Here is a 139,837-nt window from a genome sequence, read left to right on the forward strand (position 1 = left end):
GAATTCACCAGCTTTAAGTTGATACTCGCTTTCAAAATAACTTGTATTCTCAGGACATCAGTAGACAGGTACGGTGGCCAGGTTTTGAGAAGATGGAGCACAGACAAGTCTCGTCTTTTATTTTGATTGTATATTTTTGGTGTCTTATTACCATGAAAGAACACACATGTATTAAAACTTTACTTATAATGCAATGGATGACGTTGTTGCTTGTTTACTATTTTACACTGTTGTGATACTGTACATGACGTCTTCCACCCCGGAACGTTTCCGCCATTCTTGGTTTTTGGGTGTGACAGATTGGTATCAGAGCATTGTTTATAGTGAATATAGTATATCAACCCATAAAAGACATACTAACTATAAATACATTGGGATTAAAACACTCTGCCTAATAGTTATACTTATAAATAATAAAATACTTAAGTAAGTATATGTGTCTGCATTCATACTAAAACCAGTGTCACAATGACAAGAACAAAAGTATTACGATTGTTGAATATCACAAGTAAGCCTGGGGATGTATGGTCAGTCTTGGGAATGGCATAGCCTGATCAACTATGCTGGTCCAAGGAGTGATTAGCATATGCCCAAGAATGGTTGTGATGTGGCAACAAGTCTAAAAACTTACCAACACAACCATAAAGAAATACCATAGGGGTATTTGGTCTTACTGTAATTATTTTAGTTAGTTCATCTAATTAGCTAGTTCTTATATCCCTTTTCTCACGTAGATTAAAATGGCTAGATTTCACTATGGCGATCCGTACTTCCCAAACCAAGGCAATGCTGGATGGCTAGAGGAAGAACCAAAAGATGATCACCCAATCCCTTTGGATGATCACTAGGCTGAGGGTTTTTCCAATAGTTCCGACTCAGAGCCTGAAGTTAACAATCTACCCCTAGCTACTCAAAACCCAAACCTGAACTCCAGTCCCACATTTCAAGGACCCACACCTCTGTGGGCCACATACTTGAATACATGGAGTCAGGAACAGGGTCAACCTATCCCCTACAATGGAGACAGAAGTTTCTACAACCTCACTGAAGGAGGTTCTGCTGACAGGGTCCTACCCATCATGGTTCGTAGGATTTCTCGGAATACAATACTGGGTTAATCAACTATCAATCGAGTCTTGCAGATTGATGCCAACTCTGGCGTGAACACAATCCGCATTCGCCAACTAGAGTCTGCTCACAAAAGGACTCTGGTCTGCAATGTAGCTCTGCAGAGGGAACTTGCTGAAACTCAAGCTGAAGTTAGGGAACTTCAAGCTCAGCAAGCAAGATCTGACAGGCGTATGAGGGACATGGAACATCTACTATCAGAACCAAGGACTCATGCTAGCAGTTCTCGTCGCCGATAGAATCTCGCCGACTCATCTTTTGAATATAACCTAGTTTATCTAAAAACTTTGGTCTAATTTCCTATGTTTGTAAATCGTAGACTTGTTAGATCTTGATCTAGTCATAGTTCTGTCAAAATTTTCCTATCTTGGTTGATGTAAGGCCTAATTATAGGCCATTTTCCTGATGTTAGATCTGTAATCCCAGTATAATTGACAGATATCTAATCATATGGAATTATTATCCAAATGTTGTCATCTTCATTTAGTCATACTATTCATTTTGTTGTTGGACTATGGGGAGTTAGTCCATGAGACATATTCATTATTCATTTATTCTTATCCATGTCGTCATCTTTTAAACATATAGTTAAAGATGCTGCCACGCAGGAATCCCAGGCGTAACCCTAACAACGAAACACCGATACCACCACCTCAGCCACCTTTTCCTTTCGATGCCACTATGTTCCAGGCAGCCTTCACAGCAGCAGTAGCAGCTGTTGTGTCAGCCATCAATACTCCTGTCCCTAGTGGATCGGGAACAGGTTCACTTCCCTCAAACCACGGAGAAAGCCATTGACACCCTCGGGAATGCACCTACAAGGACTTCACGAATGCCAAAACCCGCAACTTCAATGGAACTGGGGGTGTTATGGTGTTGAGACAATAGATTGAAAAGATGGAATCCGTCTTTGAAATCTGCGCTTGCCAGGAAGGCAACAAGGTCAAGTTTGCAGCTTGTACCTTTTCTGACAGAGCACTAACATGGTGGAACGGCCATGTTAAATATATGACTCTGGTGGTGGCATATTCCATCAGCTGGGAACACTTGAAGGACATGTTGATGAGAGAGTATTGTCCTTGAGGAGAAATACAAAAACTCGATCAAGAACTATGGAGCTTGCAAATGGTTGGATCAGACATAGGAACCTACATGAATAGGTTCTGTGATCTGGCAATCCTATGCCCTGATATGGTTGCTCTCGAAAGAAAGAAGATAGAGAGATATATCTGGGGACTATCTCCCCAGATCCAGTCAAGTGTGTTAGCTTCCAAGCCTGTCACCTTTGATAGTGCCAAAGAGCTGGCACAATCTCTCATAGATCACAAGAAACCTCAGATACCAACAATCCCTACACCCGTACCACAAAATTCCAACCCCGACAACCACAAGAAGGGGTGGAACAAGTGGAAAAGAGGGGCTTAGCAAGAATCCTCAAAGAGACAACAACTCGTGGCAATCAATGTCGCCATGATAACTCCCGTTGTCCCTACGAACCCCTTACCAGCAAAAACTTATGCTGGAACTCTCCCAAAGTGCACCAAGTGTAGCTTCCACCACCACAGACCTTGCAAGGAGATGCAGTGCTTTAACTGCAACAAGAAGGGGCACACAGTCCATTTCTGCAGGACGGCAACAGCTCCGGCCGCCCATGTTCCTAACGCCGGTATGAGCCAAGCTTTCTATGGTTGTGGTGAAGTGATCCACTACAAGAGGAACTGACCTAAAGCGGGGATGGCTGGAGGAGTAGGAAGAGTTATGGCCCTGGGCCATGAGGAAGCGATAGCTGATCCTACGATAGTTACTGGTACATTTCTCCTCGATAACTCATGTGCTTGCATACTTTTCGATAGTGGAGCAGAGAAAAGTTTCGTAATTCACAAATTTGCACACCTACTTAAACAAAAACCATGCGCATTAGATAACACATTCACGGTGGAAATGGATAATGGGAAAACAGAGAGTACTAACTGCATATACGTAGGTTGTACCTTAACTTTAGATGGCCATACTTTCAAGATAGACCTCATGCCGGTCCCAATTAAATGTTTCGATGTCATCATCGGCATGTATTGGTTGAGTCTTCTTCGCGCCGACATCATGTGCTTTGGAAAAGCAGTTCGTCTTAACCTTCCTAACAACGAAACATTAGTTATCTACAACGACAAACCTAGTACGACTCTTCGTATCATTTCGTGCATTCAAGCCCAGAAGTGCTTGCGAAAGGAATATCATGCATTCCTCGCACACGTAGTCGATACGAGTCAAGAGTTGAAAGACATTCAGAAAATCGCCGAAGTACACGACTTTCCCAACATTTTCCCAGAAGAACTTCCCAGATTACCACAACAACGCCAAGTCGAGTTCAAAATCGACTTAGTGCCAGGAGCTACTCCCGTAGCCCAATCTCCATATCGTCTGGCACCGGCCGAGATGCAGGAACTTTCCAGCCAACTTAACGAACTTCTCAAGAAGGGATTCATTAGGCCAAGCTTCTCATCATGGGGAACACTGGTCTTGTTCGTCAAGAAGAAAGATGGATCGTTTCGCATGTGCATCGACTATAGAGAACTCAACAAGCTTACCATTAAAAATCGTTATTCTTTGCCCCGCATTGACGATTTATTTGATCACCTTCAAGGAGCCAACTACTTCTCGAAGATAGATCTACGATCCGGATATCACCAGCTACGAGTGTTAGAGGAGGATGTTTCCAAGACAGCCTTCCGAACTCGTTATGGACACTACAAGTTTGTAGTGATGCCGTTCGGATTAACTAACGCGCCCGCAGTATTCACGAATCTGATGAATAGGGTGTCTCGTCCTTACTTGGATAAGTTCGTCATCGTCTTCATTGATGACATACTCATCTACTCTTGAAGTAAGGAGGAACATAGTCAACATCTCCGTAGAGTCTTAGAAACATTGCGATCGGAGAAGCTCAATGCGAAGTTCTCCAAGTGAGAATTTTGGATCCGACTAGTCGAATTTTAGGGCCATGTTGTTAGCGAAGAAGGAATACATGTGGACCCTTCTAAAATCAAGGCCATTGAGAACTGGTCAGCACCGAAGACAGCTACAGAAATTCGTCAATTTCTAGGTCTCGCTGGCTACTATCGCAGGTTCATTCAGAACTTCTCCAGCATAGCGAAACTTGTTACCACCCTGACCCAGAAAGGCGTGGCCTTTGACTGGGAGGAAAAACAAGAAAGAGCGTTCCAAACGCTCAAACGAGCCTTGTGCACCGCACCAATACTATCCCTTCCCGATCGAATAGAAGACTTCGTAGTCTATTGCGATGCATCAAATCAAGGATTCGGATGTGTTCTGATGCAGCGAGGTAAAGTCATCGCCTATGCCTCGAGACGGCTGAACACGGATGAGGTTAACTACACCACCCACGATCTTGAGCTAGGAGCAGTTGTGTTCTCACTGAAGATCTAGAGACACTACCTGTATGGTACAAAAGCACGGTCTTTACAGACCACAAGAGTCTACAACACATTTTCGACCAGAAGGAGCTCAACATGAGACAACGACGGTCGGTCGAGCTACTCAGTGATTATGAGTGTGATATTCGTTATCATCCGGGTAAAGTCAATGTAGTAGCCGACGCCTTAAGTCGGAAAGAATATACGGTTCGTAGAGTGACTATCCATTCAAACTTGTCCACGCAAATTAAGGAGGCTCAGCTTGACGCTTTGAAACCTGAAAACGTGGCTGGTGAATCCCTTAGAGGGATGGATAAGAACTTGGAAGTCAAGGGTGGCAGAGCCTTATACCTCATGGATCGGATCTGGACACCGAAACACGGTGGCTTCAATGACTTGGTCATGATGGAAGCTCACAACACACGTTATTCCATCCACCCGGGTTCAGATAAGATGTATCTGGATCTTAAAAAGTTATACTGGTGGCCTAACATGAAAGTAGATATTGCTACCTTCGTGAGTAAATGCCTTACTTGCGCAATGGTCAAGGTCGAATACCATAAACCCTCCGGTCTTCTACAGCAACCAGAGATACTAGAATGGAAATGGGAGCGGATCACTATGGACTTCATAACCAAGTTGCCCAAGACGACGGGTGGACTTGATTCCATATGGGTCATCGTTGATAGACTGACCAAGTATGCACACTTCTTACCAATCAAAGAAACAGACAAGCTGGAGAAACTTACAAGAACTTACATTAGGGAGATTGTAAGACTACACGGTGTTTCCTTATCTATTATCTCGGACAGAGATAGTAGATTCACTTCGAGGTTCTGGCAGTCATTACAAAGTTCCCTAGGAACTAGGCTGGACATGAGTACAGCCTACCATCCACAGACCGACGAGCAAAGTGAGAGAACTATCCAAACCTTAGAAGATATGTTGCGTGCCTGTGTGATTGACTTTGGGAAAGCTTGGGATACCCATTTACCCCTCGTCGAATTTTCCTACAACAACAGTTATCACACAAGCATAAACGCAGCTCCATTCGATGCCCTCTATGGCTGAAAGTGCAGATCCCCTCTGTGCTGTGCTGAGGTGGGTGATACCCAGTTAGCTAAGGGACGACTTCCCAAAAGCACTCTCACGGGTACGGAGATCATTCGGGAAACGACAGAGAAGATCGTTCAAATTCGTGAACGATTGAAACCCTCTAAAGACTGACAGAAAAGCTACGCTGACAAGCGAAGGAAACCATTGGAATTCTAGGTGGGCGACCGATTTCTACTGAAGGTCTCACCCTGGAAGGGCTTGATACACTTTGGAAATCGTGGGAAGCTCAATCCAAGATACATTGGGCCTTTTGAGATTCTCGCGAGAATCGGCCCTGTAGCTTACAAACTCAATCTACCGTGTGAATTTAGTAACGTACATCCTACCTTCCACGTGTCGAACTTGAAAAAGTGTCTATCCGACGAGACTCTTGTTATTCCACTTTACGAGATCGAGATCAATGAGAGCCTCAACTTCGTGGACGAACTAGTAGAGATCATGGACTGAGAAGTCAAGAAAACGAAACAAAGTCGTATCCCAATAGTGAAGGTTCGCTGGAACGCAAAACACGGACCTGAATTCACTTGGGCACGAGAGGATCAGATGAAACGGAAATATCCTCATCTTTTTCGTTAGTTTCCTGTAAATACTTTATTTGCTTTGTCTTTAATTTCGGGATGAAATTCCCTTTAACAGGGGGATGATGTGACAACCCGAAATTTTCATTCGGTCAAACCCTAAAAGTCAACCACTTCGTATCATAAATTAATATCATTATTTCTTATTTTAAGAAATATAAAGTTCATTTGATTATTTTAATATTATTTTTAAACGAACGGGTGAAAGAAAGTATCGTCTCGGGTTTTAAATTTTTAAAAACCACAAACACCTCGCGTCTTAGAAACTCTCGGCCAAACTATTTCATTTGAGTCGAAAAATCATGCCAAAATCCAAAAACTCATGCTTATCCATGAGTTTACTCCTTAAGTCTAGTCAATATGAGTTTACTTCCCATTTATCCAAAAGAGTAAACTCCCAAAAGAGTAAACTCAAGAAAACCTCTCAAGTAGCAAACTAGAAACAATTCAAGATCTTCAAACTTGTAATTGTTCTATCCATTCCAAGTTATTAAACACTTAATATAGTGTTTGTGCATCTATTCATCCATTCACTTTTGTGTTTTCGATTAGATTTCCAAAAACACCAAGAACACCAAGAACACACACTAAGTGTTCTTGGACTTTTAGCTAAATCCAAGCTTCCTTATATTAAGTACTTCCATCCTTGAGTCTTCTTAAGCTTGTAGTACATATTAACATCAAAGAAAAGTCCCAAGAACACCAAGATCAAGGTGTTCACGGTTTTGGAAGGCTCCCAAAACCGTAAACACCATTTATGGTGGAAATTGGTGCCTTAAGGTGCCTAGATGCTTCACCGTGCCTTATGGACTTGTCTAGCTTCATCCTTAATGAGTTTATCACTCAAAAAAGCACAAAATACTTCCGTTTTTATGTGTTTACGGTTTGGGGATCTCCCAAAACCGTAAACACCCCTAAAAGTGCATAAAAGTCCCATAAAAGTTCAATGGTTATTCCTTATGTCTAAATCTAACCTAGACTATTGCCATGATTGAGCTAAGGACTTGAACCCCCCCCCCCCCAATACCAAACTTATGATTTTAAGGTAGTAAACTCATGATTTTAAGGTAGTAAACTGATGAGTTTAAGGTAGTAAACCCAAAGAGAAATGACCATGAGGCTGTAAACTCCTCAAAGGAGTGTAATGATGCCCTAATCTCTTCCAAAGGCCAAACCATCAAGTAGAAATGCTTCAAAGGACTTGCAAAACCTCAAACCAACTTATGGTAAAAAAAGAGGAGTTTACGATCGTAAACTCTTGAGTTTACGACCGTAAACTCAGTAAGTCAAAGTCATGAAAACCGTAAACTCCAAGGGAGTTTACCCTTAAGCCCCAAGCACAATGGCAAGGTCCTTTAGCACTTAGATGCAATCCTTATGGCTTGTAGCACTTATATAACGTCTTTTACAAGCCTTAGGATGTCTTAACTTTGTCAATTAGTGGTTTAAAGTCTAATTGGATACATATATATGTGATTATATGTTAACTAGGATCGTTGAGTGTGAACAAGTATTCACTTGTCACCTAGCTATCCTACATCATTCAGTTCATCCAAACCACCATCTACAGGTGAGTTCATACCCCTTAATCAATGTTTTAAATGATTTTAAATGCTTTAATGGGGGGGGGGATACAAGTAGGAAACAACATGTTATTAAATCATTCATATGTATTTTATAACCGTGTTTTCATTCAGCAGATCTCACATACTACAAAATGTGATGCATGAAATGGTTTTCTATCTTAAAACTATTTTGTTATCAAATGTATTAACTTTTGAAGTGTTTATTTAAATGACATCAATTCATTGTTACCTAATGTTCAAAACTCTTAGAGGTTTTACAAAACCATTTTACCTACTTTAACAATCAATTACCTTCCAGTTAACTATCATATGGATAGTTAGAAGATACAAAACATTATTCCTATTACAAGGAATCACACAAGAGTCAGTTCATTCAGGAGTCTATACCAGTACATTACAAGATACACGAGTACACTTACATATTCTTACATGATACACGAACACATTTACCTATGCTTACATGATACATGAACACATTTACCTAGGCTTACATGATACATGAGTACATTTACATAGATACATTGACATGAATACGCTTACATGAATACCATACATGAGGAAGATTTATTCGTACCTTCTGTGTAAATTTTCCTGCCTATCCCAGTTCAACGGGATGTCTAGACGGGACTAACCATTCCGGCGCCCAGCTGCTAGCACCAGTGGGTGATGAACATCTATGTATATCTAAGGTTACTAGTTATATTAGGAGTCAATTACGGGCCTAACCAGTCCTCGAGCCTACTGTTTGCTACAGAGGTTGATGAACATTTATGGATGTCTATGGTTAATACTTATATTAGGAAAACGTTTACGAGACTAACCTTTCCTCCGCCCTGCTGCTGCTACAGAGGACAATTGGACAATCTTCGTATGTTCATTAGGTTATACATTTCGCTTTACGCGATGGCGTGTTAGCCCTAGTACCTCGAGATAACACTTACATTAGTACTTTCTTCCTATTTACTTTATTTTGTGATATATTCACATAAATGAAGAGTTAGACTAAGTACTCTTAGTATTAGTCAATGGAAAGGAAAAACTATCATTTTAGTTACAAAACATTTGGGTCTTGGCAGAAGACTACATCTCATACCAATAGGAAATAAGGGATTTTGTAGGGTTTTTCATATATCAAAATCTTCATTTAAAGATTTACATGACATTCATAACAGCATTTCAAAACAAGGCAATGACACTTAAATACTTATGAATTCACCAACTTTAAGCTGATACGCGCTTTCAAAATAACTTGTATTCTCAGGTCATCAGTAGACAGGTACGGTAGCCAGGTTTTGAGAAGACGGAGCACAGACAAGTCTCGTCTTTTATTTTGATTGGATATTTTTGGTGTCTTATTACCATGAAAGAACACACATGTATTAAAAATTTACTTATAATGCAATGATGTTGTTGCTTGTTTACTATTTTACACTGTTGTGATACTGTACATGACATCTTCCACCCCGGAACGTTTCCACCGTTCTTGATTTTGGGGTGTGACACTCTACTCAACCTATGACTCAGGAGGAGATAGACCGAAGACCATTTATGGTATATGGTAAATCAGCTATTGAAGAGGCCACAAAACATAGTGCTAGAGAGTTAGTTACTATCATTTCCACTTCCTGTTCAGATTCGTCTTTAAGTCTGGAAAAGCAAGAGGCTGGAAATAAAGTGTCTGAAATAATTTTGTGTCAAAATTTGGTGTTCCTATTTTGAACAATGTTGAATCCGTGTCTGATATGAAAACTGAGATTTTAGTTTGTGATGATTTGGTGTCAAATGTAAATGTTTCTGATAAATGTGGTGTTGGTTTTGTGAAATCTACTAAATCTGAATCTAACACTAACACATCCACATCTTCTACATCTGTCACACAATCGGACTCATGTACTTGGATGTGTAGGAAAATTAGAAAAGTTAATAAGATCACAGAACATGATAAAGGTAGTACCATGTTTAATGAGAATAAGCAAATATGTTTCAACTATGGTACTATCGGCCACATTGGTTGAAATTATCTCAATAGGGCATTTGTGCATTTTTCAACACCGAGGGAAGAAAACGAGTCCCAAGGAAGGTATTTAGCGAGAAAGTCCTCGAGATCTCATCTTTGTGATGATGATCGGAAAGTTCATGATAATCAGAAAAGGGCTAATCTTAAACCGAACAAACAGGTGCATCTCGTCAAAGGGAATTTGTGCATTTTTCTCTAAAGCAGCCATATGTACTTTGTCGAAATCGACTGCGGCTGAGCCAAAGTCCATCTCGTCAAAGGGTGCATCTGGATCTTCAACTAATTACAGCCGAAAATCTAAACACTCAAAGAAAAGGAAAAATGTTTCTAAATCACATGTGAATACCTTAAAACCTAAATACTAATGAGTGCCCAAGTCTACAACTTCTTTAATCATCTTCATCCTCTGAAAGTGTTTCTGATATCAATATAAATTTGAAAAATCAAAAGGATAAATCAGTCAAATATGAGAGACACTCAAAAAAATGGTGAAATGCATCGAATAACCCTTGTCACAAATATGAGAGACACTCAACAAACTATGCTTTAAATCAGGGACGTAGTTAACATTCTCGAAGCTCAGCACTCCATTGGAAACTATTCCTTTTTAGTGGTTTTTCTGCCATCTCCTCCCACAAAGGAAACGTATCCCCCATTAAAATTCTGAATGTTGTGTAGTTGGGACATGTCTCCTATCATGTGCCATGGTCTCGCGACATTCCTCCACAAAGGAACAACTATTGTCGACATACCATGGTTTGGCGACATTCCTCCGCAGCTGTTCCTGCACAATGAGCAGGATTATTGAGATTTGGGAACCCATTTCATTACAGCCTTGGATGTACCCTTGACTTTGACTGATTTATCCTTTTGATTTTTCAAATTTATATTGATATCAAAAACACTTTCAGAGGATGAAGATGATATGAATAACAATCTTTTGGAACAAGTCACTTGCCTCTTCTCAAAAGTTTTTGAGCAAAATGCTATGATGTGACATCGAAGACTCGGACATGCTAACATAAAGAACCTGAATCGACTTGCAAAGAATGACATGGTGCGTGAACTTTCTATCAGATATTTCATCACGTTCAAAAGGTGTGGGTCATGTGCCCAAGGAAAGCATCACAGAAAACCACACCTACCTCAACAGGTCAATACAATCAACTAGGTACTCCAATTTTTACATACAAACTTATTTGGTCTGGTCAATGTCGTCAGCATCAACATAAATTCATATTGTCTGGTTGTGATCGATGACTTCTCATGGTTTATGTGGGTTTTCTTCTTGTCCAAAAAAGTTGGGGTTGCTGACTTGATTAAGAAGTTTATTGTGATGATAGAGAACCATACCAACCACCAGGCAAATGCGCTCAGAATTGACAACGAGACGAAATTCAAGAATGCCGTTCTCGATCACTTTTGTGCAGAAAAGGGGATAGTGCTTCAATACAGTGTCGTTCGCACACCGCAACAAAATGGTGTTGCTGAGTGGCAGAACCGAACTCTACACTTTCGTATCTTTGGCTATCCTTGTGCACTCCTTCATCTAGAATCCAATCCCAAATTCAACGCCAAAGCCGATGATTGTTACTTTGTAGGATATGCTACTTGCATGTCGTATAGACAATAAGAAGACAAAGCAAATCGTAGAATCCTTCGACGTACGTTGGTTGGAGGAGAACGAGATGAATGCCAGAATCGGTCCAGATTGGTTGTTTGACTACACATCTTTATTCAAATCATTCAAAGTTTCTTCAAATGATTTGTATGGTTCTAGCTTCAGTTCAAAGGTTATGATTGAAGATAAAGACGAAGAAGTTGTTTACAGTCCTCCGGTGGTGTCCTCTACGATTCCTTCAGTAGATGCATCTGTTCCAAGCAATTCGTTAGAGTCTCCGTGTCAACAAAACAATCCAGATGTTGATGCCACTCCTCTTACTCCTGATGAAAGAGAGTTCATGTCCAGAGATGCTTCCGCTATTACTCAAACATTTATGGAACTACTCTTTCCTGAAACGATTGCAAATGAGTTCGTGTCAAGCCCCTCTCTCGATTCCAGACCGTTTGAGGTGGACCATTCAGCAGATGATGGAGTTCTCAATACTCACAATCTTCCTGTAACCCTTAATGACATCATCCATGACCTTCCATGTAGAATTCAACGTGATCACCCGATCGAAAACGTCATTACTCAGGTAGGCGATGGTGTTCGAACGCAGAGTCAGAGTAGAGATGTAAGTACATGTCTCTATTCCTGCTTCATCTCTCAAAAAGAGCCAAAGCATGTTGAAATGGATTTGAATGAGCCTAGTTGGGTGGATGCTATGCATAAGGAGTTGAATTAGTTTGAAAAGTTGGGGGTTTGGAAGTTGGTTGAATTACCTAAGGGCAAGAAGTCACTCGACACACGCTGGGTTTATCAAAATAAGCAAGATGATTCCGGTGTCATTGTGCGGAATAAGGCACAATTGATTGTACGTGGATTTCGCCAAATTGAGGGTATTGACTACACTGAAGTTTATGCTACGGTGGCTCGCTTAGAGGATATTTGCATTTTCCTCGTGTAGGCTTCTTACATGAACTTCACGGTTTACCAAATGGATGTCAAGATTGCCTTCCTGTACGACGCTGTAAAGGAAGAAATCTATGTTGATCAACTTCCTGTGTTTGTCTATTCGAAGTTTCCGAATCACATCTACAAGTTGGACAAGGCTTTATATGGGTTACATCAAGCTCCAAGGGCATGGTATGCAAATCTTACGAAGCATTTGCTCAAGAATGGCTATTCACGGGGAACAATCGATCAAACCTTGTTCAACAAGCATGTTGGTGCCGATCAGATTCTAGTTCAGATCTACATCGATGAAATCATTTTCGGGTCCACGAGTCCACAGCTGTGCAAGGATTTCGAAAGCGTTATGAAGAAGAGGTTTGAGATGAGTTCTCGAGGAGAGATGACCATGTTTTTGGGGATTTAATTCAAACAATACTCAACCGAAATCCTGATACATCAAGCTAAGTATGTTGAAGATATGCTAGAGAAGTTCAGGTTTTGAGACACAAAACCTGCACTGACACCGATGGTCAAGAGACCTCTGTTGATCCAGATATTGAAGGTGTATCCGTAAATCAGACGGACTACAGATCAATGATCGGATCATTAATGTATCTAACCACAAGTAGGCCATACATTATGCTCGCGGTTTGTTAATGTGAACGATATCAGGCTAATGCTAAACTTTCACATCTTATTGCTGTCAAAAGAATTTTTCTATACCTAAAAGGCAACCTAAAACTAGGTCTTTGGTATCCGAAAAATTTTGAATTTGATTTATATGCTTTTGCTGACAGTAGTTACGGAGGCTGTGAGCTTGACAGGAAATCAATGTCTGGAGGATGCCAATTTCTAAAGGATGCCATTTTTTTAGTGTCATGGAAATGCAAGAAACAGAATACAGTCTCTACCTCAACAGTAGAGGTAGAATACATAGCTCCTTCTGCTTGTTGTTCTCAAGTTATCTGGATACAACATCAGCTCATGGATTATGGTTTGAATTTTCTAGGAACCCCTATTTTTTATGATAATCAGCCTACAATTGAAATTGCCAAAAATCCAGTCCAACACTTGAAAACCAAGCACATCGATATCAAAGTGCATTTATCAGAGATTGTTATGAGCGTTCACTTATTCGGTTGGAAGAAGTTCCCACTTCTAATAATGTGGCAGATATGCTCACAAAACTGTTTAACAAAGCTGAATTCGATGTGCTTGTGGGATTTTTAAAAATGATACGCTTTGAGGACTAACTTTTATTTTTAGGTTAGTTTAAATTTGTGCATTTAGTTTTCATTCTCTTCCATGCACAAATTTAGGGGGAGAAATAAACAAAAATCAAACAAAATAGAAAATAAAAAATCCAAAAATAATGTCCTTTCAATAGCTTTCTTTTGTAGATGTTGTGAAGGGAAGTGATATCAACCGAGTGATAACAGACAATTTTAGTCTTTGTAAGGTACCAACACTGGAATGTCTAGGCTCTGTGCTTGATGCCCTGGCAGGCACGGAAGATTTAAATGGACCAGACTAAGTATAGTTAAACTACGAAAGGACTTGAAAAATATAACTTAGATAGTTTTGTTTAGCCTGACAATACGACACTTGGGTAGATTGAGCAGGGAGATATACATGGGAATCTGCGGATACACATAAGTAATCTGTATCTAGAACAGTGGCGTAACTTTTGCTTGATGTATGGACATATGTCCTTAATTATGGTACTGATAGGGCGACTGGGGAATTCCAATAAAGTAGGTCTCTAGAAGGTTATTTTCTTGATTTCTTTCTGTTAGTCATATGTTGCCTCCTCTCCGTGATCGGAAGATCCGACTTGGACTGCAACATATGCAACTCTACTTCTATGCATCTTCTTGTCTATGCAAATTCTTTTTGTCTATTAGTCATATGTTGTCTCCTTTGTGTGATAAGTCCTTATCTGACCTGGAACACAGTATATGCATCATTTTATTTCTCAATCCCTCTATTCAGTTAGTCATATGTTTATCCCTCTGTATGATAGGAAAATCCGACCTGGGTATACAACATATGCATTCTAAATCTGACTTCCCTCTTAATAATTGTCTGCTCACCTAAAGTAAGAAGTATTCTGGAAGTTCTTGATTATCGGAGTATGTCAAGAAGTGGGAAACACATTCTAATACACCTAAAATTGATCATTTAATAGATTTTTTGTAGATCTCACTGCTAAATTTAGGTGGACAACAATATTTGTGGTCATCGTCAGCTAAATGGTCTTCTAGGAATATTATTTAGGATCATAGGCTCAAATACCTTGTAACTTGTGTTATGTCCTCATATGTTAGAAAATTTCATGCCTAAGTGGACCACAATACCGACGATTGACTAGATCTAGTCACGAAGGTGAAGGTACTGAAAAATGGATTACGATTGTCCTAAAACTTTGATCCCATCATCACAAAAGAAATAACTGCAAATGGTGAAGAAGAAGGTTTTGAAAATGATGATTCAATCTTTGGTGGAAATTTGTCCATGCATGATGATATGGAGTTTGACTTGAATTTTGTGGATAACTATTGCCCTTCAAACGAGGACATTGAATCATTCTTTGACAGTTTCGATGATGTTGTGCAACGCACAACGGAGACAAGCAAAGTTAATATTCTAGAAGTGACGCCTTCTTCAGTTGATCAGACTGCCGATGCTTCAAATCTTATTGATTCGAGTTCAAGGCTTCCTCCTCTAAAAGTTGAAATTCCAACATGTTTGGTGTCTTAGAGTGATTCAATAATGACACAAGCATCCCAGCATCCTTTGAAAAAGAAGAATTGATCCTAGACCGGAAGTGCTTATACGGGAACAGGTTCCGCCAACACAGCCTGCAGCTTCAGCCACCACACCTTCAATACAAGCAACCCGAGAAGAACCAAGTGTTGTTCGGTCGTCATTTGAAGCCGGGAGCTCTTCAGCTCCTAGGGGTTCCTCCCCTGCAAGGCTTGCGCATGACGTTGTCTCTGTGAGGCTCGCCAAAGTGTTGGTAGAACATGAATCATATGTTCCTGTTCACAAAAGGGTATATCTATTGGGGAAGGCAACTAAAGGGGAGCAAACCCATCAACTCTAGAGCTAAGGGAAGAGACCACAATCCTTAAACAGAAAATCATTGAAAAGGATCTTCAGATTGAGAACCTCAATTCTCGAATCTCTAAGCTTGAAGCTAAAAACTCTCTGAAGAATGATCAGATCTACGACCTTCAACTAGGAAATGTTCAGAAAGCTAAACATATTTCTAACCTCCAGCTTAATCTTGGTGCTCCATCAGCTAGATATTTTGATTTGAAGAATAGGATTATTGCTGAATTTAGAGATGAATTTCCGACAACAGCTGAATGCCCAAGTGCTACCCAAATTTCTGAACCTGCCCAGTCACTACATTAATTCTTGATCAGCCTGATTATGCACCAGTCAGAACCACTAAGATTATTGACCGTTTTGAAAAAGAACCTGAGCAAGCTCCACCCCGAATTACAATCAAGCAAGGAGGGATGAAGGTCACATCACAGAAAAAACAAGGAGATTTGCTTTTCATGAAGAATTTTGATCAAAATCTTCGTGGTGATCAGCCTCAACACACCGTAACCAACCTAAATAAGAAAAGGTTCCAACACAAATATGGCGATCGGTCAGGAATTTGGATGTGGGGATTTCATGAAAAAATTAATTGTTGGCTGGTGAAAAGGAAAAGCAACACCATGGAATATTATAAGCATCAAAATGATTTTTCTTCTCTCTCCAAGGTGGATCTTTCTGAACTATCTGCAACTCCTTTTTACAATCCCTCCAATGATCCTCGTGCAACTAATTTCAAAAAGTTCTTGGAAAACAAAGTGAGGAGAGGATTCGATGGGATGAAGACTACTGAGTCATTCTTGAAGACCGCTAAAGGAGTGTATGACCCGATCACCAACAAGTCTATCAAAAACGTTACATGGCCTCCAACAAAGCAACTGACAAAGATTCCCATCACCAAGAACTGCTATGATGGTACTTTGTGCAACATGCTATATTGGGTGTATGATGAGGCCACGGTCTCTGCAGTTATAAAGTTCAAAGATGGTGTCTCCCATATGATCGATAAGAAGGACTTGCTTCAATTTGGTGAGATGGACATTCATACCTTAGCCGCTCATCATATTATATGTGAGCAAGAAGTTTTGGAACCTGTTGCCAAAGAGTTCACAGGCATGATTGTTGAGATCATTAACAAAGGAATGTGGTTGGGTGCTATGGGGAGATCGGATGTGCTGGTAGTTGAAAAAGAGGGAGCTCATGCTTGCCAAAAACCAAGGGGGAGATTTATAGGTCATTATATAGTGGTTTGGGCTAGGCAATGATATGTATAGGTCTTAATACGTTCTTGGTCATGTATTCTTGATTTTGGTATAGTTTGCGGTTGTGTTGGTGTTCACAGCCGTTAGCCATGAACAGGTTTACGACCGTGAACATTTGTTCGGCCGTGAACCCTGTTCACGGCCAGCCTACCCCTATAAATAGTGTCAGTGTCTGTTAGAATAGACTAACGTATTGTGTGAAGAGTCAATAATGTTTATAGTCAGTTCTTCAAAGGTGTAATAGATGTTTTGTGATTGAACATGTGCATTGCTTGATTATCTTCTTATTCTATTTATTCTTGTTATTGTTTGTTTTGTTTACTGGTTAGATTCAATCAATTGGGACCTTACATCTATATTTGTTGAGTCTTCTTCTAGACTCAACCAGACTCCTCAAAACAACAAAGGTTGTGGAAAATTACCCGACTCGTCGAGTCCCAAGAACAACTCGTCGAGTCAATTAAGTTCACATCCATAAACTCGATTTCTATTGAGCTCATTTCATCCAAAGAGTAGATCTGACCTCTTAGGGTCGATATAACACGTAAGGTCACGAACTTTATGTCCACGCTTTGGTCTTTAAGCTCAAAAGGACCAAAAAGGAGACATACAAGATGCATGGGGCTCTCATGGCCATAGAGTTGGCACGTTTATGCCATGAGAATCTTCCAAAGTCCAAGATCTGAAGTCATATCTCCACATTACACCCTACAACCCAAAAGTGGCTTAGAAATGCCATAAAGATACAAAAATCCAAGCCCAAAAGTTGATTTAAACACATGGAAACTCAAGATTGAAGCTTTTTTACTTTAAATGAGTTGGAGATGGAACACAATCTCTGGATCTTCTAGCTTTAATTGGAACTCCCAAGCTCCTTTCTCCATCTCAAGCTTCACAACCACCAAAAATGCACAAAATGGCATAAGAGCACTCAAACAAGGCTAGGGTTACAGTTTAAGGTCTTCTGGAAGTGTGAGGGACGGTGGAGGTTGATATGGGAGGAGTTAACTTGTTTAAATAGGGTGAAAACCCTCAAATTTAGGGTTTCACTCAGATAGCTCCTACTCGTTGAGTCATTCTCCCGACTCATCGTGTAGGTTACTTAAACCCCCAATAAAAGACGAGTCTACTCGACGAGTTGGGCCTCCAACTCGTCGAGTCCCAGAAGAAGGCATGAAGTTTTATTGAATGAAATACGTACCAGGAATCGGGTGTTACAAATCTCCCACACTTATATTAGGATTTGTTCTTGAAGTCTACTTCTATGTCCTGGAAAAACTCGGGGTAGTGCTCCCTCATATCGTCCTCTGGTTCCCAGGTCTATTTTGTGCCCTTGCGGTGTTGGCACTGCACCTTTACCAACTCCACCCTATTGTTCCTCAAATCCTTAAATTTCCGGTCAAGGATCACCACAGACCGCTCGATGTAGTTCAGACTGTCATCTACCTAAATATCCTCCAAGGGCACCACTTCCGAGTCCTCCACCAGGCACTTCTACAACTGGAAGATGTGGAACATACTGTGATTCTGATTGAGTTTGGCCTGTAGGTCCAACCGATATACCACCTTACCCACCCGAGCTACAACCCTGAAAGGTCCAATATACATGGGCTTCAGTTTTTCCCGCTTCCTGAATCGTATGATGCCCTTCCAAGGTGACACTTTCAGGAGTACCATATCCCCGACCTGGAACTCCAGGTCTGATTGATGCTTGTCGGCATAACTTTTCTGCCGACTCTGAGTAGTCTAAAGCCTGCTCCGAACCTACTGGATCCTCTCTGTAGTCTTGAGTACGACTTCGGTACTCCCCATGATCCTCTGACCAACCTCACCCCAGCATATCGGGGTCCTGCACTTCCTCCCATACAACATCTTGAAAGGAGGACATTCAATACTCGCATGATAGCTGTTATTATAGGAGAGCTCAGCCAAAGGAAGGTAAGTATCCCAACTACCTCTGAAATTTAAAACACATTCCTGCAGCATGTCGTCCATAGTCTAGATGGTCCGCTCACTCTGACCATCTGTCTGCGGGTGAAAAGCAGTGCTGAACTGCAGACGAGTACCCAACTCATCGTGAAAATTCTTCCAGAATCTGGAAGTAAACCGCACATCTCGATCTGAAATCACTGATTCTGGCACTCCATGCCAAGCTACAACCTCTCGAATATAGATATTGGCCAACTTCTCCACCGAGATGCTCTTTTGGATCGGTATGAAATGGGCACTCTTGGTCAACCAATCCATGATGACCCAAATCGAATCCACTCCCCGTGCAGTCCTGGGAAGCTTTGTGATGAAATTAATAGTAATGTCTTCCCATTTCCACATGGGAATGTCCAACGGCTGTGTCTTGCCGTGAGGCCTCTGGTGCTCGGCCTTGATCTTTCTATAGGTTAAGTACCTCTCGATGTACCAGACGACATTCCGATTCATGCACAGCCACCAGTAGTCGGGTCGAAGATCTCTGTACATCTTCGTCGCCCCGGGATGGATAGAAAACCTGGATTCGGCACCTCCTCAATCAATACCCGGTGTACACCACCATGATATAGGACCCACACCCTACAATGAAGATTGAACAATCTACGGTTGTCACAGTCGAAGTAGGAAACGTGACCAACAATATGCTCGCTCTTACAATGTTCCTCCTTCATGGCCTCCTATTGCGCCTCCCGAATCCGCTCCAACGGTGGAGTCACAAGCGTCATCCTCATACTAATATCTTTGATCAGTGCTGCCTTGCGGCTAAGCATGTTGGTCACGACATTGGCCTTCCTCGGGTGGTAGAGGATCTCGCAATCATAATCCTTTACCACATCAAGCCACCGACGTTGCCTGATATTCAGATTTAGCTGATCCATGAGATACCTCAAGCTCTTGTGGTCCGTGTAAATGGTACAGCGAACCCCATAGAGGTAATGACGCCAAATCTTGAGGGTGAAAACAACATCCCCCAGCTCTAAATCATGTGTTGGATAGTTCGCCTCGTGAGGCTTCAACTGCCTCGAAGTGTAAGCGATAACATGCCCTCTCTACATTAATACCGTACCCAAACCCAAGATGGATGAATCACAATATACTACAAAATCATCGATGCTCTCCAGCAGCGATAAGATTGGCGCCTAGCATAATCTCTGTCTCAACGTCTCAAATGTGGCCTACTGCTCTAGCCCCCAGCGAAAGACCACGACTTTCCTCGTCAGCTGGGTCAGGGGCACAACTATCTTGGAGAAGTCCTGAATGAATCTCCGATAATAGCCTGCAAGTCCCAGAAAGCTCTGAATCTCAGATGGAAACCTTGGAACCTCCAACATCATCACGGCATCCACCTTGTCCGGGTCAATCGAAATCTCGTTCTGGTTGACAAGGTGCCCAAGAAATTGCACCTCGCACAACCATAACTCGCACTTGGAGAACTTAGCATACAAGCTATCCCTCCTCAAAGTATCCAAAACCTACCGCAAGTACTCCTCATGATGCTCCTGCGTCTTTGAATAAAAAAATATGTTGTCAATGAAAACAATCACAGACCAATCCAACATTGGCCTACACAGCGGTTCATGAGATCCATGAATGCGGCAAGAACATTGCTCATAGTAACCGTATCACATCCGAAAAGAAGTCTTCTACACATCCTCCTCTCTGACCCTCATCTGATGATAACCAAAATGCAAATCAATCTTGGAGAACCAAGATGCTCCATGAAGCTAGTTAAAGAGATCATCAATCCTCGGGAGTAGGTAATGGTTCTTCACCATTACCTTATTCAACTCTCAGTAATCTATACACATCCGATGCGACCCATCCTTCTGCTTCACAAATAAAATCGGGGATCCCTAGGTTGAACTGCTCGGTCTAATGAGGAGCCGTCCTGCAGCTGTGTAGACACCTCCTGGATCTCATGAGGAGCCAACCGATACGGTGCATTGGCTATCGGAGTCGCACCAGGGACTAGGTCGATCCTGAACTCTACTTGCCTCTCTGGAGGTATTCCAGGAAACTCCTCTGGAAATACATTTGTGAACTCTCGTACCATTGGCACATCACTCACCGTTGCCTTACCCGCCTCCCGGGTATCCAAGACATATGCGACATACCTTGCGCACCCCTGCTGGATATAGCGCCTAGCTCTTGCTGCTGAACATAAAGCTGGTTCTTGTTGTGGCCTCTCACCCTGAATTACCTGCTCTCCCCCTCTTGTGGTCCTGATCCGTACCAACTGATGTGTGCTGTCGATCACCGCCTCATTGGAGCTTAGCCAATCCATGCCTATAATAACATTGTTCCCCCAGAAACGTATGGCAACCAAGTCTACCATGTAGCGCTCCTTGAACAATCTCAAAACACAATCCTTGAAAATCTCTGATGCTCACACTGACTGGTAGTCCACAATCTGGACCTCTAGAGGGCAATCCAACACGCCCGAGGACTCAGTAAACCTCTTGCTAAGTGCAAGAGACACAAATGATCGGGGAGCACCCGAATCAAACAACACCTGAACTGGAATACCATTCACATGGAACAATCCTAAACAGAGCACATAACATAACATATCAAAATCATAGCGACATAATATAAAATTTTAGATAGAAAAAAGCATACTTGTCACCACATTGGGTGCGGCGCATGGCTCATCGACTGTCAAATGAAATGCTCTGCTCCACACCATTAGAGCCTCTAACTTGACCTTCCGGCCACCCGCAACTCGTGTTGTTGCCGGAGTCGGCACCACCACCGATGCTGCTTCTGATGTTGCTGAGAACCTAGGGAAGTTTTTTTTTATGGCCCCTCTGATTGCAATAGAAGCAAATCAGGTCTGATGTATGAACTGTGGGGGTGGGGGCAGTACAATCCCTACCAAAGTGCCTCATCTTGCCGCACTTGTAGCAGCTTGACGATCCCGCTCAACATGCTCCCTCATGCGGCCTGCTGCATTTCCTGTAGCGGCTCTGGCCCGGCTGGCCCTTCGACGTAATGTCGGATCCCTTGGGTTTCTTCCACGAATCCCCTGTAACCTGCTCAATATCTGCCTTCCTCTTCTTGAGGTGCTCCAAATCAATCTCCCTCTCCAGTGCTCTGGAAATCATGGACTACAGGGTCGGGAAAGCTGAATAGCTGACATGCTCCTAGATATCAGCCCTCAACATATCATAGTAGTGGGTCTTCCGCATATCCTCATCCCCTACATACCGATGTAGCAACAAGGCCCTCTCCCTAAACTTGGCAGTGATCTCTGCCACTGTCTCGGTCATCTGTCTCATGTCAAGAAACTCCCTAGCCAGATGCTGAAGCTCCATAGCTGGCGTAAACTCAACCCTGAAGTTGGTCATGAAATCTGACCAAGGCATAGCCTCAATGGTTGGGGCTCCCAGTGATTCACTAACTGACTCCTACTAATCCCTAGATCTATCCCTCAAACACCCTGCCACAAAGCGGACTTTCGAACCCTCCGGGCAGAAGCTCGTCAACTGTGCAAACTCAGTGTCTGCGATCCATCTCCTGGCAGCAATGGGGTCCTTCACCCCATGAAAGTCCGACACACCACTCCCCCGGAAGTCCTTAAGGGATAGTGTACACGTACTTGACTAGCTAGACACCAAATCACTCCTAAATATCCAGAGGCGATCCTCCATTATCTCAATAATCCCCTCCTTGATCGTCCCGAAAATGATCGGGGTCGCCTCAAGGATACCTCTCATGATCTCAGACTCGATGAACTCGCACATCCCATCATCAACATTCTCGGATCCCGCACCCGAGCCTGATCCTGATCCTTATCTTGACCATATCCTGAACCTGCTGTTCAATCTCGCGTAATCGCCATACTGAAAATAAACACATAAATGTTAAGATCATACATATTCTCGAGAGGTCTTGCACACTCTCCAAGTTTCCTGATTCAATATTGGCCTTCCTTGGCTCGAGTACGGATCCTCTGTTTCCAGTAGTACGGGCCCATACTACCTTCCACATCTATCCGTACATTCCTCAAGGATTGCTTCAACTTCATAAAGTCCATTTACGATCACTGTTTTCCAACTAATATCATCCTAGGATTTCCTAGGACACCCTCCAACCTACTCTCCGCCATCAGTTGCACTAGGAATCCCTACCACCTTTCCTTAACTAGCTTGCGAATACTGTTACATATTTTCTTACTAGTTAGTTAAAGCTAACCAGAACCCTTATAACACAATGCAAGCAGCATAACCTAATTAGGCTTTCATACTATTGACTAACAGCCCTAGCATATAGTTCAATAAGCTCATACAAAAGGCATATAAGGCATCCTTCCTAGATCCTTAGTTGTATTTTAGCATGCAGTTCTCAGAATCATATAACAGGCATACAAGGCATCTTCCTAGATCCTTAGCCCTAATCTAGCATGCAATTCTCATAATCATATCATATAACATAACGTAACAAGTATGGGTATCTTGGGGAAAACTTACTTGAGCTCGATCGATCGCTCGCATCACACACCTCATTCTTTTTCAAAATTCTTTAACATAGATTTTAGAAAACTATTTTCTTGTAAAAATCTTTCAAGCCCTCGATTTGAGTTCAGACACCCCCAAAGGTGTGTCAGAATCCCTCAAACCAAGGCTCTGATACCAACTTGTAACGTCCCAATTTTCAAGGCCAAAAAATCATTTTCAATTAAGTAACTTATTCAATAGTTTCCCCAAACATTGTCAATGTCATATCAATTTATAAACTGTAATAATATGTCTCAAAACCATGTCATCAATAGTAATAAAAATCAGAGTATAATCCCATAAAACTCAATGCGGAAATCATGTGTGTATAATCCCAGAAAATACACAAAGCTTAGTGAGTTCCCCTATCATACCTACCCATGTCAAGCCATTCTAGGCTGCTGACTACCCGTGTCAGCCATTATGGGGTCATGACTATCCATGTCAGGCCATTCTGGGGTGCCTACCAACCCTACGGTCTATCTCACCCAGGCACAGGGACTATTTCACCCCTACTACTATCACATAATAACATATCATAAACATGCTAGCAGACATATCTGGAGTTTCCGACCTACCATTCGGTCCTAACAACCGATCTGGGGACTATTCCCTTCCTACTACCACTATCACATGGAACAAAACATACTGACACATAGAACATATCAAGTAATAGAAAACCACACAATTATAATATAGACAATCATCTCAATTGTAATCAACTACTAGTGGGTCGGCTGTGGTGCTTTAGACCTACTTTTAGTGGAAGGTAACTCACCTCAATGTCGCGTAGTGTCTATACTATCCGCGGCGTGAAAATTGACTTTCTTCGACCCCTTAATCCCTACACAACAACTCTTCTAAGTCATCAATTCTTACTCAAAACCCTACAAGGGTCAACTCAAATCTAGGTTAAAATCAACTTTGGTCAAAGTCAACCTCCAGTTGACTTGACTTGTCGAGTTGATCTACCAACTCGTCGAGTCCCTATTCCTCCAAAATGATCCAACCCCCGAGTCTGTTCATTGAGTCTAGCAACAACGCGATGGGTCCTCCTTCAACCATAATATCGGTACCATCTTCAACCGACTCGCCGAGTTCATCTCCCTCATAAGAATGTGTTCAGTCTATGTCTCGTCGAGTTGTATGAACAAGTCGTCGAGTCCATCTTCATGGTTGGGAGATTACCTTAGACTTGCCGAGTTTGTTCATAGACTCATGGAGTCCCATGATTTGGAGGTCTATAATCACGTCCATCTTTTTTGACCCTCTTCTAGACTCAAACAAACGCCTCAAAATAGCAAAAGTCAAGGAACCATTACCCGACTCGCTGAGTCCCAAGAATACCTCGCCAATTCTACTAAGTCCATGTGCATAAACTCAATTTCTATTGAGATCATCTCATCCAAAGGGTAGATCTAACCTCCTAGGGTCGATATAACACGTAAAGTCACAAACTTTACATCCATGCATGGGCTTTATGCTCAAAATAACCAAAAATGAGACCTAAAAGATGCATGGGGATCTCATGGCCATAGAGTTGGCACTGTTATACCATGATACCCTTCCAAAGTCCAAGATCTTAAGTCATATCTCCACATTACACCCCATAACCCGAAAATGGCTTAAAAATTCCCTAAGATACCAAAATCCAAGCCCTAAAGTTGATTAAACACATGGAAAGTCAAGATTAAATCTTTTTACCATAAATGAGCTGGAGATCGAACATAATCTCTGGATCTTATAGCTTCAACTGGAACTCCCAAGCTCCTTTCTTCTTCTCAAGCTTCACAACCACCAAAAATGCACAAAAATGGCTAAAAAGCATACAAACAAGGGTAGGGTTTCATTTTATGGTCTTCTGGAAGTGTGAGGGATGATGGAGGCTGATATGGGAGGAGTAAACTTGTTTAAATAGGGTGAAAACCCTCAAGTTTAGGGTTTCACTTAGACAGCTCCTACTTATCGAGTCTGTCTCCCGACTCATCGAGCATGTCACTTAAACCCCCGATAAAAGACAAGTCTACTCGGCGAGTTGGGCCTCCAACTCGTCGAGTCCCAGAATAGAGCATGTGATTTTCTTGAATTAAATACGTACCAGGAATCGAGTTTTACAACAGACATCATGTTAAACATGAGATTCATATCACGATGAATCTCATTAGTTGTTCAACTTTTGGTAAGGCGCCTTATATGTCTAACTCTCAACACATAAGAGGAACAAATCTCATCTTGACTACATAAGCCTATTGTATAGTTCACACCATACCTGAAAATGGCTTTTATAACTGCTCTTTTATGGAACAACATTTGACCATATCAATCATAATACTCCCTACAATTAAGTCCCACTATGTATCTCAGGTGTTACGGATACAAAGATAATACCTTTTTAATCAAGTATCATTCATGATAGCGATCCATGATATGATCTTGATGCGGGTCAGTTCAATACTAGTTCTCTGATAAGTACCTATGAAACTTGGTTACAACCACTAGCCTACTTTCATCTAGTGAGAGTCAACCAATTCATTTAATATTAGTCTTACTTCATAATTGATCCTACAATTATAACCGACTATGAACTTTTAGAATTATAACATTATTCATGGATTACGCATGTTAATATAGAACACAACAAGTATTGATGTGATGACTATATCCCAATATATCATAACATTTTATAATAGTTGTTATAATGTTTCAATATCCAAATACTAAATAAAAATCAAAAATCCCATTTCTAGAATAATAAAGTCTTATAGCTAAAGTGTGACCATTCATACATAGCTTAAAAGAATGACTTTATCAATGGATCTGTCAAAATTTAATTTGTATGAAATCTGTTAATACTGTTAACTCCATATTTAACTTTAATCTAAGTATAGTTAAATATCTTGGAGATATGATTGGTGTTCTTTCGTGACATAGAGTCTCTCCAATCATATCTTGGTGATGTGATTGGTGTTCTTTCCTGTCAATATGTTTTTATTGGATTTCATTCCAACAAGACTTACCCTTCATTCCATAATGAAGTTAAATCCAATTATAATTCATAATTGTTTATATATGTGTAGAAATTAACATATTGTGTAGCTCTTTCCATAAAGATCCTTTCTAAACTCATTGTCTCATTTGCATTCTCTTACTTCTTCTAAAGTACTCTTAGAATGCTCTCTTAGTCATCCAATGACTTAATCATGTATTCAATTAATATCCTATGACATGCTTATAAAATGATCAAATACCATGTCCCATGCATAATATGAAATAAATGATGAATTCATTTGCCAAGAAAATAGAATATAAATCATTTCATTTAGTTCAAGCCTATGAGCTATACACTTTTGAGGCCAACTAAAAATGGTTTCATATGACAATGCCAAGAATCTTCCAAAATAATCTTGTGTCATGATCTCTTTCAAGATATTGACAATATATGTATAAGGACATGAAACTTTTAACATTCAATTTATCTATCCCTTATAGATTCTACATTCCAAGAATGCGTCTTCTCCTTCCCAAGTCTTTCATTTTAGAAACAATTTCCGAGTCAAGGCGAAAACGACTTTGCTTAATCAGAATATGATTTCAAATGATTAAATATGTCTTATTCATACAAGATTAGGAATTTCATTAATTCTCCCACTAGTTCTTAGTAAACACACATGTTCTATTCATTTTAGTATAAAAAACATACCTTGTGGTTCTACGTAAAATGATGAATGTAACATTGAGATGCTTTCTTTATATCCACAAGTGGATCTTAAGCTCTACATATTTTGTTAGGATAACATGGATTAAGAAAACCTCCAGGCTAATCTATATAGATATCTTCTAGTAGATGTCCATTAAGAAAAAAAAGCCATCTATCTTCAAACCTATTTACTATATCTCATATTAAGAATATGAATTCATAGTAAATAATATCCTTGTTGATCTAATCATAACTACTTGTGAAAAAGGTCTAACCACAGTCAATGTCATGAGTATGATGATGATCATACTCAATGACATGAGTATGAGAGAATCCTTTTTACTACAAGTGTTGCTTTAAATGTGTATGGTTATCCATGTAGTTTATTCTTTCTAGAAGAATTATTTACTCCTTCTAGCCTTGCTATAGGGATAAATTTTAATCAAGCTCGTACTTGATTCTCATACATGGATTACATCTCATGTTCATGAGTCTAAGTCATTTATCAGTTCAAGCGCAAGTTCTGCTCGGCTCAAAATCTGTTGGAATTAGAGAATAAATTTCTGACATTGACGAAAGGCAGCATGTTAGTTGATGAATACACTAATAACTTTACAGACAAGATGGAGTTTGCCTTGCGCATCGTTCTAGATGAGCTGACAAAGGTTGACCGGTACGCAAAGGGACTCTCATGGGAGTACCCAGTGCTAGTTCGTCAGGCACCTACTCTAGAGGCAGCTATTTGGGCTGCTAAGTCTGTTGAGAACATGATTAAGGGGAGAACCACCGACAAGGTTGAAGTTGGTGAGAAGAGAAAGTTTAAGGGAACATCTGGTTCCGATAAGAGAAGCAAATTTTCAAAATCTGATTCGAAAAAGTTTAGAGGAAAAGGAGGCGAAGCAAAATGGTGTGATAAGTGTAAGAAAAAGCACTTTAGGAAATGTAGTGAGGATGTCACCTGCTACAAGTGTGGAAAGATTGGGCATTTTGCCAATGAGTGTCCGAACAACAAAAGGATGTGTTTTGGTTGCAATGAAGAGGGGCACATTTTGAAAGACTATCCGAAGAAGAAGGAGGCAGCTAATCCCAACATTCCACCAAAGCCGAAGGCGAGAGCCTTCCAAATGACACTTGAGGTTGCGAAAGATGAAGCTGATGTCGCTTTAGGTACCCTTCTCGTAAACGAATTGCCTACTCAAATTTTGTTTGATTGTGGAGCCAACTACTCCTTTATTTCGTATGAGTTTGGTAGAAAACTAGCTTTGCCTATTCATAGACTACATAATGCTTTATTAGTCGAAGTTGCTAGTGTCAAGTTTGTACCTGTTAGCCATCATATGAAAAACATCTTAATCGACCTTAATGGGAATAAGTTTCACGATGAATTATTGCCTATCGAACTTAATGGTTTCGACATCGTGTTGGGAATGGATTGGCTTAGCGCCAATGATGCCGAAATATTATGCAAGAAGAAGATAGTTAAAGTAAACCCGCCTGGGAAAGATTCGTTTATGGTGTATAGGGACGAACGCAGAGTAAATTCTGGAATCATTTCTCTATTGAAAGCCAGAAAGTGTTTGACCAAGGGATGTACATCATACTTAGCATTCGTGATTGATGCTAATAAGGAAGAGAAGGTGATGCAAAGCATTCCAGTGGTGTGTGATTATCCGGAAGTATTTCCCGAAGATCTTCCTAGATTACCACCTGATAGACAAGTGGAGTTCAGAATAGACTTGTTACCAGGGACCACGCCAACAGCAAAAGAACCTTATCGATTAGCACCGAAGGACATGAAGGAGTTGATGATGCAACTTCAGGAGTTATTGGACAAAGGTTTCATTAAACCTAGTTCATCACCCTGGGGAGCTCCGATGTTATTTGTGAAGAAGAAAGATGGAAGTATGAGAATGTGCATCGATTACAGAGAGCTGAACAAGGAAACAATAAAGAATAGATATTCGTTGCCGAGGATTGATGACCTATTTGATCAATTGCAAGGTTCGAGCTATTTCTCGAAGATCAATTTTAGGTCAGGATATCATTAGCTAAAAGTAAGAGAGCAATATATCGAGAAGACTGCATTCAGAACTAGATATGGACACTACGAGTTCTTGGTTAAGTCGTTTGGGCTAACCGATGCTCCAGCAGCATTCATGGATTTAATGAATAGGGTTTGTAATCCGTTCCTTGACAAATCTGTGATAGTGTTTATAGATGACATTCTGATTTACTCGAAAAACCAAGAGAAGCATGGCAGACACTTGCGATAAGTGTTAGAAGTTTTGAAGAAGGAGAAGTTGTATGCAAAGTTCTCCAAATGTGATTTTTGGATTCGTGAAGTCCAATTCTTGGGTCACGTGGTCAACCAAGAAGGGATAAAAAACAAAAATAAAAAAACAATAAACTCATATATATATATATATATATATATATATATATATATATATATATATATATATATATATATATACATATATATATATATATATATATATAGGGTTAGTTTCATGTGAGACGGTCTAATTTTGTGAGACCGTGAGACGCATTTTTTTATTTTTTATATTTTTTATATTTTTTTTAGTTAATTCAACTTCCGAAAATAATATTTAAAAAAAGAATTTTTTTTATTTTTCCAATTATTTTGCATTTTAAAATTATTTTTAGAATATGTACAGTATAATATTCTATTTAGAATATTTCAAGTATTTTTCAAAAAAAAAGGATTTTTTTTATTTTATTTTTATTTTTTTAGTTAATTCAAGTTCCGAAAATAATATTTAAAAAAGAATTTTTAGATTTTTCCATTTATTTTGCATTTTAAAATTATTTTTTAGAATATGTCAGTTAATATTCTATTCAGAATATTTCACGTATTTTTTTTTTTTTAAAAAAAGGATTTTTTTTTATTTTTTTTAGTTAGATCAAATTCCGAAAATAATATTTAAAAAAAGAATTTTTGGATTTTTCTATTTATTTTGCATTTTAAAATTATTTTTAGATTTGGTCTCACGGTCTCACAAAATTAGAATGGTCTCAAATGAACCTGAACATATATATATATATATATATATATATATATATATATATATATATATATATATATATATATATATATATATATATATATATATATATATATATATATATATATATATATATACATAATTCTTTTTGAATTTCACTCTTTTTGTTATAAATAATTATTTTAAATTTAACTTGCTTTAATTCTCAAACGTTACATATAAATAGTACTCTAATTATTTAAGTTTTCACTCATTTTAAATCTTGGTAATAAAACAAAATAAACAAATAATGCCACGATACAAGAAGAAAAGGATTCGTTGCAGATAATGAGTAAAAATTAAAGACAACACATGGTGGAGGATAAAGATTCATGAAACCACTTTAAGTAACAGTGAACAAAAAGAAAATTATAGCAGAAGATTTCAGTTACATCTGATTATACTATGTTGGATTCTTGTATGGTCTGTCCATACCTAAATACCTCGATTATCCACCGCTAAGCTTCAAAAATCAAATGGTGTTCCCGAATTTAAGGGTACAGTTCTTTAATGCAGGGGCGGTGATGACCTAGCGATCTGTTGACCGCCACAAATTGAAAAAAGGTCACCAGATGCCAAAATCAAACTCAAAAGTGAAACCATGAGTGGGAAACAGGGACTTACAAAATACAATTTAGTTGGAGAAAACAAATACATATACACATTGAGAAGCATAAACTTATCAAAAGGATTGAACTGTGTATTGAATATCCGAAAACTGAATTGTCGATGATGCAAAACCTTGGAAAAACGATGTTGTATAGGAACGTTGATATCATATATTTCAAATATATATTGAGCAGTTTATGATAAAATCGACAATTGACATAATAATTTCAATTAAATGTAATCGATTGATTGATATCATACCTTATTTAAGAAATCGGATCATAATAACCTTCTATTAATCAGGTATGTGCAGAATTTGAGTTAATGACTAGACCTGTTATCACCTATAAAAATGGAGACAAAATTGAAACAAAACAGGCCTTATATGGATTTGATATCGAATTGTATTCAATGTGAAACCAAGTAGGGGTATAATGGGTATTTAACTTTTGCAAAATTTTGATGTTTTGAAGGGACAGTGGACATATGGTTTTGTTTAGTAGATAGGGAGATATATTCAACTTGAGACACAATAAAGTCAAATCACGCAATTACAAAGCAAACTTTCTGCACTCCAACATTTGTAGTTGCAACTCTTGATTTTCTTCACAACATATTATTAACCTATTGCTATGGAAGATACCCAGGACCAAACTTCACAAACACAACCATGTCGCCAGTTTTCCCTCTCAGAGATTCAGATAGCCACCCATCGATTTGATGAGGAATCCGTCATAGGTCAAGGTGGATACGGGAAGGTTTATAAAGGTTCTATCAAGATTGGAGAAACATATGTCCTTGTAGCCATGAAACGGTTGCATTCCAATTCAAATCAAGGGGCCTTGGAATTCTGGGCTGAAGTTGAGATGCTTTCTAAATTGAGGCACTGTAACTTAGCTTCTTTGATTGGTTATTGTAAAGATGCAAACGAGATGATTCTTGTCTACGAGTATATGCCCAAAGGAACACTTGAAGATTGTCTTCGTAAAGGTGCCACTCTTTCATGGTTATTGCGGCTCAATATATGTATAGGTGCTGCTCGTGGATTAGATTACCTCCACACAGGCACCGGAACTAAACAAGCAGTAATACATCGTGATGTGAAGACATCTAATATCTTGTTAGATGACAATTACGCTGCAAAAATCGCAGATTTTGGGTTGGCGAAAGTGGGCCCCACCAATACTTCTGTTACCACAGGAGTCAAAGGGACATTCGGGTATCTAGATCCAACTTATTTCCTTACGAAAAAACTAACAAGTAAATCTGATGTTTATGCTTTTGGTGTTGTACTCTTAGAGGTGTTATGTGGGAGGCCTGCTGTGGACACAACTCTTAAAGAAGAGCAATGGGGTCTAGCAAAATGGGCTCAAGAACGTATTACAAAAGGAAAATTATCCAAGATTATTGATTCTAGATTGAGGAGGCGAATATCGAGTAATTGTTTGAAGGAGTTTGCAAAGATCGCAGTTAGATGCTTGCATACTGATGCAAATAAACGGCCAACAATGGCGGAAGTTGTAGCAAAGCTTGAGTTGGCGTTGTCTTTACAAAAAAAGGTGGATCCTTCTGCTGCAAAAGGTAGAGTGCGCAAGAAGGCATTGTCTTTTTTTAAAGCTGATGTTCCAAAATTGATCAATTCAATAACTTCTTATTTGGCAATAAGAAAACCTGTTGTGTTAGCGACTTCTATAGTTGATGCAGACTATGAATCTGGTGGACATATGGTTCATTTCGATGGTGGGTTTGAGTTAAGTCTAATCGAGTTGCTTACAGCATCTGCCAAGATTCTAAATGAAAAACCTTACTGTAGGACATATGTAGCATATCTTTCAGATGGTTCTCAAGTTGTTGTTAAACGCATACTAACTCAATTAAGCCAAAATAATTTTGCTACTGCTGTTTCTGCCCTTGGAAAGATTCGCCACATGAACGTATTGGATGTTAAGGCCTATTACTGGGGTAGAGGAGAGACATTATGTGTCTTTAAATTTATGATTAATGGGAGTGTTGCGTCTCTCTTAAAATGTAAGTTTATCCATAAATATTTCTAATATCTTTTTACGATCAATAATAGGGGTTTGCTTATAAGTTAACTTTCTGTATGCAGCTTCCCGGATTAAGCATGGGTCTATAACTCCATTTGAGTGGCCACAACGGATAAATATAATTATGGGAATCACAAGAGGCCTCCTCTACCTTCACACTCAAGAGAAGATAATTCATGGAGACCTTAAGTTGAGCATGATATTGCTCGATGAGGATTATAATCCCGTGATTGCTAATGTTGGTCTCTCACAGCTTATGCCAGCCACAAGAAAAAGGGTTCGAAACAATTGTGCACCTGAATTCAGCGGATCAGTGAATGCAACAGCAGAGGTTGACATATATAGCCTAGGAATTATAATGTTACAGCTTTTGTCTAGAGAGTCTGCTAAGAGAAGAAAAAGTTCAGTTGATTTGCCGACATGGGTAAGATCAGTACCAAAAGAAAACTGGTCTGCTAAAGTGTTTGACGAGAAACTCATTCAGGAAACATCCTTCAATGGCAATTCATTGGTCATGATAATGGAATTAGCTCTCCAGTGTGTTGAGTATGACCCTAAGGACAGGCCTACAGCTAATGATGTCATTCAGGCACTGGAACAGATTCAGGTGTAGATGATGATGTTGTTAGCCATGGTGTCGAAAGATAACTACAAGTAGGCACATGCGGATATTTGTTTCCAATTGTAGTCCTAGGTTAGCAAGATTGTATTATATTACTGTACCTATGTATTATATGGAAGAATACCAATGATAAAGTTTTTAATGATGAAAATAATGACCAATCCCAAGTGAACTATGTAGTTCTACATCTCTTGTAACACATTCCTATAGTTGTAACTGTTTTATACGACATTGTTGTTAATTGTTGATGGGCGTAGGAAGAACGACGAGAGTAGGAGCGGACAGACCAAGGTTGTCACCACACAGCACACAATTGACGGACATAGGTGACGGACCCAAGGTGCAGACCCGGAAGACAGATCCATGTTACATGTTACAAGCCCCAACCCAGTTCGCATGACCCATTTGGGCCCAACTAGATGATTGGGTCTTGGCGTCTTGCTTTGCTTTTTATTCTAATACATGGAGGGGGTACTTGTAAGACATGGACTAGACTTTGCTTGGCATGCTTACTTTGCACTCTTACACTCACATATACATTTATAATATAAATGTATATTTATATTCCTTAATATATATATATATATATATATATATATATATATATATATATATATATATATATATATATATATATATATTACATTAGGGTTTCATCCAAGAGGATATCATGTCCTTGATTCTTCTAGCTTGGCCGCTCTCCGGTTACTCTTTTTTTGCTTAGTGGCTGCAGAGTCATCAATGTGATCCTCAGACATGGAGTCAGTGTTTTTGTTGGAGGAGTGTGAGTTTTTGTTTTTGGAGGAGACTTAGGGTTTTCTTCGGTCGACGTTTCTTCGGTGATGCTTTCTTCCTCATCTTCAATGTTGTTTTTTGTAGACGAACCTCTTAATTAAGATTTAGAGGGATATTTGGAGGGATAAGCTTTTTCGAGAATTTGTCTTTGGAGGAGATTGAGGAATCTCCATGTCATCCTTATCTTCGGCAGCCTTTCCCCGTTTTATGGAAGAAGGCTAAGTGTAACGACCCGCATTATTCATAAATATTTTGTAGTTATTTTAGTTCCCTCTAGAATAGTTCTAGAAAGATTCTAGAAGATCTCTAAAAACTCCATGGAAGAATCATGAATAGACGTCTTCTATAAACATTCTGGAAGATGCCCATTAGTTCCTAGTAGTGCTCGCCTCTTGTATATATAGGGCTCTCCTATTTCATTTCTCCCTTACCTTGTAATTAAGTTTCATTTCTCTAGAGCAATAAAGAGCTTTCAAGTGTTGAGCTACTTTCTCCCTTCCTTTGGTTTGTGTGGTGATTCGAGTTAGGATGACTTAGTTTGAGGACTAAGTGTCGTACGATGAGTTTCAAGAGTCAAGTCTGTGCCAAGTTGTATAAGAGCGAATCAACTAAATGTAGGTATGGTGGGTGAGATGGAGAAGATTGGTGTCGGTGATGCCTAGTGTCATGGAGAATGAAGAAAACCGAGCGTGAGAGGAGACTCGTCATGGTGAAAGCAAGGGACCAGGTAAGTCTAAGGATATATGGGTATCCTTAGAAAAGAGAGTCGGCGAAGTTAATACCATTATGGAGATGTTGCGTGTTCAAGTTGAGGATGTACATCAACAAATGGGCATGATGGAATTAGAAAATGAAGAAATGCAAGAGAACATGAAAGGAGCGATCAATCAACTTGGTGGAGACTTACGCAAAGAGATATGAAACTTACACGAGTTGTTCCTACACGAGGTGGCTAAATTGTATGAGCAAGTGCAAGGTAAGCTCTGTATTTTGACTCAATGAGTAGAGGATGTGCGTACAGATTGGACACTTTGAAAACGTACACTGGTTAGCGGATTAGGTTGCTCCAACATCTATGCTAAAAAAAATAAAGTCCCAAAACTATCAACATTCATGGAGAAAAGGCAAGTTAGAGTATTCGATGGCTTTTATTGGATATGGAGCAATACTTTGAAGGGATAGGTGTATTGGACGATGATACGAAGATCAAGACTTCTACAAGGTACTTGAAGGACACCACCATATCTTGGTGGTGGCATTGTTATATAGATATCTATCGAGGTACATGTGTTATGAACACTTAGAATGATTTTGTTTGTGAAATCAATTGGCAATCTTATCCAGAGAATGTCATGATGGAAGCGAAACAAGTTGATCATGTCAGCAACATTAAATGCAGAAATGTGACAACCTGAAATTTCCATTCTGAACAAACCATATCAAACCAATAGAAGTTAGAACAGTTATAGTGAAATTTCAGACTTTGGGTATAAGTTTGAGTATTTGAGGTTTAGCACTTAAGGAGATATCAGGAGAGTGGATGCACTAGGGTTTTGTGCAACACTGTTATTCCAATACTCAATGATATTAGAGTTCATTCCGGGAATAAAATATTTTCTACTAAAAATCTCAGGACTATAAATAGAAATCTGAACCATATTCATTCATTAGTTGCATTTCCATCTAGAGAAAAGTCGAATTCTCTCTCACGGATCTTCGGGTTTTTATCCCAAATCGTGAGTACTTCTATCTAGTTATATTATATAGCTTAGATTGTAGTTTATAACATCAAAATCGGATCAAAATCCCAAGATTCGGGAGTTTACCGCCCAAGAACACTTGGAGAGTAAACTCCTTTTTAAGGGCCAAAAGAGTGCCCAATGTCCCTCTAAGCCTTGGAACTCAACCTAGGAACTACCAGGACATGTTTAGACCACAAAATCATTAAAAAATCAAAGGTTGAAAGTGAGTTCACGGCCAAGGAAGTTTTTGTGCGTGAACTCCATTTTAGGTTGCCAAAATGCCCTAAATGCCTTCATTGAGCCAAGAGACTAGCATAGCACATTACCTTGATGTGTCTAGAACCCAAAATAATCAAAATGCCAACACCTAAGGGTGTTCATGGCTGCAAACTCATGACCAAATGGTTCATGGGCCGAAAACTCAAGTTAGGGGTGTTTTGATGCCACAAACACTTCCTAAGGCTTAGGATTGAATTTAGATATGTACCCTAATGAGTTTAGGACTAGAAAACACCATTATAACACAAAGAGTAAGGTGTTCACGGCCCAAGAAGTTCCAGGGCTGTGAACTCCAAACAATAGTGCCAAATGGTGCTATAAACTCTTCTACAGTCTTGTACACTAGCATAGTTTAGTTCCTAGTTAAACTGAGGACTTGAAAACACCACAAATACTCTCCCAAGGGAGATTATGGCCGTAATCTCCAAGGGATATGGTCTCAGAGCCGTGAACTCCTCAAAGGAGTTAAAAGGAAGCCCACCCTAGTAAGCCTTAAAGCACTTCACCACTTAAGTTGTAATAGCTTTTAGCTTCATTTAATGACCCTATAGAGAGTTCACAGCCAGGAGTTTACTCCCCTGGGCCGTAAACTCCAACACATATGGTCTATTAACCATAAAGTTCCATATGAGGTCTTGGGCTCCTTTGTTGCAACCCATTAGCCTCCTAGCACTTGACCAAAAGTGTTTTCCTTGCATTAGGATGTTTATACATGTTTAGTTAGTGTTATGATCACTAACTGTTTATATACATATGTCTTCATATGTAATTAGGACCATTGTGTGTGTCTAAAGTCTTCACTTAACACTTAGCAGTCCTACCTCTTCAGTTCATTCGTATCACCCACAATAGGTGAGTTCATAACCCTTAATCATAAATGTTTTATGGGGGGGGGGGGGGGGGAATACAAGTAGAATTATGCTAGTTACTATATCAATCACATGTGATTAGTAAGCAGCATTCAAATGATTGGCTACTCATTAGCCATTTTACCAAACAGTTTCCTTCAAATGTTTTTCATAAACATTTTATATGATTAAAAGTCCTTATTAAGTTGTACACTTTCCTCTGTATGCTTCATTTCAAACTCATTGATAATTGTGTTCAAACAAATGTTCCTTTATACTTAAAGTGTTTTATCAAACCCATGCTTTCAAACCGTTTTATAGATTAACATCAAGTTGATCGTTTCTTAGATAATAATTATGTTTAAATGTTTTACCAAACTTATTTTATGCTTTTATATTATCAATTGCATGCCTATATATGTATAGTTATATAAGAAATGTTTAAAAGACTTAGGAAGGATATCCACCTTATTTCCTTTTCGCGCTTGAGATGTGGTCTGGTGGGATATCGGGTACCCATCCGAATGTCGTTTAAATATTAGTTATATATCATTTGTACATATATAGTCATAAAGGTCCTTCCAGTTCATCCAATGCCCTTGGGTAGCAACGGTATACATCCATGTTCGTACGTACCAGTTAGATTACTAGTAAACTATCATAGGGGTAGTATAGGAAGATACTAGAACTATTACTAGAACGCGATATCATACAATGAGTCAGTTCATTCATGAGTCAATACTTGCTAGATAGAGAGAGAACACACATTACAACTAGTACATACAGAACATTACAGTACATTACTATACTATTAGATAGATATGTTTACATGATTACACTTACATGAGTACAATTACATGATTACACTTACATGAGTAGAACTACATGATTACACTTACATGAGTACAATTACATGATCACACTTACATGAGTACCCTTACATATACATAGGACAGACATCACTAGCTACTATAGCATGGAACCAGTTCAAGATCTAACTATACCGATGAATCACAACGCAATTGTGATAGTTATATCGAGTATACATGATCATAGTAATGTGGATGCTCACAGCTTGCATACATGCAGGCGTCGTGGGTAGGTCTCAAAATCCCTTTGATAGGGGAGTGTATAGCCTGGGATCTAGACATCACGTTATACCTTATCCCTCAAATAAGGCAGTTGAGTACCGATGTAGTTATTTATTTCAAATGCTACATTACTTAGAAGAATTACCCTAGACTTAAGGTAATTGGTACGGCTGTAGTTCGGCACTACACCATAGTACTATCTCATTTTCCCATTACATTCACTTCGTGAACACACACACGATGCACGACAATGTAGAAACTATATTTTTGGTTAATGATAGTCACACTTGGGAAAATACACACTCTTATAAGAGGCACACACATACACTAGATGCTTTGGTAGAAGGCTACATATAGATCAGTTAAGTCTTGGTAGAAGACTCCCTGTTATAAAAGTTGGAATCATAGGGATTTCTAGGGTTTTTTAAACGTTTACAGTTGTTTTACAAACATTTTCAATACTTACAATTCATATACATACATATTAAACCACTAAAATACTTATGATCTCACCAGCTTTAAAGTTGATACTCTCTTTCAAAATAACTTGTATCCTCAGGTCAATCATAGACAGGTGCCGATGCAAGGTTTAGAGAAGATGGAGCTCGTTCAAGACTCATCTTTCATTTTGATTTATGCTTTAGTGTCTATTATAATTTGATAGAACACACTTGTATAATAATTATATTATTAATTCAATGGATGATGTTATTGCTTGTTTACTACTTTTCATTGTTGCGATACTGTACATGACGTCCTCTGCCCCAGAACGTTTCCGCCTTTCATGGTTTTGGGGTGTGACAGATTAGTATCAGAGCATTGTTTATAGTGAATTAAGTATATCAACCCATAAAAGATATACTAACTATAAATACATAAGGGATTAAAAATACTCTAACCAAGAGTTTATACTTTAAATAATAAAATATTTAATAAAGTATAAGTGCCTGCATTCATGCTAAAATTAGTGTCACTAGGATATTACAAAAAAATTATGATTGTTGGGCAACACAGGTGGACTTGGAGACATATAGTCAAAACTGGGAAGATATAGCCTGATCACCTATATTATCCGAGGGTTGACTAGCATGTGCCTAAGTGTAGTTGTGTGGTTGCAACAAGTCTAAAATCTTACCAACCCTACCACAATGAGAACAGTAGAACATAACATTAAACTTAAAATACTATAGGAGTATTTGGTGTTACTATAAGTACTTTATACTTGAGAACTAAAATGGGATCTTCATTACTAAGTTGATAGTTGCTAAGTGGATACACTGAGCCTATATGTAATTAGGATGTTATAGACTTAGAATCTGTGAAAAATTTTACTTTACCCCTATTCTGTGTGAATTTGGAGTTAATATCACTTATTCGAAGGCCTATCCTGTTTTGATTACATATAACTGGTATGCACTTCACAAATAGTGATGTAACTAATGAAGATTTTCTAAATAATTATCTAGTTAGCTTCGTCTAATAATTATTTTCTTACCCCAATTCTCGCGTAGATAACATGGCTGGACTCCATCCCCACGGCAACCAGTACCTTCCGAATGAAGTCATTACTGGATGGTTTGGAGAAGAACCAGAGAATGATCATCCGATTCCTTTGAATGATCACCATGATGAAGACCTTTCGGATGGTGCTAACTTTGAACCCGAGGTTGACAACCTACACCAAGCAGCTCCTGTTCCAATTGCTAACCCTCGTCCGGCTTTTCATGGCCCAACGCCTCCCTGGGTTGAATGTTTGGAAGCATGGAGCGAAGATCAAGATCAACCTATGTCGTTTAATGGAGACCGAAGCTTCTACAACATAAATGAAGGGAGCACAGCAGATAGAGTTCTACCAATCCTGATCCGTAGAGTTGCCCGAAATGAAATTCAGGGCAGGACATCCCTACGTCGTATCGAGGAGTTGACACCAATAGGGGGATGCATATCCATCGCACCAACAGCCTTGAACATGCTCACGAGAGATCTGAGAGAAACCACGAAACCCTGCTACAAACACTGGCTGAAACCCGAGCCGAAGTCATTGAGCTCCGAGTACGTCAGAGGGTATACGAAAGATACCTGCTTGATATGGAACATCAAATGGCTGAACTGAGAGTTCAACAGAGGGATGACCGTCGCCGGTAGTAGACGCTTTACTTTATTTTTCCTTGTTAAAAAGGAATCGTTTTCTGTCTATGCCCGATGCGGCATTTTCTATGAAATTACCTTGTACTGTAAGTACTTTTGGTTAGGTCTTTATGCTGTCAATAACTATCTTCTCTGGATATGATGTAAGACCTTTACAAGGTCATTTTCCTGAACTTTTATCTCATGAATACCAAAGATATTGACAGTCGGCTAACTCCTATGTCGTTCTTTATTCAAGTACTCTTATCATACCTTCATTAGAGTCTATCTAAAACATGCTTTAGTCAAGTCACTGGACTATAGTAATTTAACTCCAGAGACACCTCCAAGTCACTTTTAATGGTTGGATCATGTTATTCACCAACCAACAATATCTCGGCGTGAACGACAAACATCTTGAGACCAGTCTACAGACTCACTTCCATTCCATTACTAGGACTGCATCATAGGGATGTAGGTCAACCCTTCATGAACACACTTCCATTTCGTACTAGGACGGCATCATAGGGATGTAGGTCAAACCTCCGTGAACATACTTCCATTCCATTACCAGGACTGCATCATAGGGATGTAGGTCAACCCTTCATGAACACACTTCCATTTCGTACTAGGACTGCATCATAGGGATGTAAGTCAAACCTCCATGAACATACTTCCATTCCGTGCTAGGACTGCATCATAAGAATGTAGGTCAAACTTTCGAGAAACATAGTCTTGCTCTTTACGTAAACAATCGAAGTACATCTAGGGTCAACCAGAATCGCTCACAAAACCCTTATCTTTCGTGTTACAGAATCATGTCGTCATCCGGAAACAATCAGTCGAACAACAAAACCCCTATCCTCCATATCGACGACGCTACATTAAAAGTTGCAGTAGCAGCTGCTGTGACAACTTTGCTTACGCACATCGACTCAAGCAACACAAGCAACACTGACAAAGGAGTCGAGAGTCCCGATGGAAATACCAAACCGGGAAACCAACAAATGGCAACAGTCATGGAATTGCGAAGTTGTAAGACCGAAAGGAAAAGATGATATCGTAAAGCCCTGAATGAGTGCAATAGAGCCCAAAGACTTGCCATGCCACATCCATAAGTGGCAACTCCTACATAACGCTTTAAAAAGCAGTTTCCAAGGTGGAGTAATGAGGAAGGCACTCGTTTCCACATAACACTGGCTAAACACCGCACTCCCGTCACTAATGCTAGTACTAGCCAGGCATGCCACCAATGCGGTGAGATAGGGCACTTCAAGAAAGATTGTCCTATAACAAAGAACTCTGGTGTAGATGGGAAGATTCTAAGGATCACAGCTAAAGGAGAACCTGCTCCAGAACCACGTTAATGTAATTTAGGTGTGTTGTTGAAACAGACTTATAGACTATCCAAAACTAGTGCAACTAGAGTCTTACCTTTTGCGAGATCCTATCTGTATAGGGATGCTCGTGCTGCGTATACTTGTCTTTTGTAGTATACCTTATTCGCAGCAATAGTCTTGTAGTAAATCTAAAGTACTGTAACTCTGTTCAAGGTTTCACGGTTGTTTTTGTCTGTAAACGTCTTATGTTCAAATCTAATGTCTTTAAGTTTCCGTATGGTTCCAACATTATCATACAACTATATTCAATTTGATCTACACCATACCAGCTTCATACGTACATCTCTTTCTTCGAAATCGCCCTTCCAGCGAAGCCGTCATATCCGAACACCGAAGTACTCTTACGTAGAGTACCTCATAGTTCTTCTCTTTTCCGAAGAAATCCTCGAAGTACCACTCATACAGTACATCAAGTTCAATCCAAAGATCCATACGGTTGATCTATCGCTGAAGAATGTATACATAGAGGCGATATGTAATAACTTCTTTTTCCTCGATAGGATGTGAGCTGAAAGAAGAATCAGTTATTCGACTACCTTTTCAATCTTAATCATATACGACTCATATACACAAGATAGTGATTGTGAAACCATGTATGAATCCTAAATATGAACTTCAGGACGGAGACTGCCAAGACTACGAGTAATCGCATCGGCATGTGAACAAACTTAGGACCCAACATGACTCCTATAAACCGATCGCCCTACAGTCTAAACATCTATGGAGATACAAGAACAGCCCGGACAACTTAGCGAACTACACAGAAATAGAACTAGAAGACTAGGCTTCTCACCCTAGAGAACTCCGATCTTATTCTTCCAGAGATCGATGGATTGCATCGTATGTACCTCAGACATCGAGGACTCCATCAAGATTTTTCCATTAGAAATCGTTGTCTCTGCCTCTCATAGATGAAGCGGTTTAGCAAACGCAAGGAGATAATTACTTTCAGAAATGGATCTGTGATCCGAATATCACCAATTCGAGTGTTAGGGAAGGATGTCCGGAAGACTACCTTCCGAACTCGATGCAGACACTTCGAGTCCGTAGTGATACCCCTCAGATAGGACTAATATGCCCATAGTATTCATGAGCTAAATGAGTAGGGTACGTCTTTCTTACTTGGATCAGTTCGTCATTACTCCATGAAATGACTTACTGTCACACCCCCAAACCAAGGATGGCGGAAACGTCCGGGGGTAGAGGACTTCATGTATAGTATCATAACAACAAATGCAATAGTGATTTAAGCAAACACAACCAACATATATATAATTGAAGAAGTTACATCACTATATGAATTACATGTTTCAAAATCAATTACAATATGTTGACAAAATATGAAAAGTTTGATGCCTTAACGTCCCATCCTCAAAAGCACTTGGTTACCTGTTTAGTGATTCCCTGAGAATACAAGTTGTTTGAAAAAGTGTCAAAACGAGGGTTGGTGAGTTCGTAAGAGATTTCTTTAGAGAAGTAAACTATTTTCCTTATAAAAGCGATAGAATATGTATTCAGAAAATCCAATATTTTCTTTAATGTGCGTATGTAGTTCTATGTCCCGAGTGATGTGTAGTCTTAAATACCAAGACCGAACGTGTACAGTAATATCCGGACTTATTGATAAAAAAAAGTGATTTTTAAATCGACCTAAACTCCTTTTTATTTTATAAAAGATCTCGTAAACTCTATTTATTGTTAATTCTCTATATGAATCGCTATAACCATACTATGACTAGAGGTAACCTGCACAACGTCTTTCAGACGTGCTGATCCTATGACTCTTGTCACCCGCAGACCTACCGGTCCGGCTGTAGCTAGCAGCGAGGTGTCGGATGTCAATCCCAATATAGATCTATACACAATTATCACGCTCTCCCTACAACAGATTTTGGTTATAACTTACAGAAATTGGGATCCCGTACTCGGACGTACGGGGAGAGATAGTCTCACATTCTGAGTTAACGAGTTTACGTGTAGTGTGCGTGAGTGTAGAACCTTTTTGTATGAATGTACCTTTTTGTACGAGTGTGTTATCTGATGAATCATAAACAATACCTATTATAGTTTATCCAAAACGTTTGTAGTGTATAAGAACTCTTTTATGAAACTGCAATAGTGTTATGAATCCATAAACTATGCTTAATGAATGAATAATCTTATAATGAGTGACTAAGTTTCAGTTTATGATGATAAACTAACAAGGAAACGCATTCAATATTTAGAAATTATTGTTATACACTTTGCTCAACATAATACAAAGTGTTATGAAATTTATATGTTGTTAACTAACTTTAACCCTTCTACGTTGTTTTAGAAAAGTCATAGAAAAATCATAAGAAGTCAAAAACTAGATCCGTAAATTCAGGGAGTTCCCAAAATGTGTCTAGTTTACGCATAAATTTTATCATAATTTTTAATGACCTCCAACTTGAGTGAAAAAGTCCATAATCACAGGCTGGTCCGGATTGGTGTTTGAAATGATAGGCAGTTTTGTAAAAATCACCATAAATTGTAGAAAAATCGTATGGAGATGTACAAGTAGTCATTTTAAAGCTAAGAACTTGAAATACTTGCACCTTGTACAGTTTGGAAAACAAAAATGTTTAAGTTTCCCAAAAAAAGTCCGTGAATGGAGTTGAATTTTTCTGATGAAGGCTGTTAGAAAAGTTTAGTTATGTTCTTGGTGTTTTAACTTGTATTCCCCCCTGAAAACTTGAGAAAACATGAAAATGTAGGGGTATGAACTCACATTATGTGATTTCAGTAGATGATTGTTGGAAAATGGAAGTGATCAACTCAAGAACACTTGAAGATGCCTTGAAGATTTTCGAGAATCTAACATCAAAGTGATGGAGTTTGTGTAAGCAATCAATGATTTGAGTAGAATGAAGTGCAATAATCATAAGGAGGATAAATTATGCTTACCAAGAGGAGAATGAAGCTTGAAGATCAGCCTTGGAGTCTTGAAATAGAGAGAAAAAAGTTTGAGAGAAAAGTTGTGTTGTATCTTTGGTGAAATGAGAGCAAATGAGAGAAGTAAGGAGAGATGATGGGTTGTTTCAGCTCTAAGAACGTGGGAGAGGCTGAAAATTGAGTGGGACAGAACATTGAAGTGACCTAGATAAGGTGAGGAGGTGTGGCTAGTCATAGAGTGGGTATGGGGGTGGTTGCTTGTGTCATAAAGTAAAGCAAAGTCAACACTCAACCTCTTTGTACTTTACCCACTAAATTTTTATTCTTTAAATAAATATTTCCATGAAAATATGTTTAAATTATGAATATTTAGTGTCTTTTATATAAAAATATAATTTCTGGAGAAAATCTCGCGTTATAATCATGAAAAAACGGGCTCAAAATGCTAAAAATATCAAAAATGGGTGAAAAGTGTCGCATTTCCGAAGTTTGGCCGAGGTCTCGGCCTCTGATGCTTGGAACCGAGACTAGAAGTGAAGACCGAGAGGTGGAGAGAAGAGACCGAGAGTGCGAGAGGAGAGACCGAGAGTGCGAAGAAGAAGGAACCGAGAGGAGAGACTCGGTCTTCGCGAGTTTCGGCCCGAGAGGCTTCTCTTCTCAGTTACGGTCCGAGAGGCTTCTCTTCCCAGATTCGGTCCGAGAGGCTTCTCTTCCTAGATTCGGTCCGAGAGGCTTCTATTCTCAGTTTCGGCTACTGAATCTCGGCTGCTTAGGGTTTCGGTCCTAAGAGGGGTTTTGGTCCCCAAGAAGACTTTCGGCCCTAAGAGGGGTTTCGGGCCCTTAAGCCTATTTTACTCATTTTTACCCCGTTTCAAGCCGTTTTTGACCCGGTTAAGGGTCGGAATGACCCGAATGACTCCAAAAAGTTACGGAAACTTTTGAGAGAGATTTGGGAGAGATTTCACATTCTTGGAGAGATTTCTCATACAAAGAGAGATTTGGGAGAGATTTCATATTCTTGGAGAGATTTCTCATACTTAAAGAGATTTCTCATACAAAGAGAGATTTGGGAGAGATTCCACATACTTAGAGAGATTTAGGAGAGATTTCACATACTTAGAGAGATTTCTAAATAGAGAGAGATAGAGTGAAACGATTGAGAGAGGTTTCGTGTGTGGTATTTGTGAGTATCCGGCTTCGCCATACAAGGTCCGTGAACTCCATTAAGCCATGATTTAGGATCTTTCACCCTCCCGATGAGTATGCAACATTGTTTCATCGTTTTTGTTCATTGTTTAGCACTAGGGCTAAGGAAAATTTAAAAACACAAATTTTTTTTTTTCAAGTGATGTTTTCTCGTTAAAATAGTGAGTTATACAGTATTTACATAACAGAACCCTAATGTACCAGGTTTAATTGAGTTGACCGGTTTGACTTGATGACTTTGTTCTACTTAGACTTGACCTGAAATTGACTATTGTCACATTATCCCCCGTTAGAGGGAATTTCGTCCCGCAATTTACGTTTTGACTAGGACTTCAGGAGTTACGAAAAAGATGCGGGTATTTTTGTTTCATTTGATCTTCGCGTTCCCAGGTGAACTCATGTCCTCGTTTAGCATTCCAGCGGACCTTTACGATGGGGATACGACTTTGTTTTGTTCTTTTGACTTCCCGATCCATAATCTCAACTGGTTCTTCCACGAAGTGGAGATTTTTGTTGACTTCGATCTCGTCAAGAGGTATTACAAGTGTCTCGTCAGATAGACACTTCTTCAAGTTGGACACGTGGAAGGTAGGGTGTATGTTACTAAGTTCTTGTGGTAATCGGAGTTTGTATGCCACAAGACCAATCCTGGCAAGGATTTCGAACGGTCCGACGTACCTCGGGTTTAGTTTCCCACGTTTACCGAAATGCATAATTCCTTTCCAGGGGGAAACTTTTAGTAATACCCAGTCTCCGACCTGGAGTTCTAAGGGTTTTCATCACTTATCTGCGTAACTCTTTTGTCGATCACGAGACGCCTTAAGTCTTTCCCGAATTTGAACGATCTTTTCTGTGGTCTCCCTTATGATTTCAGGCCCAGTAAGGGTGCTATCAGGGACTTGCCCCCTAGCTAGCTGAGTATCCCCCACTTCAGCCCAACACAGAGGTGATCTACACTTGCGACCGTAGAGAGCTTCGAATGGAGCGACTCCAATGCTAGTGTGATAGCTGTTATTATAGGAAAACTCGATAAGTGGTAAATGAGTATCCCAAGCCTTACCAAAGTCTATCACACAGGCTCTCAACATGTCTTCTAACGTCTGTATGGTGCGCTCGCTCTGCCCATCGATTTGCGGATGATAGGTTGTACTCATATCTAGCCTAGTTCCCAGAGATTTCTGTAAGGACTGCCAAAATCGCGAGGTGAATCTACTATCTCGGTCAAAGATAATGGATATTGGTACACCATGCAGTCGCACAATCTCCTTGATGTATGTCCGGGTTAACTTTTCCATCTTGTCGGTTTCCTTTATTGGTAGAAAGTGCGCAGACTTGGTCAATCTGTCTACGATTACCCATATGGTGTCAAACCCACCAGATGTCTTAGGTAGCTTGGTTATAAAATCCATGGTTATCCGCTCCCACTTCCACTCGGGTATATCCGGCTGTTGTAGTAGTCCTGATGGCTTCTGGTATTCTACCTTTATCTTGGCGCAATTCAAACACTTGCCCACATAGGTAGCAATTCCATCTTTCATGTTCGGCCACCAGTACAACTTCTTGAGGTCTAGATACATCTTATCTGAACCTGGATGGATGGAATATCGTGTCTTGTGTGCTTCGTTCATGACAATGTCTCGGAACTCACCGAACTTCGGTATCCAGATCCGGTTCATGAGGTATCGAGCTCCGTCCTCCTTGACCTCGAGGTTTTTATCCATCCCTCTCAATGTCTCACCTATCACATTTTCGGGTTTCAAGGCTTCACGTTGAGCTTCCTTGATTTGCGTGAACAGATGCGAATGGATTGTCATCGTTAGTAACTTCACCCGGTGACCCGAGTATTCTTTTCTACTCACGGCATCGGCTACAACATTAGCCTTGTCCGAATGATAATGGATTTCGCACTCATAATCGTTTAGTAGCTCTACCCATCTTCTTTTTTGCATGTTGAGCTCTTTTTGATTGAGGATATGTTGAAGACTTTTGTGATCGGTGAAGATGGTGCACTTTGTGTCGTAGAGGTAGTGTCTCCAGATCTTCAAGGCGAACACTACCGCACCCAATTCGAGGTCGTGGGTAGTATAGTTAACTTCATGGGTCTTAAGTTGCCTTGATGCGTAAGCGATGACTTTCCCTCTCTACATAAGCACACATCTGAGGCCTTGATTTAAAGCATCGCAATATACCACGAAGTCATCAGTTCCTTCCGGAAGAGACAAGATTGGTGCGCTGCATAGAGCTTGCGTCAGTGTCTGGAAGGCGGCTTCTTGTTTATCTTCCCATTTGAACACCATGCCTTTATGAGTCAGGGTAGTGAGAGGTTTAGCAATCTTGGAGAAGTTTTGTGTGAATCTTCGGTAGTCGCTTGCGAGTCCCAAAAATTGTCGGATTTCTGTTGGCGTTGTAGGTGCTGACCAATCTTCAATTGCTTTGATCTTTGAGGGATCCACATGTATTCCTTCCTTGGTTACTACGTGGCCAAGAATCCTACTTCTCAGAGCCAAAATTCACACTTTGAAAACTTGGCGTAAAGCTTCTCGGATCTTAGCATCTCCAATATTAGTCGTAGGTGTTGCTTGTGCTCTTCTTCGGTTCTTGAATAGACCAAGATATCATCGATGAACACGATCATAAACTTATCTAAGAAGGGTCGAAACACTCGGTTCATCAGATCCATGAACACCGCAGGTGCGTTTGTTAATCCGAATGGCATCACTACAAATTCGTAGTGTCCATAGCGAGTTCTGAATGCCGTCTTAGGGATATCTTCTTCTTGGACTCGCAATTGATGGTAACCCGACCTCAAGTCAATTTTTCAAAAGTAGCTCGCTCCCTGAAGTTGGTCAAAAAGGTCGTCGATTCGGGGTAGGGGATATCAATTTTTGATGGTAAGTTTGTTTAACTCCCTATAATTGATGCACGTGCGAAAGGATCCATCCTTCTTTTTCACAAATAGAACTGGTGCTCCCCAGGGTGAAAAGCTCGGTCTGATGAACCCTTTGCTCAACAGTTCATTCAACTGGCTGGACAGTTCTTGCATCTCTGCCGGTGCTAGGCGGTATGGAGCTTTGGCAACGGGGGTAGCTCCAGGAATTAAGTCGATTCGGAATTCGACTTGTCGTGCGAGTGGTACACCTGGTAGGTCGTCCGGGAATACGTCAGGGAAGTTGCATACTTCTGGAATTTCTTTGATGTCCTTCACTTCTTGTTTCTTGTCTACGATGTGGGCTAAGAATTCATGGTATTGCTTTCGGAGGTACTTTTGGATTTTAACACAAGAGATGATTTGTAGTTTCGCACTAGGTTTGTTGCCATAAACGGTGAGGATGTTGCCATTCGGTAGATTGAGGCGGACGGCCCTTTCATAACATAAAATGTCAGAACGATGAGGTCTTAACCAATCCATACCAATGATTATGTCAAAACTTTTTATGGTGACCGGCATTAGATCAATTTTGAACGAATGGTTGTCTAGAGTGAGAGTACACCCTATGTAAATATCGCTAGTGCGCTCAACCTTTCCATTTGCCATTTCTACGACGTAAGAATCTTTTAATGGCTGGGAATTTTGCTTAAGTATATGTTTGAATTGGTGACTTACGAAACGTCTTTCTGCCCCACTATCGAAAAGTACGCATGCATAAGAGTTATTGAGGAGGAACGTATCAGTAACCACGGTGGGGTCCCTAACTGCTTCCCCGTGTCCTAAAGTTAGGACTCTCCCTGCATTCCTGGTATTTGTGTTTCGTGTTTTGGGCAGTTTCTCTTGTAGTGCCCTGTCTCTCCGCAACCATAACAGGTTTGGCTTGCTCCGGTGCTGTCGGCCGTAGCGGCTTGAGTGGCGGGTTGGGTCGTCGCTCTACAGAATCTTGCAGTGTGTCCCTTCTTGTTGTAGTTATTGCAGTGTAACTCTCGACAAGCACCGTTATGGTGGCAGCTACACTTGTTGCACTTGGGAAGAGTTCTCGTGTACTGTTTCGGCGGCGCTGGAGTGATGGCAGTAGTGGCGGCACGGACAGTAACAGTCTATTGCTTCTTGGCGGGGTCCCACGTTGGTCGTTTCTTTTTATTGTCCCAGAACTTCCTCTTGTTGTTCCCTCCTTTTGTTGGGTCGGTGGTGACTATCACTGTACCACGACCTTGATTTAAAGCATCGCAATATACCACGAAGTCATCAGTTCCTTCCGGAAGAGACAAGATTGGTGCGCTGCATAGAGCTTGCTTCAATGTCTGGAAGGCGGCTTCTTGTTTATCTTCCTATTTGAACACTATGCCTTTCTGAGTCAGGGTAGTGAGAGGTTTAGCAATCTTGGAGAAGTTCTGTATGAATCTTCGGTAGTCGCTTGCGAGTCCCAAAAATTGTCGGATTTCTGTTGGCGTTGTAGGTGCTGACCAATCTTCAATTGCTTTGATCTTTGAGGGATCCACATGTATTCCTTCCTTGGTTACTACGTGGCCAAGAATCCTACTTCTCAGAGCCAAAATTCACACTTTGAAAACTTGGCGTAAAGCTTCTCGGATCTTAGCATCTCCAATATTAGTCGTAGGTGTTGCTTGTGCTCTTCTTCGGTTCTTGAATAGACCAAGATATCATCGATGAACACGATCATGAACTTATCTAAGAAGGGTCGAAACACTCGGTTCATCAGATCCATGAACACCGCAGGTGCGTTTGTTAATCCGAATGGCATCACTACAAATTCGTAGTGTCCATAGCGAGTTCTGAATGCCGTCTTAGGGATATCTTCTTCTTGGACTCGCAATTGATGGTAACCCGACCTCAAGTCAATTTTTCAAAAGTAGCTCGCTCCCTGAAGTTGGTCAAAAAGGTCGTCGATTCGGGGTAGGGGATATCAATTTTTGATGGTAAGTTTGTTTAACTCCCTATAATTGATGCACGTGCGAAAGGATCCATCCTTCTTTTTCACAAATAGAACTGGTGCTCCCCAGGGTGAAAAGCTCGGTCTGATGAACCCTTTGCTCAACAGTTCATTCAACTGGCTGGACAGTTCTTGCATCTCTGCCGGTGCTAGGCGGTATGGAGCTTTGGCAACGGGGGTAGCTCCAGGAATTAAGTCGATTCGGAATTCGACTTGTCGTGCGAGTGGTACACCTGGTAGGTCGTCCGGGAATACGTCAGGGAAGTTGCATACTTCTGGAATTTCTTTGATGTCCTTCACCTCTTGTTTCTTGTCTACGATGTGGGCTAAGAATGCATGGTATTGCTTTCGGAGGTACTTTTGGATTTTAACACAAGAGATGATTTGTAGTTTCGCACTAGGTTTGTTGCCATAAACGGTGAGGATGTTGCCATTCGGTAGATTTAGGCGGACGGCCCTTTCATAACATAAAATGTCGGCACGATGAGGGCTTAACCAATCCATACCAATGATTATGTCAAAACTTTTTATGGTGACCGGCATTAGATCAATTTTGAACGAATGGTTGTCTAGAGTGAGAGTACACCCTATGTAAATATCGCTAGTGTGCTCAACCTTTCCATTTGCCATTTCTACGACATAAGAATCTTTTAATGGCTGGGAATTTTGCTTAAGTATATGTTTGAATTGGTGACTTACGAAACTTCTTTCTGCCCCACTATCGCAAATTACGCATGCATAAGAGTTATTGAGGAGGAACGTATCAGTAACCACGGTGGGGTCCCTAACTGCTTCCCCGTGTCCTAAAGTTAGGACTCTCCCTGCATTCCTGGTATTTGTGTTTCGTGTTTTGGGCAGTTTCTCTTGTAGTGCCCTGTCTCTCCGCAACCATAATAGGTTTGGCTTGCTCCGGTGCTGGCGGCCGTAGCGGCTTGAGTCACGGGTTGGGTCGTCGCTCTACAGAATCGTGCAGTGTGTCCCTTCTTGTTGTAGTTATTGCAGTGTAACTCTCAACAAGCACCGTTATGGTGGCAGCTACACTTGTTGCACTTGGGAAGAGTTCTCGTGTACTGTTTCGGCGGCGCTGGAGTGATGGCAGTAGTGGCGGCACGGACGGTAACAGTCTGTTGCTTCTTGGTAGGGTCCCACGTTGGTCGTTTCTTTTTATTGTCCCAGAATTTCCTCTTGTTTTTCCCTCCTTTTGTTGGGTCGGTGGTGACTATCACGGTACCACGGCCTTGATTTAAAGCATCGCAATATACCACGAAGTCATCAGTTCCTTCCGGAAGAGACAAGATTGGTGCGCTGCATAGAGCTTGCTTCAGTGTCTGGAAGGCGGCTTCTTGTTTATCTTCCCATTTGAACACCATGCCTTTCTGAGTCAGGGTAGTGAGAGGTTTAGCAATCTTGGAGAAGTTCTGTATGAATCTTCGGTAGTCGCTTGCGAGTCCCAAAAATTGTCGGATTTCTGTTGGCGTTGTAGGTGCTGACCAATCTTCAATTGCTTTGATCTTTGAGGGATCCACATGTATTCCTTCCTTGGTTACTACGTGGCCAAGAATCCTACTTCTCAAAGCCAAAATTCACACTTTGAAAACTTGGCGTAAAGCTTCTCGGATCTTAGCATCTCTAATATTAGTCGTAGGTGTTGCCTGTGCTCTTCTTCGGTTCTTGAATAAACCAAGATATCATTGATGAACACGATCATGAACTTATCTAAGAAGGGTCGAAACACTCGGTTCATCAGATCCATGAACACCGCAGGTGCGTTTGTTAATCCGAATGGCATCACTACAAATTCGTAGTGTCCATAGCAAGTTCTGAATGCCGTCTTAGGGATATCTTCTTCTTGGACTCGCAATTGATGGTCACCCGACCTCAAGTCAATTTTTCAAAAGTAGCTCGCTCCCTGAAGTTGGTCAAAAAGGTCGTCGATTCGGGGTAGGGGATATCAAATTTTGATGGTAAGTTTGTTTAACTCCCTATAATCGATGCACATGCGGAAGGATCCATCCTTCTTTTTCACAAATAGAACTGGTGCTCCCCAGAGTGAAAAGCTCGGTCTGATGAACCCTTTGCTCAACAGTTCATTCAACTGGCTGGACAGTTCTTGCATCTCTGCCGGTGCTAGGCAGTATGGAGCTTTGGCAACGGGGGTAGCTCCAGGAATTTAGTCGATTCGGAATTCAACTTGTCGTGCGAATGGTACACCTGGCAGGTCGTCCGGGAATACGTCAGGGAAGTTGCATACTTCTGGAATTTCTTTGATGTCCTTCACCTCTTGTTTCTTGTCTACGATGTGGGCTAAGAATGCATGGTATTGCTTTTGGAGGTACTTTTGGATTTTAACACAAAAGATGATTTGTAGTTTCGCACTAGGTTTGTTGCCATAAACGGTGAGGATGTTGCCATTCGGCAGATTGAGGCGGACGGCCCTTTCATAACATAAAATGTCGGCACGATGAGGGCTTAACCAATCCATACCAATGATTATGTCGAAACTTTTTATGGTGACCGGCATTAGATCAATTTTGAACGAATGGTTGTCTAGAGTGAGAGTACACCCTATGTAAATATCGCTAGTGCGCTTAACATTTCCATTTGCCATTTCTACGACGTAAGAATCTTTTAATGGCTGGGAATTTTGCTTAAGTATATGTTTGAATTGGTGACTTACGAAACTTCTTTCTGCCCCACTATCGAAAAGTACGCATGCATAAGAGTTATTGAGGAGGAACGTACCAGTAACCACGGTGGGGTCCCAAACTGCTTCCCCGTGTCCTAAAGTTAGGACTCTCCCTGCATTCCTGGTATTTGTGTTTCGTGTTTTGGGCAGTTTCTCTTGTAGTGCCCTGTCTCTCCGCAACCATAACAGGTTTGGCTTGCTCCGGTGCTGGCGGCCGTAGCGGCTTGAGTGGCGGGTTGGGTCGTCTCTCTACAGAATCGTGCAGTGTGTCCCTTCTTGTTGTAGTTATTGCAGTGTAACTCTCGACAAGCACCGTTATGGTGGCAGCTACACTTGTTGCACTTGGGAAGAGTTCTCGTGTACTGTTTCGGCGGCGCTGGAGTGATGGCAGTAGTGGCGGCACGGACAGTAACAGTCTGTTGCTTCTTGGCGGGGTCCCACGTTGGTCGTTTCTTTTTATTGTCCCAGAACTTCCTCTTGTTGTTCCCTCCTTTTGTTGGGTCGGTGGTGACTATCACGGTACCACGGCTAGCCCTGTGATCGACAAGTTGTTGTGCCAATTCCTTGGCACTCTCAAAGGTAGTAGGTTTCGAGGCCAATACACTATCTTCAATTTGGGATGACAGCCCCCAGAGGTATCGCTCAACTTTGTTCTCCTCTGGAGTGACCATTGTTGGACAGAGGAGTGCTAGGTCATTGAAGCGGGCAGTATAAGTTTCAAGATCTGTGCCCGACATCCTGAGGTTCCAAAGTTCCTCTTCAATTTTTTGTATTTCGCCCCTCGGGCAATACTCCTTTAACATCAAAGCTTTCAACTCCTCCCAGCTTATAGAGTTAGCCACTGCAGGAGTTAGTGATTTAACTCGGCCATTCCACCAAGTAAGAGCTTTTCCGGTGAAAGTGAATGTCCCATACTTGACCTTGCTCGCTTCAGGACAAGCACATATTTCGAAGACTGCCTAGGTCCTTTCGAGCCATTGCACCAGTGTGATGATGCCCCCGCTTCCATTGAAAGGGTCAGGTTTTCCATTCGAGAAGTCTTTGTAAGAGCACTCCTTCGTACGCCCCGTGCTGTCCCCATGAATTGAATTGGTAGCTCCAGATCCAGAGCCGCCAGAACCATTTGTACCCATTTGCGACATTGCTGCCGCCACGGCTGCCGTTACTGCAGCCTGAAACATCGCAGGATCAAACTGCGGAGGTGGTGGCGGAGGGGGCGGCGCTGCATTGCCGGTAGGTCTTGGTCTTTTCCTTGGTGGCATGGTTCTGTCATTATAAAAAAAAAGTGACCAGTTGGTAAGACTTCAATAGTAATAACGAGTCGAGTGTCACTTGTTTCATCTCATTTGTATTTTATCAAAACTTTGTTATTTGTAAACTATTTGTGTGATCAGGTTATAAAGTCCAGTGCCAAACATTCAATAAATAAAATGCATGCCAAATTCATTGATAAACTTTTAGTACATAACATTTTGAGGAAAATTTGACCTCATAAGGGTCTACATTACATCAATACAAAAGATAGTTTCGACACTACAAAAGCCCTTTGAATAGTGTAATCACTTAGTCGCAGGGTCAACCGACATACAAAAGAGTAGCACCAACGCGTACTTATAAACTTTTACTACAAAGATGCAAGAATAGTAACGAGTTCTAATCACGACGATCCTTCCCTGATGAAGCCTGGGATGATGTCGATGCGCCCTGTAGTTCTGCTAATCTCTGTTCGGCTGCGACCATTCTCTCTTCGAGTGCCAAGTATCTTTCCTGATACTCCCTTACTTCTGATCGAGCAGCAAGAAGGTCCAGAATGAGTTGGTCTCTATAGTGGGAGTCTCGTTCCAGATCTCTGGTGCGAGCAGTGGTAGACTCTACGATGGCACTTAGCTCCCTGACCTGATCGGTCGTCGTCCTACCACGATCATCGATACGTGCTATTCACTGAGTCATGACGGGGAGGGCTCTATCAGCCGGTCCACCATGGATGAGGTTATAATAACCTCGTTGGTCACCATATGGTGACCGCTGGCATTGTTGTCGGCTCCACCTTTTGATCGTCGTTACCCAAGGGGGCTCAGGTCCGTTGTATCCAAAGTGGTGTGCGGGTACCCTCGCGATGTAAGGAGGGTTGAATACTTCCGGTTGTTCCTCAATTTCGTTCCCAACCATGACTATATCATCGTCTTCCTCTTCTTCTTCTTCGTCTTCCTTCTCTTCTTCTTGTTCTTCGTCTTCCTCCTTTTCTTCTTGTTCGTCTTCCTCCTCAGGTTCCTCTTCGGGATCCTCCTCGGGATCCTCTTCGGGATCCTCTTCGATTTGTTGCTAGGGCTCTTCATCGATCCATCCTGCGTTTCCCTGATTGGGAAAGTACGGGTCCCCGGGAATGTGAAATCCTGCCACGTCGTCTGCACGAGAAACGGTGGGGGGGGGGGGGTTAAGAAGAACATATCGGAAAATAATGATAACATGGCACTATAGAAATGTACAAATACTCCTATAGTATTTTTAAATGTTTATATTTGGTTCTTAGCGTGTTCTTTGTAGATTGTAGTTAGGTTATTAGATTTGTCGCCCATTACGACTATCCCCCAGTATGCGTAAGTTACTTCTCGGACGGATATAGTTGATCAGGCTATATCCTTCCCAGAACTTATTACATATGCTAAGGCATACTCGTAGTGTTCAACTCCTCCTCTTTCACTTTATGTTCTCCTTAGTTATGACACTACGCGACTATATAATGCATGTAGGTATGCTTTTAAACAAGAAACTATTCGTTTTCTAAAAGTACAACCCGTTAAAATGTTTTAAGAATCAGAGACTTTTAGTCCCAAATGTGTTTATAGTTTGTATATCTTATGTGGTTTGACATACTTCACTATAAACTGTGCTCTGATACCAATCTGTCACACCCCCAAACCAAGGATGGCGGAGACGTCCGAGGGTGGAGGACTTCATGTATAGTATCATAACAACAAATGCAATAGTGATTTAAGCAAGCACAACCAACATATATATAATTGAAGAAGTTACATCACTGTATGAATTACATGTTTCAAAATCAATTACAATATGTTGACAAAATATGAAAAGTTTGACGCCTTAACGTCCCATCCTCAAAAGCACTTGGTTACCTGTTTAGTGATTCCCTGAGAATACAAGTTGTTTGAAAAAGTGTCAACACGAGGGTTGGTAAGTTCGTAAGAGATTTCTTTAGAGAAGTAAACCATTTTCCTTGTAAAAGCGATAGAATATGTATTAAAAAAATCCAATATTTTCTTTAATATGCGTATGTAGTTCTATATCCTGAGTGACGTGTAGTCTTAAATACCAAGACCGAACGTGTACAGTAATATCCGGACTTATCGATAAAAAAAGTGATTTTTAAATCAACATAAACCCCTTTTTATTTTATAAAAGATCCCGTAAACTCTATTTATTGTTAACTCTCTATATGAATCGCTATAACCATACTATGACTTTTCTAAAACAACGCAGAAGGGTTAAAGTTAGTTAACAGCATATAAATTTCATAACACTTTGTATTATGTTGAGCAAAGTGTATAACAATAAGTTCTAAATATTGAATGTGTTTCCTTGTTAGTTTATCATCATAAACTGAAACTTAGTCACTCATTATAAGATTATTCATTCATTTAGAACACATATATTAAGCTATAATAAGCATAGTTTATGGATTCATAACACTATTGCAGTTTCATAAAAGAGTTCTTATACACTACAAACGTTTTGGATAAACTATAATAGGTATTGTTTATGATTCATCACATAACACACTCGTACAAAAAGGGTACATTCATACAAAAAGGTTCTACACTCACGCACACTACATGTAAACTCGTTAACTCAGAATGTGAGACTATCTCTCCCCGTACGTCCGAGTACGGGATCCCAATTCCTGTAAGTTATAACAAACATTTGTTGTAGGGAGAGCGTGATAATTGTGTATAGATCTATATTGGGGTTGACATCCCACACCTCGCTGCTAGCTACAACCGGACCGGCAGGTCTGCGGGTGACAAGAGTCATAGGATCAGGACGTCTGAAAGACGTTGTGCATGTTACCTCTAGTCATAGTATGGTTATAGCGATTCATATAGAGAGTTAACAATAAATAGAGTTTACGGGATCTTTTATAAAATAAAAAGGAGTTTATGTCGATTTAAAAATCATTTTTTTTATCAATAAGTCCGGATATTACTGTACACGTTCGGTCTTGGTATTTAAGACTACACATCACTCGGGATATAGAACTACATACGCACATTAAAGAAAATATTGGATTTCTGAATACATATTCTATCGCTTTTACAAGGAAAACAGTTTACTTCTCTAAAGAAATCTCTTACGAACTCACCAACCCTCGTGTTGACACTTTTTCAAACAACTTGTATTCTCAGGGAATCACTAAACAGGTAACCAAGTTCTTTTGAGGATGGGACGTTAAGGCGTCAAACTTTTCATATTTTGTCAACATATTGTAATTGATTTTGAAACATGTAATTCATACAGTGATATAACTTCTTCAATTATATATGTGTTGGTTGTGTTTTCTTAAATCACTATTGCATTTGTTGTTATGATACTATACATGAAGTCCTCCACCCCCGGACGTTTCCGCCATCCTTGGTTTGGGGGTGTGACACTTACTTATCTACCCTCGTAGTAAGAAGGAACCCATGGAAACATTAACTTCAGTGGTACTTTTCGCGAAGTTCTCTAAGCACGAGTTTTGAAATTGAGGAGTCAAATTTCTATGACACATTGTTAGTGATGTGGGAAATTTTGAGTACTCTTACAATTTGTCAAAACCGTTGAGAATTTGTCAACACCAGAGATGCCGATAGTCATTCGCTAAATTCTAGGTCTTACAGACCTACTGTCATAGTTCATCCAGAACCGCTTGCAAATCACAAGAAACCATACGACCTTGACCCAGCAAGGAGTGGCCCTTGACTGGGAAGTTAAACAAGAAAAGGAAACCTTGGAGATTCCAAATTAGAGACCAAGTTCTTTAGGAAGTCTCACTCTGGGAACGGCTTAATATGCTTTGTAAAGCGTGGAAAGCTAAATCCAAGATTGATAGGACCCCGGAGATTCATACCAGAATCGGTCTTGTATCTCACAGACTAGATCTACTCCGTGAACTCAGTAACGTACATTCTACTCTTTGTGTCTAGATCGTGAAATCATACCTTTCCGGTAGGACTCTTGTAAGTCCACTCGTCGAGATCCTCGACTTTGTAATAGAACCGTAGTGACCCTCGACTGAGAGGTCAAGCGGAAGAAGCAACACCGTCGCCAGTTAGTGAAGGTTCGTTGGGATACCAACCAAGAACCCGATTTCACTTAGGAGCGCTAGAACCAATCGATTAGGAAGTTTCCTCCTCACGACTCGATCATTCATACCTACTTCCTTATCTAAATTCTAATTTTGGGACGAAATTCCCTTTAACATGGGGATGATGTGACAACCCGAAATTTCCATTCTGAACAAACCATATCAAGCCAATAGAAGTTAGAACAGTTACAGTGAAATTTCAAACTTTGGGTATAAGTTTAAGTATTTCAGGTTTAGCACTTAAGGAGATATCAGGAGAGTGGATGCACTAGGGTTTTGTGCAACACTGTTATTCCAATACTCAATGATATTAGAGTTCATTCCGGGAATAAAATATTTTCTGCCAAAAATCTTAGGACTATATATAGAAATCTAAACCATATTCATTCATTAGTTGCATTTCCAACTAGAGAAAAGCCGAATTCTCTCTCACGGATCTTCGGGTTTTTATCCCAAATCGTGAGTATTTCTATTTAGTTATATTATATAGCTTAGATTGTAGTTTATAACATCAAAATCGGATCAAAACCCCAAGATTCGGGAGTTTACCGCCCAAGAACACTTGGAGAGTAAACTCCTTTTTAAGGGCCAAAAGAGTGCCCAGTGTCCCTCTAAGCCTTGGAACTCAACCTAGGAACTACCAGGACATGTTTAGACCACAAAATCATTAAAAAATCAAAGGTTGAAAGTGAGTTCACGGCCAAGGAAGTTCTTGGGCCGTGAACTCCATTTTAGGTTGCCAAAATGCCCTAAATGCCTTCATTGAGCCAAGAGACTAGCATAGCACATTACCTTGATGTGTCTAGAACCCAAAACAATCAAAATACCAACGCCTATGGGTGTTCACATCCGCAAACTCATAACCAAATGGTTTATGGGTCGAAAACTCAAGTTAAGGGTGTTTTGATGCCACAAACACTTCCTAAGGCTTAGGCTTGAATTTAATCATGTACCCTAATGAGTTTAGGACTAGCAAACACCATTAGAACACAAAGAGTAAGGTGTTCACGGCCCAAGAAGTTCCAGGGCCGTGAACTCCAAACAATAGTGCCAAATGGTGCTATAAACTCTTCTAAAGTCTTGTACACTAGCATAGTTTAGTTCCTAGTTAAATTAGGGACTTGGCCAATGTTCTGTTTGCGGTCATAGTCCCTATAAATAGAGGTTGTGTAGGTCATTATTGGTTGTTGATACCACATAGAGTTCACGACTATAGAGAACAAGTTGTACCAGACGTTTTAAGTAATAAAAGTGTGTACAAGCTTGTTTCAATTCTGTTTCTACTTCGATTCTTATTCTATTTTGAATGTTTGTTTGCTTGATTATTAATAAAGATCCGTTTCAGGACCTTACAGTTGTATGCAAAGTTTTATAAATGCGAGTTTTGGATTCGAAAGGTGGACTTCCTAGGTCATGTAGTCAGCAAAGAAGGAATACACATGAACCCTTCCAAAATCAAGGCAATCAAGAACTGGTCAACACCAAGAACGCCAACAGAAATAAGCCAATTCCTAGGCCTTGCTGGCTACTACTGAAGGTTCATTTAAAACTTCTCCAAAATCGCCAAACCACTCACCACCATGACTCAGAAGTGTTTAACCTTCATTTGGGAGGAGAAACAAGAAACTGCTTTCCAGACATTAAAGCGAGCCCTTTGTAGGATATAAGAATTAATTTGTAAAGAACTTTGTTCTTCTTTGGAGAGTCAATTCCTATCAAATGAATGGGATTATCATGTTAATATTATCATAGTTTGATTATCTGTTGAAGAATGTATCAAGAATGTATCAGGATCTATCACTCACATAGGAAGGCAAAAAAAAAAACCACAAACAACTCATTTCCCACCAAAAGTAAAAGTATGGTCAACCATTCAAACATCATATTTTAAAGCTAAAAAGTATCCAAACGAAAAAAAAAAAACCCGGTTTTATAAGGAAACCGGGCTGTAATAAGATAACAAGTCCTAGTTGTAAACCGGATACTATTAGATTTTCATTCATATGACTCACCTAGAACATGGTTATATAAAGTATTTAACCGGGTCCTTTTATCCTTTTATTAGTAGTGTGGTAGGTGAGGCCATGACCTAATATAATTGGAGCTATTACCTTGATTATGGTTTCCATCGTAACAGTCACCAGTGGCCAGTGCATCCGATATAACTTCTTTAAAGTTCCTCCTTGTCACCATGTTCTTGATATTTCTTCCATTGTTCGTAATAAAAGTATTAATCTAGGTGTGTCCTTGAACTCTCTCTGGCATCTTGCATGCTACTATTATTGTTTTTAGACAACTAATACTTCCTACCATCACTAATATTCTTCTTCAAAAAAAAGCTTGCATTTGGTCACTATTTTGAATACACACTACACAGAGGGATATCATAAATTTTGATACCCTCTAGTTTTTCCATACCCTTTTTTCTTTTCAATCCCTTGCAGATATGAAAAGAAAATCCATAGCCGCTATGTCATGCACAACATTATCACCAGAGATTTGTCATGGCCTGAAATCTCCAACATTCGTAATTTCAGGGGAAGAGGTGTGACTTTATGCCTGCAAGTTCCTTTGTAACAAAAGTGTTACATCTCTCCAAAAACATTAGTCCATAAGTCAACATTTATAGTTTCGAACACATGATTAATTAAATACAATTAAGAAGTTTCTTATCTACTTCCTATCTGCAGCTTCATGATATTTGGGTTGACCGAGCAATGATAAATACACATATCTGACAACCATGTGGACTAGAATCAACATCAAGAGATGGAAGTATTCACGAATTGTACAACTGGTATATATTGGCGAATTGTGAATTAAGCTAGTGTCAAGATAATGGAAAACCCATAAAGGCATGCGTTCATTAGATAAAGCTTCAGTTTTAAATTGGTAAGAAATAGTGTACGGATGTTAATAATATTGTACGCCCACAAAAAAATGTGACACATTAGAAAGCGGGTGGCTACCTGTAACGAATAATGTTAATAAAAACTATAACAGAAGACAGTACTCTAGCCCATGAAAGTAGATAGTAAACGAGTGAGAGGTCAAGTCTTCACACTTTTAATATTTGCAGCAACATACACTTTACTTTCTTAAATTTATTTACATAAGAATTATTGTGTTTGATATCTTAGAGTCAAACTGATGTGATTTCTTTTTGATAGCACTGATACAAGGCTTGAGAGATTTCTTCAATTGATAAATTTTTGCCTCGGGTTGGTTGAAGACACTTTAAAACAAGTTGAGCCAATTTGAATGCTCCCTTTGGAGGATGATCATTATGTTGAAGTTGAGGATCCATAATCATTCCCAAATTTACCTCGTTCGCTAGTAATGGAGTAGCCCATTCCATCAAAATTTTCCGTTGGAGAGGTATCCTTTCATCATACTTCTTCATCCCTGTTAGCATTTTCAGCAGTACCACTCCAAAAGCATAGATCTCACTTTGCACTCCAGATTCTGCCAAAGAGATGTTTAATTGGTCAGTCGACAATGTTTGCACAAATAATTAAGAATTTTAGTCAATGGATCACCCTTTTTTTTTTTTTTTTCAAAAATACTTATAAAGGTATTGTTTTTGGAAGGGAAAAAAAAAGCTGCCCCTTGTTTTCAGAAAATGAATGTATACATATGCATATAAAATGGTGGTATAAGTGAAACTCTTATAAAGGGGTAAGTTAAAATAATTGTACTATAAAAGGACTTAAGAAACTATAGGGAACACTAAAGGAATGTTTTTTTAACAAAAATGTTATAAACTTCATTTAAAATGAAAAGTTGAGAGTAAGCAAACAAGCACACAACTTAAACCATTGCAACCCTTGCAGCCTAACCATTATATTTTTACCTTTTCATTTTCTGAAGTAAAAATTCATAAAGTGTGCGGACCACCTCTGTAACCCTCTGCAGTAGATGCGTATTTGTTTTTTTAACATGTGCATGCCGTCCCAGATATTAAAAAATTAAAATAAACTAATTTTATAAACTGAAAATAGTTTTTTAATACCAAAAATTTAATAATGTATGACATTTTAGCAAGAATTTATGATATTTCAGCAAAAAATAATGATAATTCAATAAAAAATAAAGATATTTTAGCAAAAAATAATGATATTCATCAATAAATTATTATTACTCAATAAAAAAACATTCAACAAGAATAAACAAAAAAAAACAAAAACAAAAAAAAATGTGAAATAAGATTTCAGCAAGACAAAACTACACAAATGGTCCCTGTGGTTTGCTGAAAATTGCCACTTTGGTCCAAAAATGTTTGGACTAGCACCAGAGGTCCAAACTTTTCATTTTGTTGCGAGTTTGGTCCAATTTGGTTTGAACTTTTTTATAAAGACGATTTTGCCCCTGATTATTTAATATTTTAATTTTTGTTTTATTACAATAATTAAAAAGAATTAAAAGAAAAGAAAAAAGAACATACTCTGTCTCTGTCTCTCTCTCTCTCTCTCTCTCTCTCTCTCTCTCTCTCTCTCTCTCTCTCTCTCTCTCTCTCTCTCTCTCTCTCCAAAGCAGACGAGCACCAGAGGTTATACAACCTTGTGATCGATCGACACTCCCCGGAAATCCCCTTCTAGCCTCGCCTCTCATACCTCTCTCTCGAACCAACCGTCACACCCGCTTCTTCTTCTTCTTCTTCTTCTTCTTCTTCTTCTTCTTCTCCTGTCTAGCAAAACCCACCGAGGACCTCGTCTTCTTTATTATTGTTGCTCGTGGCACCTCATTGGGACCCCCAAATGAACCTTGTTTTCGATTCCTCTTCCTGTTTCAAACCAACACCGGAGGTGTGTGGTCTACTGCCGTTCTCTTCTAACAATCGCTCGGGGATGAGAAGGCCAAATCAAAGACCAAATTTGCAGAGATTGGCACTCTACCTGTGTGTGTCTAGGGTTTTTTATTGGGGGTGATAGAAGGTTAGAGAAGGAAGATTCTGATGCTAAAACGACGTCATCTTTGTTCGAAGCAATCCCGACGATCTCGATTCTCAAATCGCCTCTCTCTACAACTTCTTTACGAACCCTTCTCAGATCTTACACCGATGAAGGTTTGGCGCTAAACTCAACTGATGTCCTTCTAGTTTTTTGAAACCCTAGCTATTCAGATCTGTTGTGGTGTTTGTGTGTGTATGTGTGTTTAATCTCTCGTTTGTCTTGTTCGAGTTTGTGTGTGTGTTTAATTTGTATGTGTGTGTGTGTGTTTGTATTGTATCTGTTGAAAAATCGATGGATGTTTGTGTTGATCTGTGTTTGCTCATCAGATTTCATTTTTATGTGTGTGTGTGTTCATTTGATCTGATTTTGTGTGTGTGTGTTCATCTGATTTCATTTAGGTGGAGATGGATATGACAAATTGTGGTTGTGGCAGGCGGTCATCAAACAATGGTGGTGGAGGACGACGGTCGAATTGTGGAAGTGGCGGAAGATATTCTTCAGCATTCTTGAGGAAGAAGAAGAAGATGGGTGAGAGAGAGAGAGAGAGAGAGAGAGGGAGAGATAATATTTTCTTTTTTCTTTTAATTTTAATTCTTTTTAATTGTTGTAATAAAAGAAAATTAAAAATATTAAATAATCAGGGGCAAAATCATCTTTATAAAAATTTCAAACAAAATCGGACCAAATTCGCAACAAAATGAAAAGTTTGGACCTCTGGTGCTAGTCCAAACATTTTTGGACCAAAGTGGCAATTTTCAGCAAACCACAGGGACCATTTGTGCAGTTTTGTCTTTCAGCAACATGAAAGAAGAAGAAGAAGAAAAAAAAAAAAAGAGGTTGGAAGAGACGATACAAATGTTGCGCCAAACAGACAGGCGTTGAAGTTTTTTTACTCCGAAGACTTTTAATAAACAAACATTTGCGAGATGAAAAATGTTGAGCGTGTGTTGTGTCGTGCAGCAATAAGAGTTCTAAAGAGGTGTTTCCGAAAAACAAGCAGCTCCTTAGACTAGGCCAATAGTTCAATGGAGTATTTCAACATTTTCCCATATATATATATATATATATATATATATATATATATATATATATATATATATATATATATATATATATATATATAGGTTCAGGTTCATTTGAGACCATTCTAATTTTGTGAAACCGTGAAACCAAATCTAAAAATAATTTTAAAATGCAAAATAAATGGAAAAATCCAAAAATTCTTTTTTTAAATATTATTTTCGGAACTTGAATTAACTAAAAAAAATATAAAAATATATAAAAAAATTTTAAAAAAAATTCCGTTTTTTTTTTTTGAAATATTCTAAATAGAATATTACACTGACATATTCTAAAAAATAATTTTAAAATGCAAAAAAATGGAAAAATCTAAAAATTCTTTTTTTAAATATTATTTTCGGAACTTGAATTAACTAAAAAAAATAAAAAAAAATTCTATTTTTTTTGAAAAATACGTGAAATATTCTAAATAGAATATTACACTGTATATATTCTAAAAATAATTTTAAAATGCAAAATAAATGGAAAAATCAAAAAATTCTTTTTTTAAATATTTTTTCGGAACATGAATTAACTAAAAAAAATAAAAAAATGCGTCTTACGGTCTCACAAAATATAAGTGGTCTCAAATGAACCTAACCCTATATATATATATATATATATATATATATATATATATATATATATATATATATATATATATATATATATATATTGAAAAATAGATTATAACCCGTAGAAACCACGCTTGGTATGACTAAAAATTTTACATAGACAAAAAAAAAAAAAAATAACAATTAAAAATTTTATCATGGAAAAAAATATCATAAATGACTATTAGATAAAACTAGAAGCTGTTTTATTAGTCTTTTAAAACATTAACATCCTAAAATTTAAATTGTATTTTAGAAATTAAGATCCATTTAAAAAAAATTGAAAATTCCTTATAAATAGTTCCCATTTTTGAATAGTTATGTTATAAATACTTACCATTGTAAAATATTTATGTTACCAAAAAAAATGGATATTTGAAAGATTTTTAGCAATTACCAATAAAAAAACTGAATATTAAGAATTCTTTAAAAATTGCCACGTGTCAATTAGTCTATCCAGAAAGGAGATATGTAGCATTTAAAGTTTTGTTTATTAAAGGAGGTAGATGTACAGAAAACTTTATATTACAAAAGAACATACCATCTCCAGGCACAAATCCAAAAATACCATCCAATTTGTCTGTTTTGAAAGTAGAGCAGCCAGTTGGGGCAAGTAAATTGTCTATTTTATAATCCAAAAGCCGAGCATTAAAATCCTGAAAATATGCAAGAGACGAAAAACTAAAATTGATGTTACCTTTTCCATGCAAAATGCAAGCAAGTCAAAGGCAGTGTACATTACCCTGTCCACCAATATATGATTGCCATCAAAACTATTATAAGCTGGAAGATTCCTCTGATGGAAGAAAGACAGGCCTTTAGCTGCTCCTTGTGCTATTTTCAATCGTGCAGCCCAAGAAAGTGGAGTTCTATCTGGTGCTGTATCAAAATAGTTAACATGTATCCAATCTGTAAGATGGAAGACCAAAGGGTTCTATAGAAGTAAAAAATAGAAGATATGCTTACAGCTTACCTTTGAATAGATGATCATCTAAACATATCCCTGGAATGAGCTCATATACCCAAAACATAGTTACATTAGACAAGCAATATCCCAAAAGTTTAGTAATATTGGGATGACTGAATTCTAATATTTTCAAGTCCAACTGCACAGCCAAATTGTCAATGTGGTTCAGTACCTTAATATATAAGCTAGAAAAAGTCACAAAGCATGAGGAATACAAGGTCTAGCCAAATTGTCAATGTAGTTCAGTGCCTTAATATATAAGCTACAAAAGATAACAAAGCATGAAAAATACAACGTCCAACCAAATTGTCAATGTAGTTCAGTGCCTTAATATATAAGCTAAAAATTAAAGGTCAAAGAGCATGAAAAATACAAGGTCTATCAAATTTTCTATCCAAAGTAAGTCCCACGTCATCATTTTACATACTGAAATTACCTTCCAGGTTAGAATCTCCTCCTTCCTCACATATATTGCCAAACCAACACCAGATTCTGTAGGAGCATATGACTTCTCATCAACCCAACCTTTGTAAATGGATCCATAAGAAGTAGGAGAACCCTCCATGTCTTTGAAATCATTTGTTGCACTTACCAACTCATCGTACGTAAATATTCTGATACTTCCAGTTGTAGATTTCCGGATATTTTGAGCACTAAAATCAGATTTGCTAAGGACTTTATCATCCTTCTTCACTGATTTGCTTCCTCCTGCAACACCAGACATCAAAGATTTCCTTCCTCCTGTAACATCAGGGACCACAAATTTGCTTCTTACTGCAACATCAGACATCACAGATTTGCTTCTTACCCTACCATCTGACATCATGTCAAAGTTGCAAGTAAAAAAATCCCTTACCTTGTAAAGTACTTTTTCTTTACTAACGACCGATATTTTTTTTTCCCTTTCCTGTGACAGAATAGACTTGAGCTTAATGACAACCTCAGCCATGGTAGGGCTATCTTTTGGTTTAGTACGTAAACAATGGCCTGCTATGCTTACAAACTGCTTCAAACATTTTTTTGAGATTTGTCTTATCAGTCTAGAGTCAATAATTTCATTGACTTTTCCCTCTTTGATTTGGCTTTGGGCCCACGGTGCTAAGCCCCATTGCTCTTCATCAAGCTTTGAATCTACAGCTTGCCTCCCAGACAATATCTCAAACAATACAACTCCAAAGGCGTAAACATCAGATTTTCTAGTCAATTTTCCAGTATGGAAATAGGACGGGTCCATATAGCCAAATGTCCCTTTGACATTGGTGCTGACATAAGTTTGTGTCTGATCTACTGGACCAACTTTGGCCAATCCAAAATCTGAAATTTTAGCTGCAAAGTTTGCATCCAACAAAAATGTTGGATGCCTTCACATCACGATGTATAACTCCATTTTGGGTTGATGTGCGTGTGTGAAGATAGTCTAATCCACGAGCGGCGCCTATGCATATCTTAAGTCGTCGTAACCAAGATAATTTGGAATCAGTTTTGTGAAGATGATCTTTAAGTGTCCCATTAGGCATGAACTCATAAGCAAGGAGCATCTCATTTCCTTCATTGCAATAACCAACCAGAGACACAAGATTACCATGTCGAAGCTTAGAAAGAACTTTAACTTCCGCTTCAAATTCATGGGCCCCTTGGGTGAACATGGAGTGCAACCTTTTAACTGCAACTTCCCTTACTAACCCTATCTTGATCCGAGACTTATACACATTGCCGAATCCTCCACGCCCAATGACTAAAGTCTCGTCAAAGTTGTTGGTTGCCATTTGAATCTCGGAAAGAGTAAACCGTTGACATGTCTGCTCTCCCAGTTGGAGTAAGGCCTTGAGGCGGTTGATAGATGCGTCTGACATCCTCGGGCACTAAGCCTTTGATTCTTGACGCCTCCACTTCTATCCGAAACAGAGCTCTACTTCTATCGTTGATGGTTTTGTGGAACCAGAATAAGAAAACTCAAGGAATTCCAATTCCAATCCCAATCCCAACTACCAACGCTAAGAATCATGTGCTTCTAAATTGATCTCTAAGGAACCCTAATTAAAGACCTTGTGGTTTTGCTGATGACTTGTTGTTCTATATGTTGTCGCCTGAGCATCTATTGACGCTTCTAAATTAATCAAGCGAGCTGGTGGAGAGAAGGAATGGAGCAAGTGAGGAGGACAGGGTCGAAGAAAGGATTAATGGTAGGTGGTTTGTCTTCTTGCAACGTTCATGTTGAGAGTAGAGACAACTAGGAGAAAAAAAGGAGACGATTACGAGGTGGTTGACCAATGTTCCAAAACCTGGTTGAACTCGACGGAAACCTAACTCGATACCTCATGATTCCAGGCGGCTTTGTTCGTATGTTTCCTCCGCTCATCACAAAAATTTGGTCAATGGATGGTTTAATGCGTGTGTGGGAGGTAATCGTAATACAATTTTAGAATAAAGTAGTAAATTATTATGCAGTTTCATATGTAGAAATCGAACTTACGTAACTAAATTTTTTTTTTGTATGGAACAAGCCTTTCAATATATTAAAGCCTTTGTGATTAAAGTGTAAAACACACAAAATCTACGAAAGTGGCAGTAGTGGGTGGGTTGGTGGGGGACGTGGTGGTTTTAGCTTGGCTAGTGTAACATAGCTCCCTTTGAAAATCCTGAATTTAAGTTTTGATCTTAAACTTTTAGTTAAAAATTAACTAGATTAATATTAATTTCTATTGTTTTGAGAGACATAGGGGTTGTTTGGTAGCCTCTTAATTGAAAAATTAAGAGGCAACCTCTTAAAAGTTCAGATTTAGAGTGTTTGGTTGGATCTTATTTTTTTGCCTCTTAATCTTAAATTGTCTCTTAATCTTTCAGATATAAGATTGTATCTGAAAAGAAAAATGAAAGGCTCGTTCCTATTTTACCCCAGACATGTTCCTCCTCTTTTCTATTTCACGATACGGCTTCTTCCAAGCCATCTCCGACGACCTGCAACTAACCAGTCACCGCCTCCACCTCCTGTCCTCTGATCCGGTCACCGCCGCCATCCCATTTGAATCCAGCTCTGTCAAAAGTCGAAGATAACATCATCAGGTAAGGTTTATCCTAAAATCGATTTTATGTAATCGATTTAAGAATTCTGTTTCTTCCTTCCTTCGTCGGCAAAGCTAGACCCATAACCTCCTCCCGTAGTCGATGCGTTTTCCACCGTAGTTGTGTTCGCTTCCGTCTTCCCCACAACCACCGCCCTGGAGAAATCAATTTCTAGGTTTTACATCTGCAATCGATTTCCAGGTTTGACGTTCGTTTCTCTATAAATCAGATGTTTTGAAACAAATTTTGATATCTTGCGTTATTGATTATGTGAATAACATCATGATTTTGATTTTGGATTCAAAATTTCTGAATTTTTGGTGCTCTCTTTGATTGAATTGATTATGTAAATAACATTAATAACATAATGTTGTTAATTTCATCATAAATTCCATCAGATGCTTTGCACTCAAAGCTGTCGACAGAATTGATGAACATCTGTTCTGAATATGAAGCAATTAGGAGCTTGGGTTTGACAATTTTAAAAGGTGTGAGAAATGTTCTTTATTCTGTTATTTTATGAGCATCTGCTCTGGGATTTTTTTTTTTCTTTTTGGTGCTATTTAATGCAAAATTGGTTGCAGATAATGAGTTTGCTTCTTTTTCCTCTTTTGTTTGTTGTGAATTTATAAATTTAAACTTATGATTGATTATATTATGGCTTAGGAATCTGAGATTGAGCAGCTAAATACGGAACACTTGCAAGAACATATATGCTAAAAGATCATTATGGATTTCAAGGGTTTAATGTTCATTTCTAGCATCCTACTTTCAAGGAAAGATCATTCATTATGTTTTGATGGTAAATGGCAGGTTTTGAGTGTTTTCAAGAAGTTGAAGGATAGTTGATGATTGTTTAGATTTGTTTTAATGATTGTTTAGATTTGTATAGATTGTTTATATTATTATTTTTTATAATTATTTTAGAAGTTTTTAACTCGGTTATTTTGATAATTTTGTAACAAAAGTATTGAATTTAAAAATAATAATAATAATAAAGAAGGGTAAAATGGTCATTTTATAATTCAGGACAACAATTCAGAGGTTCCAACCAAACAGCATGTAAAAAATTCAGATCTTAAAAATTCAGACCCTCTTAGAAATTCAGACATCTTAAAAATTCAGAACTTAAAAATTCAGATCCTGCCAAACAGCCCCATAGTCTAAGTCTAACATTATAAAAATTTTACAAAACTTAATGTTTCCAAAAGATAGCATCATGGCTTTGTTTGGAAAAAATTCAAGTTTCAACTAAGAAACCAACAATTCTTATATGATTAATACTACCATTTAAGGGTCAAAATGAGACAAAAGATATTAATTATAAAAAGAAAAATAAAATAAAAAACAAGGGGTTAAGTACCTCGCACTTAACTTGTGATCCTTCAATTGATCGATACTCATCGTAGTTGCACCTCATAGGCACCACACACTTTTTCAGTCGACTTATGTCTCGGTATTCATTAAACTTCACGCAAAAACAATATCGGATAATGTATTTACACCTACAATACATGGTCGACCACTGTTTTGTTCGGTCCAAATGGCTACGCTTCCTCATATCTTCCTTTATTTCTAACTTTTATAGGTAGATCGTGATCTTGAAGACTTGCATCACACAAGTGATGTTCAAATTTTGGTTTGATCGTGTGTTGGATTTATCAGTTGATCTTAATGACGAGAAATTGCAAACCTGATGCTGTGGTTTTCTCAAAATCAAAAAACATAATGCTTTTATTTATCTGGTCGCAAAAACTAATGATGAGAAAAGCCTACTGATTCAGAGGGTGGCGCCAGTGGAAAGTGTTGCATCAATGGAAGGTGTTACAAAATTAAAAAATAATAAAATATTATGTAACCAAAATGGTTTATAATATTTGATATTTTTAAATTTTGAAAATTTTAATAAATTTTCAATTATGTAATTTTTTATAAAGTATATTTGATTTTATTTTTATATAAAATTAATTGATTATGTAATAAAAAATTATAATATCTAAATATCATTGGATATAAAATATAATAGTTAATAAGTATTTGAAGTAATCTTTAAAAAAAAATTATTTCCAATTAATTAAAATATTTCAAAAATAGGAAAAACCTTTTAGAAAAACAAACATTAAAAATCCTCTTAAAGTTTAATTCGTCTTTTACTCGACAAGAAGACAATCTTGAACCCACCTCGTTCGAATGTATCCGACTTTACCCTTTTAAGTTGCTTGGATGCTCCATCCCTCTCTCGCACTCTTTTTCCTATTACCCATTGCGTTCGACAAAAACATATGGAACAACAAGCCCCGTGGAACTATGACACGGCCGGTTTTAAGGGTTTAAATATTCTTCAATGCTTTGGACGAACCAGATAAAATGAAGCTTATCGCTATTTTATATATATATATATATATATATATATATATATATATATATATATATATAACATAATAATAAAAAATTGGCTTAAAAAAATTGAGTCATGTGTAGCTGCCCACTTCACCTCTCCATCCACGCTCCCATGATCATTAGCTAGGATTTTTTCAAGATCATAAAGTTTTTTCAATTTATTAGCTATTTAATTAGCTAGGATTTTTTCAAAATCATAAAGTTTTTTCAATTTATTAGCTATTTAATTGTATACATCGTCTGCATGATTCTTGCTTTTTTATTTTGTTGTAGTTTAAAGGTTAAGAGGCCTACTCACTACAAGAAATCTTGGCATTACCGGCGACACCTATAGCGGCAACATGTAACTGACGCGTTACATGTTGCCGCTAAAGGTGTCGTCAGTAATGCTCGCAAACGGCTATATGCATCAAATTAACCATATCCGTCCGATTTGTTTTCAATCCAATATTTGTAGAAAACGCGTTGACTCTTCCCTCCAAGGAGCCGCTGCTATTACCCTTTTGCCACCGCATTAAACAACCCCGTCCCCCCTCCAATGGTATGTCACATGAAAATTGGGCGAAGATAGTCGAACATTTTCAAACGCCGGAATTTTTAAGGTGTTTGGCGTCAAACACAGAATGCCGTGCAAAACAAGTAGTTGTAAACAGAGGGAGGTCCAGCTCATACAACAATGCATGTTTCAAAGAAGTAACTTATGCTATATTTAAATATATATTTAAAGTATAAGTAATCTAATTTTTAATGTTAAATAGGATATCAGTCGAATTAAAGTTTTTCGTAAAGCTAATTCCAAAGGGGTATTTTATAGTCATGCAGTCAAGCAACAATACGTAAGTGGTTAATTTTTATTTTCATATAAGTGTTTATATCGTAGAGGGTATTTAGTAATCTAATTTTTATGATTTTTATTATTTTTTGAAATATAGAATGTTTTACTCCAGGAGATCAACCAACAAACCCAACCTACTTCTGAAGCAAGCAGTCTAACACCCACTGATATAAAAAATTGTTTTGAAAGAATATTGGGTGTTCAACGCAGACATATCAGAGGCACTGGGCGTAAACCCCCAACTGTTGTGTCCATGTACGATCACGAACAACCAGTCACACAAGAACAACCGCAATCACAGGTAATTGTTAGTTTAAGCTGAAAGTATAATGATATAATGGAAAATACAATGCTATAATGGAAAGTAGAATGCTATAATGATATGTTGGTTATGATTTGATATGTTGATATTTTGTAGTTTGATAATTTTTGGAAAGTAAATGTTATAATGGAAAGTAGAATGCTATAATGATATATTGATTATGGTTTGATATGTTGATATTTTATGGTTTGGTAATTTTTGGAAAGTAAATGCTATAATGGAAAGTCGAATGCTATAATGGTATGTTGATTATGGTTTGATATGTTGATATTTTCTAGTTTGGTAATGAAGGAAATGATGAGGACAAGTAGTTACTTTAGGATTTTATGAAATGTTTTGTAAATTTGAAAAATACTTTAGAATGTGGTATGGATTAATATTTTGGATTGGTTGTTATGGATTAATATTTCTATAAAAAGTTATCAGATTTTATAAATGCTATATTGTTTTTTTTATAAATTTAATGTTAAATAAATAGATAAAATAAAAAATAAAAAAAAAACAAAAACGCATTTGCGGCAACATCTTTTGTGGCGCGTACATGTATTAGTGGCGACATACTATTAGCGGCGACTATCAACCTTTAGCGGCAACTACAGCGACGAAGCGTTACCGGCGACGCATTTGCAGCGATGTGCCGCCGCTTAAAGTATTAGTGGCGATTTCCCGATCCTTTAGCAACGACAGGCATCGCCGCTGTTGCCCAGTCTTCTTGTAGTGACCAGTCCTCTTAACTTGCTCGATTTCGTCCATTAGTTTGTTCTCTTGACCTAGTGGGTTTGATAGGTTCGACTTTATAGAGGCGGAAGCATATTGAAAAACGAGATAGCCAACAAGAGATCTTTGACTAAGGTTTTCCCAAGATCAATTAAAGGAATAGAGAGTTTCAAATTACGTTTTCTTGAAAAATAGTGGATGATATTCAAAATTGGAATTGCAATTTCAATTAATAAGGGACCTGATTCTAGTGATGTTTTATGAACTAATATCACCGGCTAACCCGATAAAAATGGTAAACGTATTAAAACTCTCAGTAGTTAGGACTTTACAGTAAAAAAAATAAAGTTTAGGATTTTTTGTTAAATCGTTGAAAATATCACGACTTTAGTGTACATATCCCTTTTTTTTTTTTTTGCAATTTAGCCATTGAAACTAGTTATTATTTGCGATTGAGCTTTGTTTCCAGTTAAACACATACGATAGCAGGTTTCGATGGTTTGATTGCAAAAAGAAATATCAAAAGTGTCTTTGTCATCAATGGCCAAAATATAAGTACTCTTTTTTTCAATGCATAATAATTTTTAACCTTAAGTTTTATTTATTTTATAATCTATTTTTTTAAACACCTATTACAAATTGTTTATTTCTAATATATGATACTAAATAAATATAATTTCTTAATTGTGCTTCTAGTTAATAAAATATAAAAACCGGTTCAAATGTAAAAATATATTGTTATGAACTGTATCTATTACTTTTTATTAATGGAATTAAAACAAAATTTAAACAGTTTTTATATTTAATTAAATAGAAGTGTAAGTAAAAAATAGTATTTATTTATTCTAACATATTAAAAATCAAACAAATTGTAATGGTTGCTTCAACAAAAATAGATTATAATTTAGAGAGTGTTTGTGATCTCATTTAAAAACTAGTTATATTGTCTTTTTGGGTTTTTGAAATGTTTATCTACCAATTTTGCCTAAAAGTCATTTCGAATATCAAAAGGAAATCTCGAACACCCTCTTTGGACATGTTTGGAAGTGGTTTTGAAACTCCTTATTTGTCTTTTGGAAAAACCAAGTATTCCTGACTTTTTGAAAAATTCATATTTTTGCCTAAACCCGTTGGTGAGTTGGAATTGAAAAGGAAGCCACATCAGCTTGAAACCTGTTACATAGGTAGTAGGGATTAAAAAAAACAGGTTGACTACAACTTTATTCCCTCAAAAACATAGAAATAAGTTAAGGACTGAATTAACAAATGTGCAATACATTGTATGGCCTACAATTTCATTTTCCCTTATTGGAATTGGAGAGTCGTTTGATTTTCTTAATTTAAAGATTTGATGACCCAGTTGGTTAAAATTTGTGAGGACTAGACACGAAGTGAATATTTTGTGACTTGGGAGGTTGGTGAGTGAATTTTTGTATCAACTCATTAGCTGTCGGAATTGAGGTGTTGAACAATGTATGTCGATTGTGGTGGTGTCGTTAAATTCTAAAAAGAATAAAAGAAAGATTAGATAGCTAAAATAACTAGAAGTTTTTATAGAAAATCCAAGTCAACTGCATACTTGAGTCATTATATTTTATATCATGATTTCTTTCACATCTAAGTAAACCAAAACTTAAGTAAGCCGTGAACTATAATTTAGTATGCAAAATATCTATATTAGTATAAGAATGGCAAGTTGATACTATTTAGTATTAAATATGCAAGTTGTCTTTTATTAAACAATTTGGGCTTTTAAAAACTGAAAGATACCAAGCCATTCAATGTTTCCTAAAACGAAATTAGATGAAGAACAATCAAAGTCAATGGTCTTCATGAAATTATACAAAACAACCACTAGCAGTGCAACACCCAGATGCAATCATCGATTGAGCCTTTTTTAGTTAGAAGAGGAATCCTGAAGTTAATTCAAAGGCCCAGGGAAGAGAAGCTACCGAATGATGTTATCAGCACGTATCGATGATACCGGATCCTCATTCGTATTGCCAGAGCACATATGTCAACGCTTTACACTTTCCGAAATTCAGTCGGCCACCCACAATTTTGATGAAGCATCGGTCATTGGCCGTGGAGGATTCGGCAACGTGTATAAATGTTCTAGCAAGATCGGGTCGATAAGGGAAGTTGCAGTTAAACGGTTACATTCCTTGTCCAACCAAGGAGCCCAAGAGTTTGAGGCGGAAATTAAGCTCCTTTCTAAGTTGCGACATGCTAATCTTGTATCTCTGATTGGTTATTGCAATGAGGGAAATGAGATGGTGCTTGTTTATGACTTCATGCCGAATGGGACACTTGAAGATCATCTTCGCAAAGCTGATTCAGTCTTATCGTGGTTACAAAGACTCAAGATATGCATAGGTGCAGGTCGGGGATTAGACTACCTTCACACTGGTACGTCGACTCAACATGGAGTTATACATCGCGATGTGAAGACCTCCAATATTTTGTTGGATGCAAATTTTGCTGCTAAAGTTTCAGACTTCGGATTGGCCAAAGTTGGTCCAATAGATCAGATACGAACTCATGTAAGCACCTGTGTCAAGGGAACATTTGGGTACATGGATCCGTGCTACTTCTATACAGGAAAATTGACAAGAAAATCTGATGTTTATGCTTTTGGGGTTGTACTGTTTGAAGTGTTGTCAGGCAGGCAAGCTGTAGATTCAACACTCGATGAAGAGCAATGGAGTTTAGCAGCTTGGGCTCAAGACCAAATCAAAGAGGGAAACCTCAGTAAAATTATTGACTCTAGACTGATGGGACAAATCTCAAAAAAATGTTTGAAGGAGTTTGCAAACATAGCAGGCCACTGTTTACATTCCCACCCAAAACAACGCCCTACCATGGCGGAGGTTGTGATCAAGCTTGAGTCTATTCTTTCACAAGAAAGAGAACGCACCAATTTTGCTGTTGATCAAGGAAGATTCATTTACAAGTTAAGATCTTTTTTCACAGGCAAAGTTGATGTGATGTCGGATGGAGTAGTAGAAAGCATATATCTCATGCCGGATAATACACTAGGAAGCGAATCTGATTTCAGAGCTCTACGTATTCAGTTAGCTAAGAACCGACGTTTAAAACATTTTACATATGCTGAATTGGTAAGTGCAACAAGTGATTTCAAGCACAAAGAGCATTCCCATACTTTGAATGAACCCATTTATAAAGTTTGGGTTGATGAAACAACATATGCGCCCACAGAATGTGGTGTTGGTTTGGAGATATATGTTAGGAAGAAGAAGATTGATGCTGCGAAGGTACTTTCAATCTGTGAAATGAAGCTGATATATTTTTCATGGTTTTTGGTCTGTTCAAGCTTATTGAATTATTGAAAATTTGGCAATACAGCCAGAACTCGATTTTGAAGAATTCAATCATCCCAACCTTATCAAACTCTTGGGATATTGCTGGCATTGGCATGAATTTTATTGTTTTTACGAGCTCATTCATGGCACAAGTTTGGATAAATATCTTTTTGGAGGTAAGTATATATAGATTCAGATTATAGTTTTGAAGAACCTGTAGACTTAGACATAAAATATATTCTAATATATACGCAGATCCAGGTACAATGTCACTTTCTTGGGTTGCACGATTGAAAATAGCAGTAGGAGCAGCTCAAGGCTTGGCTTTCTTACATCTGAGGAAGCTTGCAGCATATACACAATTTAAGACCAATTGTATTTTGGTGGACACAGTAAGTTAGACTGCCTTTGACGTGTTTGCAATTTGCATCTCAATTTTACATCAGTTTTAGTATCTTTTTCATGCTTATTTACAGGATTTCAATGCTCGGCTTTCGGATTATGAAGTGGAAAATTTATTTGCCACACCTGAGTGGCACTTTTACCAGGAATATAGAATTGATGGTATTCGAAGATGCGAGCCTGAAGACGGTATATTCTAATTTAAAAGTAGGCTTTTTGTACACTCTCAGTTATATCATCACAGTCACTCGTATGAGTATTCATTTCCTCTCCAAAAGCTATAATCATGAATTATTTGTTCTTGAGTGAAGAGTGAGATTTATGATTTAAAATATGACCAATCAAACCACTTTGGCAGGTCCTGGAGTGAAGAGTGAGATTTATGCTTTTGGAGTCGTACTGCTCGAAATATTAACAGGGATGAAGGCCTATGATGTGCAGAGACCCCTCACAACGCAAAATTTGGTAAAATGGGCTACTCCATTGCTAGTAAATGAGGTAAAATTGAGAGCTATTATGGACCCACAACTTCAACGTAATGGTTATACTCCAAAGGGAGCATTCATGTTAGCTAAACTTGTTTCAAAATGTCTTCAAAAAAAACTAGACGATCGCCCATCAATGGAAGAAATCGTCCAGGTATTGTGTCGGTGCTATGAAGAAGAAATCAAATTAGTTTGTGCTCCAGCATAATATATAGATAAGGTTTTTGTAAATAATCTAAGAATGTACATGTTAGCCGAATAAATCTGTTAGGCCCTTTTTAGTTTGGGCCCAATGTTTGGCCCTTTAGTCATTTAGATAGGTTTGACCTGATTTGCTTTCCTATTTATAGATATGGTTTTGTAAATAAATCTAAAAATGTACGGTATACGATGCTGGAAATCTCTGAAGAGTTAAAGCCTTGAGCTTCATTGTTTCCCTTTACATTCTTGGTGAAACAGAACCACCCATAACATACCTTTTCGAGCGTGTGATTTATGTTGTGCAGCAGATGTTTTCAACAATCGGGCGCAATTTGGTTTTAGTACTATTTGGTTTGTCTTTGTTTGTCATTTATCATATAGAGGTTGGCCTAAATTCTCCGAAGCTGCAGTTGTGAATTACAATCTGTTGAAACTTTATATATATATATATATATATATATATATATATATATATATATATATATATATATATATATATATATATATATATATATATATATATATATATATATGGAAAAGTGAATATACCCTTAAGGGTATATAAGCTTACGTACCCAAACTCATTATAATACATCATTTTATTTAATATATTCATTATAATATTCTTAAACTTCAACCCTTGACTTGGTTTAGTTTCAAAATTTTCAAAATTTCATTATTATCTTCCTCTTACATCACATCTTTTTGCCGAACACATATTAGGCTATATATATTATAGTTGAAAATGAAAATTATGTAAGAGGAATATAAATGTGAAATTGATAAAAATCTTGGAAGTAATCAAGTTAGAAGTTGAATTATAAGAACATTGGACAATTACAATGTATATATATGATACAAAACGATGTAGTATAGTGAGTTTGCGTACCTAAGCTTATATACCCTTAAGGGTATATTCACTTTTCTCATATATATATATATATATATATATATATATATATATATATATATATATATATATATATATATATATAGGGTTAGCTTTAGGAATGGCAATGGGGCGGGTTCGGGGCGGGGCATGGATTCCCAAACCCGTCCCGATAACTTTCGGGTATCTTATCGGGGCGCCCCATTAGGTTTCGGGTTTCCCCGTTGGGTTTCGGGTATCTTATCAGGTTTACAACAACTGATAACGAAATCTTTATTCTCTTTTAGGGTACCCCAATGTCTTATAAAATATACATGTTCTAGCAACTCTTTTAAATTAAAAACATGATGCATCACTTTAATAAAATAAACTGGACGTTATATAAAAAATTATTTGATTTAAGTTTTGTTTAATACGTCAAAACACATAAAAATGATCATTAACACCAGATTGTTAATAACTAAAAAAATTGTCCACGATAAGTATTTTATATTTGAACGTGTACAATAAACAGCAAAATTTTTTGAACATATTATATATATATATATATATATATATATATATATATATATATATATATATATATATAATCGGGGCGGGGCGGGTCGGGGCGAGGATAACCCACTCCCTGCCCCGAACCCGATAACGACCCGTTACCCGACCCGAAATGATCGGGTTTCGGGTTTCCCCGTCGGGTTCGGGTTTTTTTGCCATCCCTAGTTAGCTTCATGTGAGACCGCTTAATTTTGTGAGACCGTGAGACGCATTTTTTTTATTTTTTTAAAATTTTTTAAAATTTTTTTTTTAGTTAATTAAAGTTCCGAAAATAATATTTAAAAAAAGAATTTTTTGATTTTTCCATTTATTTTGCATTTTAAAATTATTTTTAGAATATGTACAGTGTAATATTCTATTTAGAATATTTCACGTATTTTTCAAAAAAAAAAGGATTTTTTTAAATTTTTTTTAGTTAATTCAAGTTCCGAAAATAATATTTAAAAAAAGAATTTTTAGATTTTTTCATTTATTTTGCATTTGAAAATTATTTTTTAGAATATGTCAGTGTAATATTCTATTTAGAATATTTCACGTATTTTTCAAAAAAAAAAAAACGAGATTTTTTAAATTTTTTTTATTTTTTATTTTTTTTTAATTTTTTTTAGTTAATTCAAGTTCCGAAAATAATGTTTAAAAAAATAATTTTTGGATTTTTCAATTTATTTTGCATTTTAAAATTATTTTTAGATTTGGTCTCACGGTCTCACAAAATTAACATGGTCTCAAATGAACCTGAACCTATATATATATATATATATATATATATATATATATATATATATATATATATATATATATATATATATATATATATATATATAAGGAATTGCAAGTTGACAATTTCTTTTGTATCTCACATTGGTGGAGGAAGAAACTTTTGAGGGTTTATAAGTTTATTCCCTTGATAGGCCTTCAAAGGTTATAGTGGATCAAAGGAAGGAGACAAGCCCACGTACGTGTCTAGCCTAGCACTAGCCGAAGCCACGAGTGCGCGATTTAGACGCACACTTCATGAACCAAGAGTTTGCCAAACTTCACAAATTTGATGGTCAGATCTACACCCGTTGGGCCTAGAATGTCAAGTTCATGCTTTGTCATGTCTTGAAGCTCGAGTGTGCATCACGTGTCAGCTGGGGGTTCTAGTCATAAATGCAAGTCTGGGGGACAAAACAAGAAGAAATTGGAGCAATTCAAATAATAAAAGAAGCAAAAAGAATCATTTTACTATTAACTTTACATGAAAATTATAGTTATTGGAAAATTATTTTGAATATGGATTGAAACTGTGATAATCCAACAACAAAGGACCATTTCTGTAATTTTCTATCGCGCCCGGATGAAACCATCTGTTGGCTAAATTTTTGGATGAGACGGAAACATATGAACGTCGTTCAATCACCTCGAAATCCTCTCTTTATTTGCTCCTTGTTGTCTCAACTCTCCAATACCTACCAGTAATCCCTCTCTTCAACCCTATAATCCTCACTTGCTCCATTCTTTCTCTCCACCAGCTACCAATAAAAGCGTTGAAGTCATCAGGAAAACTAGAGGTGTTTAATTAGTGTTCGTTAGACTCCAATTTAGAAGCAGTGGGTTAGAAAACAGGGTTTTAAAACCACCGGTTGCATTAGAATTGGAATTCCGTGAATGTTCTGATTCTGGTTCTAGAAGTTAGGCGCAGAGCATAGAAACTCAATGGTCATCTACTAGTAGCAAAAGAACCACACAAAATCATTGGTTGTTCATCCGCAAGTCTGGAGCTCTGTTTTGGATAGAATTGTTATCGTGAAGAATCAAAGGCCTGGTGCCCGAGAATGTCAGATCCACCTATCAATGATACCAACTCCTCAATCCTACTGGGAGAACAGACATGTCAACAGTTTACTCTTGCTGAGATTCAACTGGGAACCAACAACTTTGACGAGAATTTAGTCATTGGGCGTGGTGGATTCGACAATGTTTATAAATGTCCCATCAATATGTGGTTAGTAAGCGAAGTTGCAGTTAAAAGGTTGCACTGCATGTCCACCCAAGGGGCCCATGAATTTGAGGCGGAAGTTAAGGTTCTTTCTAAGCTGCGACATGGTAATCTTGTATCTCTGGTTGGTTATTGCAATGAAGGAAATGAGATGCTCCTAGCTTATGAGTTCATGCCTAATGGGACACTTAAAGATCATCTTTCCAAAGCTGATTCCACATTATCTTGGTTACAACGACTCAAGATATGCATAGGTGCAGCTCGGGGATTAGACTACCTTCACACAGGCACATCAACACAAAATGGAGTTATACATCGCGATGTGAAGACGTCCAATATTTTGTTAGATGCAAACTTTGCTGCTAAAATTTCAGATTTTGGATTGGCGAAAGTTGGCCCAATAGATCAAACACAAACTTATGTCAGCACCAATGTCAAAGGGACATTTGGTTATATGGACCCGTGCTACTTCTATACTAGAAAATTGACTAGAAAATCTGATGTTTACGCCTTTGGAGTTGTATTGTTTGAGGTGTTGTCCGGGAGGCAAGCGGTAGATTCAAGGCTTGATAAAGAGCAATGGGGCTTAGCACCTTGGGCTCAAGACCAAATCAAAGAGGGAAAAGTCAATCAAATTATTGACTCAAAACTGATGGGACAAATCTCGAAAAAATCCTTGAAGCAATTTGTAAGCATAGCAATCCATTGTTTACGTACCAAACCAAAAGAACGCCCAACCATGGCTGAGGTTGTCTTTAAGCTGGAGTCTGTTCTGTCACAAGAAAGGGAAAGCAGCGATTCTATCGTAATGAAGAAAGGTTCATTTACATGGTAAGGGCTTTTTTTACAGGCAAAGTTGACATTATGTCGGATGGTGCGGTAGGAAGCAAATCTATGAAGCAGGATGGTAAAGTTGTTAGCAAATCTGATTTTAGTGCTCACCATATCAGAAAATTCGCATACAATGAGTTGGTAAGTGCAACAAATAATTTCAAAGACATGGAGCATTGTCCAACTTCTTATACATCCATTTACAAAGGTTGGGTTGATGAAAAGTCATATGCACCAACAAAATGTGGTATTGGTTTGGCGATATATGTTAGGGAGGAGGATATTCTAACCTGGAAATGGAAGGTACTTTCACTATGTAAAACGATGACGTGGGACTTATTTTGGATAGCAAAATAAATAGACCTTGTAGTTTGCACGCTTTTTGATATTTTCTAGTTTATATATTAAGGCACTGAACTACATTGGCAATTTGGTTGTGCAGTTGGACTTGAAACTATTAGAATTCAGTCATCCCAATATTACCAGACTCTTGGGATATTGCTTGGCTAATGTAACTATGTTTTGGGTATATGAGCTGATTCCAGGGATATGGTTAGATGATCATCTATTCAAAGGTAAGTTGTAAGCATATCTTCTATCTTTTACTTCTATAGAACCCTTTGGACTTCCATCTTACAGATTGGATACATGTTAACTATTTTGATGCAGCACCAGATAGAACTCCACTTTCTTGGGCTGCACGATTGAAAATAGCACAAGGAGCAGCACAAGGCCTGTCTTTCTTCCATCAGAGGAATCGTCCAGCGTATAACAATTTTGAGGGCAATCATATTTTGGTGGACAGGGTAATGTAGTCTGCCTTTGACTTGCTTGCATTTTGCATGGAAAAAGTAATATAAACTTTAGTTTTTATTTTCTTGTTTATTTTTAGGATTTTAATGCTTGGCTTTCCGATTATGAAATAGACAATTTACTTGCCCCGCGTGACTTCTCTACATTCGAAAGAGACAAATTGGATGGTCTTTTTGGCCCTGTGCGTGGAGATGGTATGTTCTTTTGTAAAAATGAAATTTTTTGTACATTCTCAATATATCTGGAAAAATATTGAAATACTCCATTGAACTATTCTTTATTCTTTTTTTTTTCAATCCGAGGTGGACCCCACCTCCCTCTCTCTCTCTCTCTCTCTTTATATATATATATATATATATATATATATATATATATATATATATATATATATATATATATATAATGGGAATATACATTACAGCCCCATCTAAGCTTAGGTACTAAACCTCTTGAAAATACATTGTTTTACTATATAAAGATTACGGTTAATGGATTTACGATTAATACTTCAAGATATAAATTCAAGATCGACACAATAGGGTTTAGGGTTTAGAGTTTAGGGTTTAGGGTTTAGGTTTATATTTAGGGTTTAGGGTTTAGGGTTAAGGTTTAGAGTTTAGGGTTTAGGGTTTAGGGTTAGGGTTTAGGGTTTAGTGTTCATATTTAGGGTTTAGGGTTTAGTTTTAGTGTTTTGGGGTTTAAATTTACGGTTTAGGTTTAGGTTTAGGATTTAGTAATGTTCACTTTGATGAAGTAATAAAGGATAATTGAGGAAAGAAAACAGAGATGATAAAACGATAATGAAAGAAAGAAATGTTATGGAGAATTATATATTACCAAGTGAAACCAAACCGGGTATATTTAGCATGTTAAAACGACATATTTTAGAGGTTTAGTACCTAAGCTTAGGTGGGACTGTAATGTATATTCTCACTATCATATATATATATATATATATATATATATATATATATATATATATATATAGGTTAGGTTGCAAGGGTTGCAATTATTAAACTTGCTTACTTACTTTCATCTTTTTCATTTTAGGAAAACTAAAAAATAAAATCCTTACATATTTGCCAAAAACTGAAAATCGTATTCAATTTAACATTTTCATCCTTTTACCCGGTCAACAGGTGATCCAACTTTTAAAAATTACATTTTTTTGGCCCTGATTTCAAATTTAATTACCAATTTTCTCCAAAATTTACACTTTTTGCCCAGATTTTAAATTTTTATTAAAATTGTGGTCCTATACAAAAAAGTTTTTTTTCTAAATAAAATTTTTTATATAGAAAATATAAGATTTTTATGTGAAAAATATGTTTTTGTTTTCTATAAATATGATTTTATAAAGACAAAACATATTTGAAACAAAATTTTGAGAAAAACAATTCTAAAAACAACTAAAGTTATGATAAATTTATAACAAAATTCTAAAATTTTGGCCAAAAGAGTAAAATTTTGACCAAATTTGTAATAAAATTTAAAACATGGGCCAAAAGTGTAAATTATGGACCAAGTTTGTAATAAATTTTGAAAATTTGGCCAAAAATGTAAGTTTTGAAAGTTGGATGACCCGTTGACCGGGTAAAAGGGTTAAATTGAATAGGATTATCAGTTTTTGTCATTTAATTGAATAAAAAAAAAAAAGATACAAGGATTACATCAATTATAAGACCAATATGTAAGAACTTTATTGAAGTTTTCCCTTTCATTTTAAATGAAATTTATAACATTTTTCTAACACACACATTCCTTTAGAGTTCCCTGCAATTTCTTACGTCCTTGTATAGTACAAGGATCTTAACTAATCCCTTTATAAGAGTTTGACTTGTAACACCATTTTATATGCATATGTTATATGTATACATTCATTTTCTGAAAACAAGGGGCGGTTTTTTTTTCCTTTCGAAAGCAGTACCTTTATAAGTATTTCCGAAAACAAGGGTGTTATGTATAATCATCTTCCAAAACCTCTTTAGCATAATTTGGAGTGCAGAGTGAGATCTATGCTTTTGGAGTGGTATTGCTGAAAATGCTAACTGGGATGAAGGAGTATGATGAAAGGATACCCCTCGAACAGAAAAATTTGATGGAATGGGCTACTTCATTGCTAACAAATAAGGTAAATTTAGGAACAATTATGGACCCACAACTTCAGCATAATAATCATCTTGCAAAGGGAGCCTTCGAGTTGGCTCAACTTGTTTCAAAGTGTCTTCAACCAACTCGTGACAAAAATTTGTCAATTGAAGAAATCTCGCAAGTCTTGTATTAATGCTATCAAAATGAAATCATATCGGGTTGACTCTGAAATATCAAATACAATTGTTCTTATGTAAATAAAATAATACAATTATTCTTAGGTAAATAAATATAAGAAAGTAAAATGTACGATGCTACAAATATTAAAAAGTGTGAAGACTTTACCTCTCACTCGTCTACTATCTGCTTTCATGGGCCAATGTTCTATTTTCTATTAACCTTTTAATGTGTGACATTATTTTGTAGGTATATAGTATTATTAACATCAGGACACTCTTTCTTACCAATTTAAAGCTGAAGCTTCATCTAATGAACGCATGCTCTAATGAGGTGCCCATTATCTTTATATTAGCTTAATTCACGATTCATCAAAATAAACCAGTTGTATAAATTACGTATGCTTCCATCTCTTGAAGTTGATTCTAATCCACATTTGTTACCAACCAATGGCATCAGGCAGAAAAGGTAGGAGTCGAACACTAAAAATCATGCACATGGTTGTTAGATCTTCATTAGTCGTTTATAATTTCTAGGTCGACCCTAATTTCATGAAGCTGGAGATACGGAGCAGATAAAAATATTCTTAATTGTATTTGATCATCGTTTTCCAATACAAAGGTTGATGTGTGGACTAATGTTCTAGGATAGATGTAACACTTATGTTACATAGGAACTTGCAGACACAAAGTCAACCTTCTTTCCCTGAAATTACAAATCTTGGAGATTTCAGGCCTCGACAAGTTTTAGGTGATGATGTTGTGGATGACATAGCGGTTGTGGGTTATGTTTTCAGATCTACAAAGGGATGGACAAGTTAAAAGGGTACAGAAAAACAGTAGGGTTTCGAAATTTATGATATCCTCATTGTAGTGTTTATTTAAAATAGTGGCCCTCTAAAGGTAAAAGAGATATAATGTGTATCCATATATTTTTTACACAGAAACAATTACAAGGATTGGCTTAATATAGCCGATCAATACAATTAGAAGGAACCAATCTAGGAGAGGAATTAGGGATACATAATTACAGTGTGTATCTTTGGTCCTTAATACGCCCCCGCAAGATGGGGGATCCGTCATATATCATGGAGCAAAGTCTGAGAAATGGTGCTCCATAAAGTGGCTTTGTTAAGGCATCTGCTAATGATCATGGGATCTAATGTGTAGTACTTTGAGAGAGGCGTCTGCGACCTTTTCCCTGACAAAGTGGTAGTCTAATGCAACATATTTCATCTGAGAGTGATAAAGTGGCTTAGCATATAGGTATGTGGCACTTGTATTGTCACAAAAAAAAGTATGGGTCAAGAGGTTTGAGTGAAACCAAGATCACTGAGAAGTTTTTCCACTCACGAGACCTCAGATGTTGCATTGGCTAATCCTTTATACTTAGGTTCAAGGGATCACCTTAAGACATATTTTTGTCGTGTCAATTTCCAAGAGATAATGTTTGAGCCTAGATAGAGTATATAAGTAGTAGTTGAACGGTCTCCATTCGAGATCCCTCCCTAATATGAGTCCAAAAATGCTTTGAGATTAAGAGAGTTCCCCTTTTTGAGAAATTATCCATGATGAATTGTACCCTTTAAGTAGTGGAGAACACATTTCCAAGCTTGCCAGTGAATCTGAGTGAGAGCATGCATAAACTGGGCAAGAGGATTAATGACAAACAATACGTCTGGCCATGAGAAGGCCAAATACTATAATGATTCCACCAGTTTCCGATAAGGTGTAGGATCCACACTAGGTGACCCGTCCATGCAGTTAAAAATAATATAAGAGCTTAATGGAGTTGCCACATCTTTTGCACCATCCATATGAAAGTTGGTTACGAGATCTTGAATATGGAGATGTTGGGACAAAAATAGGCCATGAGAAGTATAAATAACTTCAATTCCAATAAAGTGGTGTAGAGAACCAAAATCTTTAATGGATAAGAAATTTGTTGAGGTGTGAATGAAGTTTGTAAGAAAGGAATATTGTTTCCTGTGAGTACGTCAATCCACATAGACCATAAAGAAGCAGATGATGTTGTGATTATAAATGAGTAGAGAGGCATATGTTTGGGATTTATGACAATCACAAGTATGGAGGAAGGCCGGGAGTTCCATGTACCAGGCCCATGGTGCTTACTTTAGACCATATAGGGACTTTATGAGCTTACAAACTTGATTTGGGAACTGAGGATGAACAAAGCCTGGTGGTTAGGTCATGTAGACCTCTCCATGTAGAGTACCATGAAGGAAAGCATAATTAAAATCAATTTGGCCTTGTGCCTAATTTTGTGAAAGGGAAATAGATAGAATGACAAGTATGGTTATTGGTTTTGTGAATGGACTCAAGGTATCAAAGTAGTCTTGAAAATATTGTTGAAGGAATCATTTTGCAACAAAATGAGCTTTGTATTTAGAGATGGTTCCATCCAGATTTCGTTTGATCCAGAAGACCCATTTACATCCAATGGGGTTGTGAGAAGCTTTAGGAACTAGTTTCCAAACTCCATTTTGCATGAGGCCATTAAATTCCTGGTTCATAGCTTGTCTCCAGTTTTGGTCTTTAATAGCTTGGTTATAGGTATGGGGTTCAATGATGGGGAAATAGGATGAACTGTGGTGGAGTTTATGAATGAAGGATTGAAATATTTTTTTCTTTTGTTTTCTAGTTCTTGATGGAAGTGATGAGGGGTGGGTATGGAGGTGGTAGATACAGTAGGAGAGGTGGTGGGAGTGGGTGTAGTAAGAGTAGATGGAGAGGTTGGTGTATGGTCCTCTAGTTGGATAGGAGGAGGATGATATTGGTAAATGGTGATCGATGGGTCAATAGTGGACTTAGTAGTCTAAGTGGGGTGAGTGGGAGAGGTTGGGGAAGGATGGGAAGGGGAGTAGTGGATAAATGTTGAGTGGGTACTAGAGAAGGTAAAGAAATAGGATGCATAGGAGGTGTTTATGACTATAAGGTGGATGAAGTAGGAATTAGGAAAGAAGTGGTGGGTGAATATGGGACATGGGTAATGGTATTATCAGTAGGTAGGATAGGAGATTTGGTGGCATGATAGGGGAATTAGTTTCTATAAACTCAACATGATGGGAGTGATGGAGACATCTGGTGATTTGATCAAAGAATTTATTGGCAGACTTGGAAGTGGACTAGCCAAGAAAAATGCGTGGGGTGGACCTTGGAGGTAGTGTATGGTCTAAGCTACGGAAAACAAAGACAACCAAACTATTTTAACTTATTGTAGTTTAGTGGTTGATGAAAAATACATTGAAAGGGGTTTTGTTTTTTTATAATGGGTGTGGGAAGACTATTTATGAGATATACTATAGTTTGGAAAGCATGAGTCCAGTAGGTAAAAGGAATGTTGGCTTAATAAAGTAGGACAAGACCCGTCTCAACAATATGCAGGGATATCCCAATTTATGATGCCAAGGGAGTGGAATTTTTTTTTGGTGACATTAAGTTGTGAATTGAATGTAAGGTGAGCATAATAAACATCTTCACTGTTCTTGCCTCGCATTAGACGTGCCCCCATGCGAAGATCCTTCACAAACAAATGAGTCAGGAAAAAATCCCACTAAAACTTCGTTTGTTTTGCATAATTTAGCAACAGAAATAAGATTACGACGTAAATGTGTAACACACAATACATTAGGTAAATATAAATTTTTATTGGGTGTGTTGATGTGTTTAAAACCAATGTGAGAGATGTGTAAATTGTTACCATCACTGAGTATTATCTTATCTAGATCACCATAGTCGGAGACATTTTGTAGTGGGGGTCAACTTGATTTGAAGCACCACTATCGTATAGCCAGGTAGGTGGAAATTTAGACGAGCCATACGTTGTAACATTTTGCACTGGCGTTGTTGTTGAAGAAGTAACAATAATGTTGTTTTTACGAAGAAGGCGAGAGAGTTTTTTGTAGTCATAGTGTTATGACCTGGGATATTGAAGAAGTGCCTGAAATTGTACCGCGTTGAGCGATTTTCACTTGAGTTATTATTCATGGCTTGGTTTCAATTGTGCTAACCCTGTGAGTGATGTCAATGGACCGATTTGGTTTTGAAAGAGTCATTATGATCATGACGAGGCACTTGGAGGCCTTGATGTCGAGTAGTATAATTGATAGTAGTTAAGATCGATTTAGTGGTTGTTGTATTTTATTTGAATGTCCTTTAGAAATCTATTAATTTGTCAAAAAATTCTAGATATGATAATGGGTTTTCACATATTTTAGGAGCAGCTGCAATTGTACTGAATTCATCACCGTGCTGTGAAACAATATTAACTACAAGGTCTTCCTCAACAGTAGGACTCTGTGCCAGGGAAAAGTCATCAACTATGGAGCACATATCTTGAAGGTATTTTCCAACAGGTCGATTAGTGTTTGGGTTTTTGATAAGTTTTGGTTTCAGGGAGATGACACGAGATCTTGATCTACCGGTAAAGCTTGAGTTCCCAGGTGTCCTAAGAAGTGATAGCAGATCATATTATAGACTAAATTTCATCCGAATAGCTTGTAGAATTGCACTAGTAATCACCTGATCTTGTTTGTACCAAGGAACATAGGTTGGGTTTGGCATCGATTTTTCTTTATCAACTAGAACACACAATGGATGTTGTTGTTTACCGATAAAGAATGAGTCGAGCTCATTCTCAATTAGGGTTCACTCAATTTGATGTATATTGGGAAATTACTTGATGTGAGTTTAATTCGGAAGGGGGTTGTAGTGGTAATTTGGATAATCGGTTTACAGCTCATTGTAGCACAAGGTTTTCGAAGAAAAATACTAGGTCGGAGGTTGTGAAGTGAGAGATTAGATCGGCAACTCTTTGAGTTTGTATGTTGTGATACCATATAGAGCTCAAGGAGATAGAATGTGTATGCATGTATATTTTATAGAGAAACAATTACAAGGATTGGATTAATATAGCCAATTAGTACAATAGGAAGGAATCAATCAAGGAGAGAAATTAAGGATACATATCAACATAGATTTTGTCCCACGCCAACATTTATTCCCATACCACTTCCCCTAGCATGTGATCTTGAAACTAGTGTTGGAATAGTGTCTAAGGCTATAACTATATTCGGTGGTGCATGGTCCTTTTGGGTTGCCTTCACCATTAGCAACTTGAAGGATGATTTGTATAAGAGAGAGTAAATATTATAAGGAATAATATTTAGCTATTTGATTAATATAAGTCATAAATTAATTGGTATTAATTTGGTGACTTAAAGAGATTAATTAAATAAGAGGGTATAAACTGTCAATTGTTTGATAGTTAGACTTTAGACTATAAGTCCATTAGGATACACCTTGGACGAATTCTAAGAGCTTTAGGATAGCTCAAAATCGTCCATAAGGATATCTATGGAATGGATTTGGATAGCCTTAAGAGAAGATTATCCAATTAGGGTTTAGGGTGAAACCCTTAAGGAGTCTAAAGGTATAAATAGGCCCTTGGGATGGGGAATTCGAGTACAACCTTGTAGAACCTGAAGAAAGGAACCTCTGGTCGAATTCCATTCCCTCTCCACTCTCCTAAATCATCTTGCTTGCTATTGGTGTTTGTAAACCATTAGAGGAGTGACAATTGTGACTCTAGAAGCTCCAAGACAAACAAGATCAACAAGGGATTCAAAGGTATGATTCTAGATCTGTTTTAATATTGTTGTTTAACCTAATTAGCCATTAGAAGTCTTGGATTCAAAAGCATGTTTATTAGAAAGCCTAGATCCAAGCAATAGGGTTTTGCATGCGCACATAGGAAAGTTCTTATGGCTAAAACCCAACAGTGGTATCAGAGCCTAGATTGGTTTTCTTTAAATTGTTGCTTGAATAACTGAAACAAACCTGCAAAATTCGATTTTTGGGTTTTTGAGTCACTGACTCGTTGAGTTCCAAGGTGGACTCGTCGAGTAGGCCTGACTCGGCGAGTCCCCTTGTGCACTCGGCGAGTCTAGGCGTCAGGAATGGCCAGATTCGGGAATTCTTTGTGTTTATCTTATCCAAACTTTCCATAAACTAATTAGATCAATATAAATCCGATTTTTTGATAAATATAAGTGTTATCTTGATCTAGTTAAAGGTAATTATCAACTAATTAAATATTTAATTTCCTTATATGATAATTAATTAATTATTTTGATTATTTTGGTAATTATCTTCAAAGAAATCAAAGATAAATCAAATAAAGATAATTAAGATATTAATTGTTAATTGAAATTATTTGTTATTTGATCCTCCATGTTTTAAATGTTTAAAACCTACCCTAAGGTTTTGAAATTTATATTTGTGATTAAAAAGTTTTAATTTAGACAACTTAAATTTCAATCCTTAGATTTTAAAAAGTTTAAAATACAATCCTATACTAATATGATATTAATAGTGTAATATATATATATATATATATATATATATATGTATAACTAAATGCTAGTCTTACCGCTAGTAGGCCTCATTCACGAAGCCAATCTATAAGGTGGGTATAAGGTTGCGGCCAATAAAATGGCGCTTAATGGGTGTACACTCACACCCACCGCTTGCTTGATTGGTGGAGGGTCGTTAGCCGAACGGGTAGGATAGGGCAAACCTCATCCTCTCATTAAAAGTATGATAAGAAATACGAAGTAACTAAAATTTTTTTTTTTAAATTTCCCAATCTTAGTTACTTTAGGAAAAGTGAATTGATGCAATCCCATGAAATTACACTTTGCACCTTGCTAAGATGTTAGTGGAGCGTGTGTGGTTTACCGGCACACTAATTGGTTCTAAGCGAAGGTGGCAAAGGGTGATTCATTGTTCATCATAGTTCGATGGAGCGTGTGTGGTTTACCGGCACATCGAATAGGTGATCGTTACAATGAAGGCACCATGTGAATTTGCATGGTAATTCACACCCGCTTTGTGATCCTCGGCATCCCAGTCACAAACAAGAGGGGCATATCGAGATTTAAACATGCCATTGAATAGTTCAATGAATCTCATCCGAATCTAGGAATTCTCAAAAACACTTAGGACTAAAAGTTTAAGTTTTGTGATGGAGAATTAGTGAATCGTCATTCACTTACCTTCAATTTATTTGCATGTTAGATTACGGCATCCCTTTTCTAGTATGTAAATGTTATTGTTGGATCCTAGCCCTAATTTTTCTTATTGGGTGATAATTAGGGATTCTTATTCTAATCAATCTTTGTCCTTTCTATAGATGTCAAACGCAAACAACGCTGCTGCTAGTTCTTTCACGTTGATGAGCCTTTGCCAAAAGGTCACCTTCGATGGAACGAACTTTGGCGAATGGATAAGATACATTCGCACCATTTCTCGCTATGAGGATAAAGAGTATGTCCTCGATGAGAAGCTCGAGAAAATCAACCCCGAAGTTGCTACTCCCGCCGAAATCACCGCCTTTGAAACTCATGAGCGAGATGCAACGAAGGTACATTGCATCATGATCGCCACCATGAACTCCGAATTCCAAAAGTCCTACGAGGACATGTATCCATACGAAATGCATCAAGACTTGTTGGAGAGGTACCACCAAAACGCGAGACAAGAGCTTTACGAGATCTTCACTAACATGATTTCCGCCAAGATGGGTCATGGAGAATCTCTTACCGTGCACTTGCAAAAGATGCAAAGGTATGTCGACCGCCTTCGCAAGTTAAATGTTGACTTCGGCGAAGACTTGGCGATCGACATGGTGCTTCACTCTTTGCCTCCGATGTACAATCAATTTAGGATGACCTACCACATGAACAAAGAGGAGGTCACTCTAAGTAAACTCCAAGGTCTCTTGAGGGTTGCTGAGAGCAACTTCAAGGACAAGTCTGTTGCACCAACTCCCAATCCATCCGCTGCTCCTGTCTTGGCTATTGGTCAAGGGAAGGGAAAGAAGATGAAAGCTTCTTCAAATAAGTATCGAAAGGTGAAAGCCCGAGATGGTTCCTCTTCTAGTGGGACCAAAGTTGATCCCTCTAAGCCCTGCTCTAACCCGAAGGAGGCAGAGTGCCACCACTGCCACAAGATAGGACATTGGAAGAGAAGCTGCCCGGATTACCTGCAAGCCATCAAGGAAGGAAAGATCAAGCCATCTTTCGCAGGTATATATGCAATCAAATCTAACGATTCTAATCATGCTATTTCTTGGGTTCTTGACACCGGTTGTGGTTATCACATTTGTTCTAATGTGCAGGGACTAAGAAGAAGTAGGGATGTGGAGCAAGGAAGGATCAATCTAATCATGGGGAACAGAAGATCGTCGCCTGTGACCAAGATTGGAGTGTATTCTTTAGTGCTTAAGAATAGTTTAGTTTTAGATTTGAACAATTGTTGCTATTCGCCAGAAATGGCTAAAAACATCATTTCATTTCATGGTTTATATAGACAAGGATTTAGATTTTCTTTTAATAATGAGAATGGTTCTATTTTGGCTTATCTAAATGGTGTCTTTTACTTTGAAGCTATAACATGTAATGGAATATATGAAACTGTTATGATTGTTGATAACTTAGGAAATGATGTTTTGAATATTGATTCTTCCACTAGTATGGATAAAGCATCCTTGTGGCATTGTCGTCTTGGACATGTCAACAAGAAACGCATAGCCCAACTCCAAAAGGATGGAGTGTTGGAGTCATTCGACCTTAGGGAAGATGACACATGCGAGTCTTGTTTACTTGGAAAGATGACTAAGTCACCCTTCACGAGTACTTGTGAAAGGGGTGAGGGACTATTGGACCTAATACATACCGATGTATGTGGACCTTTTAGATCAACCACGAAGGATGGGAACCGCTTCTATGTGACTTTTACCGATGACTATAGTAGATATGGGTATATCTACTTAATCAAGCAAAAGTCAGAAACGTTTGAAAAGTTCAAAGAGTTCAAGAATGAAGTGGAGAATCAATTGGGCAGGAAAATCAAGATGCTTCGATCCGATCGAGGAGGAGAGTACCTAAGTCTTGAATTCCACGATTATCTCAAGGAGTGTGGAAGACGCCTCCTAGGACACCGCAGTTGAATGGTGTGGCAGAAAGGCGTAATCGAACCTTATTGGATATGGTTCGCTCTATGATGAGTCGTGCTTCACTACCTATCTTCTTTTGGGGGTATGCCTTAGAGACTGCCGCCCATATCCTTAACCGAGTCCCTACTAAGAAGGTTGCCAAAACACCTCACGAGATGTGGACGGGGAAAGCTCCCTCGTTGGCACATATCAAGGTTTGGGGTTGCGAGGCTTTCGTAAGACGAGATACTCACGACAAGCTTGAACCTCGAAGTGAGCGATGTATTTTCATCGGCTACCCGCAAACTTCCTTTGGATATCTCTTCTATAGACCGAAAGATAATGTTATCTTTGTTGCGAGGAGAGGAGTTTTCCGAGAGCGAGAACTCATAAGCCAAGGAGACAGTGGGAGGCAAATCGAACTTGAAGAAATTCGAGAATCGATAGATGAAGGAACCTCTACTGCTGGCATTCAACCCGAGGAGGAAACTCCGGTTGAACCGATTGACGAATCCTTACCTCTTAGACATTCCGATAGAGTTAGAGTTCATCCCCAGTTTTATGGTTTTCATATTACTACCGAAGGGGACACGTATATTAGTGATGGTACACTAGTAAATCTTGATGAACCTAATAGCTATAAGGAAGCCATGGCAGGCCCGGAGTCTGCGAAATGGAAAGAGGCGATGGATAGCGAGATCCAATCCATGTACGATAACCAAGTTTGGAATTTGGTTGATTACGTGCCCGAACGTAAGACCGTAGGGTGCAAGTGGATCTTTAAGAAGAAGACCGACGTGGATGGGAACGTACACACATATAAGGCGCGATTGGTTGCGAAGGGCTTTACTCAAACTCCCGGAGTTGACTATGATGAGACCTTCTCACCAGTTGCGAAGATTAAATCTATTAGAGTGATGCTAGCAATTGCCGCATTTCATGATTATGAGATTTGGCAAATGGATGTCAAGACCGCTTTCCTTAACGGAAAGTTGGCTGAGGATGTTTACATGGCTCAGCCAGAGGGGTTTGTGGATCCAAAGCATCCGAATAGAGTGTGTAAGCTTGAGAAGTCCATTTATGGACTTAAGCAAGCATCTCGCAGATGGAATCTTTGCTTCGATGAGAAAGTCAAAGAGTTTGGATTTGTACGAAGCGAAGACGAATCTTGTGTATATGTCAAAGCCAGTGGGAGTATAGTAAGCTTCCTCGTTCTATATGTCGATGACATATTACTCATAGGAAACGACATCCCGACTCTGCAGGAGGTTAAGTCCTGGCTCGGGAAATGCTTCGCTATGAAGGACCTCGGAGAGGCTTCTTACATTTTGGGAATAAGGATAGTAAGAGAAAGAAGTAAGAGACTAATTGGACTTAGTCAGAATACTTACTTGGAGAAGGTACGAAAACGTTTTAGTATGGAAAACTCAAAGAAGGGAGAACTACCGATACAAGGAAATGCCAAGTTGAGTAAGACTCAAAGTCCGAGTACCGAAGCTGAGATAGCAGAAATGAGCCGAGTACCATACGCTTCCGCAGTTGGCTCAATCATGTACGCTATGACTTGTACTCGCCCTGATGTAGCCTTCGCTTTGAGCATGGTTAGCAGATATCAAGGGAACCCTGGCAAAGCACATTGGATTGCGGTGAAGAACATCCTTAAGTACCTTCGGAGGACGAAAGAATGGTTCTTAGTCCTTGGAGGGAGTGATGACTTGATGGTGCGAGGGTATAGTGACGCCAGCTTTCAGACCGACAGGGACAACTATCGTTCGCAGTCAGGCTGGGTCTTTACCCTAAATGGAGGAGCAGTGACATGGAAAAGTTCCAAGCAGGAAACCGTAGCTGATTCAACGTGCGAATCAGAGTACATCGCAGCGAGCGAAGCGTCGAAGGAGGCAATATGGCTGAAGAACTTCATCGGTGATCTGGGAGTTGTGCCGGCCATAAAGGAGCCCATGGAGATTTTCTGTGATAACGAAGGTGCGGTTGCCTTGACCAAGGAACCGAGGGATCATGGTAGATCTCGACATATCGACAGAAAATATCACTTCATTAGACATCGCGTAGAAGAAGGACAACTCGTAGTGAAGAGGATATCATCAGAAGATAACCCAGCAGATCCGCTTACGAAGGGACTGAGTAGGGTTAAGCACTTGCAGCATGCTAGGAGTATTGGGCTGAAGGATGATATTAGTATAGATTAGATAGTATTAGAAACGTATAATAGATAAATGTAATTAACATTTGATGATTAAATAAAGGAGTTTTATTTATGAGTAAAGTTACTGTCACATGTTAGTTGTTTAACTATTGTTTCACTTTGCATGTTTTGACTTCCAGAATAATTGAGTTTATTAGGAATAATCGAATTATTCAAATGGTCCACAATCGTTCATATGTTGGGAGTAGATATGAATGAAGATTGTCATGAATTGGTGTGTAGAATGTCTAAATGGTGTTAGACATGGCAAGGGTTGCTGCAACGTTCATGAGTGCTTATGAACTGGTTTTGAGCATTGGAATAAACCCGCGCTTGCTGGAATCACCTTATGGAATACGATATAAAAGGTGATCGCAAGACGATAATATCATATGGTCTTAAAACCTAGATATATGGTTTATTATTTGTTAATTGATTGTGCATTGATAATGCGAAAACGCATCAGTAACTTGATGTTATAAAACGCATTGTTGTGTATAGTTGGTTAATGAATAAGTAAATGCATATAAGTCGAAGTTTATTTGTAAATTTTATCCTAAGAGGATAGAAGAGATATCTTGGCCACTCAATGATTTGATTTGACTTATGTGCCGGGCCCGGTCAGAACTGAATTGATGTGTTCGATTAAGTTCTATGTCAAATAAATCGAAAATCGAGAAATCTAAATGCTAGACTAACCATTCCATAGGATTGTCAGCATGATATCTAACAGAGGACTGTAGGATCCCTTATCTAAAGGACAAGATTGATTAGATCAGAGTTGACATCGTCTTTGAGAGCTACGATTGCAAACCGTATTGTACTTGTATAGTTACTAGACTTATCCAAGTGGGAGACTGTTGGAATAGTGTCTAAGGCTATAACTATATTCGGTGGTGCATGGTCCTTTTGGGTTGCCTTCACCATTAGAAACTTGAAGGATGATTTGTATAAGAGAGAGTAAATATTATAAGGAATAATATTTAGCTATTTGATTAATATAAGTCATAAATTAATTGGTATTAATTTGGCGACTTAAAGAGATTAATTAAATAAGAGGGTATAAACTGTCAGTTGTTTGATAGTTAGACTTTAGACTATAAGTCCATTAGGATACACCTTGGACGGATTCTAAGAGCTTTAGGATAGCTCAAAATTGTCCATAGGGATATCTATGGAATGGATTTGGATAGCCTTAAGAGAAGATTATCCAATTAGGGTTTAGGGTGAAACCCTTAAGGAGTCTAAAGGTATAAATAGGCCCTTGGGATGGGGAATTCGAGTACAACCTTGTAGAACCTGAAGAAAGGAACCTCTGGTCGAATTCCATTCCCTCTCTACTCTCCTAAATCATCTTGCTTGCTATTGGTGTTTGTAAACCATTAGAGGAGTGACAATTGTGACTCTAGAAGCTCCAAGACAAACAAGATCAACAAGGGATTCAAAGGTATGATTCTAGATCTGTTTTAATATTGTTGTTTAACCTAATTAGCCATTATAAGTCTTGGATTCAAAAGCATGTTTATTAGAAAGCCTAGATCCAAGCAATAGGGTTTTGCATCCGCACATAGGAAAGTTCTTATGGCTAAAACCCAACAACTAGAACATATGAATTTGGCATGTTATCAACTAGAACACGTAATGAATACTGTTTGTTCATTGATGATGAATGAGTCAAGTTCGAGCTCGATTAGGGTTTACTAAATCTGACTATCACAGACTAGCAAATTAATCGATGTGAGTTTAATCTGGAAGTGGGTTGCAGCAGTAATTTGGATAATCGGTTTAGAGCTTATTGTAGCACAAGGTTTCGAAAGAAAGACTCTGAGTTCAAGGTTGTGAAGTAAGAGATTGGATCGGTGGCTCTTTGAAGCTTGTAAACTTTGATACCATATAAAGGTGAAGGAGATAGAATGCATATATATATATATATATAGAGAGAGAGAGAGAGAGTGAGAGAGAGAGAGAGAGAAAGAGAGACAGATAGAGATAGAGAGAGAAGTAAGTTCAAATAAAAACAATAAATAGTGTGAGAACATAAAAACACTGTTTATATTATTATTCTGTAACGAATGTTGTATATGTGTATTGTTGAAGTAATTCTAATATGAATATTAACGTTTGATTATTCATATATTTATTAGAATGTTATTATTCTATTATAAATTTATGTATGTACATTTTTGTATTAAATTCTAATTTTAGTTTTAACTTTTGACTATTCATTTATTCATTGCTCAATAATGACATAAAGTTATGGATACAAAATTAATTGCAGAATAATAATATAAAAATAGTGTTTTTACGTTCTCCCACTATTTACTGTTTTTTATTTGAACTATCCCATATATATATATATATATATATATATATATATATATATATATATATATATATATATATATATATATATATAGGCTTAGGAAATATATGGCTCTTATATATCTAATATTAGGTATAGAACCATCAAAAAATACATAGTTTTAACAAGAGAAATTAAATACCCTCCTACCTTTTATTCCTATTTATCTTCCTACCCACATATAATGGTGACAAGTGTCATATTTAGATAAAACAAATGATATTTTAGGACACTTGTCATCATTTTAAATGGGTAGGAAGATAATTAGGATGAAAAGTAGGAGGATATTTAATTACTCTTTTAACAAAATGCAATCAAATTTTTCTACCATCCTTCTTGTATCCTTTATAAGACTAGTTGATAGGCTTTGTACATATTATTATGAAGTTTTAAATATTTGATTTTGCACAACAAACCATGTACAATAATACATTATCAATTACCTATAAGTCTTCATATTCAAATTTAATATAGAAAACTACAATGAAAGATTAAAATTGTTCATTAAGACCCACTAAACTTCTTCCCATAATACATCAAAAAGAACCATGCAAGTATGCATATGGTAGGTGTCAAAGAAAGTTATGAAGTCTACTACAGGTCTAATATAAACAACACATTCAAAATACATAGATGTTGGGGATAAATTCTAAAATCAGAAATAGTTTGAGCTCAAAAGCAATAGAAAGAAGATAACAATGAAAAAAATTGTGTTTTTTTAATTAAAATGAAGTCAATTATGATGGTTTTATACCTAATATTACATACATGTTAGCCACATATTCACATTTCCCTATATATATATATATATATATATATATATATATATATATATATATATATATATATATATATATATATATATATATATATATATATATATATATATATATATATATATATATAGAGTAAATTACACGAATAGTCCCTATGGTTTGGGGTAATTTGCACGTTTGGTCCCTAACTTATTTTTTTTAACTCGGAAGGTCCCTACGGTTTGTTTTTGTTACGTGCTTGGTCCCTACAGTTTGTTTTTGTTACGCACTTGGTCCCTGTCTTACCTAAAACGACTATTATTTAAATAAGAAAAAATGGTGGAGTAGGTAAGGTAAGGTGAGTGGGGTGGGGTTGGGGGTGTGTTTACTTAAATAAATTAAAATATCAAGGGAAAAATAGTATATTTAGGTAAGACAGGGACCAAGCGCGTAACAAAAACAAACAGTAGGGACCTTCCGAGTTAAAAAATAAGTTAGGGACCAAACACGCAAATTACCCTAAACCATAGGGACCATTCGTGCAATTTACTCTTATATATATATATATATATATATATATATATATATATATATATATATATACATACATACATACATATATATATATATATATATATATATATATATATATATATATATACATACATATATATATATATATATATATATATATATATATATATAGAGAGAGAGAGAGAGAGAAAGAGAGAGAGAGAGAGAGAGAGATCCAGTAAGAAATTTTTTTTGGTAGGAAGGTAAGAAGTTTTTTTTCTACATATTTTTTTGACGAACAAAAAAACGAATCACTAGATGATTCATTTGTAAGATGATTCACAAGAAAAAATTCTCAAAAAAACATGTATATGATTCATTTTTAAATAAATTAAGAAAAAATCCACTTTTATGATAATTTTAGTGAATAACAACAAAATCATTATATAAATGAATCATCGAGATGTTTTTTTGAGAATTTTTTCTTGTGAATCATCTAATGATTCATTTTGTTTGTTTGCGAAAAAAATATGTAGAAAAAAAACTTCTTACCTTCCTACCAAAAAATTTCTTCTTATTTGATCTTGACTATATATATATATATATATATATATATATATATATATATATATATATATATATATATATATGTGGGAGAAATGAATATACAGTACAGCCCCACGTAAGCTTAGGTACTAAACCTCATGAAAATACATTGTTTTACCATATAAAGATTGCGGTTAAGGGATACACGATTAACACTTGATGATGTAAATTCAAGATGGACGAAATAGTTTTGATAAGGAAGCAAGTATATTGATTATCTTTGACCTTCGTGACAGTGGAAAAAAGTAATGTTTATTGGGGTGAGGTAATAAACGATAATTAAAGAAAGAAAACAAAGATGGTAAAACGATAATGGAGGAAGGAAATGTTATCGAGGATCGTATATTTATAAAGTGAAAACCAAATTGGGTATATTTATTAAGTTACGGACAATTTTATATATGTCCCTCTTAAACCTCAAAATATCATATTTTCCCAGGTTAATTTCTTAATATCATATTTATCCTTCATAAACCTTCAAAATATCATATTTGCCCAAATCCTTTCTTATAATGTTTTTAATATTTTATAATCATGTTTACACCTTAGAATTATTATAATAATTAAAAAGTTTAACCATATTATCTTTACGTCTATGATAATGGAATGTGAACTTCTAAATTGTTGGAATGTCGCCGTCTTGACAAACAAAAAGATTCATCTTCAACCCTCTCTATGGAATGTATATTTTGATTGTTTAGTTTTTGTTGTTGTTGATTATTATCAAGTTGCAGATGGAGGATATTTTAGATATTACCATTGACGTTTTGATGTTTAAAAAGTACATATAGGATATTTTGATATTCAAGAAAGACATAAATAATATTTTGATGTTTAAAAAGGACAAGTATCATATTTTTAAATTTTATTAATGGTAAATATGATATTTGAAATTTTATGAACGGTAAATATGATATTTAGAAATTAAGTCGGGCAAATATCATATTTTGATGTTTAAGAAGAGAATATATGAAGTTATCCCATTAAGTTAAAACAAACATATTTTAGAGGTTTAGTACCTAACCTTAGGTGGGACTCTAATGTATATTACCTAACCCCTATATATATATATATATATATATATATATATATATATATATATATATATATATATATATATATATCAAGGTTGCAGAAATCGCTCGGCGGTAGCTCGACGGTGGACTAGGGTCAAGGGATTAATCGGCTAGGTGGAGATTAATGGCGGGATTAATCGGGGACCATTAATTATTAAAAAATTAATAATTATAACATTAATTATAAGAATATAACATTATATAATCATTAATAAATGTAAAATTATAACAATTAAACATTTCACAATACCAATAAATAAATAAAAATTCAACATTTCACAATTTTAGATTAAGCCATCAAAGAAACTGAGGCGACATCCATTTTCAAAGGCACCGACCTTCCTTGTTATTCAGCATACAAAAGCTTATGGTTGGTATTCACCAAGATCTTAACAACATCAATGTTACCAACTGCAGTTTTTATCATAAAAGTCTGGTTCATGACTTGTAGGGGTTCCAAATGTTGATAGCCTGGAATTGGATACTAATCAAGAGCAAAGCTAGGAATTAACAAAAAGATTCATCATATTGAAGTCCTTAATCAAAATTTATGTTTGCTTCCGCCAAGAATAACAGTGAACTCTGTGAGGATTTTCATCAAACACCTTATGTGCGTCAATCCTTTGAAATAGGTGTAAAGGCAGATTCAATTGATGTCGAACAATCCTATGACATTCAGTTGCAAAAACATCCTGTGACATTCAATTAGAATGAACCTGAGAAATGGTAATCTCATACAACGGTGTTGTCATAAAAGGTGTGAAATAGTGTGAACTTAACCTAAACCATGAACCTGAGAAATTGATTCAATTACAAAAACTTTGAAATATTTGTGAAGTCGGAGATGATGGCTAACGCTTTGAGAACTCAATAAAGAATTACCTTAATAGCATACTCCCAATGCTTCGAGTACAGTTCCTAGAAACATCTTCGTGGTAGAAGAGAATGATAGAAGACAGAACAGCAGAGATGATGGCAGAAGTCAGAGATGATGGCTACGGTGGCGAGCAGGAGAGGAGTCAGAGATGTAGTCGTTGTAGGAGACGGAGTTAGAATGAATGCGGTGGAATGGAAAAATCGAAAGGAACCCTAACAGAAATTAAGGAGCTAAACCACCAGTCGAAACCACCATTGAAAACTGAAGCTCATACCTTCAACCACCTGCTATATGAACTAAGAAGAAGTGAAGAAGATATATTCAACCTCCAGTCCCACATCCCAAGTCCCACATCCCACATCGCTAGTGCAAAAAAGTAATAGGTACTGACATTCTATAAAAAGGAGTGACAATCCCCTTTGAAACATAAAAACAATTATGCTTTGGTTTGTTGGCTCCATTGGTTCGACGACTTTAGAGTGGGCTGGATCACTATTGGTGTCCAAGTTGGTCCGATTTAGTCCAATTTGTAGCGAATTGGACCGGTTTTGACCGATATTGACCAAGGCCGATTAATTAACCCTCTAACACCTATTCGTAGGCGGTTGGTGGCCGCCAAGCGCCTAGGCGCTGATTAATCGGCCGCCTAGACCGATTTTTACAACCATGATATATATATATATATATATATATATATATATATATATATATATATATACATATATATATATATATATAATAGGAAGACTAAAGGTTTTAAGACCAAAATCTTAAAACAAGGAGAAGCATATCAACCTTTGGATAAAAAATAAAGGGTTAAGATAGTGATCAATACCATTTAGCCAATCAAAATAATATAAATTTTTAACAAAAGTAAAAAAAATTGAATAAATACAGTCCTACACCTCATGCATTCGTCCAAAGACCCACAATTCAAAATCAGACTCTCTCTTTTCTCCATTCTCCTTCTGAAGCATTATATCCTCAGGGTCGGCCCTAGAGGGAGGGCAAGTTGGGCGACCGCCCCGGGCCTCGCCAAATCTCGGGACCCCTAAATTTTGCAGATTACTATATATGTGGTTTTAGATAATATATAATATATTAGCGAAAATGAATCAAAGGTACTTGCAGTTAGGATGGTTAAGCCCCTGTAGACATTAAGGGTGTTTGGCTTAGCTTTTGAATGGCGAAAAGTCCTTTTAGAAAAAGATCATAGGCAAAAGATGTTTGGCAAAAGAATTTTAAAAGCTACTTTTGGATTTTGCAAAGAAGGAAAATCAACTTTTTGGAAAAGTCAGGAAAACTTGACTTTTTGTAACTTTTCCAAAAAGATATTTTACCTCTGAAAAGCTAAGTCAAACACCCACTAAAGCTGATATAAGATGCCCGTGTTCGATCCTTAGCTTGTAAAGTTTTTAAAATTTTTACATTTTTCAGTCAGTTCACATATTTTTTTTTGCGCGTTTGCTACTCGTAAGCGGGAAAAAGGGAAAAGATCCTCACAGCCTCTTAAATCTCCCCAGTTCTCTTCCCACCTCCTAAAGCACTTCTCGTTCTCAAGAAGCAATTGTCAAAACGATAGGGAGAATACGCCTCTCAATTTTTTATTTTGAAAACACCTCTGATTTTTGGTTTCTGAAATGGATAATGTCGATATCAGCCTAAAGGTAATTTATTGCTTTTCTTTTTCCGTTTTCTTAGTTTTTCCATAGCTACAGATTTAAGTTTCCATTAATGATTTTGAGTCTGATTATCCCTCTTATTTCTGAAATGGGTTGTGTATATCAACCTAAAAGTAATGTATTGCTTATCTAGTTATATTTTCCAATTTTCTTTGTTTATCGATGTATACATTCCATTTAGGTTCTTTTGCACAAGCTTATTTGATTATTTCCCTCCAAAAAATTTAGGTTCTTTTGAACAAACTTCTTTCCTAGAGAAAAAAATATGTGATTTTAGTTGTCTGTTAAGTGTTTGATGAAATCTCATAATGAAATCTATTCTATTAATAAAATGTCATCTTTTTATTGTTTGTTATTGATTTTGTTACATAAATAACATGTAACTATTTTCAACAAGTAAACCAACAGTCAACCCATCAAGCAGAAAAAGGAAATGCCAAGTAAGTGGAGGAAAAAGGTTTGTAATCTATTATCCAGTCACAACTCGTAAGAACCTTTAGGTACTCTTACAACTCTCCCCATAAATAGTATGAATCTATATAGTCTATTAATTCTTTGTTATGTGTAAAAAAACATAGATTAATATTTACTTATCTCTTGCTTGGTCCTCTCTTTCAGTGGTGGAATAATATAAAATTAAAGGATAAATTTTAGTACTTGAAAAGGTGATATTTTGGGGTCCTAAAATTCTTAGTATTAGAAAGGTAACCATTCATTGGTGCATCAACAAATAAACCATTAGCATGTATGTTTATATGTAGATATTCTCTAAACCAAATCTATTTACCTTGGGGTTTTTTACTTTTTATAAGCTACATGAATTAGTATTACTATCTTATATATTTCAAGTGTGCAAGTATCTTCATTTGTCATGTTTTTATTTCTTGCCCTTTTGCAACCAAGGTGTGTCCTAAAGGCAGAGGTCATTATTTGATTGTTTCGTACATTAGTTGTCATTATTTGATTATAATTTTTTTACTTAAACGGCCTCATTTTTTATTTTGCCCCGGGCCTCAAATCGTCTTGGACTGGCCGTGTCCATCCTAAATCTGCTACCATAAGCCAACTCCCACCGCTCTCACTCACTTGAAACTAATCACCTTCATGGCCAACATGTTACCGCCACCACACCTCTCTTTCGCGTTTAATCCTAAATTTCCACTGTCAACACCAACCAAAGCTTTCAGCCACATTCTCCCCTCACATTCTCCTCCATTAGCTATTATTGCCAACCTTCGTCGCTCACCCTTTCTCTCTCTTTTTGTGTGCTATCTCACACACTCATAACCATTGCATATATGAGTTTGTATCTATAATCTCCTTTTTCAATATGAGAAAAAGAGGAAAGTGAAGATGAAGGGGTGAATAAGGTAGAGAGATAGGCTTCTAAGGTAGAGAGATAAGCTTCTAAGGTAGAGAGATAAGCTTTTGGATCTGGTATATGATACAGTTTTTCAGATCCAAAGACTAAAAAAAGTCCTTATTATTTAAATTGTTTTAAACTCATATTCAATATCTTTTTTGTTTGATTGAGATAGAAATACTATTTTGTATAAAGTAAGCTGAAGGCATGTTTGTCAGTTAGATATCGATGCGTATTTAAGTTCTTATATGTTTATATTATCAAGGATATACCTAATCAAACCCAATTATAGGATCAATCACCTTCTCACCTACAGCTCATACATTCCATATATAGTCTTAATTGTAAATTGTCTGTTGTAAAATAGTATATATATGTATCGTGTTATACTCAAGAAATCAATATAGAATCAATATTTGTATATGGTATCAGAGCACCAATCACTCTAACGAGTTTCTGATCCTTCCTCCTTGTAACCCTAGCCGTCATCCATGGCACCACCAGACACCATCGTCCAACTCACAACCACCAGTCACTTTCCAATCAAACTCACCGCCACAAACTTCCCAGTGTGGCGCAAACAAGTCCAGTCAACTCTAATCGGACTTGATCTGGAAAGGTTCATCACCAGCCAAAATCAACCACCAAAAACCATCACCGACAAAGACACAACCAAAACAAATCCAGCATACACAACCTGGTATCGCCAAGACCAAATTTTGTTCAGTGCCATTCTCGGAAGTTGTTCTGATGCAATTCAACCGATTCTCACATCAGCTTCTACAGCAAAAGAAGCATCGGATCGTCTTAACACCAGCTATGCTAGCCAATCTAGATCTCATATTATCTCCCGCAAATCAAAACTTGCAAAGAACCCAAAAGGAAGTTGCTCCATCATAGAATTTCTCAATGATATGAAGCAGATTTCTGATGAATTGGCTATAGCACAAAGTCCCGTTGATGAAGAAGATTTGCTGGTTCACATATTGAGCTAACTTGGGGACGAGTACGGTCCCCTTACTGCTGCCTTGAAAGTACGAGAAACCACCATCTCCTTCTCAGAACTAGTTGAGAAACTCACAGATTTTGAAAGATCCTTAAAAGAAATAGAATCTGCTGCTGCCCCTGTTGTTGTCACAGCCAACTACTCTCAACGACAAATAGGCCGGTTCAACAACCGATCTTCATCTGATTCTCACTTTTGTTCCAATCAAAACAGTCGCTACAACTCAGACAATCAACCACGCCACAACAACCGCTTCAATAACAACAGTCAGTACAAAAACAGTCGTTCCAGTGCTTATTGTCAATATTGTACCATTCCAGGCCATGAAACTCGTGATTGTAGGAAACTTGCTCGCTTCCTAAAAGACAACAACATCACAGGTGTCATTAATAACACCAATCCGGTTGCTAATGCCACATCTTCCAGCACACACTCCACACCAATTAATACACCTTAGATGTTTGACAGTTATGCTTCTCATCACATGACCTCAGACTGTTCCACCCTTCACACGGTTTCAGAATACGGTGGACCAGATGAAATTCTTCTTGGTGATGGTACATCTCTTCCCATATCTCATATGGGTCACACACAAATTCCAACTTCGTCGCGAAATTTAAAATTATCTAATGCTCTTTGTGTTCCCAATCTTCGTACAAATCTTATTTCAATTGCAAAACTTTGTCGTGCTAATAACATTTCTGTTGAATTTTCCCCTTTTTCTTTTCTTGTCAAGGATCTAGTCACGAGGGCACCCCTCATGCAGGGAAAGAACATAAATGATGTCAATTATGCCAGTAACATGCTCCTTCCTCAACTCAATGCTGTCCTTAGAGCATCACCTGCTGATTATCATCACACACTTGGTCATCCCTCCATCCACATCTTTCAACATCTTACTAAAAGATTAGGTCTTAATTTTAAGTCGTTGTCTTCTACTAAATTTCACTGTGCTTCCTGTTTTGTCAATAAAAGCCACAAGCAGCCTTTTGGCTCCAATTCCTTTATTGCAAATAAACCTTTACAACCCATTTATTATGATGTTTGGGGACCTGTTCAAAAATCAATTGATGAGTTTGCTTATTATGTCGTATTTGTTGATTTATTACTCAAAATATATTTGGTTGTATCCCATCAAGCTTAAATCCGATGTCTCCAAAACCTTCATTCAATTCAAATTACTGGTGGAAAAATATTTCAATACATCTATTATTTCCATGTTCACTGATAATGGTGGTGAGTATCAAGCCCTTATACCGGTATTTCAGTCCATGGGGATCTCTCACTACACCACACCGCCACATACACCCGAGCAAAATGGCATTGCTGAGCGACGTCATCGCCACATTGTCGAAACGGGTCTTGCTCTACTACACTATGCAGGCCTTCCTTTAACCTTCTGGTCCCATGCCTTTCAAACCGTTGTGCATCTTATCAACCGATTACCGACACCAATACTGTTGGATTAATGTCTAAGTCCATAACTATAATTGGTAAGACTTGACCCGACCCGGCATGGTCCATTTGGGTTGCATGGCATCATGCACTTGGATAGACTATAATGAGAGAAATAAGACACTTATGGTTATTAATATATTATAAGTTCTAGTATATTAATAATAAGAATAATAAGATTATTTAATTAGTATTGATCAAGAATTAATCTAGGATTAATTAAGTGATCAAAAGAAGACTAATTAAATATATGGGTTGATTGTGTAAATCGTCCATACTTATATAGTGGGCTAATGCTCCATGGATTATCTAGTTGGGCCAAAACCCATATGATGCTCCATGGATGCTCCATGGTGTATTTGAACCCATGGATCCAAGGAAATGGAAAGTCATGACAATTAGGGTTTACCCTAATTGTAACACTATATAAAGATATTATTCTTCCCAAAATCGGTCACTAGATTATTCTAGAGAGGGCTAACCGATTTTATGAAGTGTAGAATCCTCTCAAGTTATTCCAAGTGTATTTGGTGTTGTGTGAACCATTTGAGGTGTCACACTTGGGGCACTAAGCACTCAAGCTTCATGAAGACAAGCACTATCAAAGAGGTATGTATTCTATCTTGTTATATTCATTATTTTGTATGCTAGATTAGGATAATACCTTGGATGTTCATATTTGCATGTATAGTAGAGAAAACATAGATCCAAGGTATTTAGGGTTGCATGTACACTTAGGAGTGTTAGAATGCTCATAACCCAACAGTGGTATCAGAGCCTAGGCTTGTTTTCTTGTTATACCTGCAATAGAAGCTGAAAAATCGAGTTTTGATGTTGTCAGCCCAGCTGACTCGCCGAGTCCATGAAGGGACTCGACGAGTCCAAGGCAAAATGCATCCAACTCGCCGAGTTGAGTTCATGCACTCGACGAGTTGGACCCCAGACAGCATATCTTCGAGGCTTTTGGCTAGAAATGGACTAGGAACATTACCCTAAGGTGTTTTGAACTTATAAACTTTTTTTTAAATGTGGTAATGTTCATGCTAATCCATTTTCAAGATAATTGTCAATAGATTCATGTTTTGTATTAGTTTAAAGGTTAGACTAATTACATGAAAAAGTTTGATTTGAATTATCTTGTTCTTATGAGTTGCTTAGATTAATAGAAAAGTTGAGTGAAAAAGTTGTTTTCAATCCAAATTAATCTAAGAGTTGAGTATAAAATGTGTTTGTGTAACTTATCCTTAAGTTACATGAAGAGTCACATTAAAGACTCATAAAACTCATAAAGTTGGCAAAGGTTACAAAAAGATGAAGAGTCTTGTCCTTAAGTTATGGAGGTTCAAGAGTCACTTCATTAAAAAATAAATAAATAAAATATGTAACCTTAATTAATTCCATAAGTTATAAAATAAAGAAAAGATTAATTCTTTATTAATTTAAAGTCTTCCATAATTTGTCCACAAGTTATGGAACTTGAAGAGTTTTTGGATTAAAACTACTTTAAATACATAAGTTATGGAATTAATTAGTTTTGAATAGTTTCAAAACTTGCCCTCAAGTTTTGGAATTTGTAAAGTTTTCTCTTATGAATACTTTAATTCCAAGTTAGCCCTTAGAATTTTAAAAGTTAAAATTCAACCCTTATACTTTATAATATTATAAGTTAATAATATTTATATGTATAAGAGTAAAGTCGGTCTTACCGCTAGTACGCCTCATTCACGAAGCCGGTCTATAAGGTGGGTATAAGGTTGTTGCCTATAAAATGGCAACTTAATGGGTGTTCACTCTCACCCACCGCTCGCTTGACTGGTGGAGGGTCGTTAGCCGAACGGGTTTGACATGACTATAATTCTCCCTTCATTAAAAGTATTAATGATAAATACTAAGTAACTAAACTTTTAATAATACCCAATCTTAGTTACTTAGAAAAATGTGAATAAGGTGCTAATCCACGAAATTACACTTTGCACTTTGTTTGAGTCGGTTAGTGGAGCGCGTGTGGTTAACCGGCACACTAACTCGTATTTAACAAGGTAGGCAAAGGGTAACTTAATGTTTATCATAGTATCGATGGAGCGTGTGTGGTTAACCGGCACATCGATTGAGGGATAAACACTTAAGGGTACCCAGTAATTTGCATGGTTACTTCACACCTTGTTTTGTGATCCTCGGCATCCCAGTCACAAAACCTGAAGGGCACACTCGAGATTGAAACATGCCATTGAACAGTTCAATGAATCTCAAAAGATCTAGGAGTTTCAAAACCAATTAAAAACCTAATAATACATTTCGTTTATCTTGGTGGAAATTGGTGAATCGTCATTCACCTACCTTCAAATTGTTTTATAGCTTGGATTACGGCATACCTCTTCTAAGTTATAAAATAGTTTGTTGGGTCCTAGCCTTAATATTTTCTTATTGGGTGTCATATTAAGGACTCAAAGATCAACTATCTTGAATATCTCCCATAACATGTCTGGATTAGACATTTATGATCTTCCCAAATCTCTTGAAACAAGCTTTCCTAAATGAAGATGATGTCCTATGGATATCATACTTCTCTTTCCTCTTCCTATTATTCTCCCTAACCCACAAGTTCTTGAAAAGTTTAAGATCACTCAAGCCCTAATGGCAAGGCAAGGTCTAGGTGTGATCACATCTTGGAGATGTAGTCACATATTGACAAGCCGGGAGAGAAGGGTGTCAAAGTCTTGAGAAAGTTGGTGGTTCAATCACTTTCTAAGTCACATAGTGAGTTCCTTTGGGACACCTATGAAATAGACTATGACAAGACCCTTGATGATCTTATCGATTTGCTAAGATCAACTTCCTGAAACTTTATGGACATTGACAATAGTGACACAGGAAATCCAGGAAAGCATTCTCTTCCCAATGGAAAGGGATCGGCCATAGTCAACTCGGTTGACCAAATGGTAAAGAGAAAAGTCTAAGTCTGTGATAGTCTCGTGTACCATTATCAAAGGGTCCATATGTTTATATTGCCAAAGGAAGGGGCATTAGTTGCGAAGCTGCCAAATTTACCTAAGGATGTTAAGGTCAATAAGATTGACTCTACTTCAGGTAAAGTCCACTATCTAACTCTGTTAAGTTTCTATTCTGAGATTCCTGATACATGATGTGACTGGGTCACATGGTGATGTTTTAAGAATCAAAGAAAAAGTAAAGGAACTTAAAGAAAGAATATGCTGAATCTGATCGCATAGATGGATTTCTATCGCGTAGTTTGAAAAATCGGATTCTTGAGCTAATTCTTAGGAGTTATGAGATATTGCTAAGGAATAGATAACAACAAGTTTTTCATATGGGTTGTAAGGATAAGTTTTTCCGCATAGTTTTAAAATAAAAGAAAGTTTTTGATTTTATTTATTTTAAAATATCCTTACAATGGCATTTGAGGAAAAATTGTTGCTTATATGATTCCATTAATAGCAAGAGTGGAAATATGAAATTGATTCTTTCATTTGTGGTAATGTCTAAATTTATCAAATAAAGGAAACATTCTCATCACCCAAGTCTCAATTGGACCGGGACTTGGAATCATGCAAGTTGTATAGCATGATGAATGAGAACTTTCAAGTATTGGAAAAAAAAATTAAGACTAATTACTTATTCACATGGATGTGTGAGTCAAGTAATGGACTAAGGGATCAAGCACATAGTCATGTGCACTGATTAAGTCCACCACAAAAGATGTAAGGCTATTCGTCATAGTTTACTAAAGCTCAGTAAATATGATTATACTTACAAGCTTAAGTGTAACTCTGAGACATTGGAAAAAGGTTCCAATGTAAGGCAGAGCGAATAAGAAGAATCAAATTAGGCAGAAGGATAAAAGTTTCCCAAATCTGAAAAGATGGGAGAGTACTTTAGTATCAGCTTTGTGATCATCTTAATGATTAAGAAACCATATCAAAATTAGTTCTCTAAGGAAGTCTTAGTGCATTCTTATGACTAAGAAGAAGGGATCTTGAATTGTTGAAATGGTTAAATCAAGAAGATGAGTCATACTTCGTTCCAATACAAGTCTTAGAGTCGTACTCCAAGATTGTAATTTGAGTGACATGTCTTAAAGAAGGTTTAAAACACTTATCAAATGTAAGAGTAAAAGTTTTCTACTCTTGTACATTTGAAATTGGTAAGTTGTGATGTTTTGGATAAAACAAAAACCAACTAAGGCCAATTGTGTGAAGTGTTTGTCTTGATTAGAATCCACACTATCTCTTGGATGTTTGACAAGGAAGTCTTATAGGTCAAGAGGACAGTGGGAGTCTTAAAGGTCTTGAAAGTATCAAGAACTAATCAAGAATAAAACCTAAAGTTCTTCACTAGCACACGACTTAAGGTTTATAACCTATCGTGTTGACGTATTCTGTGCCCATTCCAGTTAAAGTTGGCTTTGCATATGAGTTCTTAGAGTTCTCAATGTGTTGCACAACAACTTGGAAGCAATGGTAGGCCCTTGAGCTGCCAGGTGGCAAGAAATTAAGATTGAGTTCAATCCATATGGTTTTGGATTTGTCATTATCCTTTTCTTGTGATTATGGTTTTGACAAATTCATATGGGTAGGAACTCATACACCATTAAATCTAAGTGTCATAAGGTTTCTCTCCGATTCATGAAAATGATGGTGAGGAAACACTTCCACTAAGTAGATTTTAGCTAGATAGCAATTGTGATCTCAAAGTCGTTAGTGGAGCGTGTGTGGTTTACCGGCACACTAACTTGGACTTGTGAGAAATGGCAAAGGTCAAAACGATCAAGACTATGATTACGGCATCCCTTTTCATAGTTCTTAAAATTGTTTTGACACACCCATGAGCTATCTAAGGGAAGGTGTATGTTTTTTGATAAAGTCTTATCAAAACAATCTAGTATCAGAAATCTGAACTTTGGTAAGAAAGTCAATAAAGTATTGATTTCTAGAAGTCGAGCTTTCTGAGTATATGTCAAAGCTAGTGGGAGCATAAGTGTTATGCTAATAATCATCATGTTAGTGGGAGCATGATAATTACGATAAGTATTGCAAGCTAGCAATGTTAATTATAGAAAACAAAAGTTTCAACTGGGAAAGAGTTGTTTTGCTATAATTAAGGGAGAGGAAATTATACTTCATCTCAAATCTATAAGCTTAGATCGTGAGGTTTTAATCATTTAGTCAAGGATATATATGAATTTCATGTTGGAATGGCTCAACATAAGGAAATTCTGTATATGGGTCCATTATTTGCGTTCTTAAATTCGATTATGATTACGGCATCCCTTTTCATAATCTGAATTATGAGAACTTGGCAAATTGAAATGGAAATGTTATAGCAAAAGACTGGTTTAGTCTTTATGTGAGACATCATGAATCGTGTCCCATATGCTTCGGATATAGGACCGATTACATGTGCTATATTCATCCTTTCTAAAATTTTCCGAATGCCTGGGGCATTAAGAATGGAAAAGGTTTAGAACTGGATATGACTAAAAAGGATTAAACAATTGTTGAGGACAATCTAAGGTTTACCAAAGACTGGTTTCTCAAGGACAATTGGAAGTATAGTGATAATTCTGGAAGGACCATATTGACATAATCTGTAAGGAGGCAACTCTTGTTCAGAAGTGATAGTCGAAATGGAATCTGGAAATGTTTCAAAGTTAGAATTTTCAATCTGTTTAAGATTAAGGAAACTTAATGCAAGAAGGATGGTTCCAAGGACTTGATCTCCTTTGGAATGCTCTGTAATGATTGTCGTTAAGTCTTTCTGACTTTGTGCATAATCATTACAAGAGGATCGATGCATATAAGTTTAGAATCTAACAGATTTCAGTAAATGGCATGAATTTGGAATTCTTGCATTTGCAGTAAGGATTTGGGAGTGTGAAAAGAGAATCATTGAAGTTATGTTCATTTGATCTAGTTCACAAAATAAAGATCATAGTCAAACATATTATGCATACTTGGTGTATGGCATGACTATTGTTTAGAAAACATAGTGTGCATGCTTGGAGCATGGGACAACTATTGTTTTAAATTCAAGAATAATGTTGATAGCTGAAACAATATACAATGAATAATGTGTAATCATATGGTGATAAATAAAAGGAGTTTTATTTATATTCATAAGTTCTGAGACCATATTGGATTCAATTATTATTGTGTTTCACTTTGCATGTTTTGACTTCCCGAATAAACTAGGTTATTCTTCCGGAATGACTAAGTTATTTAAACCATCCACAGTCGGTCATATGTTGGAAGTAGATATGAATTAAGACTGTCATGGGTTGGCTTGTAGAGGTCTAAGATGTTGGACAAAGGGCTACAACACTCATGAGTGCTCATAAGTTCTGAGTATTGGATTCAACCCGCGCTCATTGGAATCACTTCATGGATTTTATCACGAGTGATCATGAGACGATAATATCTTATATTCTTCAAACCTAGAGATATGAGTTGTTACTATGAGTTGGTTGTACATTGATTGCACGAAACTGCATTTGGTAACTCGGTGCTATAAAACGTGTCTTTGTGTATGATTCAACAAGTAGTAGAACAAGCCATATGAGTCGAAGTTTATCCATTCCTTTTACCTTCGGGATAAAAGCGATATCTGTGGGCCCCTCGATGATTTGATGATGACAAATGGAAGTGCTCGGCCGGGCCAGGACTGATTTGATTTGTTCAATTAGTCAGTCGTCATAAATCGGAAATCGGGAAACAACAAATGGACAGAGAGAATGATTATAATCCATGTCTCAGTCTATATGATATCTAGAATGGAGGAATATATGATCCCTTATCTAATGGACAAGTCGTTGACAAAAATCAGAGTTCATCTACAAGGTCAGAGTTCGACAGAAGCTTTTGAGAGCTACGATTGCTAGTTGGTTCCTGAAGTCATACGCAATAATAGTTTTAGACTTATCCAAGTGGGAGACTGTTGGATTAATGTCTAAGTCCATAACTATAATTGGTAAGACTTGACCCGACCCGGCATGGTCCATTTGGGTTGCATGGCATCATGCACTTGGATAGACTATAATGAGAGAAATAAGACACTTATGGTTATTAATATATTATAAGTTCTAGTATATTAATAATAAGAATAATAAGATTATTTAATTAGTATTGATCAAGAATTAATCTAGGATTAATTAAGTGATCAAAAGAAGACTAATTAAATATATGGGTTGATTGTGTAAATCGTCCATACTTATATAGTGGGCTAATGCTCCATGGATTATCTAGTTGGGCCAAAACCCATATGATGCTCCATGGATGCTCCATGGTGTATTTGAACCCATGGATCCAAGGAAATGGAAAGTCATGACAATTAGGGTTTACCCTAATTGTAACACTATATAAAGATATTATTCTTCCCAAAATCGGTCACTAGATTATTCTAGAGAGGGCTAACCGATTTTATGAAGTGTAGAATCCTCTCAAGTTATTCCAAGTGTATTTGGTGTTGTGTGAACCATTTGAGGTGTCACACTTGGGGCACTAAGCACTCAAGCTTCATGAAGACAAGCACTATCAAAGAGGTATGTATTCTATCTTGTTATATTCATTATTTTGTATGCTAGATTAGGATAATACCTTGGATGTTCATATTTGCATGTATAGTAGAGAAAACATAGATCCAAGGTATTTAGGGTTGCATGTACACTTAGGAGTGTTAGAATGCTCATAACCCAACAAATACTTGACTCTAAATGTCCATATGAACTGATGTATGGCTGCTCTCCCAACTACAAAAAATTAAAACCTTTCGGATGTCTCTGTTATCCGTGGCTTCACCCTTACTCCTCCTCAAAATTGCAACCGCGTTCAGCCCCATGTCTTTTCTTGGGTTATTCTATCGCCAAATCAGCTTACAAATGTCTTCACCTTCAATCAGGTCGCCTATATCACTCTCGTCATGTTGAATTTATAGACCATACTTTTCCATACAAAACATCCCCACCTCCATCCCTCTCTTTACCTACTGTAGATGAATTTTTTTACCCAACCAACACCAACTACATCTATACCTATTGTTCCTAATCCTCCCATTCCATCTTCCACTCCATTACCGCCTCTTCTCCCATTTGATCAAGAACCAAGCTCACCCGCACCCTCCACTCCAAACTCAACTCCATCTTCTCCTGCTGCTTCCTCCTCACCTACACCAATCTCTCCAAGGTCACCACCTAACATCCCTCCTATTCCACCTACGGGTCCTACACATCGACCACGCAAACCGAATCAAAAATATTTTAATTTCCATTTTGTGAACGCCACTACCACTCATCCTATTCCTCCTACTCTTGAACCCTCCTCTCATATTCAAGCATCGAAAGACCCGTTATGGCGCAAGGAAATGGATGATGAGTACAATGCCTTGATTCACAACTCCACTTGGGAACTGATACCAGTTACCAACCGGCAACCCATCGGATGTAAATGGGTCTTTCGCATTAAAAGGAATCCAGATGGAACAATTGCCAAGTACAAAGCCCGACTTGTTGCAAAGGGCTTTCTCCAACAGTATGGGAAAGACTGTTTTGACACTTTTAGTCCTGTTACCAAACCAGTAAGCATTCGTACTGTGTTGTCCATTGCTCTCTCCAAAAATTGGCCTTTAAAACAACTTGATGTCAATAATGCCTTTCTGCATGGTACACTCCAAGAGGAAGTTTATATGACTCAGCCACCGGGATATGTTAATCCTCAATATCCACATCATATTTGTAAGTTAAGAAAATCCTTATATGGCCTGAAGCAAGCACCTCGGGCATGGTACTTGGCACTCACCTCCTATTTACTTGCACCTGGTTTTCGCAAATCTCATGTTGATGCCTCCTTATTCATTTATAATCATGCCGGCATTACATGTTATTTATTGGTGTACGTTGACGATATTGTAATTACAGGAAACGAATCTAATTTTGTTTCCAAGATTATTGCCATGCTTGCCACCAGGTTCTCAATAAAAGATTTAGGTGCACTCCACCACTTCCTCGGTGTTGAAATTATTACCACACAGACGAGTTTATTTTTGTCACAACACAGTCATATTTGAGATGTCCTTACTCAGTTCAAGATGGATGATGCAAAGGAGGTCAACACTCCTTTAAGTTCGTCTGCTAAGCTAGTAGAAGATGATGGAGCTCCCAAGGTTGATCCTACACAATACCGGAGGTTGGTAGGCATACTGCAGTATCTTGCCTTTACTAGGCCAGATATTTCATTTGCTGTCAATAAATTGTCCCAATTCATGCACTCGCCATCGAATATTTCATTTGCTGCCAACAAATTGTCCCAATTCATGCACTCGCCATCGGAGCTTCACTGGCAGGCTCTTAAACGACTTCTACGATACTTAAAAGGAACAATTTATCATGGTCTATTCCTTAATAGACACTCCACATTTGACCTTACATCCTTTTCTGATTCGGATTGGGGTAGTGTCACCACACAAGGTCGCTCTATGACTGCTTATCTTGTGTACCTTGGCTCCAACATAATCTCGTGGCGCTCAACTCGACAAAAATCGGTCTCCCGTTCATCGACGGAAGCCGAGTACAAAGCCCTGGCCAACACAGCCGCTGAGCTATCATGGGTCAAAAATTTGCTTACGAAGCTTGGTATCTCACCTTCCTCGGCACCTACTATCCACTGTGACAACACGGGTGCTACTTACCTCTGTGCAAATCCTATCTACCACTCTAGCATGAAGCATGTTGCCTTGGACTATCATTTTGTACGCAAACAGGTTTCCGCTAGCTCATTAAAGGTTCGATATATTCACACTTGGGATCAACCTGATGTCCTCACAAAACCATTGGGTCGCACCCACTTTCTCAAGTTTCGGTCCAAGATTGGAGTCTCTGACGGATCCTCCATCTTGCGGGGGCGTATCAAGGATATACCTAATCAAGCCCAATTATAGGATCAATCACCTTCTCACCTACAACTCATACATTCCATATATAGTCTTAATTGTAAATTGTCTGTTGTAAAATAGTATATATATGTATCGTGTTATACTCAAGAAATCAATATAGAATCAATATTTGTATATATATTAACTACTTATGGATAATATATCTGATATATGTGTTTACTGCTTTTGTTTGAACACGATTGTGTAAAAGAAACAGAACAAGATACATGAAAGAAGTGTTTTGAATGTTAATATTCCATACATAATAAAACAAGAACAAGTGCCAATGTTTTTCTTAAATAGATTCGAGTAAATATTTGATATAACAAGCGTTTAGAATTATTATAAACAAAAAAAACTTTATCTCTATTTTTAATGGACAAAAAGATTTAAAAAAAAAAAAAAAAAAAAAAAAAAAAAAGTAACAGTTAACATTAAGATGAAGTTTAGAGTTGTTATTGTGAGCTTTGTAATTATCTTTTATATTTTACTGGTTGTTTGTTAGTATTTAATCATATTCAGTTCGTTCATTTTTGAAACTTTTGGTTATACTTTTTTTTTTGTATAAATTAACATACTTTATAAAATATGTTATAGTATGCATTTCAAAAAGAGATTCCTTTACAGTAAAAATGGTTGAGTGGTTGAAATAGCAAGACCTGATCTTAAACAATGGAAAACAAAATGTCACGATCTGGTAGAAGTATGAGCTCAAAGAAATTAAAATAAAATAAAATTTGTTATAGGTCTGTTGTTTTTAGAAAACAAAAATCTAAGTAAATATTCTATAGTTCTTAATTTGTTACGTTGACTTGTGTAAATACTTACTATTTTTAAATATGAAGATAAACGTTACGATAACCCATTAATTTTGTAGTACAAAAGCAAACCAAATATTATACGTACATAGTTTTCATGTTAGCTATTAATATGTAATAAAACCTTCAACAACACAGACAAACACAATACGTATGAAAGAATGTCGACAAAAGAATGATCTGATTTACATTGTGTATATTACTTATTAACAATTAACAATTAACAATAAATATTACAAATGCTTTATTCATTGGACAAATTAATTGTTATAAATATTAAATAATTATAAATAAAGGAAAATACATAATGAAAAACTGCAAAACTTAAAAGTGATTTTAAAATATTCATTTTGGTATACTTTTTTATTAGACTGCTCGGTGTGGTATGAAGTTTGGAACCGCGGTGATGCCACGTGGGCCGCGAACACCGCCCCCAGGGTGCGGTTTGGTGCGGTCGAGACCGCAGTGCGGCCATTGAAGACGGCATGTGCTGATTGGTTGCTGCTCTTTTCTCTTTTGACCGTTCAAAGAATCGTGTGATATATATATATATATATATATATATATATATATATATATATATATATATATATATATATATATATAGAGAGAGAGAGAGAGAGAGAGAGAGAGAGAGATATATATATTACCATTTTTACATTTAGACAACCTTTAAACACATATAAACATAATCATTTCATCCAATTTTCTTTGAAAAAATGTCTTTTTCCAAAAGACCTAACAAAGAAAAAAATCAAGCAGAAACACCAACATCCCAATACATTCATTTGATCAACTGATTTTCTCACCTCCATATTACCACTACGGCGGTATGTTTCCTTGTTTTCCACAACGACCAGGGAAACCACATCCACAAACACCACCACTACCACAACCCGACCCGGATTTTAATCCATTTGATTTTTTGTCCCAACCCGAGTTTGTTCAACAAACACAAACGCAACCAGAAACGGTCGTTTCTGATTTTGAACCAGAATTCGTTACAGAAATTCAACCCACTCGAGCAGCAACTAAAAGAAAAGAGAAGGCAGAGGCTAGATGTTGGGAACCTTTGGAAGCGTTAGTGTTGGCACAATCTTGGATCGATATTTCAGAAGATGCGACGGTTGGAAAAGACCAAAAGCATGACCGCTTTTGGATTCGCGTTTTACATAGGTTCCATAAAGGAATGAACCGTGGAGAATACCGTTCAAAACATCAAGTGTACTCCAAATGGGGGAAGATGAACAAGGAAGTCATGTTGTTTAATGACTTGTACAACAACATGAAACGTCAATGGATAAGTGGAGAAAGCGATGAAGTCAATTTGAAGAAATCGTTGAAAGTGTATCAAAAAGAAAATCTGAAAGCTTTCAAGTTTCTTGAAATTTGGAATTTTTTGAAAGATAACAGGAAATGGCTGAGTAGTAAAACATCTGACCAACATATCGATAGTGGGTCAAAACGCAACAGAACATCTGAATCCGACCACACTACATCAAATGCCCGTGTTCAATTTGATCTGAACGAAGATGAACATGTTCCAGTTTCACCACCTTCCCGACCATTGGGAAGAGACAAATCAAAAAGCAAAGGTTAAGGCAAAGCGTCGGATTTAGATGATTTGAAAGAAATGGGAACCGACATGAAGGGTATAAAAGACAAAATGAACAAGATTTTGAAAATTGCTTCTGAAAGAGAACTTCGGAAACAAAGGGAGAGCGACATGCGAATACTAGCGATGAACACGTCGAATATGACTGGGGCCGAGCTTGAAGTGGTTTTGGCGATGAAGGAAGAAGTGAAAAACCGTTACATCAGTCGTGGCTAATTTCTAGTTTTTTTTCAAGTTTTTAATGGTTTCTTGTGTGTGTGTGTGTGTTTTTTTTTTATTTTTTTTTATTTTTTTTATTTTTTTTATTTTATAAAATTAAGTAATGTATGGTATTTGTATTTTTAATTAATGAAATATTATGTTTTTAAAGTTATGTTTTTTTATTAAAAAAATTAGTTTTATTAAATTAAAATAGTTAACAAAAAAAAAACAAAAATAAAAATAAACTAAAACTGTGGCACCACACCTTTGATGTGGCAAGAAACCCCACTTGAGTGGTAAAAAGTAACATAATGCTTACGTGGTGGGGGAGGGAGTGCGGTTTCAGTAGCACCACTCCCTCTAGCCTTAACCAATAGCTTCTTATTGAAACTTGAAATGACAGACTCATATCCTATCATTACAAACTAACTTTTTAATTTTTGTTAATGTTTTTTAGTTGTTTTATAAAAATATAATCAATATATTACGTTTATTTTTCATCATATTATTTTTATTTTTGAATTGTTTCATTTTAATATCTTTTTAGACATTTTATAATCGTTTTGTTAATATATTGATGACACTTAAATTACCTTACAACCATTATTATTGTTTTATATGAATATTACTAATCATTAACGTTTCATGTTTTTAAACCTAATGATTTTTTATACTTTTAAATTCTTTTAAAAGTTGTTTAATATTAAAACACATTTTATATTTTTATTCATTTTTAATTGAGCGGTTTAGCTCAACAGAAAACACGAACATCAAAATCCACAAAAGTAAATATGAACGAAAAAACTAAAACTGAACCGAAACAACCTGAATTCGAACAAGAAAAAGAAAATGAAAAGAGTTTGTAGACCGATCAGCGACTGAGATGCCCGCAATAGATTGAAGACAAACAATTCGTCGGCCAGGAAAATCTAATTAATCATTGGAATGAAATGATTTGCCGCTCGCTGCAGCGCGGGTACGCTCCTAATATATATATATATATATATATATATATATATATATATATATATATATATATATATATAAAAGGTGGTGGTTCAAATGAGAACCACAAAAGATTAAGAACCCTAAGAACTCTCATATTATAAGCAAATATTTATTGTGAATATGTCTAAATATGTTAAAATCCTAATTTTTGTCTTTTCGGTAAGAAATGTGTAAAATCGTAAAAAAAATTAGTCAAATATTTTCATTCATATCTTAACACGAAACTTAAATGAAATACAAATTTATACAGTCAATTTATAGTTTAATTTACGAAATTCACAGCTTAATACAATCAATTTTCAATAATTCATAAATTTAGAGAATTGTCAAACCCAAACTCTACCACCACCACCACTACACGTCATCACCAACCACCTACGCCAGTATCGCAACCATTCTTCCTTACAAATCAGATCTGCAGATAAAGTAATGTAATGGCAAGTTAAGTAATACATTCATAATTTAATAAACCTATTAATTTACTCATTTTGAATTTAATACAAAACAAATGCATTCTTACATAAGTATACAACACCAAAATAAATATATTCACAAGAAAATTTATACAAAAATCCATACATAAATCATTCATATTTTAACACAAAATTCACAACAAAATGCACTCAATTCACATCTTAATATACCTAATTACCATTTAAAACAGAAAATGTACAGGTTAATTTAATAAACTATCAATTTAATATATATATATATATATATATATATATATATATATATATATATATATATATATATAAATGTCATATTCTTAACTTAAAACATACATTTATACCGTCAAATCCGAAGGATAATGCTTCTTTCAAAGTTTACTTTACACAATATTCACAGTTTAAATTTTATATAATTTATTTAAAATTAGTGAAAATCATATATGTGTATAATGGTTCTTTCTTCACATACATCAGAAGCTAACATAAAATTCATAAAAAAAATCACAACTTAAAACGGTCAATTCACAGTTTAAAACACAAAATTTATAGCTTGATACAATAAATTCACAGTTAAATCACAATAATTATTTATTCACAGCCAAATTCTCAACTTATAACTCACATTTATACGTTCATATCTGGAGGAATTTTTGTGTATTAAATTCTAAATTTTATTATATTAAGATGTGAATAAAATTTATAAATTAATACACAAAATTCATAGTTTAATACACTACATTCATAACTCATTGATAAGTATAATCTCGTATCTCAGTGTATAGCTATAGACCATTCATAGTTTAATACACACATAAATTATCGTATATTTCAGAGCCAAACATAAAAGCAAAACATATGCATGAATCATAAAAAAATGATAACTTATCTGAAATCAATGAAGAAGATGAAGATGAGTGAGAAATATAACATATACTTACTTTACCACCACCACTAGCATCAACACCGCCAACTGCCATACGATGTCATCAACCATCTCGACTACCAACCATCGGTGCCAAAACCACCAACATCCGTCCCTTAATAATCATACTTGAATAAAAAAATTAGAATTCGCAATTTAGTTCATCAATTCAAACACTAATTCACAACATAATACGATATTTCACTGTTTTATTTACACGAAAGTCACAGTTTAAAATTTACATATTTTATTCCAAATTAAAGAAAATCATATCTGTATAATGTTTCATTCATCTCATATGTAACGCTCTGTTTCGAATTGACTCCTAGTCCTAGTTGGTGGCTCGAAGGTCGGTCATTATAAGGATTATGGCTTTTGGGAAGGTAATATCTAACCCGTTTTGGGTGTGGGTGATGTATTAGAAGTGATCCGGGTGTGCGGTTCGTGTTTTGGAGCCTAAGGGTATTTCTGTAGAATGGCAGTTCGGGTTATTGTGGAAAATGGACTCTTGTTTGGAAGGTATTTAGGAAGATATGAGTTGATAGAAGTGTAGGGCTTCTCATTATCTTTCCGTGGATATAAGGATCGTCAGAAATGGATTTATAATGAAGAAGTTATCGCCTTCGAAAGTTTAGTAGTTTCCGGCTTAGCCAAGTACGTTGGGCGTAGACAAGGAGTACACTAGGCGTACTAGTGAAAAAGGTAGTACGTTGGGCATACTTTTGGAGTATGATGGGCGTACACGAGGAGTACGCTGGGCGTACTAGTGAAGAAGGCAGTACGATGGGCGTACTTATGGAGTACGCTGGTCGTACTAGTAAAGAAGGCAGTACGTTGGGCGTACTAACCAGGATGGTCGCGAATGCTCTTCGGGGTACACTCAGCGTACCATATGAATGCTGGGTGTACGCCAATCCGGTCTGAACCGTATTTTAGGGTCTTAGACCCTATTTAAACTCCTTATCCCATAACCTAACCCTAATATCTTTAGCCTCCACCCCTCTAAACCCTAGAAATTATCATATATCATCCGTGGTGGCATTTTGAGCTTATGGAGTCCATTTTTGGGGTGTTTGACCCATTTTTCAAGAAGATGAAGTTTGATGCAAAGATGAGAATCAAGGAGGATCTGATGGATCTGGCTTTTAGGACTCATTCTCAGCTTGATAAAGGTATAAAGCTTTGAACTTGACCATTGAATGCTTAGATCTATTATGTTTAGTTTTGGATCTTTGGTCCCAAGAATCGAGCTTTATGGTTCCAAATTTGTTTTTAGGCTTGGGGTTGCCACCCTTGATGCTATTTGAGTCCCTGAGGTAGAAAGTTGCCATCTTGATGGTCTTAATGGGTTCATGCTTGAGTTAGGGTCAGTTTTATGGAAGTAGGATGCCATTTTTGGAGTTTGGGTTTGTTTAGGGCATGCAAAGTCACCAAGTCAGTGACTTTATGGGTTTAGACATTAAGTATAGTTCAGATCTGTGATTTGGACTTATTGGATCACGTATTAAGCATTTAATGGATGTTTTGCATGAGTTGTTTGTACGTTGGGCGTACTATGTAGTACACTACGCGTACAGTCCATTTGCTCAGTACGCTAAGCGTACAGAAGAGGTACGCTCGACATACGCTCTCAGGAAGACTTGGGGCTTAGTGAACTTCGGATCCTTGGGCCTGGACTTGCGGTTTGTTGGATCTGAATGTATCTTGGGCCAATATTGGAATAGTTGGGCATATTGGGCCTTGTGGCCCAATATAGAAATCGACTTCACATTTGTAGGCCTCGGATTGGGCCAATTCTTGGAATGGGTTGTTGTGGGCTTTTGTGGGCCAATTTGATCAGAATTATTGACTAAGGAGAATATTGCGCTTTAGTCTAAGGTCTATTAGAAAGGTCTGGGCCTAATTAGAGATGCACATACCCAGGATCCGATCCGGTCAAAATCCGATCCGAATCCGGTCAAAATCCGATCTGAATTAGGTCAAAAATCCGAATCCGATTTGAAACCGGTTTGATCCGTATTTTTTTAGTTTTTACCAGATTTTTCGACGGTTTAAGAACCGGTTTTGGTAGAATCCGGTATATGATCCGGGGATAAATCCGATTTCGAGTCCGAAAAGTCAAACCGGTTTGAATCTGGTCACCGGTTTAATCCAATCCGGTTTGGTCAAAACCGGTTTTGACCAAAACCGGTTTTCGGATTGGATCGGTTTCATTTCGAGGATCCGGTTTTTGTGTGCACCTCTAGGCCTAATTAGGAAAATTAGGCCATTGATGGTTTTATGGACATTATAATGTTGGGCTTTTGTTTTGGGTTTGGGCCTTTAGTTTTGGATCATATTGGCCCAGGGGTAAAATGGTCATTTTACCCCATGCATAGATTATGGATAATGGTTTGGGACCCAATTGCTAATTCGGTATATTGATTGGTAGTGGCAGCTCGGGTAGTTGGTGGGGCAGCAACTAAGGATTTCTTCAGGAAGCTTCTACATTCGAGGTGAGTCTTCTCACCATACCCATGGGTCTAAGGCACCAAGGCCGTCCCATTATGTAGTTATGGTATATGTGTTATTCATTCTGTGATTTGATATGCTATGTGATCGGGTGTTATTGCATGGAAGACCCTGGGGGGAGCCCGTGGCATTGGATGTAAGACCATGTGGGGTAGCCCATGGCATTCCTAGGTAAAGACCATGTGGGGTAGCCCATGGTACAATGGTGTATGACCCTGGGGGGAGCCCACGGAATCCTTATAGGTTTAATTTTGTTATGTGTAGGTATTTATGTGAGATTTGATATGTTTATGTGATATGTGTTATGCTAGTTGTATTTGTGATACTTGCATGGAAGACCCCAGGAGGAGCCCGTGGCAATTAGATATAAGACCATGTGGGGTAGCCTATGGTATTCTCAGGTTAAGACCATGTGGGGTAGCCCATGGCACAATGGTGTAAGACCCTGGGGGAGCCCACGACATCCTTATAGGTTTTTGTATGCATGGCTTATGTGTTATATGTTGCTTTTATAGCTAGCAGGAAATGTGATATAGGTAGCTTTTATAGCAACAAGATATGTGATATGTGGTTTGTGTGTATGCTATGCTCTGGGGAACTCACTAAGCTTCGTGCTTACAGGTTTTGTTTATGGTTTCAGGTATCATCGTTTTGAAAAGGAAGGGCTCAGATTGATCGCAGTGCACACACCTATGATTTCCGCAATAAATGATTTTGGGATGAACTCAGAAAAATGTTTTACTTAATGATGATTTGAATTGTGTAGAATAAATGGTATCAATGTTTTATCTATATTAAAAATGAAATTTTTACCTTTGATTTTTGGGTCGTTACAAGTTCATATTAGAGCCTTGGTATGAGGGATTCGGGGATACATTCGGGTGTGTCTGGACTCAAATTGACAATCTATAAAGCTTTCAAAAATTTCAAAAGAAAATGTTTCAAGGAAAAGGCTTTCTAAGACAATAAAGGGTGTGGTGCATGCAATCAACCGAGCTTGAGTAAGTTTCCCCAGAATACCCACATTTGTTATCTGTTATGATTTGATTATGAATATGCGAATTGCATGCTAGTTAGGGCTAGGAGAGATGCCTTTATATGTTGTATGAGCTGGTAGACTTGCATGCTAGTACTGAGTAGTAAGCAATAGGTTGGCCTGTTATGTGGTGCTTGTAGCCATGAGGATATTGGATGTCATGTTGGAATTAGAATGATAATTGGTATTGGTAACTGTTAGGTGTATGTTTTAAAAATTATATACGGTTAGGACTCGTTTCCTGTACTGTGTACAATTTGCATGCATAAAGGCAGCCGACAGTAAGCATGGATGGATGTGGACAGCGCGAGTCGCAACATGTGGGCGGAATGTTCTATGATAGTTCTTTGGATCAAAGTGCTCCTGCACGAATGCTGCTTGCTTTGTGCTTTGTGGAACTCTTAGGTTATGGGAGCCAGCTACTGAGTGGATATGACAATATCTAGGAGGAGGATGGTTGGCATCATGAGGAGTCCTCAGTAGCTGATGGCAAAGCGAGGTTGGGAACCTAGGGGGAGCCTAGGAGGTGCTACGGTAGAGATTGTCTTGTTGTTTAGCATCCATTTAGTGTACTGGTGGAGTAAGCGACTTAGAGGATTCAGGAGGATTGCTAAGTAAAGTATGGATAGGTGTGGAAGGTAGTATTGGGCCCGTACTACTAAAAGCATAGGATCCATACTCGAATCGGTGAGAGTCTTGGAGAATATGAGAAGCTTATGGGAAGGAGAAATCTTGGTTATGACTTGATCGTGGGAATAGTTGCTTTGCAGAATGAGGATGAGCACATAGGGATGGGACATGGTTTGGTCCCAACACCGGTGGTGAGCCAGTAGTGGAAGGACTACCAGGATTTCGAGATTGTGCGATCTATTTCACATTCGTGTTTGGAGACCAAGTCTCAGGGATAGTTGTATCCCGGTTTAGAGCAGAGATTCCTCTAGCTATTGCATTATAGTCGTGTCAATTGAGCTGGTGAGTGTGTCACGGTGCGAGACCCTCAATGATACAGATCTCAGAGTCGAGGACAAAAGATTGATTAGGAGTATCTCATGAGAGAGGTTCTGGTTAGGTGAATTTATTAGAGGGTCTCGAGAGGAGACCCAAGAGTTAGGATCAGCATTTGAGAGGCTAGCAGGGGCATATCCAGTGCAATGCATGTAGAAACTGTGCTATGAAGTTTCGTTCCAAGGGTTTGGATTATCATTGTGATCGGAAGGAGGTGCTACATTATGTTCTCTGGGTGGTCGGGGTACCACAGGAGGAGGTGGTCAGGAACCCTTTAGATGTTCGTGGATATGCTATCTTCGGCCATTTCCGGTGGATACCGGGTATTTGTAACGCATGGGGAATTGTGATGAGTTGGATCTCAGGTTGGTTTTCTACTGTTATCTAGGTTAGCAAGGGTTGTCAGATGCCATTTGGCATGTCAAGGAAGCTTTGAGAGATCTTCGGGTGGATGTATCTTGCAAAGCGAATTCCATGTGTTCCGTGATTGCTCCGAGTCGTTATTGAAATCTGTCCAGTGATTCGGGTTGCTAGAAGTGTAGCAGGTTTGGCCACGTCAGCAGGGATTGGCCTAGGGAGCAAGCCCGTTACTTTTTCGTAGTGTGGACGACAAGGAGGTCGATTTTCTGACGACCGGGGAAGACTAGTGGGTGCACCTGCTCCAGTCATTTTTGGGGTTGGTTCAAGGGCTTGAATAAGGGAATTATGACTAGGTTCCAGTAACCTTATCAATTATTGTAACTCCCGGGTTTCAGGGCTAAGCATTTTTGTCAATGTAATAGTCTAGGTCAACTCTTGTATCTCTTTTTGAAGTAATAAAGATGAAATATTTGAGTATTATGTGAATTATGTGTATTTATGTGCTTATTATTTAATTATAAATCTATAATTAACAAAGAATAAAAATAAGCATCAAAATTAAAGTGTGGGATAAGACCAATATCTCTACATAAAGTTGTAGTGGTCGAAACAAGGATTCCGAGGATATAAAGAACACCGAAATCCGAGTTATAAAGAAAAAGTTATGACCTGTCGAAGTTTCGCGACAAAACCGGCACGATACCGAGAAGCGTAAATAGTGAATTTACGATAGAGCGAGATTTAGCCTTAGCGATCTAAACAAAAGTCGTAGAATATGTTAAACTAAGAACATCGATAAAAAGAAAGCCCAAATCTAGCTTCGTATGAAGAAGTTATGATTTTTCGAAGTTTCGAGTTAGCAGTGTACAGCCCGAAATTCGAACATTAGATCGAGCGGTTTTTGCCCGACACGACCTAAACGAGAATCGAAGGTCTCGTTAAAAGTAGCGTAACAAGAAAAATATGGGCAAAAACGGATGTAAGATGAAGAAGTTACAAGGATTTAACGGACCAATCCTGTCCCGACCCGTTAACAATATAAAGTTTAAAATCGAGTCAAAATTAGCCGATGAAGTCTAAACGAAAGTTGTAGAGTACGTTCCTACCTTCGCGTGGATATAAAGAATGTCGAAAATGGAGCTCGAATGCGAAAGTTACAAATTTTTAAAGTTGAAGCATGAAATTGCGAAACCTGTTGCGAAGGTGATGACGTGGCACGATCCCAACCGTCGCTTGCGGCCCACGGTCTTCGCTTCGGATTGTGACACGCCCTTCGCATTATGCCCCGTATACGAGGATCGGTATGCCCCGCGTACCTCCGGTCTTATCCGGGTCTTCTTCCGAGTGCGAGCCAGTTGTGCAAAGCTGGTACCCATATCCGGGGATTACGCCCCGCATAGAGTTCCGAATGCCCAACGTAGCGAGGCCCTGGAGGCTATAAAAGGAGGCTGAGGCTGCCTCCATTTTTCACACCAAAATCACTTCTCTCTCTAACTTCTTTCTCTCTCTATAACCCCAAACCACCCCTAAGCCCTAGTTAAACCCCTAGCACCCTAGGGAAGCCCCGAGGCTCCCGGAGTCCCGAGAAAAAGGAGTTTTTCGGTTTTGAAAAGCTGCTCCAATTAAGTTTCGGTTTTCGGTAAAATTCGCTGTAAGTGTGCTACGCTTACGCAACTTTTAATATAGCTTTCAAATAATTATATGAATGTTATTAGGTCTTTAAAATAATTATTTGGGCTATTATTATGAGTTATATTGAGTGTTATTAACGCTTATATAATAATAATAATAGTCAGACAATTAATTTGTCGCGATTATCATTAGACTAAACCCTAGTGGTATCAATACTAGGTTTTATCGAGGAAAATCGTTGTGAGAGTATCGAAGCGCTGTCCGAGTGCTGAGTCACCACCTTTCAGGTGAGTGCATAGTTACTTTCAGCTTACACATAGATATGAAGTATTTTATCTAAATTACCTGCTATGTATGCATATTATCTGAATACTTGCTATCTATGCTGGATGAACGTTTTATAGATGTTTTCAATGATTTAAATTGTATATGTATTTTATATCTACAAATTGTGTTGGGTAAAACATGGGTCAATGTAATAGTTGTTGTGTGACAAAATAAAATAATGAGAGGCCTCGTTATTGATGATCCAGTCATCTAGCGGAGTATAGATGACGACCACAGACTATTCTAGACAGTCCAGTGGAACACTAGCAGGCTCGCAACTTGTAGGTGTTTATTCGAACCGTGTGTTTATTTGAACTGTGTGCTCACCAGATGTACTCCATCCCCCACATGGTTGCCTTAAGGACATTTGCTGCTAAGGAATCCCCTTAGCAGTAATATCCATCCCGATGATAATCCTTAGAATAGGTCCCTTATGATAGATGCGTAGGGACGTAATGTGAGGATAACGGGAACGGGTAATCGGGTTTGTTTAATTTAATGAAGTTAATAAACTTATTTATTGTGGGTTGAAAACCATATGTGCTCACCAGGCTCCCAAGCCTGAACCACTCAGTTTTATGTATTACAGGTAGTGGAGCTTGAGCATAGATATGATGTTTGGACGAGGGATTACGGATATAGGCCTGTAGATATGAAATAATGTAGTAAGGCTTATATTGTACTGTTTATGCTTTTGATCTGTACGAACATGACATCCCGAGTCTTTTAATGAAATACATTTCTATGGAAATGCTTTTGATAAATCTTTATCAAATTTTGTTTTGGGACAAATTCCGCAACACTTTTATTTAAAATGTTACTCCGATTTTTAATCAAAGCATAAACAAACCGGTCTTTTCTGGCCGTGATTTTGGGGATGTCAGAGTTGGTATCAGAGCATTAGTTTAAGCAAATTAGGAATTTGTAGGATTTCTAGACTTAAACTTAGAATGCTAAGCGATGATTGTGAGGTGTGAGCACTAGCTTATTTTAGGAATTATGCCTAAAATGCTTTCATGTGCTAAATGCTTTGTGTATGATATGTTGTTAACTGTTCGGATCTATGGTCTGTTGCCGACCGGATCTGGAAACCTTATGTGTTTAGGATTCTTAATATACGAGTACGATATTAGAACTAACATGTAAACGTTTCGGAGAGATAAGGATGATTTGAAAATCAGTCCTAAATAAAGATCTAAATTCACCTTATTCGGTGTATAGATCAAGATGGCAAGGACCCGTAGCGGAAACATGAATGCAAATGGGAACAGAAACCAACCCCCAGTAATTGAACAAATACCAGTTGTGGTAGCCGCTGCTGAGCCAATAACAATGGCCGGAGTGCAAGCGATGATCCAGGCGATGTTGGATCGTCAAATGGAGGAAACCAGACTCTTGCTCCAACAAAATCGAGAGGAAGCAACTATTCAGATCGAACAGCCCGAGTGGAACGAAGGGCAGACTGATGAGGGAAACTATAGTGGGACTGTTAGTTAAGCCAACCCACCAATAGTTCAACAAAACAACCAAGGTGACGAAGTCGAGAGGAATGGATGCAAGTACAAGGATTTTCTGACTTGCAAGCCATCGACTTTCACGGGAAAGGAAGATCTAATCGGGGTCATGGATTGGGTCTCGGAGATGGATTTAGCTTTCATGATGTACGGTTGTAGAGGAAAGCTACAGACCACGTTTGCAATGCGTCAGTTTCGAGGAGGCGTTGTACGTTGGTGGAATACCTTGGGGAAGACTTTAAGCCACAACAAGCCCCTACAACTGACATGGGCAGAATTTTTGGTGCAATTCAAACGAAAGTACTGCTCAGCCCAAAACTTGCTAGAGTTAGAGAACCAGTTTCTAACCCTGAAGAAGGGAAGCATGTCAATCGATGAATACACGAACAACTTCACAGAAAAGATGGAGTTTGCCTTGCGTCTTGTTCCGGATGAGCTAACGAAAAATGATAAGTACGCAAAGGGACTTCCATGGGAGTACGCGGTGCCAGTGTGTCAGGCGCCTACTTTGGAGGCAGCTATCTGGGCTGCCAAGTTTGTGTTGGATAAGGTGTCTAAGTCCATAACTTATTTGGTATATACTTGACCTGACCGACATGATCCATTTGGGTTGCATCTCATCCAAACTATTATGGATAATTTTATGAGAGTTATACACATATGTTTATTAATATATTATGAGTTATAATATATTAATATGAAGTTACGTTATTTAATTAGTTTTAGTCTTAAATTAATTATGAATTAATTTAGAGATTAAAAGGAAGACTAATTAGATTATGGGCTATTTGTTTTATATAGTATGGGCTAATACACATTTGTTAATGGGCTAGGCTTATGTGGAAGTCCATGGATGATCCATGGAGCTTTTAACCCATGGATCCTTGGCAAGGAAAAGACATGGGTTATTAGGGTTTCACCCTAACCATGCACACTATATAAACATGCTTATGGAGCATGAAATGGAGCCTAAGAGAAAACTAGTGAACTAGTGTGTGTGCGCATGTGTGTGGCCGATTTTATACAAGGGTGTATACTCTCTCAAAGTTTTTTAAGAGTTTGTGGTGTTTGTGATTCCATTTGAGGCATTCACACTATTGGTGCTTGGCCTTCAAACTCCTTAGAACCAAACTCACCAAAAGGTATGTAATCTCCTCTAACTCTTTTTTGTTGAAATGTTCCCCATGTCATGTTAGTAGGTTATAAACCTTGGAAAATTATTATTTTGCATGTATTTAGACAAACATAGATCCAAGGTTTATTAGGGTTGCATGCACACTTAGGAAGTGTTAGATTGCTCAAAACCCAACAGTGGTTTCAGAGACTAGGCTTGCTTGTTTGATACTTGATGCAAAATAGTGAAAAAAAGTCAAAATCCTTGTTGTCTGCATGGTGGACTCGCCGAGTCCATTGGGGGGACTCGACGAGTCCAAGGCAAACTTCAACCTACTCGACGAGTCAGTTCATGCACTCGACGAGTAGGATCGAGAGAGTGCAGTTTTTCGACTTTTGCTGCTGGAAATGGACTAGAAACATTACCCTAAACTGTTTTGGTGTTATAAAACTTATTTTAGTTGGTGTAATGGTTGTTCTAATCCATTTACAATAGCATATATCAAAATTCCATGATTTTATGTGTTCATATAATTCTTGAATTTTTGATGATCATGTTCATGTTCTTATGAATTTAGAAAATGATAAGAATTACTTGCTGAATTGTTTAGAATTAATTCTTGATCATTTATGTGTTTTAATGGAGTTCATAATTTGTCCTCAAGTTATGGATTTCCAAAGGTCACTCTTATTTAACACACACTTAAAACACATAAGTTACATGAAAATGAAGAGTCTTCATTTTTATGAACCTTTAATTCATAAGTTATGAAATGAAGAGTTTTGCAAAGTTACAAAACTTGCCCTCAAGTTTTGGAATTTGTAAAGTTTCACACACTTTAATAAACTTTAATTCCAACCCTTAGAGTTTTAATAGTTAAAATTCAACCCTTATACTATTTATAACATTAATGGTTAATTATTATATATATGTATAAGAATAAGTCGTTTTACCGTTAGTAGGCCTCTTTCACGAAGCCGGTCTATAAGGTGGGTATAAGGTTGTTGCCTATAAAATGGCGACTTAATGGGTGTATACTCTCACCCACCGCTTGCTTGATCAGTGGAGGGTCGTTAGCCGAACGGGTAGAACAATGACTTTAAATCCTCATTAAAAGTATAATGAATACTATAAAATAACTAAACTCTTTTAATTCCCAATCTTAGTTATTTTAGGAAAATGTTAACATGGTGCTAGTCCATGGAATTCACACTTTGTACCTTACCAAGTCGTTGGTGGAGTGTGTGTGGTTAACCGACACACTAACTAGGACTAGTAAGGATCACGAAGGGTGACTTAATGTTTGTCATAGATCAATGGAGCGTGTGTGGTTAACCGGTACATTGATTAGGTGATAATATTAAGGGTACCAAGCGAATTAGCATGGTTATTCACACCTTGTTTTGTGATCCTCGGCATCCCAGTGACAAAACTTGAAGGGCACAATCGAGATTGAAACATGTCATTGAAAAGTTCAATGAATCTCAAAAGAATCTAAGAATTTCGAATCCAATTAAACCTAATAAATCATTTCGTTTTCATGGTGGAAATTGGTGAATCGTCATTCACCTACCTTTCAAATATATTATTACTTAGATTACGGCATCCCTCTTCTAAGTGTAATATATTGTGATTGGATCCTAGCCTTAATATTACATTTGGGTGTCTTATTAAGGATCCTAAATATCTAATCTAAACTTACTATCTTCTTTTCAGATGTCTTCCAACACTAATGCTTCAGGCTCTAACCCAACTGGTTCTTTCTCTCTCATGAATCTTTGTGGGAGGGTCATCTTTGATGGTTCCAACTTCATGGATTGGATTAGGAACATCAGGATGGTTACTCGTTATGAGGACAAGGAATATGTCCTCGATAAGGAGTTAAAAGAACTTGATGAGTCTACCGCTACTCCTGAGGAGATCGCTGAATTCAGGTCTCATGAGAGAGATGCTACTAAGGTGGCATGTATCATGATGGCCACGATGACAGCCGAGCTCCAAAAGTCATATGAAGAGTTCTACCCTTTTGAGATGCACCAAGACCTGATGGAAAGGTACCATCAGAGTGCTCGTCAGGAGCGGTATGAAATAATCTCCTCCATAATAACTACCTGCATGAAGGACGGTGAATCCGTCACGGGCCACATGCAAAAGATGCAAAGGTATGTGGACCGTTTGCTGAAGCTGAATGTTAACATCCCCGAGGATTTGGCAATTGACATCATTTTGCACTCCTTGCCTTCTTGTTATGATCATTTTCGAATGACATATCATATGAACAAGGAGGAAGTTACCCTCAGCAAGCTTCAAGGACTCTTGAAGACCGCGGAATCCGGTCTTAAGGGTAAGGCGGTTGTTACCTCTACTACTCCTACTCTAACATCTACCCCTGTTTTGGCTATTGGGCAAGGCAAAGGGAAGAAGAGGAAGCACCCTTCGAAGGGTACTAAGGGAAAGTCTCTTGAAGGCTCCTCATCAAAGACTAAGAACGGTTCTATCACTCCTTCTGCCATTCCCAAGGATGTTGAATGCTTTTATTGCCATGAAAAGGCACACTGGAAGCAAAACTGCCCTCAGTACTTGCAGGATCTAAAGGATGGGAAAGTGAAACCCACCCATGCAGGTATTTACACTATATTGTCTAATTACTCAACATATTCTAACTCTTGGGTGCTTGATACAGGATGTGGTATTCACATATGTTCTGATTTGTAGGGCCTAAGAAGAAGTGAGGATGTGGAGCACGGGAAGATAAACTTAATCATGGGGAATAGGAAGGCTTCACCTATTTCCAAGATTGGAGTTTATACTTTTTTGCTTAATAATGGGTTAAAATTAGATTTGAATAAATGTGTGTACTCGTCTGAAATGGCGAGGAATATTATTTCTTTTCATGCTTTGTACAAACAAGGTTTTACCTTTTCGTTTGATAATGAATGTGGTGGCATTAATGCTTTCTTTAAAAATGTGTTTTATTTTAAAGCATTACCTTGTGATGGTGTGTATGAAACTGTGTCGATTGTAGACAACTTAGGAAATAATGTGTTGTATATTGATTCTTCTACTAGCCTAGATAAAGCATCATTGTGGCATTGTCGTCTTGGACATGTAAACAAGAAACGCATAGGCCAACTCCAAAAGAGTGGAGTCTTGGAATCATTTGACCTTAAATCGGATGATAATTGTGAATCTTGTCTACTTGGAAAGATGTCAAAATCACCCTTCACTGGAACTTGTGAGAGGGGTGAGGGTTTGTTGGACCTTATACATACTGATGTATGTGGACCATTCAAAACCGCCACAAGGGATGCTAATCGGTATTGTGTGACTTTTATTGATGATTTTAGTAGATATGGGTATGTCTACTTAATCAAACATAAGTCCGAAACCTTTGAAAGGTTTAAGGAATTCAAACAGGAAGTAGAAAATCAATTGGGCAGGAACATTAAGATGCTTCGATCCGATCGAGGTGGTGAGTATCTTAATACTGAGTTCCTTGACTATCTTAAGGAGTGTGGGATTGTCTCACAATTGACTCCTCCCAGGACACCACACCTGAATGGTGTAGCTGAGAGGCGTAATCGAACCTTGTTGGACATGGTTCGCTCTATGATGAGTCGAGTTTCGTTACCAATCTCTTTTTGGGGGTATGCCTTAGAGACTGCCACCCATATCCTTAATCTAGTCCCTACAAAGAAGGTTACCAAAACACCTCATGAGATGTGGACTGGGAAGGTTCCCAATTTGGACCACATCAAAATTTGGGGTTGCGAAGCTTTCGTGAGGCGTGAAACTCATGATAAGCTTGAACCCCAAAGTGAAAGGTGTATTTTCATCGGCTACCCACAGAAATCCTTCGGCTACCTCTTCTACAGACCCAGTGAGAATGTGGTGTTTGTAGCACGAAGAGGGATCTTTCGCGAGAAAGAATTTATAAGCCAATGAGACAGTGGGAGGCAGATTGATCTTGAAGAAATTCAAGAATCAATTGGTGTAGGAACCTCAGACACTAGCAATCAACCTGAGGAGGAAACTCCTGTTGATCCAGCTGACGAGTCTGTACCTCCGAGGCGTTCCACACGGGTTAGGAACACACCTTCGTTTTATTATGGCTTTCATATTACTACGGAAGGTGATACATTTATTAGTGATAGTACACTGGTAAATTTGGATGAACCCAGCAGTGTTAAGGAAGCCATGGCAGGCCCGGAGTCTGCTAAATGGAAGGAGGCTATGGACAGCGAGATACAGTCCATGTATGACAATCAAGTTTGGAACTTGGTTGACAATGTACCAGGCCGTAAAACAGTCGGGTGCAAATGGATCTTCAAGAAGAAGACAGACATGGAAGGAAAAGTGCATACTTATAAGGCTCGACTGGTTGCGAATGGTTTTACTTAAACTCAAGGTATTGATTATGATGAAACCTTCTCGCCGGTAGCAAAGATTAAGTCTATTAGGGTTATGTTAGCCATTGCAGCATTTCATGATTATGAAATATGGCAAATGGATGTCAAAACAGCTTTCCTTAACGGAAAGTTGGCTGAGGATGTGTACATGAATCAGCCGGAGGGTTTTGTCAGTGTAGAGTACCCTAATAGAGTATGCAAGCTTGAGAAATCCATTTATGGATTAAAACAAGCATCTCGTAGCTGGAATCTTTGTTTTGATGAGAAGGTAAAAGAGTTTGGCTTCTCGAGAAGCGAAGATGAGTCTTGCGTGCATGTCAGAGCTAGTGGGAGTATAGTTAGCTTCTTGGTATTGTATGTGGATGACATACTACTCATAGGAAATGACATCCCAACCTTGCAGGAGGTTAAGTCCTGGCTTGGGAAGTGCTTTGCTATGAAGGACCTAGGGGAGGCTACCTATATCCTAGGGATAAGGATATTAAGAGAAAGGAGTAGAAGACTAATTAGACTTAGTCAAAGTATCTACTTGGATAAGGTGTTGAAAAGGTTCAACATGGAGAATTCCAAGAAACGAGATTTACCGATCCAAAGCAATACCAAACTGAGTAAGACTCAGAGTTCGAGTACAGAGGCAGAGATAGCTGAGATGAGCCAATTACGTATGCTTCCGCAGTTGGCTCGATCATGTATGCTATGACTTGTACCCGTCCTGATGTGGCATTTTCTTTGAGCATGGTCAGCAGGTATCAGGGGAACCCTGGCAAGGCTCATTGGATCGCGGTAAAGAACATTCTCAAGTACCTGCGGAGGACTAAGGATTGGATCCTTACCCTTGGTGGCAGTGATGACTTGAAAGTATTAGGGTATAGTGATGCTGGTTTTCAGACTGATAGGGATAATTTCCGCTCTCAGTCGGGCTGGATCTTTACCTTAAATGGAGGGGCAATTTCTTGGAAGAGTTCCAAGCAGGAGACGGTGGCTGATTCGACTTGTGAATCAGAGTATATAACAGCGAGTGAAGCAGCGAAGGAGGCGATATGGCTAAAGAACTTCATCGGAGACCTTGGAGTTGTACCAGCTATTAAGGAACCTATAGAGATTTTCTATGACAACAATGATGCGGTTATCTTAGCCAAGGAACCAAGAGATCATGGCAGATCCCGAAACATTGACAGAAAATATCACTTCATAAGACACAAGATTGAAAAAGGACTCCTTGTGACAAGGAGGATATTGTCGGATGAGAATCCTGCAGATCCCCTTACGAAGGGACTGACTAGGGTTAAGCATTTTCAGCATGCGAGACGCATCGGGCTGAGGGACGATATTAGTTTTACAGATTAGATAGTTTTCCTAAAACTTGTAAAATGTAATCGACGTTTGATGATGAATAAAATTTGTGATTTATTTATGAGTAAAGTGTTACTATCATTGTCAATTATTTACTATTGTTTCAGTTTTGCATGTTTTGACTTCCAGAATAATTAATTTATTCAAACCTCCACAATCGATCATACGTCGGAAGTAGGTATGAATCAAGATTGTCATGAATTGGGTTTGTAGATGCCTTAAAGGTGTTTAGACATGGCAATGGTTGCTGCAACATTCATGAGTACTCATAAGTTATGAGTATTGGTATAAACCCACGCTCACTTGTATCACTTCATGGAATTTATCTCGAGTGATCGTGAGACGATAACATCATATAAATCTTTAAACCTAGAGATATGAGTTGTTACCTATGAGTTGGTTGTGCATTGATTGCACGTAAACACATCAGTAACTTGATGTTATAAAACGTGCCTTTGTGTACAATTCAATAAGTAGTAGAACAAGCATATCAGTCGAAGTTTATCTGTTCCTTCTAGAAATAGAAGCGATATATGGGCCTCTCGATGATTTTGTGTTGACCCATGTACTAGGCCTGGTCAGAACTAAACCGATGTGTTCAGTGAAGTTCTTCGTCAAACAAATCGGAAAATCGAGAAACAACTGCTAGACAATAAGCAAGACATAGTTCCATGTGTTTGTCCGGCTGATATCATGAGAACAGAGGATTATGTGATCACTTATCTAAAATGGCGCTTCATAGTTCGACAGAGTCTTCATAGTTCGAGGGAGTTTTCGAGAGCTACGATTGCTGGTTGGTTCCTGAAGTTATAGGCATATACAATTATTAGACTTATCCAAGTGGGAGTCTGTTGGATAAGGTGTCTAAGTCCATAACTTATTTGGTATATACTTGACCTGACCGACATGATCCATTTGGGTTGCATCTCATCCAAACTATTATGGATGATTTTATGAGAGTTATACACATATGTTTATTAATATATTATGAGTTATAATATATTAATATGAAGTTACGTTATTTAATTAGTTTTAGTCTTAAATTAATTATGAATTAATTTAGAGATTAAAAGGAAGACTAATTAGATTATGGGCTATTTGTTTTATATAGTGTGGGCTAATACTCATTTGTTAATGGGCTAGGCTTATGTGGAAGTCCATGGATGATCCATGGAGATTTTAACCCATGGATCCTTGGAAAGGAAAAGACATGGGTTATTAGGGTTTCACCCTAACCATGCACACTATATAAACATGCTTATGGAGCATGAAATGGAGCCTAAGAGAAAACTAGTGAACTAGTGTGTGTGTGTGTGTGCATGTGTGTGGCCGATTTTATACAAGGGTGTATACTCTCTCAAAGTTTTCCAAGAGTTTGTGGTATTTG

General features: G+C 37.7%; 5 protein-coding genes and 1 pseudogene across 8 annotated transcripts; 4 read left to right on the forward strand and 2 right to left on the reverse strand.

Annotated features, from left to right (window-relative positions):
- The first annotated feature begins 31,157 nt into the window (after window positions 1-31,157).
- On the forward strand, window positions 31,158-33,476 carry LOC145006412 (probably inactive leucine-rich repeat receptor-like protein kinase IMK2). Of its 2 annotated transcripts, XM_078965499.1 has the most exons (3): window positions 31,641-31,858; window positions 31,939-32,667; window positions 32,750-33,476. In XM_078965499.1, exons 1-3 carry the CDS (start codon window positions 31,765-31,767, stop codon window positions 33,298-33,300), a joined length of 1,374 nt encoding a protein of 457 aa, XP_078821625.1. In that variant the 5' UTR covers window positions 31,641-31,764; the 3' UTR covers window positions 33,301-33,476. The 2 variants fall into 2 exon arrangements, with proteins under 2 accessions (XP_078821624.1, XP_078821625.1); XM_078965498.1 differs by having other exon boundaries at window positions 31,158-32,667.
- Window positions 33,477-61,786: 28,310 nt separating this feature from the next.
- On the reverse strand, window positions 61,787-68,124 carry LOC145007084 (putative serine/threonine-protein kinase PBL1). The gene is made up of 5 exons (XM_078966082.1): window positions 66,673-68,124; window positions 66,243-66,375; window positions 66,012-66,148; window positions 65,811-65,925; window positions 61,787-62,109 (listed from the first exon to the last, which is right to left on the reverse strand). The coding sequence occupies exons 1-5, from the start codon at window positions 67,468-67,470 to the stop codon at window positions 61,787-61,789; spliced, it is 1,506 nt and encodes a 501-aa protein (XP_078822208.1). The 5' UTR covers window positions 67,471-68,124.
- LOC145007085 (putative receptor-like protein kinase At5g38990 pseudogene) lies at window positions 67,559-68,089 on the reverse strand (annotated as a pseudogene).
- A 7,247-nt stretch (window positions 68,125-75,371) lies between the features above and the next one.
- Window positions 75,372-78,152, forward strand: LOC145006411 (putative serine/threonine-protein kinase PBL22). Of its 3 annotated transcripts, none has more exons than XM_078965495.1 (5): window positions 75,372-76,848; window positions 76,940-77,072; window positions 77,152-77,288; window positions 77,373-77,487; window positions 77,657-78,152. In XM_078965495.1, exons 1-5 carry the CDS (start codon window positions 75,529-75,531, stop codon window positions 77,989-77,991), a joined length of 2,040 nt encoding a protein of 679 aa, XP_078821621.1. In that variant the 5' UTR covers window positions 75,372-75,528; the 3' UTR covers window positions 77,992-78,152. The 3 variants fall into 3 exon arrangements, with proteins under 3 accessions (XP_078821621.1, XP_078821622.1, XP_078821623.1); XM_078965496.1 differs by having other exon boundaries at window positions 77,158-77,288; XM_078965497.1 differs by having other exon boundaries at window positions 77,373-77,505; window positions 77,657-77,768.
- A 2,369-nt stretch (window positions 78,153-80,521) lies between these two features.
- On the forward strand, window positions 80,522-82,244 carry LOC145006413 (putative receptor-like protein kinase At5g39000). Its single transcript, XM_078965500.1, has one exon. The coding sequence runs from the start codon at window positions 81,246-81,248 to the stop codon at window positions 82,242-82,244; it is 999 nt and encodes a 332-aa protein (XP_078821626.1). The 5' UTR covers window positions 80,522-81,245.
- On the forward strand, window positions 82,238-85,487 carry LOC145006414 (receptor-like cytoplasmic kinase 176). The gene is made up of 5 exons (XM_078965501.1): window positions 82,238-82,543; window positions 82,683-82,815; window positions 82,910-83,046; window positions 83,133-83,247; window positions 85,059-85,487. Exons 1-5 carry the CDS (start codon window positions 82,238-82,240, stop codon window positions 85,061-85,063), a joined length of 696 nt encoding a protein of 231 aa, XP_078821627.1. The 3' UTR covers window positions 85,064-85,487.
- The last annotated feature ends 54,350 nt before the right edge of the window (window positions 85,488-139,837 follow it).

This window comes from Lactuca saligna, chromosome 7 (assembly GCF_052625555.1).
Source record: "Lactuca saligna cultivar CGN05327 chromosome 7, ASM5262555v1, whole genome shotgun sequence".
In the NCBI taxonomy this organism is placed as follows: domain Eukaryota; kingdom Viridiplantae; phylum Streptophyta; class Magnoliopsida; order Asterales; family Asteraceae; genus Lactuca; species Lactuca saligna.

Excerpts from the sequence above, each read along its gene's own strand:
- LOC145006412 (XM_078965498.1), top strand. The coding sequence starts at position 31,272 with ATGGAAGATACCCAGGACCAAACTTCACAAACACAACCATGTCGCCAG. Across the intron at positions 32,668-32,749 it reads TGTTGCGTCTCTCTTAAAAT|CTTCCCGGATTAAGCATGGG; the intron begins GTAAGTTTATCC and ends TTCTGTATGCAG.
- LOC145007084 (XM_078966082.1), bottom strand. The coding sequence starts at position 67,470 with ATGGACCCGTCCTATTTCCATACTGGAAAATTGACTAGAAAATCTGAT. Across the intron at positions 65,926-66,011 it reads ATCATATATTGGTGGACAGG|GATTTTAATGCTCGGCTTTT; the intron begins GTAATGTACACT and ends GCATATTTTCAG. Across the intron at positions 62,110-65,810 it reads TGGATTTGTGCCTGGAGATG|AATCTGGAGTGCAAAGTGAG; the intron begins GTATGTTCTTTT and ends TCTCTTTGGCAG.
- LOC145006411 (XM_078965495.1), top strand. The coding sequence starts at position 75,529 with ATGATGTTATCAGCACGTATCGATGATACCGGATCCTCATTCGTATTG. Across the intron at positions 77,073-77,151 it reads GGATAAATATCTTTTTGGAG|ATCCAGGTACAATGTCACTT; the intron begins GTAAGTATATAT and ends ATATATACGCAG. Across the intron at positions 77,488-77,656 it reads AAGATGCGAGCCTGAAGACG|GTCCTGGAGTGAAGAGTGAG; the intron begins GTATATTCTAAT and ends CCACTTTGGCAG.
- LOC145006413 (XM_078965500.1), top strand. The coding sequence starts at position 81,246 with ATGTCAGATCCACCTATCAATGATACCAACTCCTCAATCCTACTGGGA.
- LOC145006414 (XM_078965501.1), top strand. The coding sequence starts at position 82,238 with ATGGTAAGGGCTTTTTTTACAGGCAAAGTTGACATTATGTCGGATGGT. Across the intron at positions 82,816-82,909 it reads AGATGATCATCTATTCAAAG|CACCAGATAGAACTCCACTT; the intron begins GTAAGTTGTAAG and ends ATTTTGATGCAG. Across the intron at positions 83,047-83,132 it reads ATCATATTTTGGTGGACAGG|GATTTTAATGCTTGGCTTTC; the intron begins GTAATGTAGTCT and ends GTTTATTTTTAG.